At 41.9% G+C, this 102,511-nt stretch overlaps 5 protein-coding genes across 5 annotated transcripts; 3 read left to right on the top strand and 2 right to left on the bottom strand.

The window, feature by feature from the left end:
• The first annotated feature begins 6,483 nt into the window (after nucleotides 1-6,483).
• Nucleotides 6,484-74,629, top strand: col7a1l (collagen type VII alpha 1-like). Its single transcript, XM_078282240.1, has 110 exons — nucleotides 6,484-6,678; nucleotides 12,021-12,237; nucleotides 15,720-15,900; nucleotides 16,654-16,813; nucleotides 18,353-18,446; nucleotides 19,800-19,973; nucleotides 20,335-20,498; nucleotides 26,515-26,644; nucleotides 26,806-26,922; nucleotides 27,589-27,744; nucleotides 28,448-28,564; nucleotides 28,726-28,872; nucleotides 29,014-29,133; nucleotides 30,965-31,123; nucleotides 31,936-32,049; nucleotides 32,374-32,523; nucleotides 33,199-33,336; nucleotides 33,547-33,693; nucleotides 34,659-34,778; nucleotides 35,860-36,006; nucleotides 36,799-37,101; nucleotides 37,326-37,465; nucleotides 37,628-37,751; nucleotides 37,916-38,059; nucleotides 38,256-38,443; nucleotides 38,670-38,750; nucleotides 39,483-39,500; nucleotides 39,608-39,634; nucleotides 40,940-41,005; nucleotides 41,610-41,690; nucleotides 41,787-41,813; nucleotides 42,327-42,371; nucleotides 42,581-42,655; nucleotides 42,740-42,835; nucleotides 43,090-43,116; nucleotides 43,457-43,510; nucleotides 43,718-43,789; nucleotides 43,886-43,945; nucleotides 44,377-44,412; nucleotides 44,582-44,626; nucleotides 44,796-44,831; nucleotides 45,177-45,221; nucleotides 46,304-46,375; nucleotides 46,494-46,526; nucleotides 47,413-47,484; nucleotides 47,608-47,667; nucleotides 47,781-47,816; nucleotides 47,975-48,055; nucleotides 48,499-48,534; nucleotides 48,730-48,774; nucleotides 48,897-48,968; nucleotides 49,173-49,208; nucleotides 49,531-49,560; nucleotides 49,723-49,761; nucleotides 50,397-50,459; nucleotides 50,643-50,681; nucleotides 50,795-50,854; nucleotides 51,033-51,065; nucleotides 51,942-52,007; nucleotides 53,307-53,351; nucleotides 53,728-53,763; nucleotides 53,857-53,883; nucleotides 53,972-54,043; nucleotides 54,222-54,284; nucleotides 54,510-54,527; nucleotides 54,618-54,653; nucleotides 54,744-54,782; nucleotides 54,873-54,908; nucleotides 55,011-55,145; nucleotides 55,541-55,639; nucleotides 55,886-56,089; nucleotides 56,865-56,972; nucleotides 57,390-57,434; nucleotides 57,913-57,981; nucleotides 58,374-58,430; nucleotides 58,534-58,566; nucleotides 58,771-58,857; nucleotides 59,244-59,297; nucleotides 59,412-59,462; nucleotides 61,103-61,156; nucleotides 61,232-61,285; nucleotides 61,458-61,496; nucleotides 61,593-62,171; nucleotides 62,310-62,345; nucleotides 62,977-63,003; nucleotides 63,225-63,284; nucleotides 63,660-63,785; nucleotides 64,068-64,139; nucleotides 64,496-64,531; nucleotides 64,825-64,884; nucleotides 65,222-65,266; nucleotides 65,403-65,438; nucleotides 66,739-66,774; nucleotides 67,039-67,095; nucleotides 67,239-67,310; nucleotides 67,424-67,495; nucleotides 67,611-67,646; nucleotides 67,752-67,832; nucleotides 67,937-67,990; nucleotides 68,192-68,245; nucleotides 68,370-68,432; nucleotides 68,541-68,603; nucleotides 68,735-68,851; nucleotides 69,651-69,728; nucleotides 69,920-69,973; nucleotides 70,102-70,150; nucleotides 70,712-70,948; nucleotides 71,899-71,970; nucleotides 73,701-73,892; nucleotides 74,089-74,629. The coding sequence occupies exons 2-110, from the start codon at nucleotides 12,162-12,164 to the stop codon at nucleotides 74,106-74,108; spliced, it is 9,219 nt and encodes a 3,072-aa protein (XP_078138366.1). The 5' UTR covers nucleotides 6,484-6,678; nucleotides 12,021-12,161; the 3' UTR covers nucleotides 74,109-74,629.
• LOC139916745 (sulfotransferase 2B1-like) lies at nucleotides 21,084-24,106 on the bottom strand. The gene is made up of 6 exons (XM_071905739.2): nucleotides 23,968-24,106; nucleotides 22,933-23,144; nucleotides 22,266-22,392; nucleotides 21,940-22,034; nucleotides 21,330-21,507; nucleotides 21,084-21,193 (listed from the first exon to the last, which is right to left on the bottom strand). Exons 1-6 carry the CDS (start codon nucleotides 24,104-24,106, stop codon nucleotides 21,084-21,086), a joined length of 861 nt encoding a protein of 286 aa, XP_071761840.1.
• A 4,519-nt stretch (nucleotides 74,630-79,148) lies between the features above and the next one.
• Nucleotides 79,149-79,625, top strand: ucn3l (urocortin 3, like). The gene has a single exon (XM_071905758.1). It carries the CDS (start codon nucleotides 79,149-79,151, stop codon nucleotides 79,623-79,625), a length of 477 nt encoding a protein of 158 aa, XP_071761859.1.
• A 3,641-nt stretch (nucleotides 79,626-83,266) lies between these two features.
• On the top strand, nucleotides 83,267-94,106 carry copg2 (COPI coat complex subunit gamma 2). Its single transcript, XM_071905627.2, has 24 exons — nucleotides 83,267-83,389; nucleotides 84,042-84,094; nucleotides 84,206-84,286; nucleotides 84,403-84,474; nucleotides 84,637-84,716; nucleotides 85,155-85,230; nucleotides 85,681-85,773; nucleotides 85,963-86,049; nucleotides 86,267-86,424; nucleotides 86,722-86,855; nucleotides 87,015-87,082; nucleotides 87,410-87,598; nucleotides 88,170-88,265; nucleotides 89,148-89,391; nucleotides 89,553-89,628; nucleotides 89,981-90,084; nucleotides 90,530-90,655; nucleotides 91,259-91,327; nucleotides 91,619-91,800; nucleotides 91,979-92,108; nucleotides 92,365-92,462; nucleotides 92,631-92,769; nucleotides 93,118-93,216; nucleotides 93,570-94,106. The coding sequence occupies exons 1-24, from the start codon at nucleotides 83,353-83,355 to the stop codon at nucleotides 93,698-93,700; spliced, it is 2,622 nt and encodes an 873-aa protein (XP_071761728.1). The 5' UTR covers nucleotides 83,267-83,352; the 3' UTR covers nucleotides 93,701-94,106.
• Nucleotides 94,107-94,183: 77 nt separating this feature from the next.
• mest (mesoderm specific transcript) lies at nucleotides 94,184-100,305 on the bottom strand. The gene is made up of 12 exons (XM_071905702.2): nucleotides 100,236-100,305; nucleotides 99,458-99,647; nucleotides 99,056-99,135; nucleotides 98,881-98,958; nucleotides 98,584-98,720; nucleotides 98,368-98,426; nucleotides 98,123-98,163; nucleotides 97,866-97,936; nucleotides 97,645-97,746; nucleotides 97,111-97,187; nucleotides 96,570-96,633; nucleotides 94,184-94,889 (listed from the first exon to the last, which is right to left on the bottom strand). Exons 2-12 carry the CDS (start codon nucleotides 99,609-99,611, stop codon nucleotides 94,772-94,774), a joined length of 981 nt encoding a protein of 326 aa, XP_071761803.1. The 5' UTR covers nucleotides 99,612-99,647; nucleotides 100,236-100,305; the 3' UTR covers nucleotides 94,184-94,771.
• Between the last annotated feature and the right edge of the window lie 2,206 nt (nucleotides 100,306-102,511).

Here is a 102,511-nt window from a genome sequence, read left to right as displayed (position 1 = left end):
TTGAACTGCGGATGTGTTGTTTTTTTTTCCCCTGAGCCAAAATGGCTCAGATGTGCTCAGTTGAAATAGTCTCTAGACGCTGTTTAAACGAGTTCAGTCAAATCCTGTGTGAGTGTTGGGAAGCTCGGTACTTCTTCATGCAGCTTGATTGTGGAGGATTCCTCTTCTGCAATGAGGTGTGGTACTGTAGGTGATTATATGGTTTCCATCAGTGGCAAAACATTTCTCTATGTCTGTCTGACAGACACACACTGACACTCACACTCCTACAACAAGTTGGTCAGCACCTTGTCTGCTTTTTGGCAGACAAAATACCTCACTTTATCCTTCTCTCACGCTCTCTTTCTCTCTCTCTCTCTCTCTCTCTCTCTCTCTCTGTCTCTCTCTCTCTCTCTCTCCTTTCTCTGGAAGGTTCAGGAGTCAAGTGTGGACAGCTGCTTCCTTTGACCTTCAGGGGTTATCTAGCTCCTAAACATCCACCATGTATGTAAACCATCTCTCCAGGTCAGGCACAAGCTCATCACTCCTAATGCACTAAGGCTTGTCTTTGGTTATCACTCGGATCGTAATGGCATACTTTAGAATTACTTCCCTTGTATGACAGACTGTACATTATACCTACACAATTAGGACATTATAAATCTACATAACCATGACTGTATGGTCTGCTGTATATAATCATGACACAGAATTGGTTTGAATGACTTCTCTTGTACTCTTTCAGTTCTCAAATATTGCTTAATGAAGCTGATGTCGCTATGTAAAGGCATCGGTTTCACATCTAGATCAAGATCCATAGCCACAACAAAGGGCCGTTATTGATCTGAGGCGACCGACTATATATTTCTACATGTGTATTGCCAATTGTCTCAATGTCAATTGTTTAATTTCCTGTGACAGTGCACCTCCTTAAGCACGCTGAAGAGAACTGTTTTTGTTCATTGTTTTGATGTCCTTTGTCAGCTGCAGTGTGGAGCTTCATGGTAATTGGACACACAATCATGGTTCAGCTTGTCCCAACAAACCAGCCCTTATGCTGTTACTGCTGTTTTTCTTCTGTTGCCATGACAGCTCGTATCTCAGTCGGGGTCGGAAAGTTGCTTATGAAATGAATTCATCATGACAAAGTTGTCTGCAAGAGACTGCAAGAGAGTGTGTATCCACCAAGGAGCGTGGATGTGTGTGTGCATGCTTTTCTCTCTCTGTCTGCATATCTATCTGCATGTCTTCTGTGTCTGTCTGTGTGTGTGTCTGCTGCGTGTCTGTTTGTGTGTGTACGTGTGTGTTGTTTGTATGTTTGCACTGCTAAAAGGCTTGGCACAGAGCAGACCTTTTGTAGTTGGCAGCAGTGGGCGCTATGCCCAGCGTGTATGGTTTATGGATGCGAGTCAGAATGGTGTTAGCCCCAGGCCAGAGAAAGACTGCCCATCTTTCTGGTGTGAAACCCCAAGAAGTGTGCCAACACTGACAGCATAGCCTAACACAGAAACCGAAACAGGCATCAAATCTGTCTGTTTCACACTCATCTCATGCTGTCAGTCTATCAATAGCTACATTAACACTACATAAAAGAAGCCGGGAAAATAAATCAAATACCAGCATGGGAAAATGAGCCTCCCAGGCTGATTTCACACTACAGCAATAGGTTACATGTTCTGATTCTGAAGGCTTAATTGTAAAATGTTCCAAAGTTTGGCTGTTCAAAGTTCAACTCGGAGTTGCTAATATATTTCAGAAAACACAATCTCCCATATCAGTTTTGAGCTCAAGGTAATGATATCACGGCGATAGACTCTCACCAATTATACAGAACGCTATATGCAGAAATGATCAGCCCTGAGTTTCAACTAAAAACTTAAACTTTACATAATTAAAGTGCCGTGTGAGAAATCGCACAATTAACGGAGTGCCTTACAACCGACGGCTAAAGTAATGTTTGATTCATAACCTTTGTGATGGAACCAGTGGAGCACAAAAAGGAGGTGGAGAAATGAAGATTTCAGAAATACATTAAATCTGTATTTCATCAAATTAGAAGCACTGGTTCCTTGAAAAGCCGCCACAAGGCATGAATGGTGAATGGGCAGGGCTCTTCCAAACAGAATATTAATAGATAATTATATTCACTTGTGCCTCCATTTTGTTCATCATTCGACGCCTGGGTAGCAACACAGTGGCTGTGGCTTTGATACGGCCTTTATCCAAAGGGAACTGTCAAAAGATGTCTGCGTAGTTTTTCACCTTTCTGCTCTTGGCATTTGGTTCAAAGAGAAGAAAGGATGGAGAGAGAGAAAGTGAGGGAGAGAATGAAAAGAGTGAGAAGGGCCAGACACCTTGGAAAAAGAAGCCATTGTAACTAGAGGTGCAATTACCCATGATTCCACTGATGTTTTTATTAGGCTGTGTCACATGAGTTGCCCGGCCCATGGCATTCCTAATGAATGATAGACCTGACACACACACACACACACACACACACACACACACACACACACAGACATACCTGCGTGCACAATAGTTTTTCTCTATTGCCCTCCATGTTTACACCCAGTACACACACACATAATACCCTGCCCTACCCACACACACCCCTCCTACTCATGTCCCAATGGCTTTGCTAATTTACTGTGCTTTTGCTAGTTTTCCCTCCCTCTTTTTTCTCTCTCCCCCATTCTTTCGCTCTTTCTCTTGGCTCCCAATGCACATGATTGTTTTCTGCTTAGCCTACAGCGTGAATTTAATCAAAGCTCACTTTCACGCCAGCACCGCTGGTGACTGGGGGGGATTTAGGCCCACTTGGAAAAGAAGTGCAATTAGCTGAGACAAGGCTGGTTAATATTCCCCATCTGAATACCCCCAGCAGGTCCACAACACCTTTTATTTCTAATCACACCTGCTATTGAAAGAGAGTTAAGCCCCATTTACCCATACTGTAATTGAGCCGGGGAAGCTGTAAAGATGTAGAGTGCTGAATGTTTTAGTAGGCTTTTCATCGGTGGAAGTGTAAAGTAGTGTGTTCTTTTGGAGCGGCAAGGATTACAGTACTCATTCACTGCAAAATGTTTTGATGAAGCCATTGTGCTGAATTACTGTTTTGGAGTTTGTGTGCACCGGCTTCACCCCTGGAAGTGTTTCTTGGTGGTGACAAAATGAACATCTAGGTTATGTGACTCTAAAACTCTCCACTGAAACCACAATGGACGGTAATACTAGTGGTAGCAACTTCTCTTCGCGTTGAAGCCCATTCTGTCTATTCAGTATCAGGGGAAACACTGAGGTACTAGGAACTACACTCACATAGAAACACTCAAACTAACACACCCCACCTCACCATCACCCACAGCCCCTGAAACACACCTATGGCTGTCTATAGGGAGACCGGTCCTGATTGATGAGCCCTCCTGGTTCCTGTAGTAACTCTTGACCTTCCTCAACATGTCCTGGGGTCAGCGGCAGGGCAACGCTTCGCTCAGACGGCCCTCAGGCCAAGCCAGAGTACACAAGCTTTTACTCTGCCTTAAAATGCCTCTCTCTTCCAGACAGAGTCCCTGTAGAAGTCCTACTTCACCTGCTCCACCCCCAACAGGGCTTGTCTGGAAAATGCCACAGTATTAATGCAGGATAGATGTAAGAAGGGAGGACTTCCCACACTGACTTCCCACTGCACTTCTGCCTCTTTGTAGATTGGTGACCAGCTTTTACTCTAATTCCTGCATTTCTACTATATTGTCGCTCTACACCCAAGATTAATTGTTTGGAAAATAGATAGACATAGAATAAGGGGATTTCTGTAATGTCTGCCTCTCTGTGGATCAGTGGCCACCTTCAGACACATATCACAGACCCTTTTGGTTGCAGAAGTAGTTCTTAAATCCTTGACTATTTATAGCATCACACAATACTGGATTTATATTGTCTGCATTTAAGTGGATGTTGTCCTATATTGCCTCCTGCCCTGCTCATTCGTAGCGTTCACAGGTTAAATACACAAGGGCCATCTGGGTGCGTGTGAGGTACAGCTAAGTCGACAGTGATGCTGCCAGCCTTTCTGAAAGCGCAGGACTGGGTTCCAGATGAGAGAGACTCATACTTAATTCATTCTCAATCCTGAAAAACACAACAATATAATACTTTGTAAACTCAAAATGCTTATCTCAAATCCAAACTCTTCTCATCCACCCCCATTCTGTAGCACCCACCTGGCTGATGTGTGGTTGCCAGATTTGCAAGAACACTCACCTTGCGTCAGTGATACAGTGGAGTGTAGGGAACAAGGGGCCTACAATTGAGCGTTAACCAACTTTACCAGCATTACAGCACAAATCCATTTCCTTATCTATGCCAAAGACCATTAAAATGCTTTTGATTCAGGGCCTCACAATTCTTGACAGATCTACATTAAAGTGCAGTCTGGTACAGGCTTGAACCCAAATCCTCTGTCAAGATAACCCATGTACTGTATGGTTACTGTATTTGACCCACTCAGTCTGCAGAGGGCACGTTTGAACTACAGTGACATACTGCAGTGATGCTGTATGTAGAGCATGCACCTCCTTCATAGAGACTGAGATGATTTCACTCTCTGTGACAAGCTTTTTCCGATGTCACGACATCTGTGAATAATCTAGACATGGGTTTCCAGCTTCGGAGACTTTTGATCAGCCTTGCTCTGTCTGTTTCATGCCAAGTGGAAGATGAAATTCAAAGTTTTCATGCTAGACTATACATGTGTGTGCCCTGTTTTATGGTTCAGATGGCATTGCTATTTTTTACAGATGTATTCAAGGGAATGTTACTGAATGATTTAGTGTACAAGTTTACCTCTGTAGCTATCGCTTAGTATTCATAATTTTGTTGGGTTTACTTCTTTATATGTACAAGTGGACTTGCACTCTGTGTGCTTGCAAATACACACAGGCTTGCTTTGTCTGTGTACTACAGATGCAGCCACTTCAGATTCCTCAATCTTTACTCACTGATACTCTGACCTAAGAGGATTTGTTTGGAAATATTGTGGTTCAAATGTATGTATAGATGAATGGAGAAGGGGAGCACAATAGCTGCCGCTGTAAGTGTGTGTGCATTGGTTGGGTGTGTGGGTAGAGTGTATTGGATGCTCTTGTGTGTGCACTACAGAAGTTTCTTTGCGTGCATACACAGTTTTACATCCTCCTGTTGGCACCCCTGCACCCTCGCCTCGATCATCTTCTAGACGTGCATCTCCTGGATCCCACCATTGTCCCGGGTGAGGAGCGTGTGTGTTGAGTTACAGCACGTCAAGACTGACAGCTGGCTAAACCCTGTTAAACTGTTCACCACATTCCTGGGGTCCACCGTTAAAGATGACCCCATGGCCCACCATACACAAAACACACACACACACACGCAAACACCAACAGACAAGGGCTCATAAAACGTGACTGATCTGTCCTCTTTTCTATCCTTTCTTTTTTAAGAAGGTGTTTGCTTGGCAAGCTATTTTGGCTGGGTTCATGTGTGGGTATACAAACTTTTAATACGGAGGTATGCGGGGAATACAAGGATGCGCGCCTTATGGCTTCAATAAATTGACCTTGGCTGTGTTTGGAATTGGTATTGTTATTATCTGCTATTTCTCCTATTCGCTGTTACATAACCTATTGCTTGAATAGATACAATATTGTGTGGAGGGAAGGTACAAATGCAGTTTGTTATATCACACCAGGGATAGACTTTCAAAGTTGAGAAATATTTTTCGTTGCTATCTGAAACGGCTGTATACAAATGAAGCAATTAGTTTTGTAGGAGTAAATTCCAGCTGTCTCTGCTGTGAAAAAGGTTTTGAATCAGTAAGACATTGAATCCTGAATCTTATTTGCGGCCAAATTGCAGAGGTCATTCAAGGGCTGACTCCTGCTGTGAAATACATGAGTAGCTGGGACATTTTTTTGGTGGAATTTCACATTCCTGACTTAGGTACAAGTTCAGCTTACAGTATGTTTGTGTGTGATGGGAGGATTAACCTCGAAGTACTTAACATCATTTTACTTCACTGCTCTTTCTAATACCCTGAGGTGAAAGCCTGGCTGTCTGTGTCTACGCCTGGACTGAATCCACTAGACCTACATACACACACACACATACACATGCACCTAAGAACAGTAGCAATGCATTCCTGGCCGGGCCAAAGCTCATCAGTAGCCCCCGCCTCCTTCTCTCTCTCTGTTTCTGTCTCTCTGTCTGTCTGTCCATCTCTCTCGCTCTCTCTTTCTCTTTCTTTCTCTCTCTCTCTCTCTCTCTCTCTCTGAGCCAACAGGTTGCAGCAGCTTCACCCCCCCCCCCGCCCACCCCCCCCAAACCCCCACTCTAACTTTTCAGCGCTATAGCACAGCCCTGGAAAAAAAAGTCTGAGTGTCATTCATCCATTCTCACACACATTCACACACATCTACCTCCTCTCTCCCTCACATCTGTACACACATATACACACATTGATTCACACGTACTATTCAATCTGTTCGCTTTGATAGCCACCTCTGAAGGAATATAATATCAACAGACTTTTTTTTTTTTTTTTTGCCGAACTTGGATGAAACTTTTTAGTGTGTTTTAGGGGATTTTTCTTTTCTTTCATAACCTAGCAACTCTGAAGAAATCACCTGGATCGGGAAGATAATGATGATTCACTTCTCTGGAGTGGTAAGTGGGAATCTGTGGGCTCATTTTAGGGCCGTAGTGAAAACCCCATTACTTTTACTGCATTTTAATATGGTGCTTTACAGAGTAGCTGTGAGCTTCTTCCCTGCCAAGATACCCTCGTTACAGCCTAAATGTCTGGACTAAGGCCAACGCCTTTACAATGCAACTCTAGAACATTGCACTTTTACTGTTACTGCTTACAGTACAATTTCCCCTTAAACAGTGTAACTTGTCTGATCGTAGTTCTTGCTGTTTGCCTCCCCTCTCTCTCAGTCTCATCCACCTTCTTTCCGTGATAAGGTAATTGCTGAACCTGCTAGCCTGCAAATGAAACTGTTAGTCTGCAAATGTGCTGTTCCGCTCAATCTAGCCCTCGTAAGCAACAAGAAACACACACACACACACACACACACAGCATCAAAATAGCAAGGCTAATGGACTTAACTTGGTATTGCAGAAAACGGCAGCATTCTATCTGTGTGTGAAGTCTCTAAGGGAGCACTCTGCTTCTCTTTTCAGCTACAGGAGCTTATTCAAAGCTTTTACCCTCCAAAAACTCAGAGCATTAATCATGCTGAGTGTTTTATGGCATAAAACCAAGACCTGTTGCATTTTGCAATCACGTCAACTCTAGTGTATTTATGAATGATCAGTATAAAGGGCTGTTTGTGAGAGCGGTGCTAGGAGGTGAAAGTATGTGGAGTGAATCATGGATGTTTTTTCCCCGTGCATAGACTTGTCGGTGTTGGTTGACTGCAATTGTTAAGTCATATTAAGACAGTGTACTGTGCCAGTGTACTGTGCTGCAGCTAGTATGCTGTGTATTGGTACACTTGTATACTGTATATAGGTGTGTGTGTGTGTGTGTGAGAGAGAGAGAGAGAGAGAGTGCGCATGTGTATGCATTGGCTGTGTCTATAACCTGTGTGTGTGTATTAGCTGGTGTATCTTAAATCTTATTAATCTATGTGTATTCTGATACACTTCAGATACCTGCTATCACACATTGTAGTTCTTAGCTGTCTGTGTGTGTGTGTATGTGTGTGTGTGTGTGCCTTTTCTCTGTTAGTTTCCCACCTACAGGGATAATCCATCCTGTGAAGTGGTGAGGTGGAAAATGCCATTATGTAGAAATAGCTGACGTGCAGTTAGACTTGTAGGGCATACGGTGTGTGTGTGTGTGTGCGTGTGTGTGTGTATCTGTGTGTGAATATGTGTGCACGTGAGCATGTGTTTGTATGTGTGTGTCTCTGTAGGTGTGTGTGAGAGAGAGATAGGGGACAGAGAGGGAGTTGAAGTGGCACAGACAGGAAAACTTCATTTCGTATCCTTATTTAATCCTCTCAGGACAGTAATAAACTAAGGCCTTGGACACAATACACACTGTCTCCTGGGTGAGGCTGGACTAAAGTGCTTGTGGTTTCAGTGTGTGATAGATTCCATTGTGCAAACAGTTTGATGTGGGAGCACTGTGAGCATGCAGTCTGAATATCTGACATGCTTATGATAGTAGACCTTGCAGCAATGTCTTGAGGTATTGTTGGAATGAGCTGTGATTTCTGTAGCTTTGGCCACAGTAGTTTAACTCTGTAGTGCTCAGGGCCATGCTCGCTTCGTTAGTGAGCTTTCTACTGTCAAAGTGATGGCCTCAGCATGTGAGTTGACAGCCACCTTTGATTATTGCAACCTCAGGATATATGTCAGTAGATGGATGGGTGAGTATGGATGGATAGAAGGTGAGATGTGCACAAAAGGCACTAACCATTTCCATATTGCTGTTGTCATGCGAAAACCTCGTAATTCCAGTCTTGGGGTTTTTCATGTTTTAACTTCAGTCAAAGGATTACATGGTCCTTTATGGGTTGAGAAAATTCTGCGGCTATTGGCCTGATGAGACCCTTTCAAACCTCTTTGGATAAACTCAGAAAAACATTATTGCCAAGCTGAAAACAAGTCTATTTTGGGTTTTTTTTAGTTAAGTTGTCATTTTGGAGATAGAAGGTTTTCACGGACAGTGGTGATATATCTGCGCAACTATTGCTTGGCTACAGCAATTTAGGAAGGCATGCATGGCTCAGAAGTCCCTTGCTTCTGATGCCTTCTGTAACCTGGCCTATCATGACAAAAATGCTTTTAAAATAGTTTTACATCAGATGAAGCCATCACAGGACTCCTAGTAGTAGCAGGAATCCCGCTGTACTAATACAGGATGGATACAGGATAGAGAAACTTCTGCACTGGCTACCATTCTTCAAAAAGCAAATGTTTGAGTTTGTCCTCTCAGCAGTAGAGTCTTAAGTTATAAGCAGGATACATGCAGAGACAGATCTCAGATCTGCATTGGTATGTGAATGGGAGAGCACAGTGTGGTTTTTGGCTGCGCTGCACTACAGCACAAGCCCTGCCAGCTCTCACTTCCATCTGCAGAGGTTGTAAACTAGTCAGCCTTTATCAGACCAGGTGGTCAAACCACGATGGGGAAGTTTCTGGAATTCACATTTGTTTCACATTCATCTGATTTATTTTTATGTTGTTATGATATTCATTTCTAGTGGAAATATGGTCTCATGAGGCGATATTGGGAGATTGATGTGCGGTGAAAATTGTTTGATGACTTGATACTGTAGATAGGATGTGGATCCTTCACGTTAAAAGAAACCTTTTTTCATCTCACCTTTTCTGGGGATTTTTTCTGCATAGTAATTGAGTGAAGGCAGGCCTCCCTTTGATGTTATGCTTATGAATTTACACATGCATATGCGCACGCACACACACACACACACTTAAATGGAGAGGTGTAGAGGACAGCAAGGTAATTTAAAACATAACAGCATGAACCGTTTCCCTCAATCACACTTAATGTGTTGAATGTGTTGCTCTCCGATGGAGGTTCATTCAATTCAAATGGAATAATTCGTCACTGCTGCATGATTCCACCATCGCGTGGCAATTTAAGTGTTGGATTTTTACTCTACTTAGGCATTGATTATGCATGCGTACATTAAAGCGAATGTTTTTTTTTAGCACTTTCTTTTGCTAGATTCCTGTGATGTTTCTGGGATTAAAACATTTCATCTGTGAATCAAAATTGCAAGAAAAATGTATGTTGTAGTATTAATCAATAACCACACTTGATCAATCTCAATATGTTTCAGATCCCTGAGTAGAACTCCACAGTAACATCTGCAGTGTCAGATGCTAAGAAAAGATACTCTGATAAGATACTACCCCTGCACTGTACTTCCCTACTTTCCCTTAAAAATCACTTCCCAAGAGATACGTCTCAGTGGGAGATTATATGCCAGCAAAGCAGCTGCAAAGTTTCAATGGGACTGAATTGCATACACTCAGTACATTATGTCGAGTCAAAAGCTGCAGCCTTGGGGCTAAACTCTTTCGTTCTAAGCTGGAATTTGCTCTCTCTCTGCTGAAGAAGGGGATGCGGAAGATTCTCTATCTCTCTCTCTTTCTCTCTCTGTGTTGAAGAAGACAAAGTGGAGGATTTCCCCAGAGCGTTACTGTACCTCCACTTACTCTCATGGACAGGTATAATACTCTCCCGCCGTCTAGGTCGCTGTGAGCTGTGCGTTCAGCAGTGAGACTCCTCTCTTCCTACCTCTGCCTCTCCTGCTGGCATTGCTTAGAAACACTGGACAAAGCTCACCCCCACCCCCCACCCCCACCTATCTACAACTGAACAATAATGTTGATTTCCGAAGTCATCTCAAAGAGGAGCCGGTGTTTACTCTGCTGGCCCTCCAGCACCTTGGGCCTGGGTGCAGTTTGGACTTCCTGCATCGATCCGCTGCTAATCAAAGCTATAAGTGAGCTGCCCCTTACATGTGCTTTAAAGAAGAAAAAGAAAAAGAAAAAAAAAGTATATTTCACAATAGTGGTCACAGGGAAGCTGATGCTCCACTAAATTTCAGATTACAGACAATACAGACATGGTGTGTTTGTGTGTGTGTGTGTGTGTGTGTGTGTGTGTGCTCTGATACGCACTCATGCTAGCAGAGATAAGAATTGGACTCACATGGTATCTTTTGCCACAAATTTGCTATGGTGTCACGGTGTCCTGGCCAAACAGGCACTAACACACACACACACACACGCACACAAACATAACAGTGGGCAGGTGGAAACGGAAATTGGACACACATGGTGTCCGTTATTGCAGATTTGCCACGGTGCTCCACTTTTTTTGAACAAGCACGAGATAGTATGCACACACACACACACACACGCACGCACACACACCGGAAGCGATTAGCCATGCTGTCCCGGCCTTAGCTCTGTACATAATCACCCCTACAGTGTGAGTTCCAGGGCAATGAGGGGCCCAGGGGGTTTGTTTAATCCTCTCCCCAGGACAGGTGCACTGGTCCGGGGGTTTGGCTGACGGCTGAGTGGGCCAAACATCTTTTGCACCTCTAGAACCATACAGATCTTTTCCCTGTCATCCTTAGCCTGGCTGGAATGGACAGAGTGGAACTGCAGCCATTAACACTGGTCTGCTGTTGTGTTTCTTGGTAGTTGCCACAGATAATCTTCTATTAATTTGTCTCACTTGATTCTGGTCTGTAGTGGTTTCAAGCTATTTTACCCGAAAGCTTGCCAGATACTACTGCTTTGATTATCTTTATCATATCAGCAACAGAGATTGAACGGATTTATTGATCATGTGTTGACGTCTCTGAATTCATACTGTCCTGTCTACTGTCCTACTGTCACAGATTAAGCTTCCAATCCAAAAAAGCATATTCACCAAGGAACATAGAGTATATGTTGAATGTAGCCCAGATCAGCCCATACAGTATCCTGACAAAGTATCATTTTCAAGTCAAGGCAGATTCTTCTCTTTTAGAAAAGAGTGATAATATGATGAGCCACTTTAGCTAACTTCCTTGAGCTCATGGCTGTTTCCAAGGTAACAAGTATTAGTATTTCACTTGTTGATTATATTTATCTGTGTGTGTGTGTGTGTGTGTGTGTGTGTGTGTGTGTGTGTGTGTGTGTATGCGCGGAAGCAAGCCCAGTGGTTAGTTTGTTCATACGGGGGCAGCAGGGTGAAATGACATGTAAAATGTAAATGTATTATCAAGGTCTGAAACTGTACTGTGTTAGCCTGAACTCAGTGCAGATATAAGTTTATGAAGACATCCACCCTGTGCATATACATTTATTTAACACTGTGTCATTGGAAGTATGTTAAAACATGAAAAAACATAACTCTTTCAAGTTTGCAGAAGCTTGATTGCTGCGTAAGAATCATGAGTCGATTTTGTTTTCTCTTTGAGTGCCCTTAATCACTCACACTGATGTTTTCATCTGTATACTTTCAGATAAAAGAAGAGTCGGAGTTGATGGTTGTGGAGTGGAACTGAGGAAGGAGATCTGTGAAGAGTAGAGCCGGGAGGAGGAGAGGAGAGGAGAGGAGAGGAGGAGCGGGCGATAGAAGGAGGAAGAGGAGGAGAGGAGGAGTAATGGGCCACGCTTGTGTGTGGATCTTTCTACTGTCCCTTTCTCTCTCCCATCGAAGTGTCACAGCACAGGCTGAAGGTAACTGATGCCATCCTTACACCCAACACATAAACACACACACACACACACACGTACAAGCATTTGCTCCTAATGCTTTTCCTCTTGCTCCTAATCCTCCTCTTCTTTATTCTTCCCAACTACCCATCTATCATCATTAAGCATTCACTCACTCACTCATCGACTCACTCACCTCTCTCTCTCTCACGTTCCCTCTCTCTCTTTCTCTGTCTTGTCTTTCATTTTCTACCATTTCGTCTCAGCCGCTCACACTGTATGAGTGACAAATACCTCCTTATGTTATATATTCATACTTCCAGCACCATGACTTGCTTATTTCTCAGTCAGACCCATGTGTGTGATTATCGGGGCTGTGCACAGATCTATGAAAGGGCCCGGGTGCTCAGGCCAAAGAAAGGGCAGGTGCTCAGCTAACGCAGTCTGTGCACGTGCCCGATCATTAAATCTCCACACCTGGATTGGTGCACGAGGCAGACAGTAACCCAGCTTGAGTTTCTCTCCGTTCTGTGTCTAGTCAGGGAATTTAAACATCTGCTAGCCTCATGTACAGTACAGCACTCTGTCTGCCAGTCTGTCAAGTCCATCCCCTAGATACAGCACCTTAGCCTCAGGTGCTATTGGACGTCCGAAAGGTCAATCAGCCAATCAAAAGTTAGATTGTGTCCAGGCGGAACGTGATTGGCAGAGAGTGATAGGTAAGGTCGTTGGGCAGAATTATGAAAAGACAAAAATAGCCCAAAGCCATGTTTGAAGGTGCTGCTCCTTTGCAACTCTTATCATTGTTACTTCTTGACAGTGTTAACGTTACTGTAATTCTCATATTCTCATATGCACAGCAGTCCTTAGGGCCATAGCTCTTCAAATTACACGCACGATTGTGTGTTTGGGTCTTGGAGTATTCAAAGCAAGTTAATTAAGTTATATCCCATTTTAAAATACTGCAATTTCTTCTCACCTTCTCGAGTGTTCACAGCAACCTTTGAGAACAATTTTGTGTGGGCAAAATGTGAACCTGATATGCCCTTGTGTTTCATGGTGTTTTGCTTTCTGATGACTCATTTCTTTTCCCTTGATTTCATTACAGTAGATTGTGGTAATATAGTATATCGTTATTGCTTAGATGATTAAATTCTCTGAAGGAGTGACTTTTGTTTGCTTACGGTACACTGCATTTCAGCTATGCAATACAAAACATGAAATGTGTTTTGTGTGTCTTGTGAGTCCTCCATCAAGGATATAAACCAATCAATACTTGGCGGTACCATACCAGACCACCTTACCATGCAGTGCATACAATTTTAGTACAGATGACTCCAGTTGGTGTCAGACTACTAACCCTGGAAGTGGATACTTCCTCACTGCAAAACATATCCATCTTAACAAGTAATTTAATCTTATTTTGAAATATTGAATTAATCAAGTGAAAAAATGGCCAAAGGGGTGCGATAATTTCTTCAATCAAGTGTCATTTTCTTTATACTACTTGTGTGAGATGCCTGCATTTTGTCTTGTTCAAAGATAGAGACACTTGTTTCTAGGAAATTCCTAAAGCAAGTGAAATTGCATTGGAAATAAAGTGCTATCATCTCATGTATTTGGCATACGTTTTTTTTTGCAGCACATGCTATAACCACTGAGCTACAGCTAATGCATAAATCAGTGTTGGTACAGCATAGATGTGTACATATAATCACTGCTATGAGATAGCAGTGTAGATAACCTTCAAGAAAACATTCCTAATCCCCCAGCATGTGTTGTCTCCTTATCCTAGGCATGTGGTTCTCACCTGCCAGCCCAGACAGAGAAACTTCTGGATAATTGATCTTATTTTCCACCTCAGTCTGTGTCTGTCTGACAGAGACCAGCCCCCCGCTGCTTTCCTGCTTGTGTTTCCACCATGTTTTATGTTCCTTTACAGATTTCCTTGGCGTAGAAAATGTAGCCCAGTATTATGCAAATGGAACAGCTGTGTATGTGCTAGGTTGGTTGGCTACCTATATGAAGCTTGACACAGGACATGGAAAATACTGGACGTGCATTGTCGTTGCCCGTGATCTGTGAAAGTTACTTTTTTGCGTCAGCGTTGGAGTCCACTATGGCTGAATAGACGGCACTATAGCTGCCATGTAGGCACAGATAGTTAGCTTCCCACCGGTGCAGGATCCAAAATAGTATTCTCTCCGATATTTAGTTTCCTTGCCGCCAGAGATGGCCAGAGATGTATGGGTGTGTGAGGGGGAACAGAATGTTAGGTCGCCAGGAGCTGGAGACATATGTCACCCCCACTGAATTCTGGGACTGCAGCCAAGGGAAGGGAGGGATAATAGAGGAGAGAAAGCACAGTAATGAAATAGAGGACAGGCAGAGAAGCTGAGTTATCACTTACAGGACAATCAGCGGTGCCTATCTCTTATTCACTGGCCTAATCAATGCTGTCGTCACTGTGGTTTATTGCATATGTAATGCCAGAATATTGACTTGGAGAGCTTGTGCAGATCCTGCACATTTCTGTGTGTGTACTGTATGTGTGTCTGTGAGTATGCGTGTGTGTGCGTGTGTGCATGTGTGTCTGAGAGAAAGAGCTGCAAGGGCTAATGTGTGCTTGGGTATGTGCTTGTATGCTCTGTGTGTGTGTGTGTGTGTGCATGTATAGTCCATGTGTCTGTTTATATTTATGCACCGCTTTGTGAATGCACCTGTGTTTGTGTGGCTTTTTGGCTCCATATTAAAAAGCATCAGAATACATCCTTTCCCTCTAAACACAGCAGATCCTTATGTTAAACGTGTTTGTTTGCCTGAGCGAGGGGACCGACCCTGATTTTGGGTGTGTTTACCTTATTATTCTAAGCGTTCCTCATCGCTGTACTAAAGTTTTATTGCTGGAGTGCTCAGAATATTGATAGTCTCTTCGGCTCACTTGTGTCCCATTAAAAATTCATAGGGATCCTTGTGGTGCTCTGGCTGCATGACAGAAGCGAGTGAAATGAACGGCCTTTATAAGATGGAACAAGACTGCTATCTGGTGGTCAATGTGGGAAAAAACGTATCTTCAGATATATGGCTTAATTACCAGCATAACGTTTTTCTCCATTGAACACTGTGCCAGATCACCACTTTTATGTCTTTTTAGTGATCTGTGATGTGTTTTTTTGTGCTATGCATGGCCTGGGTCCAAAACACAAATTTCTCAGTTGACAGTAAAGTACACCTTAACCTTACGACCTTTACTTTATATTCTGTTTGAATTACACTGAATATGAGAGGTTTAGTACAGCTAAAGGCAACAACAAACAGCTATCATATATTTTGTTTCAGTTTCATGGTCTTTCAAAAGAAATGGGGCTAAACTTTGAACAAGGCTGAGTGAAATGCGGTTTGGACTCCCAGTGTGATTCCAGATTTCTACCCAAACACACACACCGCACACACAGTGTACACACACATTCACCCACTCCTTACTCCCATTCTTTTCCCTCCCTCAGCATGCAGGACGGTAGTGCAGGCGGACTTAGTGTTTCTGGTGGACGAGTCGTGGAGTGTGGGCCAGGCCAGCTTCTCCAGTGTGAAAGACTTCATCTCCACCATCATCTCCTCCTTCCAGGACAGTGTGGTGGGAGCTGAGGGGGTCCGCTTTGGAGTCACTGTGTACGGGGATATCCCCAGGTAACACTCGAGCACCGGCATGCACACAGCACACCTCCAGGAAACACACCGCACGCACACCTATGTGACCAAATGTCATCAAGCCAGGCTCATTTCACTTTACAGCAGACGCATTTTACATTTTTCATCACTTTTCATTCAGTATTTATGAATTCAAACAAAATATTTTATTGACCTCTATTATGTACTATACATAGTATTTTAAATAATCTGTGAAAAACAAACCAAAAAAAAAATTGCCACTATGTGCCTGTTTTTCCATGGTGGGTCACATATATTCATGCAGGCACAGCTATACACACGCAGGCATGTATGTGCATACGTAATCACATGACTGCACAGACGTACACACACACACACTCACACTCACAAGCAGACATATTCTAGACAGGGTACATGATTGTACACACACGGAGTGGCCCTGCCCATTCCATGTTGCTGAACTTAAATTCACAAATAGTAGACAAGAGGACATGATCTTGTTTTCTTATGTATACCAGTCTCAAGACTGTTAATACTGACTGTGTGTGTATTAGTTATTCCATCAGAAAGTGTTTCTTTTCAGGCTGGAAAAGTCTGTGAAACAGATAGTCATGGTGGATAGATGGATAGACATGGTGACAGTAAAACTCTCCAGCAAAACCTATACAAATAACATTCTCGTAGGTAGGGTTGCACTTCTTCTGGGCAGCCTGTAAAGTGAACTACACTTCCAATGAAACTTTGCGTCCTCCTGTGATGTATTCCCCTCAGGATGCGGATCGCTCTGACAGACTACAGCTCATTGGAGGATGTGCTCAGAGCCATCAAAGACCTCCCCTATGAGGGCGGAGCCAGCAGAACGGGCGACGCCCTCCAGTTCCTGGTTGACTACGTTTTCAGTCCTGTCATCGTTAGGGACAACACCCCGAAGGTACAATGCTTTTACAGCTGAGATGTTAAAACCTAGCCAGGGAACCTGCCTGTATCCGTTGTGCTGCAGACTCGTAATTGCAATAATTGTAATTATTTGGCATCCAACGGGTATCTAGCACAGATAGCTTGGAGCAAAGCAAAGGAAAAGCTATTCATTAAATCCAGAGACACGCACCCTTGAAACAGTCCCACATACAGGCTTCTCATAGGTAATACCAAGCAAGGTCAAAGGTGAAGGAGGACACATTACATTAGACCAGAGGTTGTTAAACGTTTTCTGCCCAAATCCCAAAGCAAGTGGGTTAAATCTTGTTAAAACATATATATAAAGAAACAGGCCCATGAATAATTTTGAATCACAACCCATAGTTAGGATATATTAAACAAGCAGTGGCCTTGACCTGGGACCTGAACCCAAACACCACAGTAAGCAACTAAACTGAACACAGAAGAAGATTCTCAACTTTCCAAAAAATATCCAAATCCACTTTCCTTCCAAATGCTTCAGCAGTTCTGAGTGTTATGCTGTGGTGTCGTTTTTGTGTAACATGGCTGGTTAGCATTCCAATCAGCCCTTTCTCTCCGAGTGTGTGTGTGTGTGAATCATCCTGCAGCAGCGCACCTGACGTGGGAAGGCAGAGAAATGAGGATTAGGTTGATATATTGGATTTGACAGCCAGTGCACATGCAAAAAGAGCCACGTCGTCCGCATATTGATGCATTCCAGCCCCCCCTTCGATTGCGGGGTGAACTTTTAATGAACTGAGTAAATTTTTCATAATTGGCAAATTAACAATCTCACATGCAAGCCAGCATCCTTGAATTCCACTTTGTCTTTGGGTTTGATTTAGTTAATTATGTATTCAATGATGAGCTAAAGCATGTCTAAAGTCCACGGGGGCTTTTTTAAAGCATATTAATTTAGTTTGCAAGGATGCTTTTTCTGCCCAAACCAAATGTGTGTTTGGAGGTGGAATTTGAACCTTCAGTGAGGGAAGCAATAGATTGGCAATCCACCTCAACTGTAGGATTACAGGTTTGGCGACACTTATAACACATTTTCAGAATGCAAAATCAAAGTTTTATATTAACTTTACATATTACATAAATTATTGATGAATGCTATAGCAGTCTGTCATGTAACTGTAGCAATATGGCCATAATGCGATGAACTTTTATTTATACAAACACCGTAGAAATACTTAAATACTTTTAACACTTAAAATGACACAGTAAATGGCGTGACAAAGCATAAAATAGTGTCCATATTCCTGCAATAAGCACTTGCAGGAAAAATCCAAAAAGCTGAAACCTTGTCACCTTCTGTAGCTACAAACTAAGATGTGACACGCCATAATTTGAAATACATAGATAGCTGAACCCATGAGACTGCATTTACAATCTCCGCTCACAGTGACTTCCAAGCCATATGAATATAGTCCATGAATCAACGGCAGAGTGGGAGTAAGATATCTCTATATTACTGTATGTTACATGACTTTGTGTGTGTGATTCTGTGTATCCCATTGCTTGACAGATTGCTGTTTTGATCACAAATGGCCGTTCAGATGACCAGGTAGATGGCGCAGCTAAAGCAGTGGCTGACAGTGGGATTTCTGTCTTTGCAGTAGGTGAGTGTGGAAGTCGGTAATCGTAAATTCCTTCAACATCCCCACTGCAGCGGCCCTTAGATTTTATCCACGCTCGCTGGCTTATCTGCAGTGTTTGCAGTTGGAAATTCATGACCTATGCATTTGAATTCATTGGATTTACTATGGGTGTTTGTGTGTGTGTGTGTGTGTGTGTGTGTGTGTGTCTGATTCTTTGTAGGTATGTCTGTCTATATAAGTGTGTGTGTACTGTATAAGAGTGTGTACCATATGTGTGTGTATGAGAGTGATGATGTCAGCTTCTTTGTGTATGTGAAGGTGCACTTTCAGATACTGCATGTTGCATAAATCTGCGTACATCTTGCCCCCCGGCTCAAGAATGCATATTGTATCCACATAACAAATTTACATTCACATGCACACACACGCACTATATCTCCCACAGTTCCCCTCTCTCTCTCTCTCTGACTCTCTCTCTGTCTCCTACACATACATAAGCACACACACACACACACACAATGTACTCCCCTCAGCCTGGAGCAGTGTAATAATTACAGCTCATTAGCCAATGGTGGGCTAATTGCAGCGATTTTTCATCAGGCTTTTCTGTCTCCCCCCTCTGCACCTCTGACACCGAGGCCTCCTCTCGTTCATCACGCCCAAAGAGAAGACCTCCATACATCTTGTCTGCTAGCGCACCACCGACACGCCTGTGCAGCCAGACAGACTAGATAACACACACGCACAGATCTGTGTACATATATGCATTTACTGTGCATACACGTACAGGTGCACACGTGTCATGTCACATGCTATAGCTCCAGGGATGTGGCAGTGGGCCTTTGACTAAACCTGTATGTACTGTATGTGTACTGTAGGTCTCTATGTGTGTGTGTGTGTGTGTGTTTTACTATATAATATATCTTTCATCTTTACAAATTGAAGTCAATCACTCAAAATGCCACAGCACTCCCTAATAATCTCCGCAGGTTTCAGTTCATTGTGTTCACATTCACTTAATGATGTGTATTTCTTCTTCTGTCACGACAGTAGAAGTCTGTGTGGAAAATTTTAAAAAGATGTAAAAGATATGAATGACACTCGGTAAATGGATGGACTGTCACTCTGTAATTGGCAACCATTAGCATGTCCATTGTGCATTAATGAAGTGGAATTTGTACTATAGATTATTCATTATGTTAATAATTTTTTTTTAAGTGTTCTTTTGCCTTTATAAATGTCACACATCGCACCCACTTTAAAAGTAGCCATTGCAGATGTCGGCACCATACATCTATCCTTCTGTAGTACTGCTATATCTGCACTGTCCCACACCCCACCCTCTCTCATTGTCCACCTCTATGCCCCGGCCAGGCATTAGGGGAGCTGACGAATCAGAGCTGAGGAGGATTGTGACGGAGCCGTATGAGGAGCACCTGCTGTTAGGAACTGACTTCTCTCTGCTGGGAGCCCTCCTGCCCAAACTGACCCGGAGAGTGTGTTTTACCGCCTCTGAGCCACCGCGCCCCGTGAAGACCACCCAGCCTGGTGAGTGGACACGCATACAGTATGAAGGCAATGTTCTTCATAACAAACTGAGGTGTCCTCAGCAAACATCCTCACACTGACAGGCCAACTATTTGTGTCCTTATTTATCATGATGAAATGTGTTTCACCCCCAGGCATGAAAAGTGTGATAAAAATTAATGAATTTCTCTCTCTCTACTTTCTCAAATGGATGGATTTGCCTATTTGCCAAGAAATGCGTGCAGTACAACTTGCATGTTTGTGTCAATCTCTCCCCCGTGGTCATGTCATCCCTCCTCGTCCTTTTCCCCGTCTCCCTCCCTCTCTCTCCCACCATTTCTCTGTGTCTCATCCCTCTTTCTCCACCTTCTCCCACTTGCAGTTGAGGAGCGTGTGGTGGGTCCCAGGGACCTGCAGGTCAGTGAGTTGGCCCACAGCTCCCTCAGACTGACATGGAGCCAGGCCACAGGTGATGTCACCGGTTATCGTCTCCTGGTCACCCCTCTCAGCCTCAAGGGACAGCCCCTCCCCTCACAGCAGAGACAGGTGAGGGACTGTGTGTGTTTGTGTGTGATGGTAGCAGTGTGTGTGTGTGTGTGTGTGTGCGTGTGTGATGGTAGCAGTGTGTGTGTGTGTGTGTGTGTGTGTTTATGCATGACTGTGTTGTCACCTATATTTTGTAATTAGTGGCAGCACCTTTTTTCAAACCCCAATTCCTAGTTCATTAAGACAAACTCTGGTATCTTATCCATAAAGAGCTGAAAATATATTGAGTGTTAGAGGTTTTGATTAATTAGGATTTAATTCTTCTGAAACATCCTTCATTCTGATTTAATTCCTCCAAAAAGATATAAAAAAAATAAAAAGAAAAAAAAGAAAGAGGATAGGCTATTTATTAACTTTTTTACAAAATAACTTTTGCATGCACAATTTGGAAAATTACATTTATGTGGCTTTTTGCAACATTCAAAATACACAGAAAATATACAAAAATGCAAAGTTCAAGCTCAGGTGAATTTATTTTCATAGCCACCACCAACCTTAGACCCTCAATGCATGTTAAGTTAAAACATGGAAGAAAGGCAGTTGGACCACAACATTATCTTTGCGTTGGCCTACGGCTCGACCACTTTAATCCCACACAAACTTGTATTTGACATCCTTCATTTGGCTTTTGTAAACGTTGTCGAAATGTTCTGCTTGTGCAACAGTTAGAAGGTTCTTCCAGTCTCCGCAAATTCCTGAAAATATTTAACATGATGTTAAATGCAGTGCTAGTGAAATGACATTCAAAGACTTACTGTATACTAAACAGTCTCCTGCCAAAGATCTCTAACAATTATCAATATATTGCAAAGCATTTAACAGTGATCAGACCTTTCCTGTGAAATGACTTCGATGGGTCCAGTAAGCCGCTTGGGGCCTCGGAGTAGTTGGACATCTTGTTTTGTTTCATGTTGTTGAACTCACAGTGGTTAGCGATCTTCTCTATCGCCTCTGAGCTCAAAGATGTTCCTATAAACTGAGAGAGCCTGAACACAGAATCCTTCAGATCCTGCAAAACAAAACAGCATGGCTCAGTTCAAGCTTTGACGAGATCTGGTGTCTCCTGAAATGAAGAGTACAATTCCAAAACACTACATATGCATTTTGGAAAAAAGTAAAAAGTACAGAACAGCCCATCTATAAAAGTGATATTATTTTGTCAACCAAGGTTATTTATAGCTTTAAAAAATAAATAAATAAATAGATTGTTTCATTTTGTGTTGTGAAATGTGAAACATTTCAGATACGTTCAATTATCTGGGCTTGTTCTTTGGTAAGTGATTGAATGTTGCCAAAATTTCTGAAAATGTATGTGCTTGCGTCACAATATATTTTTGGGAAAATGTGACAGAAAACTGAGATTTACCTCACCACAATTTGAACAACTCACCCACTAGCCCGTGCCAAGGTAGAGTAAAAAAGTAAACATTGATAAATTCACCGTTTTCATGTCTTCGTAGGAGATTATCATGGAGGGGTACTGTTCCATAACATTCATCCATCCCTTTACATGGTCAAACCATGAGCCAAAACTGACTGTAGAGAAAAGAGAATGCTCCATCAGAGAACACAGCGCTGCACGACAAGCATCAACACAGCTTTCAGGGTGATTCATTTGCAATGAAGATTTCTGCAAACTTTTTTTTCTGGGTTTGGAATACTGAACTGACTCCGTATTCTTCACCATCATTTTGTTACAGTGCAGTAGAATACTATCAAGACTGAACACACTGAATAAATAATCAAGTAAAGAACTGAAAATAGAACCTTGTCCACTGAGGAACTTGTCAAGGAACTCCCCTGTGCTGGTTGTTTTGACTAAGAAGTTTGCTGTCTCACAGAAGTGGTAGAGGGATGTGAACACATCTCTGGGGTTCCTCACAACATGGATGACCTGGAGAGGAAATGTCCCATATGTTATTATCATTATTATTATTTTTATTAATAATAATATTATTCTTATTATTATTAGCAGTGTTGTGGGTTTGACACATTGTTGGTTTCAGATTGCCATCACTCGTTGGTGTTTGTGCCAAGGGAGGCATATTTAGCCATTTATTAATATACAGGATCTGATATAACTATCCCTTGCACTATTTTGTGAAATCACCTACAATATGTAGAAAACTAGGTGGGATACCAGAGGGAAAAGGTGGGTGAGAGTGGGTTATCAAGTGGGCACCTCCCGATGATTCTTTTGAATTAGATGAATTAGACCCATGACATCTCCAGAATACAAAACAACAACTTCTGGCACATGTTCTCAACATTAATCACAACTAGATTAATCTACACCACTCATTTGGGGCCAGGCGGCAAGTTCATGGCACTGACACACTTGGGCGTGATCAATAGATTTTTGATGATTTTGTTATTAGCTTCTTTGTGTTTGTTAGCTTCTTTTTGCTGCTTCATTAAACTGTCTTATTCTCACCTTTGGCTTGACCTCCAAGAAAGAAGCTGGCATCATGTCATAGTGGTAGTGCGTGGCCATGAGGCGTGGTGATGGCCTTTCCTCCATATTGAGAGAAAGAAAGTTGAACATTTCCAGCCAGGGAACCCGTTTAAAAGTGGGTGTAGTCAGGCCCGTTGTTAGATCTCCACCACTCTGGATCATAGAGGTGATCTCCTGCATCCACGTTGTACCTGAAAACAAGACAGTATCACAGATGCTGACGAGGATGATCTTGTGTCTGCTTTTCAGATGCGTAACTCACTCACTCACTCACTCACCCACATCTTCACGGTGAGCCTATCTGACCCCTAGTGGCCCTTAGGAGGCATGGCACTGTCTACAGACGACACACTGAACCGGGATCATTCACTCGCCTCCTCTCTGCCCTGCTGAACTGTGACTGCAGCTTCGCATCTATGATACTGTGTGTCCTTGTTTTTCTTAACATTCTTTTTATTGGGTTTTAAGTGACAAAGGGGGGGAAACACATTGCGAAATTTGGAGGGGGCTTACAGTGACATTGGTACAATAAAAATATAAATAAATAACTAAACAAATAAATGAATGCAGCATCACAGCACACAGATAGATCTTCCAGATTCTGACACTACAATCAGACCAAACCGCTCCACAGGCCCTTTCCATCTCTACAAACAAGCGACATTTGCCCTGCCGAGCGTACCTTAATCTCTCTAAGGTCAGGAGATCGCCCACTCACTTAACCATGATTGTCTTCCTAGCAAGCATTACTTGGGGATGAACAATTTCTTTATTTTCAAGTAGAGGGGTATCTCCAAGTAAGCAGGTATGCCATATATTAAACTGCATTTCCTTATATTTATTATGTTAGCTATTTTGCAAGGCCAAGTGTGACCTTTTGACAAGGCAAGAGTTGCGGCATAGAAATAGGCAAATATCTACTGTTTTGCAGTGTATTGTTTAAGTAACATGTTATCGTCCCATATTTGTGGCTGCATGTGCCACTGGCTTTTCTAAATGTACAAACGGACTTACCTGATTTCGGATATATCACAATGACAATGTCATCTGGGCGGAAAGTGAACTCCTCATAGTATTTCAGGCTCTCTGGAGGGTATAGCATTTTCGATAAATACACTCCCTTGTATGTAACGTAGAGCTCTTCCTCAGTCATGATTCTAATTTGTTTGATTGGCTACCAAACTACAAGGAAACTCCCGCACAGGTCTTTGTGAAAGCTATGTGGGACATACTGTACATACATAGGAGCCTTTATAAGCATTCTCTCTCTCCTCTATTTAGATAGATAGGTGAACAAACAGACGTCACATTTAACTTTTTTTTTTAAGATTTATTTTAGGCATTTTGTGCTTTATTGACAGAGATGGTGTGAGAGAGAGACAGGAAGGTATGGGAGAGAGAGAGAGGGGAGGACATGCAGCAAATGACTGCGGGCCAGATTTGAACCTGTTTTTAAAGGACAACTGTGAGCCAGTAATTACTCCAAGGTATTTGAACTCCTGTACAACACTCAACTGTTCTCCTGCCACAAGCACATCAGGATCAACTTCCGGGAGTATTCTTTTAGTAAATAACATGCAAACTGTCTTACACACATTAAGTAGTAATTGACAGCCATTCATATATGGGGATCATAGCATCTGAGAGCATCTGAGAGCTTCAGCTTGCTGTTTATTGTTTGAATGCATATATGTCACTGTGTCATCCGTGTATAACTGACATTCAACACCAACAGGACAAATTGGCCGCAAGATTTATATAGAGGTGAGGAGTCATTTATATAGAGGACATGAGGTCTACATGAGTGAAAGCTCCATGGGGGCCTTTATAAGCACCCGCCCCCCGGGGATCAACTCGTCTGCATGATTTGCATAACTGTCGTTCCTGTACATATGCCTTATGGATATTGACCAGAAACCAGAAACCAGAAATTATTTATTTAGCCTAAACATTCACAAAAAAGAGACATGTAGACCCTTTCGGTCCTATTTTGTATGATAAAACTGACTTCTAATGTACAATCATTTAAATATCTTACCTTTTTTACTCTACATTTTCAACATCAGTATGTGTAGCCCTGTAATAACAGCATGTGTTAATTCTCCCACACAATGACAAGCCATGGATATTTGGCTTCACATTCATCGGCGTGTTTTTAGATGTGAAGGAACTCATGAACTGTAACTCACTCACTCACTCACTCACTCACTCACTCACTCACTCACTCACTCACTCACTCACTCACTCACTCACTCACTCACTCCCTCCTCACCTCCCTCCACCAGGTACCTTTACACAAGAGAGTGTACACACAGCAATATTTTCAGTATTAGTAAGTTGTTTTTCTCAGTGACAACTATTTGGAGCTGACAAGTGTTGATTGGAGTGTCTGTTCAGTCATAGCTGATATGGCTTTAGGGCGGCTGTTCAAAACTATCTAAAAGTGTTAACTCTGATTGGTGTGGACTTACACTGAGTGAACAACATGTTAAAGACATCTTCCTGATATTGAGTTGCAGCCCTTTTGCACAATTCACATCTCACTTGTCTCAAAGCTCAAAAATCCTTCTCTAACTCGTCTGCTTCTCTTTATCTACATCTCCTCCTTTGTGGTTGGTATAGATTTAATAGCGGAAATCAATAAAGGATAATGGCTTTTACTTTGATTCACCTCATCAGTCTACTTCATGAAAAGAGTGTCTACTGAATATTTTGCACATTCAGTGTATGTAAACACTGGTATAGTGTTGAACTCAGAATTATGGTATTGCTACTTTTATTTAAGTAAAGGATTTGAGTACTTTTTCCACCACTGACAGTATGTTTTAATTGGTGCAGATGAGTAATTGTACTAGTAATTATAGTAATTGGGTTACATAGAAAAAATCTCAGTGTTTATTTTACTCTGAGACAGTAAAATTCAACACTATGCCAATGTTCATATAAGTCCACACCCATCAGAGTTAATTTAATATTTCAATCAGGAGAGACCTAAGTTGAATGCTCAAATGAAAACTTAATTTAAAAGCAAAACATATTGGAAACTTTTGGGTTGTGTGCTTCTGTACTCTCTCACAGATGCCACATTGTGTGTGTGTGTGTGTGTGTGTGTGTGTGTGTGTGTGTGTGTGTCCATGATATAACACTGCAGTCAAACCCTAGAGAGAAACACTTGAGAATTCTCTTACAGTACCACGAGAGAAACAATTACAATTTTCTGTAAAGTTACAATACATGACATACCACATCACCTAAGTACAAGTGGGAAAGGGGTGCTGTGCTTGTCCAGGAGTATAAACAAAGGATAAGGATGCTGCTGTTGTTCATGCAGGAATTGATGTGAATATTTATTTGTTCAAGGCAGGACATTTCCTCAAGCGCACTTTTCAGCAGTGTCTCATTCTCTCCTCTCTGTCTACGCATTTCTCTCTTTCACTCTTTGTCTTCATCACTGTCTTGATCAAACGTTTTTTTTTCCTGTTTCTCTCTCACACACACACACACACGCACACTATGCAATTCAAGCCCTTCTCTTTCTGCTGCCTTCTGTGTATGTGACAGATTGATCTGAAGGGAGACGTGGGCACAGCGCTGGTGACGGAGCTGACTCCTAAAACAGACTACTCCCTCACTGTCTATGCCATCTACCCCAGCCTCATAGGAGACTCTGCTACCATCACCATACAGACAAGTGGGTGCCTATGAAAAATGCACACATGCTCTACAATTTCTGTGCATAAAGACACACACACATTTACAGTATCATTCTCAGCTGCATTCACACACACTGAGCCTTCATCTTTTTTGAATTTCACTGTACATCTTTTTGAGCAGCACGTCTCTGTCCTTCAGCTCCTTTGCCCCAGGTGTCAAACTTCCGTGTCATCGAGGAGGGTCTGTTCTCCCTTCGACTCGCCTGGACGCCTCCTTTAGGGAAGCTCAACGGATTCAAGATCTTCATCCCCAGATGTATGTTAACATCCCTCAATACTAGTAGACATCACAGCTGACGCCACATTTTATTATCAGGACTTCATATAGCAGAAAACTAGGAATGGGACGATATATCGAAATTCAATATATCGCAATACAAAAATGTGACAATACGTGTCGTGGGGCAGAAAAATGAATTGCGATATTAGCTCCAGTTTATTCTGCTGTAGTAATCACAAATGAGACGTTTTGTTGTTTACATTCTAGCAAGCCAATGCCATTGCTAGAAGGATTTCAGAAATAAACATAATTCTGCTCAGTCATACTTTGTTGTCATTGAACTTTAATTCATTACATCGTATTGTGGTTCTATTGAATCGTGAACCTCATATTGCGTATTGAATCGTATCGTGAGATAAGCATATAGTCCCATCCCTACAGTATACAAAATGTCAAGTATTTTGTTGAGATATTCGTCTCTGGAAGAATGTTATACCTTCTCTCAAAATTGTTGCTTACATGGACGTAAAACCTTGACTTAGTTTTATTATTATCATCATAACTATATTGAGTCCCATCTTGAATTCACAGATGCTTTACATGTCCTTGATCTAACTTATGGTGATCAGCACAAGTGGAACAAATTGATGTGGAAGTATAGCGCCTGGTGTTGATTCCTTCTGATTTATGATTGAACTCCAGCCAACAGACCGGGATTTACTTACGAGCAGCTGCTTCCCGGAGACACCTCCTCTCATGTGATTGACAGCCTGGAAGAGGATAAGAAGTACACTGTCACTATTTATGCCGTTTACCCCCAGGGACCAAGCGAACCGGTGTCTGTAGCAGGCAAAACATGTACGTTTTTTGCATATCTATACTGTGCGTTGTTACTTTCATGTCTGTCTTTGGCTCTTCTTCTGGACCAGTTTCTTGCAGAGATCAAGATCAAAGCATCACATTTACATTCATTTGCATTTACACGTACATTAACAGGCAGCGGGAAGGCCCGGGTTCAAGCCCCTTTGCCAGAAACCATCCACCCTGCTGAAGTGTCCTTGAGCAAGACACTGAACCCCTACCAGCTCCAGGGCTGCTGTTCTGTATCTGACCCTGACCTCTGACCTCCCTGTGGAGGGGGGCAAGAGAAAAGAACATTTCCCTATGGGGATCAATTAAATATCACTACAGCAGTATCACAAATACCAAGGTGTAGTACCATAGTATATCCACACCAGGGTGGTATGGTTCAAGTAAAGAATCATACCAGTGACTATTCAGTCTGTGGCATAAGCCTCTCGTTTATCTCTGTCTCATGGTAAGAGTAATATCTGTAGAACCTGTGTTGGAAATATAATTGAAGTTAGTTTGTTTCTTACATGAGTATATCCTATCCTAACCCATTTACACTGCGTCGTCTTTGTCAATAGAACAGATGCTCTTCTAAATAACCTTTCTCTATTATTCATTTCAACAATCAGCCAATAAACTGGATAATAATGAAATGAATTGATGAATTTGTGTGTGTGTGTGTGTGTGTGTGTGTGTGTGTGTTCCACAGTAAAGCTGGTACCAGTTCAGCAGTTTCTGGTCCAGAATGCCACCACAGACACAGTCCAGGCGAGGTGGGCATCAGTTAAGGGCGCTACAGGGTACCGCCTGACGTGGGCATCTCCAGGTACTGTGGCAGGGCTGTAGTACACTCAGGGTCTCCAACCTTCAGGGACTCCAAAAAATATCTATCTATCTATCTATCTATCTATCTATCTAGGTATCATTTTATGGCATTCCATTTTTTCCATGTTATTGACTAAGACTGTGCCCCTCTCCACGTCTTAGATGGCCACATAGAGAACGTAAACCTCGGGGAGACCTATAACTTCTACATGATCCAGGGCCTCTACCCAGGCTCGGAGTACACCATCACCATCAACCCCATCTTCGTAGACATCGAGGGGCCCGTCACCACCTTCACAACCAAGACATGTGAGTACAACACAAAAATATAACACCTGTACTGTATATGTGTGAGTGGTGTAAGGGGGAGTTGAAGATGCCTCACTGTGTCTCCCCCCCTTCTCTCTCTCTCTCTCTCTCTCTCTCTCTCTCGCTCTCGCTCTCTGTCAGTGGAAAGCGGTGCAGTCCAGACTCTGAAGGTATCCGCTGTGAGCACCAGCAGTGCTATCGTCTCATGGAACAGTGTCCCAGGAGCCACTGGCTACCGGTTGGCCTGGGGACCCACTCCAGGTGATTTTATCTCTGTCTCTTTCTCACAGACACACACACCCCCAAGCATGCATATTCACACATGCACACACACATATGAATAAGTATATACTGACATGGTCCAGTCCTCCCACTACTAGATCTGACAACCCACTGACTCTCATCTATATTTGCTACATTTTACAATTTCTTTACATTGTCAACACACAATGATGCCCCCCTCCAGCAAGAGTACGGAACAATGAAAGGACATTTACTTATGCATATGTGTGTGTGTGTGTGTGTGTGTGTGTGTGTGATCTGAACACACACCCGTCATAACTGCCACCGTAAATGTAGTCATGTGCAAAATGATATTTTGGAGACTAGTTTGGACAATGTGTCTAGTTTCGGCGATCAGAGTTGCCTACAAACGAGCGCTCATCAATGTGGTTGCCAATTAGGCACTTATGTGACTTCTAATATCTGACTGCATTTATACTGTTTATGTCCTTTGTATGCTTGTATTTATGTGGACATAAATAAATCATTTACATGTGTGCGTACCTGTGCACAGGGTTTTTTTATCTGCCCAGCTCTTAGTCTGCCAGTGACAGACTGACTCCACCACGAGCTTTTGAAATGCCACTGTTTTACAAAGGACACACCCACCCTGCCAGTCTGCCAGGGGGATGTGACAGGTAGCATGGGCACCCGCTCTGATGAAAGACAAATGAAGGGAAGGAGGAAGAAGGATGCTGTCTGCTTTAATGAGAGGAAGGGCCTCTGATGCTGAGCCAGAGTTGACAGGAACAGCGGGATTGTGGGGGATAATCGGGTGAAAGATGAGGAGGTTTTGATCTTTTATGTTGAGATGGATAATGTGTCTGTTTTTTTCTATTGAAGTTTGCTACGCAAGCTACGCAAATTGGTTGCCTTTTTTAAATATAGGTACTCATGCTAATTATATTTGCACTGAAGCTCAGCATCAGGTGTTGAAGTCTGGTGCAAAAATAAAAGATGACGACATGTTTCCCTATTTGAATTAGCCTTTAAGGAAATGGCAAGGAATCAATGAGAAATAATATGGTTATGCAATAGATTGAATTTAATTCTTGGTCTTAGTGCTTGGTTTTAAAACCATTTTTCACAGCAGAATGTTATTAGTTGCCTTGCAGAAATGCTTTTAAACAAAGATTCCAAGGGGCAGTAAGCAACAGCTCAGAGCAATGTTTACCCAGTTCTAGTTTCATCTAGGTGCATATAGCATCTAGCTGCTTATAATTTAAGGTTACTCTACTGTTGCACTCATTGTAAGGCTCTCTTTGGACAAGACCATGAGACAGATGCCTAAAATGTAATAATCGTAAAATGTAAATCTACACTGAATGTACAAAATAGTAGGGACATCTTTCTGATATTGAGTGGCAGCCCCTTTTGCACAATCCACATCTCAGTTGTCTCAAAGCTTTAAAATCCTCTAACTCATCTGCTTCTCTTTATCTTCATCTCCTCCTTTGTGATTGGTATAGATTTAATAAGTGAAATCAATAAGGGAAAATGAGAATTTACCTGGATTCAGCTCATCAGTGTGACAAGTAAAACCAACTGGGGTCATTAGTGTTAAAACAACAAATATACCAGACACACCTTAAATGGAATTTAATAATATGAATGGGGCATACTTACAGCTGTAGCCATTATACAGTAAATAACCCACTTAAACTTGCTTGTTAACAAAGTTTTTTTTTACTATTTGGGCTATTCTACTATTTTACTATTGCTGTGGTTCTAAAACAGTATAGATACACATTGGAGGTGAGGGCATTCTACAAGTCTGTCACTGTATTGTTAACATTAATATCATTTTCAGAGTTTGTGGGTCGGGACCGTCCCAGGCAGCTGGCTCTGAATGGCAGCACCACAGAGTACCATCTGAAGAACGTAGTCCACGACACTGAGTACGTCCTGTCTCTCTATGTGCTGTTTGGATCTGTAGTGGGGCCTGGTATCACCGCTACCTTTCGAACATGTGAGTATCAATGCTCAATGTGTCTCAATGTGTCTTTGAAGTAAACACAATAGAGTTGGACGTCTCCCAATTAGTGTGTTTCAGTAATTAAGGAATTTCCCTCTGTGGGATCGATAAAGTAATACTACTGCTACTACTTCTACAAGTGGTGGCACTGTTTTTGTTTCCTTTAATTCTATGGCACATAACTTAATTATCCTACTTGATTATAGATTAAAGTATAATTCAGTGTGTCGTTTCCTTTCTTGTTAAATTAGATTAAATAAAGATCATCTGTATTCAGTCCCTTGAGTCACTTTCCATGGCTTTTACCACTTCACTATGACTCAAGAGAAAAACTGCTTTAAGAACAGCTCAACATCTGCCATCGAAGTTCCCTTGAGCAAGTCACTTCACCCCAAACTGCAGTCGGGCTGCTCAGTGACCAGTAAGATACAATACAATACGATGCATCATACCAGTAGCAGACTGGTTGCACTGGGCAGCCCCCGCTGTGTGTAACTATGCTAATGTGAAGCATGACATTACCCAAGATAAATAAAGATTACAAAAGTAAATAGCCTACATTAACCAACAAACACAGGAAAGGAAGATTGGTGGTGAAAATGTTAATGGTTGGAAATGTCCTAGAGGCTCATCTACACACTATGTAGTTGTACAGTGTTTGTTGGATCCAGTACATAACCTCGTCATGTCATCCCTCTTTCCTTCTGTCTTTCATCTGCCGTGAGTAAATAAATGGCAGAAAAATATTTATTTAAAAAACAAATATAGGCTGTTCATGCTCCCTCTTCCCCCTTCCTTCATTTCAGCTCCTTTGGGCTATGTGTCCAACTTCAAGGTGACGTCCTACACCAGCAGCTCCATAGATGTGGAGTGGAGTCCCATAGTTGGAGCCACCGAGTACAAACTCTCTTGGAACACATGTGAGTTTTCCTCTGCCTCAGCATGTCTTCAGCTATGGATTGGGAACCATTTGGGGCCTGTTTCTGTTGGGCGCCCATATTACAAGAGAACCACAATGTTTCAATAAACCTGCCTGACTAAATTTCAATTTGTGGTGTTGCCTGAAAAGGTTTGCACTCCATTAAACCCTTAACATTAATTTTATGTCTTTATAGACTGTGATGAACTCAGCATTCACTGTAAGTCCACAAAGACTTACGGTCTAAACACTGACAGGAGAACGGTTGATAAGAATTGTGGGAGCTACTCATTGTTATTGTGTGTGATATTGTAATTGTTTTTAGATGGCAGTAGCCCTCAGTCTCGTTACCTGGACCGTAGTGTTTTGTTCCATCGTATCGAAGATCTGAACCCAGAAGCCACCTACACAGTCAGCATCCACGCAGTATACGGCAACACAGAGGGACCAGAAATCTCCCTCTCTCAGCTCACAGGTACAGAGGGAAGTGGGGCTGCTGTCAACATGTGGCAGCAGTTTGTGTTATTTGTTAAAACACATTTTTGGATGCCAGGTTTTTGGATATATACTGTATAGTACACACTGTATACACTCTGTCTCACAGTTTACTTTTCATTGATCATGATTCCTTTTTAGATCTAAATAGCTCTGTGCAGCTGTCAACAGCAGACAAACTTGATATTGTAATTAAATGGGTTGGGACAGGGAAGCTGTACATCCTGTTCTCTGGCAAACTGATGGTGTCTTTGTTTGACTGACAAGTCATGTACTTTGGTCTTCCCATTTTAACCGCAGCCTCTGTTGTTTTCACTCCTAGTCTGTGAGTCTGAGTCCGCAGGGCTGCTATCATTTCATCACTGTCAAAGTCAATGTGTTAAACCAGTTTATTATACTGACAAATTACAAAGTGTGTAAATATTTGAGGTAAACTCCATGCCAACTCACTCTCATTCACTTTCTTTGATAAAATACAAATTTATTTTAGGTGTTGACAGTGATTGAAATTTTGGACTGTGTCCCATCCTTAATTATGATTTGCTAAAAAATTTTAGGGGCCATGATTTGAATGTATTAGAATTTTGATAAAATGATTCAATATGATTTGTGATATGAGTCTTCTGACATACAGTACTATGGTGGTATTTCTCAGCTGCTGTCTCAGACTCAGAGCTGATCCAGGCGGTGCGGGGGGTGAAGGTGGTGGACATAGGAGTGAACTCCTTCACCCTGGCATGGAGGGAGACACCGGGGGTTTCTGGATACAAAGTGTCCTGGAGCCCCTTCCTGGGTAAGGAACTACATACACAGTCAATCATGTGTGTGTACACTCCATGCATGAATGTAAAACTCAGACACACCTACACACATCCTGTTTCCTACCTAATTCATCTTTTCCTGCTTACTTGTCTATTATAAAATATATAGATCCCACCCTCAGTTCTGATTGGCTTTCTTTCTCTCATCTCTACACGTTGTATTTTATCACTCCCTCCTCTAGGGGGCGATGTGAAGTCCCAGCTGGTATCGGCTGGCACCGCCACCTTCAGGATCCATAACCTGCAGGAGAGCTCAGCTTATAAGATCCAGGTTTCCTCCATGGTGGGAAGCAGAGAGGGAAGCCCAGCCTTGGTCACCGCACGCACCTGTGAGTACTGCCTGACCCTGACAGTGGGCAACAGTATACAGCAGAGGTTCTCAACCAGAGGGTTTAGGACCCCCAAGTGGGTCGCAAGATTATTTTGGGGGGCCGTGAGATGGTCTATGGAAAGTGTAAATATAATTCCATAAGGCAAGGCAAGGCAAGGAAAGTTTATTTATATAGCACATTTCATACAACAGCAATTCAAAGTGCTTTACATACATAAAATAAAAATAAAGACATAGATAAAAAGACAGTGCAAGAAGATTAAAAAGATGAAGAAAAGTGAAAGTGCATTAAAATCACATTTAAAAGAAATGCAATACATTTTTGATGATGATTTTAATCAAAATGATTTTAATCATTGTGAGAAATGTTCTTTTGACATAATGAATATTTACCATATTTACACATGCAGCAGTGTGCTGGGTACTGGTAGGGAGACCACCTTCAACTGGAGGAACCTGGCTCAAGCCCCCATGTTGACAAGCATCCTGCTGAAGTGTCCTTGAGCAAACCTCTTAATCCCTGCCAGCTCCAGGGGTGCTGCTCTGTAGCTGGGGGAGGGCGAGCAAAAAGGGAATTTACCTGCGGGGATCAAGATCAATACAGTATCACATCAGTATTATAAGCCAGGGTTGGAATCGTTAGAAGGCTTCACTTTGTTTATTGGGGTTGCGAGCCAAAAAGGTTGAGAATCACTGGTATAAGAGACCTTCTTTCTATAGCTTCCTCTTTTTCTCAGTGCACTAGCTTACTCCAGTTTCAATACTCAAGATGAACTTTCTCTCCAATGACGTCACTGACATCTTTTCTCCATCAGACTTGTACCTTCTCCATATTCATCCATAAATGTTAATCAAACCTTGGATTGAAATGTTGCAGTATAGAGTCGGCTGCCAAACTAATTATCTTGAATTCTGGTTTGATTCTTCCACATGTTTTACTTCTGTCATTGTTTTCTGTTTCAGTGGATCTTCCTAAAGTGAACGGCTTTGCAGCTCTGAACACTACAGACAGCAGCGCTGTTCTTAACTGGACCAGTGTGGCAGACGTCTCCGGATACCTCCTCTCCTGGAGGCACATCTCAGGTCAGAGGTCAACCACCACAAAATCTCAACCATTAATCAACTGTAATTTAGCGTTATGTTAACCTTCATTCAATCTTAAATCGACTATTCAGCCTTTGGAATTTAATTCCTGTACTTTGCAGGAAACGTTTTATTGCAATGTGTATTGGGCCTTGAAATAAGCACCCCTTTGTTTGCAGGTGGTGTGTGTTTGACAGATCAATATTTATTTGATTAGGTTCCAAGTATGACACAGTGAAACAGTAGTAATTTGTTTCAGGGTTCCCCAGGTGTTGCAGGGGATATGTTGCACGACACATGTTATTGCAGTGTGTATTGGGCTTTAGCATAAGCACCCCTTTGTTGGAAGGGGAAAGATCCATCACAAGAAATATTCAGCCTGTATTACACGTGCAGGTTGTTACAAACACACATTTTCTTTCGGGGGAAATGGTTGTAATTTTAGTGAAATACTGATATGGTCGATATGGGTTGGATATATATATATGAGTTGGCTACATTTTAACTGTGTTCACTGTGCCTACACTGGCAAAACTTTTTCAGTTGGGATATCTCGTAATAGATTTCTGTAACACTTTACTTTACAATGGCCTCATTCCAGTGTATTAACCTGTGTATTAACCTATGGAAAAGTATTATAAGTACAAATGTGCCTTGACTGTTCATTGCCCAGTGAGCCATAACTTGACACAGTAATGTCTGATTTGATATCGCACACTAAGTTTAAATATCAGTGTGACGTCAGTCCATTTTTTATAATACCTGTAATTGTGCTCTTTTTCAGAGTATGACCCAATGATGCCTGTTCACACTCTTTCAATGACATTATTTCCTTTCCTTTCATTTAAATACCACCAAATCCATTCATCATCCAGAAATACATTTCATTAGCGAGACACGTTTTCCTATTCACCAGTCCTGAAAACAAATGGTTTCTTATTAAATTGAAGCAATGCCAGTCAAATCCAACCCCCGGCAAGCTGTCAAATTGACAATACAAACCTTGAACAATTTAATCAAACAATGCCAATAATTACTCTGTACTATATTATAGTAAGTTCTTTTCTGTGTCACTTTTCAGAGTTGGAGACTAAAACAGAGACACTGGTCCCCGGTTTCACCTCCTATAAGATCAGTGATCTGCTGTATGGAAGAACCTACATTTTCACCATCAGACCCTTGTATGGAGAAGTGGAGGGACCTATAAGCACAGTCTATAAGAGGATATGTAAGACAGTACTTATGATTTGATCAGCTCTCCACATCCATGAATCTCTATCTTGTATGCTACAATATGTCGATCTTACAGTAATACTGACAGCAGTGTAATACATGTATTGACATGTCAAGGGGCTTTTGATACACCTAGTAGAATGGCAAGAAATGTGAATGTCTTCAATTTACTCTGTTGTTAAAGAGCTGTAGCACTCATGGTTATTATAAATTATGAAACTTTCATTGGACATATCTTTGTTTTCATTTACTCTCATCTTGTACTGTATGTATACATATACTTGCATGTATTGTCATATTTTCGTAGCATACATATTTTTCATTCATTATTTTTGTATCAGTATGTTTTGCTGCTGTGATTTCACACATGTACATGTGCTGTAAATTCATATATTTCCATATTTTTTCACATATTTTCATATGTTTACACTTAATAAGTTCTAGTGTTATAATATTGGTTGCGTTATGTTTAATACTCACCATTAGCAATAATCACCATTCTTATTTATATACATATAGATTTTGCTGCATCCTAATTTCCTAATTAATAATCCTAATTTTGTTGCTGCAACTACCCTATTTCCTCACAGGGATCTGAAGTTTAATCTAATCTAATCTGATCCGATCAAATCTGATCTAATCTAATCTAATCTAATCTAATCTAATCTAATCTAACCTAATCTAGCCTAATCTAATCATCTAAAATAATTAACCTTTCCATACTGTATGTATGTCCAGAACAAGTGTACGTTTTTGATCAGCTATATTACGTCTTTGTGTATGTCAGTGTCGAAGGACCCTGTCTTGGTGCCAGTCCAGTCTGTGCCGGCCACAGTGGCCCCCCACCCGCCTCGCATCACCACTGCCTCACAGACCTCCAAAATCAACACCACCACCATCGCTCACAACCCCACCAGGAGCACCCGCAACCCCATGGCTAAGCCCCCCACCAAAACCATCACCACCAAGAAGCCTCCAGGCAAAACAAGTGCCACCGCAGACAAAACCGCAACAGCCACCGCCGTCCGATTAACCACTTCAACCAGACTGTCTACTGTCCACAGAGAGACCACTGCCCCACCCGGACCAGGTATTTTAGAGAGCTGACTTGGTAGCTTATGGCTGATGTGTATATTGCTTAAGTTTTAGAATGAACTATGTGCATATGCTGCAAGCTGATTAGAAAATACAGTGTGTTTTATTAACAGTTTTTACATAAATAAGTAGAGCATTGCCTTTATATGTTTTCTTGCTTATCGAGGTGGTGAATATCTATATATTTAAAGTTGTGTGTATGTGTGTGTGTTTTGTCAGTGTGTGGTAAGACCAAAGCAGACATAGTATTCTTGGTGGATGAGTCCTCGAGCATCGGCGCTAATAACTTTGCCAAGATGAAAGACTTCATATTCCGGGTGGCCACTTATTTCCCCGTTGTTGGTCCTCAGGGAGCACAGGTCAGTGTGTCAGTATGAAGCTTTCTATGTCTACTCTTGTACCAGCTGTTTGTTTAGTGTGGCAGGAGGATTCCACATCAGTCTGTACAGAGAGCATGTGTATGGAAAGAATTGTCTAGATTATTGTGCAATCTGCATTTTCTCCCATCTCTCCTCCCTCAGATAGCCGTGGTTCACTACAGCGATGAGCCTCGCATCGAATTCCGTCTGAGCGACTACAAAGACAGAAACTCCGTGCTCAGGGCGCTCAGAGGGCTGCGCTACACAGGGGGCAACACCAAAACAGGTTACTCACAAGCACACACACAAACACTGCTCACACCTCTTCACACACATCCAAACACCATACAGCATTGTACAGGAAAGCTAACTTATTCTATCACCCCTAATCAGAGTAAACCTATCTCAAAAGTCATCTTCTTTGCTGACAATACTGCTATTTACCTCCAGGAAAAGGCATCAGCTATGTGCTGCAGGAGCTGTTCCAGGAGTCTCTGGGGATGAGGCAGGATGTGGCCCATGTTGTGGTTCTGATCACAGATGGCAGGGCCCAGGATGATGTGGTGCCACCCTCCAGGATTGCACGTGCTCTGGGTCAGTTCTGCCTAAAGGGATCCTAAAGACTGTTACCAATGACTAGTTTTACCTAAAATTGATGAAAGTGAATTTTGAAGAGGATTTAAGTGTCCTTTCATTTTATCACAAATGTGCGACAGATAAGATTCCACATACCGGAATATTCAGTCGGGATTGTCTTGTTTTTAATCCCCATATCTCTCTTTTTCATTAGGGGTCAGTGTTCTGGCAGTTGGAGTAGCTAATGCAGACCTTGAGGAGCTGAAGAAGATCGCATCTCCAACCAGCTACAAGAATATCTTCTACTCCCAGACCTTTGATGATTTCCCTTCGATAGAGAGAGAATTCATCAATAACATCTGTAGTGCGGCGCTCCTCTCCGAGTTCAAACTACATGATGAGGTGGGAAAAAACACTAAAGTATAAACAGGGAGATAGTTTCTTGATAGTGTCTTGTTTTACATCTGATAATCTGATGATTACCTTCTTCTTCCTCGTTTCAAACACAAAGCTGGAACATTACTCCTCAGTTGACATCATATATATTGCTTGACTTGTATGATTTACATGTCAGGTAGTTATTGTACTTTATTGTATGTATTTGACATAATTCATTCTATTTTCTTAGTCTGCTCAGTTGGACACTCCTACTGAAGACCCAGAGGAGCTGCTGAAGCCCGAGGGTCCCTGCCCCTCACAGTGTGTTAAGGTGGGTTCTCTCTTCAGACACATCATTCTGCTTATTTTCATCCGCCTCTTCCTCCTCCTCCTCATCATCATCTTCATCATCACTATCATCACCATATCACCAGTTTTCTCATCAGTAGGGAACATAGATGTTAACATAGTTATTGCCAGCTGCATTTTAAAATATGGCTCTCTCTTTTGGTGCTGGCACAATCTGAATTATTGTGACTAAATACAACAAATGAAAACAACAAAAAATATCTGAGAAATGTCAAATATCTGAGGGGGCATGTGCAGTTTGAATAGGCACATAACCACATAACCACATGATAATGTCTACACTCTACCTACCTAATGTTAACTTTGGGTTGAAAATGCATTTTTCATCATAGCTGTTATCCAAATGCGACAATTTTGACAGTACCGAGGAGTAAGTCTGTGTTCAGATTTCGTCCCAGCGCCATGATGTCATGACTATCTGTGTGACGCGTTTAACTTGCCTGCACATACTGCATTAACATGCAAGTGCAGTGCACCCTCTTGTGGTTAAAAGTCAGTATTACTGGTTTTGGCATATTTTGATGGATACCAGACCGGTTTTTAAATTCTCACGCCAGCCCAAGCCTACATCCGGGTTTCAACTTCATTGATATCTGCTGACATTTATCTGAACTTCTCAAACACAGATTAATGTTAAAGTGATTAATGGCTTCTTCTCTTTGTTAATCTGTTGTCATTTGCTTTATACTTCCAGGGCCAGAAAGGTGCAAAGGTGAGTCAAATGAATCCCTGTTAAAGATTAAATTGATTTAGAGATTCATGTAGACATGAATCACCCTCTCACACACACTTTCTCCTTCTCTCATTTTCTTTGTCTAGGGAGATGGTTTTGGTCTCGGAGGACTGGTATGTTCAACCATTGTTTTTTTTCTAGAACCTATGAACTGATTGAATGTATTCCTGCAAGGACATTTCCCCTCAGATCATTGTGCATGAATGCACTCATGGCTATTACAGTTTTTCTCGATCGGTTACACACTATAACTGGGCCTATTAACTAAACATCCCAACCCACGACGCCATCTACCAAAAGACAGACCCATTTCCCAAAACTATAAACACTATTCCCCTGTTTCCACACATGATTCAGATTTGTTGAACTTTTTGTGAAAAACTCTACACACAAATCCCTTCATATATCACTGGCTGCACCATGTGCTCATTTAGAAAGCACTGGCATTCAATATCATTAACTCAAGTCATCACAGCTCGAACACAATTAACACACAATTCTCCAGGTGCAAACACTAAGAGTCAAAATTGTTCACACACCAATCAGAACCTCAGGATAGACAGATAAAAGGGCCATGGCCATGTTCACTTGTTTTGTGATGTGAGGTGATGTTGATGAGAATCTCTGGCCTGACCCAGACCAAAGACAGGATGCTGAGGCAGAATAAATGTGATTTCTTTCTTTATGTACAAACTGTTTTTCTTTTTCATTGGTTTATATTGGTAAATACATGGAAATTATTTTACTGTATTCTACGTTCTTTATCAGTTGCATATTTTTACAGTACATTTACTTTTTCACTCAATTTCAGTTTATTTTACTACAGTACATTGAGGAATTGCTGTAAAAATTTTGAAACTGTATACATGTGTTGTGTCTTTATATTGTGTTCATCATGTAAAGAGGTTGTTCTGGGGGAAAACCATAAGCTCCATTATTCATTGCAGTAACAGGTTTTTACAGTAGTGTTTTGAATTGATCTCACCAGTGTGTAATGGCTGTTTTGTAGTGTATGTGTATTTGATGGCTTTTGTGTGATGTCTGAAGGCAAAGTTTGGTTTAGATGTAAGATTACATGGTTTTGAGTGGAGAGTTTGGTTTTGACATGGAAGTTTGAAGTTTGTGAAGATGAGTGTGCAGTTATGCATTTGTGTTTAGAGTTTTGGGAAATGGAGCATAATTTCAAGAAATGTGTCTTAGCAATCAAAAAAAACTGTAATTCCAATAAATTTCATTATGAAACATAGAATTGGATTGAATGAATGTTGTTTACAAATGAGTATGAAACCTAAAGCTAGCGACCTTGGCGAATTGCACAGCATAAAAGTTTGACTGAAGAAAGTTTGATGTCAATAAACACAGCAGTAAAAAATATCACTTTTTAGAAATAACCAGTGGTCTTCTTTGTGTTTATGCAGAGATTTAAGCAAAGCTCTGGAGAGTATGATCCTTTCAGCTCTTCCAAAGGAGAGAAGGGAGAGAGGGTAAGAAACAACACACACACACACACACACACACACACACACGCCACCACCACCACCACCACCACCACCATTGTCATCGACAGTCACATATGCAAAAGGCCACATGGCTAACATCATAACAGGCTAGCAAAAATATAAAAAAGTTTATATTTGCTTCACCACCGATGTAAAAATGTGTTTCGAATGGAAGTCTACCAGGTGGTGGCTGGTTGTTTTCTTCAACTCTGTTCTCCCTGAGTTTTTCCTGTTTTTCACTGCGGTCATGGATAGGCAGTCTTGGTGGTGGAGAGGGTTGGGCTTTGTTTCAATATGATATATTTTATATTCCGACGCTTTTTGCTCATTAATGCCTATTCAGTCGAGTAATTAGTTTGGAGGTCTGAGGTTTGGATAAACACTTGTTTAATGTGTCAGTTGGCACAGTCTGGGGTGTATTTCTTATTCTCTTCTAATTCGATGAGAGACCCATAGATGATGATGTGAAATATGAAAGTCACCATGCCTCGGTTGGTATCCAATCTCAGAACCCCACAGTGATTTCTGTGTGCCTTTGTCTATTGTTGTTTTATTTCTTGGCACAGACCATAATTTCTTCATTTGACAGGGACTTCCCGGAACAGATGGTGTTCCTGGGTTGCCTGGGCGACCAGGGAGAACTGGACCCCCAGGTTCTGCCGGCCAACGGGTAACGAAATAAACAAAGAAAAACTTCAAACTGACCTAGTTAAGGTTTATTTGATTTAGTTGTAACTGTGAAAATAACAAACATAATTTCTTTCAGGGTACTGCAGGTGTTCCAGGGGACATGGTAAGATCAAAACTATAAAACAATTTATGAAAGAAAATCATCTTATGGGGCATCTTGATGGCTCAGTTGCCTTAGGTGCATATGGTGTAACCACAATATTCTGTGTTTGAATCCGGCCCAGGACGTTTGTCATATGTCATCCCCCTCTGTCTCTCCTAATATTTACTGTCTCTTTCCACTGTGAACCATCAAGTAAAGGCTAACATGCCAAAAATAAATCTTAAAAATAAGACAACCTTACAGTATCAAAAATCAAAATGCAGGGAAAGATCAAGGGAGGAGTCACTAGAAAAGAAAGCTAAAAGAAGGTAGAATAATTTAGCTATTCATTAGATTTAGCAACCAATCCTACTTTTTTTTGTCTTTCAAAGTCAGACAGGAGGTGGGCGTTTATATTTACCATTGAACTTTTTCATGTCCTCCACATATATCAGAATTACAATTATGTAAATTTTATAATAATGTATATTAATTAATAGTATGAACACTTTCATGTCTCTTTTTCAATGGCAGGGCCTTCCTGGAGTCACTGGTCCAAAAGGACAGAGAGGAGAGAGAGTAAGTCTGACCTCATGTAATGAACTATAAAAGTCCAGTGAAATGACTTTAGATTGCTTGATGTCTGCTTGGATTTGTGCACAAGTTCCTTGACGTAAAATAATTTCACTAGAATAATCTACTTTCTGGAAAAGGATTAAAGGAAATGGACCATATCCATGTATATGTATAGTTGTCATAGTTTGAGTGAGCTTGTCTTCTCCCCACAGGGAGAACCTGGATATGTTATCGGGGGAACAGAAGCAGGTTTCATCCCTGGGCGAAAAGGAGAACCAGGATCTTCAGTGAGTCCTCAAAAAAGCCATATCAGGAGCTTTTTCAACAGTTAACCTTTGTATAAGTGACATATTATTCACTCTGTGTCACAGGGTCCCCAAGGACCTCCTGGTGTACCGGGGGTCTCTGGAGCTTCAGGCCTGCCTGGTCAGCCAGGACCACTGGGCTCACCAGGGATTTCTGTCAAGGTAACATGGACCTGGTTCAACATTCAAACTAATCACAAAAGCAGCATACTTTATAAGCTGTGATCTCTTCTATGCATTGGCGACCACTTTAACAGCATAATGACACCTCACAGTTAATATTGCACTGTATCATAATACCAGTATCATCATATTGCATCATGTCAAGCCAACCCATTCAGTGTGTGTGATTTGAACATGTTGTGATAGTACTCAACATAGACATGTTTTTTCTATTTTTACTCTGTACTTTTCAGGGAGAAGCCGGGGAGCCCGGGGCTAAAGTAAGTGTCAGGCTTGTTTGCATCCCTTCATTAATCTGTTCCAAAGGTTGCAGCGGATCAAAGGATTGGATGGCTTCTATCCACTAGAATGTTAGTTAGAGACATGCTTGAGATAAAGGGCTATATAAATAAACTTGACTTGGCTTGACTTGACTTAGTCTACCTAACTGGCAGCAAACATTTCAAACTGCAGATGGCAACAGAACAACCATGTTCAGAATTATTGGTTTAATTTTTCTGCTTGCATAGAAATTTAAAGCCACTGAGTCAGTATTTATTATTTATTTGTGAAACATGCATCGTTTATTTTTATTGATAATACGTTCATTATGTTTGTAAGGGTTTACGTGGGAAGCAGGGGATGAAAGGAGACAAAGGGGACCAGGGAAAAGACGTAAGTGCATACTCACTGATTGTTTGAGCAGTTTAAATTGTCATGAATGGCAAAAGACATTGAGAAACACAAATTAAAAACTGTTCACAAGTGTTTAAAAATACTATGGTGACACAACTTTGCCTTTGGCTCTAAAACAAATGTGTTTACATATTTTGAACTGTGATCTGACTCACTCTTTCTCTCCCACTCATGCATGAAAACTAGGGTATTGCAGGTTTACCCGGGCCCATCGGCATTGATGGGGTGCCAGGAACACCAGGTCACAAGGGAGAGAAGGTAAAATTGTCTCTTATTGATCAGGAAATGATAACTTTTACACGGTACACTGAAAGTATGTGAATGTGAAACTGTTTAATTGATGCCTTTTCTCAGGGTGAAGAAGGAATTGGTATACAAGGTGTTCAAGGTCCCCGTGGAGAGCCAGGAGAGAAGGTACATCAACAGAAACTTGAAAGGGAAAATCCACCATGCAAAAAGGAATTTGGCAATGTTATTCCTATTAGTGTGGACCAACCAGGACCCCAGGCTGCGATGCCGTCAAGAGAGACTTTGTGGAACTGCTCCACTGACAATGAATGGGAGGCTAAATTAGTAGACTCAGAGTGTTTGTTTAAGCTTCTGCACCTCAGTGAGCTTGGTTTCACTGTAATGCCAACACATCTGAAACTGAAAATGTACTTCCCAAAAGTCAGTGTTGACAAAATCACATACAAGGTTCTGTTTCTCAACTAAACTGTCCAAGATAATAAGGATAACACAAACAATTGGCAGATTTTGATTATGAAACATCATTGTATTTTTGCATACTTTAACATAAAATGTTTTTTTTTCCTTGTTTCAATGTTTGAACTTTTGTTTTGCAGGGAAATATAGGCTTATCAGGACCAGTAGGCCCGAAGGTAACCACCACCAAACTTCACTTGAATAAACAGAACAAGAAAAATATACATACAGAACATACAGAAGTCTATTTACTGTCTTTTGAATGTGATCATTAATGTTTTTTGTAATGCAAAACCCTGATATCTATTTATAAAATGCAATTTTTTATGCTGTTTATTTTTCCAGGGTGAGACTGGAGATCAGGGCGTCCAAGGAATCGTCGGACCTCGGGTGTGTCACTCGATCATTATCTCCATTATCTTCAATAGCTAGCAATGAGATCCTGCGTATTTTACCCTCAATCAAATGCATACGATTTAATCCCAGTTCAGTCTAATGAGACAAACCAAACTATCAGTGATGAAAGGATTCAGAGCCAGTGTTTTATTTTCATCTGCAGGGAAAGAAGGGACTGAAAGGGGAGCAGGGGGACAAGGTGAGCTCATTTTATCTCTCTTGCCTTCATTAAGCTGAAAATAGTCACTGTATAATTAATACGTTGATGTGAAAAAGTCTATTTCATTCAGCTGTAAGTCAGTCAAATAGGTTTTGGAATATGATTGGCCTCACATCTGAATGAAAGCCTGCGGTGTGTGTGTGTGTGTGTGTGTGTGTGTGTCACTGGTGCAGGTTCTGGTGAATTCTGGGTGTGATGCCAAACTCTAGTATCTGCTTTTTGAGGACAAATGGGAAAAAGTGATGTTTTCTACTGTGAAGAGTACAATAAATATCTTTCGGATAATCAAGGCCGAAATACCAAACACTCTTTTGTGTTCTGTAGGGCGACCGAGGAGAGATGGGACCAACTGGACCACAGGGACCCACAGTGAGTACCATTACGTTCTCACATTCCTCTTCACCAGAGAGGATTACATGTAGCAGAATGTGGTCTAGGTTGAGAGTTGATGATACAGGAGAAGAAGTGCATGTTGCGTTGGGTTATGGTTAGCTGGAACTGCTGGAACCCATTATGGTGTGCAGCCACAAACCACTGTCAAGCAGAATCTAGTCTTTGGGTGATGCAGATCTCAATTCTCTTGGTTTTGCCACTCCGCCTTCCAAAGCTTGAATGAGATTTGTGCAATTACCTCCACTTATAGGTGTGTGTGTGTGCGTGTGTGTGTGCAGGAAAATCAATTCTACTGAGTCCACAGCCGCCAGACCTTTTCTTTTTGTTTTTTTCCACCCACGACACTTTTCACCCAAGCTCCCACTGACTCACCTCAGCATATTAAAAATCCACCTTGATTCTTTTTTTTGATTAGAAGAAAGTATGATGCAGACGCAGTGTGTTTACTGGCTGCTGTCTAATCTCCCCTAACAGACGCGCACATTGATACATGAACAAAAGAGAAAGCCGTTTTGTTCGAGGTTTTTGAGATCAGGTTCTGTCTATCAGGGATGATTGTGATTGCATGTGATCATGAGCCAAGTTGTCAAACCTCAGTGGGTATCTTTTGCAAATGGGCCGGCCGTTTTGTCTTGCATCACTGAATTTTAATTTGAGGCAGCATAATGAATGAGCCGATTATCTTGAGCACATGCCATCATTAGGACAATCTTCATCTCTTTTGTCGTACAGTGTGAATCATTTCTTATTTTTGTTTTCCAATTCAAACTCCAACGCAGAATGACGCATCATGCTTTTAGGCTTTTTGGAGTTTTATGATATAGCTGAAAGTAAATTGAAACGTGACAACGCTGTAGAAATTTGAATTGATTTATCCATTAGCACATAAACACACAAAAAAAATATTAAACAAAATAAAAAATGAAGCAACAGCAATGTGCAGGAGAGGCCAAGAGGTCAGGAATAATAGATAGATAATCACTAAATACTAATAAGCAAACAAAACAACAACACAAGAATCAGAAATCTATTGCTATAATTGCCCTTCATTGTTTTAGGGATTGACGGGACCAAACGGACAAAAAGGAGATGAGGGTCCAAGAGGAACGCCTGGAGATCCTGCCAAGGGTGTAAGACAAACAAAATATTATTTCACCCAGCAGATATTAAACTTATATGATGATTACATAATGCTGTAGACAGTAGCACTGTACAGAACTGTTACAGCTCTTTTTTTCATCACAACAGATAATTGGCCCAACTGGAAAGAAGGGTGCCAGGGTAAGTCACTAAAGTCAACTTTATTTTTTTTTAACTTTATTTATTTATCCAGGGAAATGTGTTGCATCACCCTGCTTCACATTAATAGTTACACACTTTCATAACTGGGAGCTGTGCAGCTCAATCACACAGTTTTAGTTATAAAATCATTTCTGGGAGGCTGAAATCATCTTATTGGTTGAGTTGAACCTCAAAGAAGAGACTGAAGCCCAGTGAAGAAGGCAAGAGTTCCTTCTTTGCCATTCAAGTTTGCCAAATAGCTAACATGCGCTCTGAAAAACTGTGGTTCTTTGGCTCCGCCCACTGAGGTTTAACTCAACCAATGAGGTTATTTTTCGGCCTCCAGAGCAGCTCTGCCTCCGAGAAACATTTGTATAATTAAAACTCCAATCTGCCACATTCTTCTTCTGTTCCACTGAGCTCCTCCACTGGAGGAATCAGGGTTTAAGTGCCTTGCTCAAGGGCAACTAGTTTGCTTACTTATCTTCATTGGCTTTAACAAAAGTCAGTCTGCTGGAGGGAAGTGATTTTCTTTGTGTTTTTACTGTTGAAGCATTGTTAATTAATTGTTTGGGGTATTCTTGCACACTCAGACACCGTCCTCTGGGTCTGCTTATCAAACACAATTAAGATTTTCCCTTATTAGCGTTTGCAGTGGGACCGAATGCTTCAGAGTCCTTTGAATGGGACCTCTTTAATCTTTAATCCACAGGGTGCCATTAAAAGTGGAGACAATTTAGTTTTGACACTGCTGCAGCCATTTTGCCTGCTGAACAATCGTTTTGATTGATGTGTGTGTGTGTGTGTGTGTGTGTGTGTGTGTGTGTGGTGTGGTGTGGTGTTTGTGTGTATGTGTGCATGTGTGTGGATCTTTTCTGTCCGTCAGGGTGACGTCGGTCCAGTCGGTCCCACTGGGCCCCAGGGGATAAAGGGTGTACAAGGAGCCAAAGGAGACAAGGTTAATAGTGACAGTTGCGTCATACATGCATTTTGACATTTACGATGACGATTACTGATATAAGAATAGAACAATTAATGTCCAAAACGATGGTTGCAGTGTGTTTTGTTTTGATGTGTGCAGGGCAGTCCTGGGTTTGGGATTCCTGGACAGCAGGGACCAAAGGGAGAGAACGGTGAGAGGGTGAGTCACCTGAAAATGTAATAATCTGTCACTTTATCCCTGTAGTGTTGACATGATCTTGACGCAGGGAAAAGTTGTCCATTTTTATTTATTGATTTATTTATCCTTTTTAGGGAAATGTTGGCTTGTCTGGAAAACCTGGACCAAAGGTAAATCATACAGCAGATGATTTTTCCTATATAATATATGAGATTTTGCGTGTTTTGGGGCAGCTCATCTACAAACTTTCATTGTCATGACAAAACCTTAAATGAAAAGATTTGGATTTGTACTCAGGTTGTTAATGAAGTAATCTGTTTGTCTGCAGGGGCAGGATGGCTCTCAAGGGGAGAAAGGGAGTGTTGGGCTACCCGGCAATCCTGGAGCACCAGGATTAAGAGGTAAAGATGTAAGTAAGTCCTAAGTGGTTGTTACTGCAATGATACAAGGTGTTTGCAGTCAATACAATACAATACAATACAATACAACTTTGTTTTCCATGCAAGCAAGAAAATTGTTTTTGGCCTCATTTGGGATCCACAATATACACCAAGACATTAGATATAATAACTATCAAAACACAAAACACAGATTACATAAGTCGATCACCATAACCTTCAGGATGAGTGAAAGTGTGTATAATATATAAATATAGTTCTACATTTCATCTGCAGTTTAGGAAACTGTCAAGTACTGGCTGTTCCTCTGCATTTGAGTTTCTTTGGTTTGCAGCTCTGAATATGACATTTCCCATTTCCAGTTCTATTCTCAGATATGTGTGTTTGTATAGATGACTAAATGCTTCCCATGATGCAATGTTGGTGACAGACACTCTTGTGCTTGTGTGTGTAGGGCGAAGCTGGAGCTAAAGGAGACCAAGGAGGAAGGGTCAGTTTGTTTACGTGGTGCTTTTGTTTGGATTGTTCAGTTTACTCACTGTGGCCTGATCTGGTTATCAGTGTGATTCGGACCTGGCAAAGAGGTTTAAACGTATTCATTCAGTCATTATAATCATTAGAGTCATGTTCAACATTAAATACTATCTTTGTTTGTTTGTTCATTTATTCATTTTGTCTTTTGCAGGGCGAACAAGGATCAGCTGGACAACCTGGGGAAAGAGGAATTAGGGTAAAGTATTGATTGTTCAAGGAATTAGACAATTTTTTCATCTAAACACCAGTGCAAGGGTACTGCACACTTTCATTTGACTAAAAATATGTTCTTTTAATTCTATATTTAATGTTGACTAGGGTCCGCTGGGATTACCAGGGCGACCAGGCGATCCAGGAGACAAAGGAGACACTGGGAAGACGGGTCTGTCTGTAAGTTCTTTGAATTAAGACGTTAAAAGAAGACACCACACCATGAAAGAAACAGAGGTTCCACTTTAACAATCTGTTTCACTTTGTTCTCCATGTGTAGGGAATCAGTCTTTATTTTATGTTGAATATCACCAAAATTCATTGGAAAACTTCAGCTGGAGTTGCAGTGCTGCAAGATGACATGAGCTTTCCTTTTTGTTTCAGGGAACAGATGGCAAGAGAGGAGAAAAGGGAGAGCCGGTATATTTATATTCATGATGGCTGTCGTCAATGAGCCTGTCTTATTGTCTCCTCTGGTTGACCGCCTCCTGATTGTTCTTCTGTCATACTCCACGTTTCACATCTTTGCAAACCTGCTCTCCTCTTGTGATTCCTTGATTTCTATTTTGATATGTTCACTAATTAAGTTTGGCTTTTTACGTATGCCGCCCGTCAGTGCGTCTGACGTTTCCCTCTGTGTTGCCAATATGGACTTTCTGTGTTTAGCACTGTGAGCTTTCAGTCCTTCTCTAATTGTGTTTCCTTGTGGTCTCGTTTCAATCCTGCTGCTGCCATTCCAAAGGGAAAACCTGGACCTCCGGGAGGAGCACAAGTAAACAAACTTTTATTACCATTTTAGGCTTTGCGTCAATTCAGCCATGTTTGACAGATGTATTCATTGTAAAGAAACTGAAAAAAAAACAACAATCTCCCATAAGACCTTATACAATTAATGTCTGAAGTTAACTTGTACTCTTTGTCTTCATCCTATCAGCTCACCTCAGACAACAACGTACTGACCAGAGTGATTAAGGTAACTTTACTGAAGAGAACATGCCATGTTAACATTTATTTCATTCAGTATGAAATGTTTTTTGGGGAAATGATTCTACATTCTCTTCTCTTCTCTTCTCTCCTCTTCTCTTTTCTTCTCTCCTCTTCTCTCCTCTTCTCTTCTTTTCTCTTCTCTTCTCTTCTCTTCTCTTCTCTCCTCTTCTCTTCTCTTCTCTCTCCTCTCCTCCCCTCCTCTCTTCTCTTCTCTTCTCTTCTCTTCTCTTCTCTCTCCTCTCCTCCTCTCTTCTCTTCTCTCTCCTCTCTTCTCTTCTCTTCTCTTCTCTTCTCTTCTCTTCTCTTCTCTTCTCTCTCCTCTCCTCCTCTCTTCTCTTCTCTCTCCTCTCTTCTCTTCTCTCCTCTTCTCTACTCTTCTCTCCTCTTCTCTTCTCTTCTCTTCTCTCCTCTCCTCCTCTCTTCTCTTCTCTCTCCTCCCCTCTTCTCTTCTCTTCTCTTCTCTCTCCTCTCCTCCTCCTCTCTTCTCTTCTCTTCTCTTCTCTCTCCTCTCCTCCTCTCTTCTCTTCTCTTCTCTCTCCTCTCCTCTCTTCTCTTCTCTTCTCTTCTCTTCTCTTCTCTTCTCTTCTCTTCTCTTCTCTTCTCTTCTCTTCTCTTCTTCAGGGGGAACCAGGAGAGCCTGGTGAGCCTGGTCTGAGAGGAGAAACAGGTCTTCCTGGGCCAAGAGTGAGTATCCCATCTTTTGTTCCAAGGACAAACAGTGAATAGAATGAGCAAATTACATGCTGCAAGTTCCATATCAAGCTGATAATGATTACCACAGATAGTAGTTCATACTCACAAAGGAATGGACACAACAGAAGAAATTATGGTACCGATATCAAACTGTTTTTATTTGTCTCTCCAAAGGGTCCTGAGGGCAAACCTGGTCCACCAGGGTCATCTCTGGTATGTCCATCACTTCCATTACATTTACTGTGGCTTAGTTCATGAAATGAATTGATGAACAAATTATTCTAAAAATGTATTGATATTGAAATATGAAATCTGCTGCTTTGCAGGGCGTGTCCGGGTCAGGAAGAGATGGACTGGATGGTTTACCAGGCAGACCAGGACTCAAGGTTAGACAAACTCCTACACACGTTTCAACCCGTGCATTAATGCTATTATATTGTTTCCTTTTTCCAAATGTCCTACAGTTACACTTAAATGTCCTGCTGTATTATAGTAATAGCTTCAAAGCTATTACTTATATAGCACTTTGAAGTCTACTCACAAGCTGTTTCATAACAACTGCAGGGTGACCAGGGACACAAGGGAGAGCCAGGTCTGGTAAGTGCATCAATATTTTTTGTGAGAATCTACTATTTCACATTTCTGACCTACAGTGAGTTAAGTTGTACCAAGCTGGCTTGGTTAATAACCCAGGAAGGAAAAAGCGTTTGTTCAAAGAACAGAAACAGCGGTGCAACCTTACAGTAAGAGTAATGAATGTGAAGTCCATAACAACAGCTGCAACACACATTAGAAATCGGTCCATTATTGTGGCATTAAAATCATGGTATTTCAGTCCCAACGACATGTCAGGCATCATGGAGAATTAGATTCCTTGAAACCGAAAAATCACATTTTAGTGGCACAAAAAGGATCAGCTTTTAATGGAGAGATTGCTGCACCTGTTCATCTCTAAGGAGCAGTTACTGTAATAAGCCATCAAATGAATGGGAACTATGGAGAGAGATGAGATGAATTTCTCTGATTCAGTGCAGTGAAGTTCAGTTAGACACCTTATAGTAGAGAGTCCAACCTGTTCTATCATGAAACACCGTCAGTTGGGTCCAGGAACTGAGGAACAAAAGGCAAGTGGCCGGCTTGACAGAGCCTAATAGCTGCTTGTCGATGGCAAGGCTATTACGTGCCAAGAGTACAATTCCACATCGTTTTCTCTTATGAAAAAGGACTTTGCCATTGAATAGGATTATCCCACCTACACGACAACTTTTATCAAAGGCAAAGCTTTTAATATTTCTTTGTACGTAGCTAAAAAGGTGATCATTATTGCTATTAAAACCCACGAGTTCCCTAATGTTCAGGGTGTTAAAAGGAGCTAGAAGCCGAACATGTGAGAACCACAAAGCCTGAGATGAATCACATCAAAGACAAGGCTTGCGTGTGTGTGTGTGTGTGTGTGTGTGTGTGTGTGAACAGAGGGGTGAGAAAGGAGACCAAGGCCGGGTTGGGATCGCTGGGATGCCTGGTTTACCAGGAACTCCAGTGAGTATCATCCTGTCTCTTTCTGTCCTGGATGCAGTTGATAGGTCTGATGACGAAGCTTTTTTCTACATACAGTTTTTCTCGATCGGTTACACACTATAACTGGGCCTATTAACTAAACATCCCAAACCACGACGCCATCTACCAAAAGACAGACCCATTTCCCAAAACTATAAACACTATTCCCCTGTTTCCACACATGATTCAGATTTGTTGAACTTTTTGTGAAAAACTCTACACACAAATCCCTTCATATATCACTGGCTGCACCATGTGCTCATTTAGAAAGCACTGGCATTCAATATCATTAACTCAAGTCATCACAGCAATCACGAACACAATTAACACACAATTCCCCAGGTGCAAACACTAAGAGTCAAAATTGTTCACACACCAATCAGAACCTCAGGATAGATAGATAAAAGGGCCATGGGTCAGTTAACTTGTTTTGTGATGTGAGGTGATGTTGATGAGAATCTCTGGCCTGACCCAGACCAGAGACGGGATGCTGAGGCAGAATAAATGTGATTTCTTTCTTTATGTACAAACTGTTTTTCTTTTTCATTGGTTTATATTGGTAAATACATGGAAATTATTTTACTGTATTCTACGTTCTTTATCAGTTGCATATTTTTACAGTACATTTACTTTTTCACTCAATTTCAGTTTATTTTACTACAGTACATTGAGGAATTAAAAATTTTGAAAATGTATACATGTGTTGTGTCTTTATATTGTGTTCATCATGTAAAGAGGTTGTTCTGGGGGAAAACCATAAGCGCCATTATTCATTGCAGTAACAGGTTTTTACGGTAGTGTTTTGAATTGATCTCATCCATTTGTAATGGCTATTTTGTAGTGTATGTGTATTTGATGGCTTTTGTGTGATGTCTGAAGGCAAAGTTTGGTTTAGATGTAAGATTACATGGTTTTGAGTGGTGAGTGGAGAGAGAGGTTTTGACATGGAAGTTTGAAGTTTGTGAAGATGAGTGTGCAGTTATGCATTTGTGTTTAGAGTTTTGGGAAATGGAGCATAATTTCAAGAAATGTGTCTTGGCAATCAAAAAAAACTGTAATAAGCAGTGTTTGTATTGACGACAGCATGGCACCTATTCATTTTGACTATCCTTATTATGTGAACATAACAGATGATATCAAAGAAGTCAGAATTTAAGTCTGTATTTAAGCAAATTTAGCCAAATATACCATTGTTTCAGTTTCATCAGCTCACTCTTTTTCCAGCATAATGATCAGTCTGAAAACAGAGGTTGTGGTTGTTTTGTTCCCTCTTCTCTACAGGGGAGACCTGCCATCGATGGGAAGAGGGGCCTGGCAGGGAAAGATGTGAGGATGTATTTTCATTTAACTATAAGAGTTGTATGCTTTGCCTCACTAACTTCTTTGCTTTACAATATTATCATGTAGCTAATAGTACAGCATGAATTGAAGAGTTCCACTTAAAAATGAGTTAACCACCATTTGAAAAATTGGACACTTCCTCTTACAAAATGATTGGACACAACATGAAAGTAAAGCACTGTTATACTGCAATTATAAGTCATTTTTAGATTTCTGGATGGAAGCATCTGTGTTTGTTTTTTTTCTCTAATCTCGACTGATGGATATGTCATGTATGTCACGTTTTAGACTGAAACCCTTCAATTCCGTTCATAACCCAACAGGTAAATTATCAAAATTAAAACGCATTTTCATTTCCCAGGGAGAAAGAGGACTAAAAGGAGATGACGGCAAAAAGGTTATTTTTCTTTCTATACATTTATTTACTGCGCAAAAAAAATCATTAAGCTATGTAATGAATACACAAGGTCATTTTTGTTTTCCTTTACAGGGCGACAAGGGAGACACAGGCACAAATGTAAGCGGCCTTGAGATAAAACCAAATTGCCTTTGTGAGAAAAGTGAGGAATCAACTTGAGAGCTAAGTGACTGTGTTCCTCCACCAGGGTAAAGACGGCAGTAAGGGGGAACCGGGACCTCCGGGTTTACCTGGGACACAAGTGCTTGTCACTCCAGAGGTAAAAGCAATTACCAGTAATTTAATTCATTTATTGAACAGGGGGAGGAGAGTCCCTAGGTTTCGTGAAGATCTTAAATGTTTTCTGTTTTTCAAAAGCAGTGAAGCAGTGAATTTAACTATGTAGACAGGGTTGTAGGCTGTTAGATACTAGTTTAAACCTACGGGTCATTTCACAGGGTGCCACCGTTGAAGAGATCAGACAAGCGTTTCCGATACCGATGGGTCCTCCAGGAGCCACGGTCAGTCTGACTTTCACACACTGCACGCTTCTCTCTGCCTGTTTACAGCTCATATGAACAATGGCACATCAATCCAGCTGTTGCATGGAGTGTTTTTATCGAGTTGTGTTGGTGCCGTTATCTGCTGATAGATGTGGGAGTCACCAGGCTTGTGGTGTGAGCTTGATGCCATGCATTTTTAAATGCATGTTCCAATGTCTCGCTCCTCTGTCTCTGTGTGTCTAGGGTTCACCGGGAATGAAGGTAAGACGGCAACGGGGTTTGTACTAAAGCCGATTTATAAATAAGAGCAATATTGGCTATATGGTAGTTCATTGCTTTATTTTTTTGCAGGGAGATAAAGGAGAGAGAGGCTTGCAAGGAGAGACGGTGCGTGCTTTTCTTTTTTTTCCCACAAAAAACACACGTATGGGGAGTTGGAAATGAGTTTTTACTTCTTGTTCTTTCATGTTTCTACAGGGTGATGCTGGACTCCCTGGAAAATCAATCGAGATGAAGGTGAATACATTATAACATTATGTTCTCATTTTACATCGTCATATTATTGATTATCAAGTCTTTGATCAACACATTTCCCCTCTTCCTCAGGACATTGAAGCGATGTTTGAAGCCTACGGCATAAGGGTGAGCAGTGAGCGTGGCATCCTTCAGATTCTGAGGTCAGCAGATTTTCACTTTCTAGTCAAAGCCCAGTGTGGTTTTCTAAACAAAAACTCTTCTTCTCAGCTGCCCTTGCTCAAGGCCTTAATTGACAGGCTGCTGCAGGATGGAATAGAGGAGCTGCTTCATGTGCTCGGCTCCTCCAGGAAAGCAAAGGAGGGCATCGAGACTCACAACTCCAACATCATCACTGAGTACACAGTACGTAATCTCTAAGAGGGAAGTGGGTGGAACACATTTGTGGAGGAAATTAAGAGCGAGAGTCTATTAACTGTAAGTGGTCGGTCTATACATCAGTAGTAGCATTTCATCTACCCATGATAGAAGCGTTTTAATATATTACAGGTAGACTCAATTATTAGGTATAAAGTCATATACCTGCTTTTTGAAGTGTTTTACATCTTCCAAAGGTTGCAATTGGCTTTGATTGTTCAGTGCACACTGCAGATAAGGCTGAATTCAGTCTACATAATAAACCTATTTATGAGCACAAAGTGTGACAAAGCTATAAATCCTTTACATTATATGACACCTATAAAATATACCAACTGGCCTGTGAGGCTATCTGAAGACACCTGACCATGTCGTCTGAACAGAGCTCGGTGAAGTTCGACCTCTCCAACCAGCCGCTGTCAGAGATCGACACCATCGAAGACCCAGAGCTGGACAGACAGCTTCCAGAGCCTGTCTCCGCTGTAAGTGTCCATCCTGAGCATATTCCTGTGTAATCATAAATTATGTTATTTAGGTGAAAAGGAAATGATGGAGCTTTCTTTCTTTCTCATTCTCTTACACTCAGATGATTTTTTTTTACCTATATTCTGTCTGTACATTTATCTTTTACATCAAGTAAATGCTAGCTGCTAACACTGCTCATTTTCTCCCATCCGCTCACTCATTACATTACATTACATTCCCTCATTGCCTCTGGTCTCCTGAAGGATCCTCTGAATGAAACTGCAGAAGGCCCGACTCTGTGGGCCGTCACAGCGCTGAATGGAGAGCAGGAGCTCGGCAGGATAGAGGCCAGGTCAAGGGGAACGGAGGGGAAGGGGACGGTGGATGGGGACAGCATTGAAATGTCCTCACTCAAAATGAATCTGACTGTGGTCAACTCTACTTTCAACCATACTACCACCCAGGAGGTAAGGACGCTGCACAATAAAGAACTCTAACTCCAAGAAAAACATGTTGAGCATATTGAAAACATGTTCATTTCTTTTAAACCTTTATTTACCCAGAGATCGTTTACCAAGCATCCATGCTGTTTTTCAGCAACTATTTCACATTCAGCTGTGCATATTCACAACTGGCAGCTGTCAAATATAAACGCAATGATGCATCTTGGTGGCTCTGGGTCCAAATCTGGCTTGGGATCTTGTGTTGCATGTCATTTTCTCCATTATCTCTCGCATTTTTCTTGTCACTCTTTGCAATCAACTATCAAATAAAGGGAAACGGCTAATCTTTAAAAGAGAAAACAGCACAAGCACGATCTTCATCTGTTGACCAATGCACAGCTCCACTGGAGCAGTCGAGGATTAGGTTCCTTGCTCAAGGCCAACTCTGCAGTTGGATGGAAATACATAATTTATTCACTTTCCTCACCCAGATTTTTCAAGCCAGTCCGGGGAGTCAAACAGATGATCTCCTGGTCACGAGCCCACTTCGCTAACTTTTAGTTTATTGGAGGAAAAAGCAGGAGGGCTCATGGAGAAACTTCTTGTTTATAACATACAATTTAATTAATTAGTTACTCTGCAACCGGCTCAGTTTGGTTGTTTCAGGGGATTTCTGTGAATAAATCTATACTGCCCAGTCTGGAGTAAAGATTGTAATCTGATCATTGTGTGCTGTGTGTGTGTGTGTGTGTGTGTGTGTGTGTGTGTGTGTGTGTGTGTGTGTGTGTGTGTGTGTCAGAGGGTCTCAGCTTTACCAGAAGCAGTGGTGGAGACTGTTCTCCTCACGCAGGAAGACTCTGTTAAGAAGACCTCAGGAGAGAAGAAGAAGAACAGGGAGCGTGGGAAGGTAAAGCCACTATGAGCAGCGTTTTCTCCTGACTGATCAAACACAATCATCATCATTATTGTTTCATTTGCAAGAAACGAGACGACATGAAACATAAATACAATTCTACCAGGATCCCTCCAGTTTGAGGGTTACAGTCTTTATTCAGTATAATTATGTTTCTCCCTAGCTTTTGATGCCTCATACATAAATGCATATCGTTAAATAGGTCTAAACCATTTGGTAACTTTAACATTGCTGACTCCTAAACATCTTGATGTAATGGTGTTGCATTATGTTTTTATATTCATTAACTACCCTTTTCCTTAAATATCTACCTAAACTTATCAACTCATAGTTTCATACTTTATCATCAACAACATCTGAAGCATGGAAAACCTTTATTTTTTTCTTTCTGACTGTGAACTTCTTAACCAGGGCAAAGGAAACAAAGGACGACATAAGAGGCAGAGACAACGCCTGGTAAATGTCCTTGAAGGGGAATAAACAAAACCTGGAAGCCTAACTTTACCTTTCGCCCCAACTAAACAGGGAACCTAACTAACAAAGCCGTAAACACAGGCTCTAACACTGGCTATTGCTTAGCATGACATTAACATGACGTCATCTGTGTAGGTGTGACCACTTTACTACTAAAAATGTAATTAAAATTCAGGCTTTATAGTAAATTTAATAAACACAATTTAAAATATAACAAACAGAATTAAACAGTTGCAGCATATAGAGTGTGTCTAAAAAAACTAAAAGCATGCGTTTGTCTTGACATTAGTGTGCTGATTTCGCTATAGTTCTTTTAACAATAAGAGATAATTGTGATTAATGGATTGCTTTGTTGTTGCTTTGCGTCGTCGTCTTCCCAGCACTGACACAACTGATAATGTATATTCTGTAACTAATGTATATCTTCTTGTAAGTCATGTGGTTTCTCTTCTATCTAAAGGCGAGTGAGCAGGTGGAGGAGGAGGAAGCGGAGTTTTACAATGGTGAAGAGTACAGTTATGAATATGAGGTGGGAAACTGTTCCAATAGATGATTAAGATGAAACTTAAAGTGATGATTGATGGTATGGAGTTGTTATGGATTTGGAGTATTATCTTGGTGTGCTTGGGTGCCTTCTTGATAATGGCACTGTCAAACTCATACGCAAATTCCCCTGATTTGAATAGCAGCATCTCTGGGGACAGAAATATATCCCTGCCCACACAATAGAGGAAAGAGTTGATTAATGACACACCCACTAGCTGAATTAATTATTAGGAATAAATTAGTTTGTCATTATAGCCCGCTGCATGGATGACACATACCTGTGCTGCACATGCTATATTGGAGTAACTGTAGGTTGTGTGCTATTAAAAGTGATGAAGTTATGATGGAAATAATTTTATTTTTTTTTCCAAACAGGAAGAGCTTTCCACAGATGACCCCTCGGTCTCTCAGGAGCACAGAGGGAGAGAACAGGTATCTTTGCTTCAGTCAGCTCTGAACTATTTGTGGTAGATTGGGTCACAATTTCATGATTCATTTTAATGTACAATATATTCACATTTTTCCTCATATGCAGCTTGAAGTCCAAACAGAAGGTTTGAGTAAAAAGGTGAGCACTGCCACTCTGTAGCCTGGATAAACTTTTCTCTTAACAATACACATGAAACAATGCAACAAAACCTCATCCACTGTTATTAGAAAAACGAATATCTGTATTAAACTTATGATCTATGTGCTGCTCAGCCATACCTATGTGTGGAGTAAAACCTTCTGGAAGAGTAATAATGTATTTATGTAATTTGGACTTGTGCAGGAGGAGCAGCTACCTACACACAACCCACTGGAGGAGACCTCCAACAGTCCACTGACATCACTCTCACACAGAGAGACAGATACACAGGTGGGACTACTCTTGTTGTGATATATTACATGATGAAATGCATCTGATACACAAATCTTTACCTCAGCCCAAATAGTTTATTTTTCAACCACCAATCTGCACTGCATCAGCTCTTTATCATCTCTTTATCAGTTGTTTAAGTCAAGTTTAAGTCAATTTAGAGTGAATATTTTTAGCTATTTTTAGAAGATAATTACATCATGTCAGCTTCATTTTTCAAATGAATGAATTAACAATCCTGACACCAAAATAAAATGTGAAGAGCAAATGTTATTTAACAATAGTCTATGGTTACCTCTGAATAGATATAGGACAGGTTGAAGTGATTTTCTTTTACACCTCAGTTTCTTCAACTCTTAATATTTGAATGAATTGTTTTCTTTCAGGGCGACTTGACAACCACAGAGCCGCCATCTCAGACAGAGGGCGATATAGAAAAGGTACGGGGGCAGTCACTTATGGATTTTCCTTCATTGTGGCGCTATTACATTTACAGTTTCACATGTGGAGCCTCATTTGTCATATGCTCATCTTTTTTGTTTTGTCATGATCAGGAGGAAGTGTCAACACCTGCACCTCCCGTCTCCACAGAAGAGGCAGACAAGGTAAAGCTCTGATTTTAACTGTTTACAAGTCTACAACTTCACTAATTGTTCTTGAAGATCCTTGCATGCTTTGGAATGCAAAGCTCTTTCGTTTGCACTTTACACTAGAGGCCTGAAAGTGACGGCAAATGCTTCAATAAAACTAGGGTTATTGGAATTTATCATTTTTGATAGAGCAAATGTCAGTCTTTACAGGTAATATGCTAAGTTTCATAGCTTCCCTGCAGGCTTTGTACCTGTTTTAGGATAAATTTAGACAGTCTTTATGTTAAGTATGCCATAGACCAACCATGCTGTAAATCATATGAGCACTTGCCATCATAATTCAAGACCTTTTTTCCTACTAACACCTTTGAAAATTTCACCAGTGCAAAAAGGTTCACCTGTTTGTCTAAGGCTAATGTGAATGTGCTGTGAATGAAAAACACAATTAAACCAACATAATTTTTAAGTATATATAAATATACATATAACCAAAGCATGAGATAGGACAAGCTTTGTGGCCAAGTTGTCCCAGCATGCGTTGAGCATGATTTCACCACAGTTTGCCTGAATGGGAATGAACAGACATGCAAAGTCACACCCTCAGTGATTTACTGAACAGAAAACTGATTCCGGAGAGTTACTTTTAATACTTTCTCTCTTTTTTTTTTTTTTTTTTTTAAACAGGACCTCTCTTAATTCCTGAGAGAATGTGACTGTAGGGTTGTAAGCATTCATAAGCAAGTGCACACAGCTTGGGAAGAGTGTATGTAAACTGTGAAGTTTATCGCTGGTGAGGAGCAGCTTGCCCTGAACCTGACCAACGTTTCGTGAGGGGGAACTCCCTTTCACACAGTGATGATGTCACTCACCCAAAGCCACGCCCGTGACAAGATTCACATCTTGTATCAGGGTTTTTATCTTAGTGGGGGACTGTGGAAAATAGGAAGACACTGTGTCAAGGGAAGAGAATTGTATCTTCACGTCCAGCTTACTGACATTCATGAATTTGTTCAGTGTGAATGGAACTGTAGCCTCTCCTCCTACTCCTAATTTATTTATTAAACAACTTTAACTTTTTTTGTGTCACGAATAAAGACTACATTAGATAACAAGCTAAACTTTCTCAAACTTGTGCCCACAATTTAAATACATATCCCTTTGTATCAAGTTGTCATGAATTTTTTATTTATTGAAACATGGAAAAAAGATTGTATTTTGTCGACTGTCTTTGATAATCTATTCAATAAAAGATTTTTGAATACCTATTATATTATTCAGAATATATTGATGTTCTAATCATTTATGTAGCCAGATCAAACACTCTTTTCACTGGTGAAATTTTGTTTCTGTTATTACATTTTTTTCATCTGTTTAACCTCTCTGTGCATGTATCCTCAAGTGAGTAAAAATGTTCAAATAACTTTCTAAGACAAGTCTGTGCGTCTTTCTTTCTTTCATTTACAGCGTCATATATTCTAGAAATGTTAATGAGAGGAGGTTTTATGACACAAAGTAAACTTGATTTTTGAAGTGCATTTTTGAGTACACACACACACACACACACACACACACACACACACAAACAAACACAACTATTCAATAGGAAGCATCATGGGTGCTAAATTTACTCATGAAAGGTTTTGGGGACTTGACAGGTGCCTCGATCCCACATCCGGGTGAGGAGAAGCGCCTCCTGGCCTGATTCTATGGTAAGTGTCACCTGGTTTTGTAGAAAATGAACAATAATAAAAATATTCATATTAACAATAACAATAATATTTTAGGCATTCATGCCAGGCGCACCTGGTGGAAGAAATCGGTACAAGGAGGCACCAAAAGTAAATAGTTTATTTCTTTGCCCAAGATTCTCCAGCCTTTAACAATTAAAAATTCATACATGTCACAAAAGAAAATGTTGCATAAGGCATTGCAGCGAATTAAATATGAAAATACAATTTCATGGTCACTGCAGACCACATATGAGATTTTTTCTTTTTTTATTCATTTTAGCCTCTTTCCTCTGGAGCCCGAAGCCACAGCAGCTGGAATGTGAGTTTGATATAGATGATGATTATAAGTATTGATCCTGAGTAAGATGGTGAGAATTTCAACGTGCTTAGCCTTGTAAAACTTGTGTTTTTCTAGAAGAAGCAAGCCAAGCCTGACCTTCAAACCCATTCCAGGAGCGAGAGACAAGAACAGAGGGAGGGAGAGATGGAAAGAGAGAGGGTGATGCATACAGAAATGGAGGGCGCAGGAGAGGAAACGGTGACACCCGAGGAAGTGGAGGAGTGGGAAATGGAAGAAGAGACAGGGGTAGAGACAGACGGGTACACAGAGACGGGAGCCGATCCAGATTACGGGGAGGAGGAGACGAGCGGAGACTACGAGTGGGAGACGGAGGAGGACGTGGATCGAGAGCGGGAGGGGGAGGAGGACCTGGAGAGGGAGAGAGAGAGGGAGAGGTTGGAGATGGAGAGAGAGAGAATGGAGCTGGAGAAAGAGAAGGAGGCTGAGCTGGAGCTTGAGAGGGAAAAAGTGGAGAGGGAGAAAGAGTCGGAGAGGGAGAGAGAGAGGACAGAGAACGAGGGGGGGAGAGACTTGGAGAGGGAGAGGGAGGAGTGGGAGAGGCAGAGGGTGGAGATGGAGAGAGAGAGGGGGGGGGATTATGAGGAAGAAACTGGGAGGCCATATCCATATCCTCCAGAGTATTTTTACCTCAAGGTAAGAACACACATTAAAACACTTTAAGATCCAATACCAAACAAATTCAACATCATGCAAATGCTCTACTCTTCAGCACTGTTTTGGTTATGAAATCTTGATACAGATCAATATTCTTGCATGTTTCTTGTGCAATAGGGCGCCCCAGGTGAGAGTGGAGAACCAGGACCAAAGGTGACCAAAGAATTACATACAGTTACTCTAACATTAAGACTGTAACTATAGGACTTAAGTGAAATCAAATGCAACCTTTACTTTATACTACTTAAACAGCTAACAGGTTCTTTGCATTTTCCAACCCTCCTCTGAACTGAAACACACATCCTTACATTGTCAAAGTTCTTGAGTCATCAGTATCATCCCACTGATTACGCAATCACCGACATCCTCCCATTATGATGGAGCGGGAATGACAGTCACCCCTTCAAAATGTGCCACCGGTGCATAAAAATACCCCTCGCCGCTCCCCCCGCCTACCCAGGCTGCATCGGTGAATGACGTCAGACCTCGGGGGGAGCTCCCCTCCCGTCTCGCCTGTCAGTAAAACCAGTAGAACCCCGGCCTTTGATGTCCCCCCGGCTCTGTTTCTGTCTGACTGTGAGGCAGTAGATTAAAGCAGACATTAATAATTCCCCTTGTTAACCCGCCACGTCAATACAAGACTCTCAAAACTCTGCCTGCTCTTTAGTTGTTGTTTTTTTTCCCAAGTTGCCTGTCTTGGTCTATTTTGAGGCATGAAAGAGGTGCAGAGGTGCAGATCCACTCCAGCTGTCTGATCTGTGCTCTGTTTGTCCACTTTTCTCAGGGAGGAATCGGTGAAGAGGGACAAAAGGTAAATATAAATGCATTAATTCAGAACCAAGCTATGATTTACACTACACTGCATGATTGTGTGGGCTGCATAATTCCTTAAGTAGCAGCAGAGTGAAACCTGGGAGTTTAAATTGAAATTTTAATTTGAACGCAACATACTTTATGATATTGAAACATAGGTTGTGTGTACGTGTGTGTGCGTGCATGTGTGTTTCTCTGTTTGTGTGTGTGTGTGTTCAGGGTGAGCCAGGCATCGGTCACAGAGGGCCAGTAGGGCAGGCGGGTCCTCCGGGGCAAAAGGTGAGATTTCCCTCTTTCCTCACTTTTAAAAACCAGAGGCAGCGGCTGAGTTGTAACGCCCCAACAAAAGCAATTAATCCTCACACTATCTTTCCATCGCTCTCACTTTAATTGACTCTGTTTCTCATTTCACTTTTAATTTAGGGAAATTAATTGCCTCGATGACTCACTCGCTCATTTGAAATTGTGTACAGGAATGTGTAAATTGATAACGGCAAGAGTGACTTTATTTGAAAGCAATTATTTGAAAGTAATAGAACTGACCATCACACAAAGCAAGTTGACCTGTGTTTGTCTGTCAAACATTTCATTTGTCACTCTGTTTCTATCCATCTCTCTCTCTCTCTCTCTCTCTCTCTCTCTCTGTCTCCTCAGGGTGAGCCGGGGGAGTCAGGACCCCCAGGTGCTCAAGGTATCCAGGGTATCCGTGGTAACCCAGGCATCCAGGGCTCCCCGGGCCTGAGGGGTCACCCGGGGGATCTGGGAGAACCGGGGCGAGAGGTAAGACGGTCGGACGTCCCATAATGTATCATTGAATATTATCTCAGAATGGTCAGGAGTTGCCAGTGAACTCCCTTTGATCAGGGACAAAACGGAGTGAAAGTGTGTGAATAGATGCTGTGTAACTGTGAATGAAAATAGGAGAACTAGGGAAAGAGAGCATCATGCCATTGGATTCTGTCTTTCTTGACAGTATCTGCCCAAAAGGAGATATAAGGTGTATTTACAGCATCCTATAACAACCATAAACTGCATTTCCTAAGATCTTTTCTGCTCCTGCAGGGAGACAGAGGCAGACGGGGGAAGAACGGCTCACCTGGCACTGCCGGACTACGAGGAGCTGCAGGACTGAAGGCAAGAAAACACATTCTCTTCACAATCTTGACAACTGTTGTGTCTTTTTTTGTGTGTGTGTCTTTTATTGTGATTTGTCATGCAGGTGTATGCTGCAAATAGACTTTGCCATTGTGGGACAAGTGAAGATAGTATACAGTGTTGTAAATAGTTAACAACCACTAAAATATGGTCTACTCATGAAAGTGAAAGATAATCTGACACTATTCTAAAAATATCATATCTGTGTTTTTTTAATATCTTGATTGATAACTGGAGATCATAGTTTAAGCACGTTTTGTTTTGCCACCACTTTAGTGAGCATTTGTTTGATTTCTTTCCACAATGTGACATTAGTGATGCTCTTTGTTCCCAAGGGTCCTGCTGGTGCAGCTGGAGTGAAAGGAGAAAAGGTATATATACAGTATATATACATGATGTTTCAGTTGCACTTAGTGTTATCTTTTGGGGTCCAAGAGTGCAACATAAATTATATTATAAGTATATATTATGACTCAATGTTTGCAGTGGCATTTTGTTTGTGTATTGTGTTGCTAGCATTTGCACTGTTATTTCAAGTTACTGTTTGTTTTAAGACGTCTATCTATCTATCGTCATCTCATGTTTGTGTTTTTGTTTGTTACTTTTAAAAGCTGCAGCGTAAAAAGTTGATTATTAGTTTATATAATATTCTTATTCCCATCAGGGTGACAGTCTGCCAGGTGAGCCGGGTGCCAGAGGCGTGGCTGGCATCGCAGGCAGAAGGGTGAGCTCAGTGCTTTGGATAACTTTACCTCTGAGAGTGGAAACAACATTTTGACCAGGGTTAGCCCCTGTTTAGATGAAGTAAAAACAACTGTCACTGTGATCAATATGCACAATTGCCTGGGTGGTGAGGATGGGGAAATATTGGCTGGGACTGGACCTTGGCTGCTAAATTGGATGCCATGAAGAACCCTTTTTGCATTTGAACCTTTCAAATGTGTCATTCATCACATCATGTCTTTTTTTCCCTATTCTAGCCTTTAACATTTACTTTCCCTAATACATTCAGTGATGTCCTGTGGATAAGGCAAAACATTTGGAACATTTCTTTTCTACAGGGTGAAAAAGGCACTCCAGGAGTCAAAGGAGGCCCTGGGCATATAGTGAGTGACTGACATCACTTTTTAAAGCTACACAACTGATTATGTTGCTTCATTTGAGACCATTTAAGTTCCAATTATGCATGTGTTGATGTGTATGAAACAAAACCCTTTTCGTTTCCATGACCTCTTTTACTAGGGTCTGAGGGGCTTGCAAGGCAGCAAAGGTGAAAAGGTAAGGCAGTATGGCACACAATATCTGCATCATAACAACTCTTGCTATACAGTCAGTATCCACTTCATTAGGTAAACCTAGCTGGTGTTGGGTAGGACCCCTCTTTCGCCTCCAGAACAGCCTGAATGTTTTTTGAGGCATGGATTCAACAAGGTGCCGGAAATGTTCAAGGATCTCAGCTCATGCTGACTTAAGTTTTTTTTGAGTCCCTTAATTTCACTAAACAAGACCTTGAAAATCTGTGAAAAGTCCTTGTCCTAGTCCTCGATTGGGTTGAGATCTGTGGACTGGACAGAGTAAACTAAAGTGGCCATGAAAACATGCACCTAGTCAAAACATTTCCCACACTATTCCACCACCACTGCCAGTCTGTACTGTTGACAGCAGGCAGGGTGGATCCATGGACTCATGCTGTTTACGCCAAATTCTGACCCTGCCATCAGCATGCTGTCGCAGAAACTGGGATTTGTTGGACCACGCAATGATTTCCGCTCTTCATCTGCTTCAGCGTTGAATGAGTTGTGCGTTCTGTGCCCTTCTGTTTATCAGTGTACAACATAAACACTTGTGACCCGCCCGTTAGCTTGAGCGAGTCTTGCCTGTCTGCCCTGACCTCTCTCCTCACTGAGGTGTTTCCGCCCACCGGACTGCAGCTGACTGGATGTTTTCTGCTTCCGCTCCATTAACAATAAAATGCAGACACAGGAAAAGCACGGAAAGGGCAGCCATTTGTGCTGGAGAGCAACTGAACTCCTCGACCGCTCTTGACCCTGTCTGCATGCCTTATAGGCTACTTGTGCTTTATTTAGACATGACTCACTGTTGGAGCGAGTTGTTTGCGTAAACAGGCAGGTATAAGTCGATGTTGAGAGTAGAGGCCAACACTGGCAACCGAATGGCCAGATATTCATACAGGGGCCTTTGGTTTGTAAGATAGTGATTTTCCATTCCGTGTGAGGTGTCACTGGGTCCAGGCTGTTTTGATAGGAGTGATGTCAGCTGTCAGTCAAACTGTCTTCAGGTTCATTTCTCTCCTCTCCACTGAAGTGTCAGAACACACATCACTGCTGTCGCTGTAGACTTTCACTCTTCCTTTCAACACCGCGCTCAACTTTGGCCAGCTGATGCAGCCGTTCAGAATGTATTTTTATCATGGATGGATGAGACAAATTATATTAGAATGTGAAGTGTGAAGGGACTTAATAGAACTGTGAGAAGGGTCAACAATTTTTCTGACACCTGTAATTAAAATAGTTATCGTGTTTGGAAAGTGTTCTTAAAAAAGCGTCTTTCTTTCCAGGGTGACCGTGGAATACCTGGAGTCAGAGGAGAGAGGGTATGATTATTCTTCTTCTGCGTTCTTCTCTATTCTGTAGATAAATCAGAACTTAGCTTTAATTGGCTTTAATTTGCCAAGTATAATGTGTGTGCAAGGAATTTGGTGCAGTGAAATGACATGATACATGTATGCATAAATTAGAGATTTTTTTCTTTGGATTTTCTGTAAGTAGCCAGTTTATGAAGCCCCATACAACCACTTTAATTCTTGCGGATTACACTGATTTGCTGCTTGTAGTCACAAATCAATCCCTTTCTACAGGGGAGTGTGCTTCAAATCCAAGGACCTCGTGGATATAAGGGCACCAAGGGAGAGGCGGTAAGATCCTCCTGAGGTTTGGGTTTGACCGGACATTTTTATGCTGCTCTCTGAGTCATTTCAACAGTCTGGATGTTCATGTGATTAAAGCAAGGTGAGTGAAGTTAAGTTACTGACAGTATGTGACGTCTGGTTTGACTCAGGGGATGCGAGGCCCGCCAGGTTTTGACGGAGATAAAGGAGAAAAGGGTGAGGACGGTCCTCCTGGATACAAGGTACTAATGCACAACAGACAATTTCAATATGCATTATCAGCTTGCTTGCTAGTTTTATTATTATCAAGGTTGATGTGCCAATACTGTATTGGTGACTGATGTTTACTCTACAGGGCCTAAAGGGTGATGCAGGCACTAAGGGTGCAGTGGGACCGTTTGGGGCACGAGGGCCAGTAGGCCAGAAGGTGAGGAGGGTTCAGTACAGTTTGTTTACATTGGACAAACACTAATCTTTTCTAAATTTAACCATTGACTATTTTTCTGTAGCGCTGTTTATGTAATTGTCTTATTTTCCTACAGGGAGATTCAGGGGAGCCGGGTGCCAATGGAGTAAAGGTAGAGTAGACACACAAAAACACACATACAGTACACACACACACACACACACACACACTTGCAGTTCAAACTAGTCCTGGTCATGGGCTTATGGTGTGATTCCAGGGTCGCAATGGGGATCATGGATTGGATGGAGCCAAGGGGGACAAAGGAGACCTGGGACTGCAAGGCCAGAAGGGCGATCAGGTACAGTGGAAGACAAAATATGAGTGAGTCTAATGAAATCATTTTGATGATTTTATAGTTTTTTAAAGAGTCAAATAAATGTGTTTGTTTGTTTTTATCTACAGGGCGATTTAGGAGAACCAGGCTTAGCAGGAGACACGGGGGAGAAGGGAGAGAAGGTGAAATTACTATTACTCACCAGATTATGATATGCTTAGGAAATTGATGTAGAATTATAATAATCCTTCTGATTGTTTTTCTTCCGGCCTGGTCCATTGTGTTTGTTTTGTTGAGGTTCAGAATCTCTTTTGCATGGGAGCTCTTTATATTCTAAGGTCTGCTTAGATAGTCATGTAATAAAGTGTCATGTGGTTTTATAGGGATTCAGAGGCTTACCTGGACGCATGGGCAGCCTGGGCCTGGATGGAGAAAAGGTTAGACTTGGACTCTGATTTGGCCAAACAGGCGTTTAACTTATCTAACAATATCATGTCAAACAGCACTGTCACTGAACTAGATTACTCTGTGTATGTTTATATGGTGTTTTTTGCATGACAGGGTGACATGGGGTTACATGGCACCCCGGGCGTACCAGGCCTCAATGGACTCACAGGACGCAAGGTACACACACACACACACACACACACACACATACATGTCTCTCTCTCTCAAACACACATCACTTTTTATTTTCATCTATGTTTTTTCATCATGTGACATCATCTTTAGGGGGATAAGGGGAACGGAGGGATCAACGGGGTGGACGGAGCCCCAGGAAAGAAAGGAGAAAAGGTTAGTAAACTAAAAGGAATATTTCATTTAGCAATTCCATTGGTCACTGTTGTCCAATCGTATGACTGAATGATGAAAACACATCCATCACACATCGGTCTCCTCCCTCATGTTGCTCTCGCTCCATGCAGGGTGCGGCAGGTTTCGCAGGCTTCCCGGGGTTTAAGGGCTCAGCAGGGAGTTCAGGGAAGGATGGAGACGAGGGGCGCCCGGGACCTCCAGGGTCCCGAGGAGACACAGGAGCTAAGGTATACCCCCTCCCTCAGCTAGCTGTGGGGTACAACACTACTGGAATCATACATAGAGTCATGGGACTGTAGAGGATGTACACTATGCAGATATTGTGCTAAACAATAAAAAGATTTAATTGGATGGAAATTGCATTCTATGGCTTGTTATAGTAAGTAACTCTCTCTTTGTCCAGCTTTCTATTTCTATATTTCGCTCACTCTTCAAAATACACACACACCTATACAAACATATTATCACATAGACTCCAGAGCTGTCGACACAAGATCAACCACACAGTCGCTCACTTTTTGTATACATTTCTTTATACCAACAATTCCCACTTCTACAAAACAACACCAAAAACAAGTGACAGAGCACAGTGGGCAGAAGGATGAATCGAGCTTGATTACAGGCGTCACCAGGTCCACATCTAGTTCAGAGAGACGTACTGTAGACTTTACTGTAGCAGCGGATGCATCCAAGACATGGCCTTAATTAACACACACACACACACACACACACACAGAGGGCTATTTCTGTCTGGAGCTTTCAAGTAATATCTCATTCAATTAGCTCCTTTCAGCCACAATTACTAGACTCCGGATGTTGGCAGAGAGTGTCTAATGAGGACTTTCTATGGATGCACCTAATTGGGAAGAGTCTGTCATTCACGCTGTTTAGAAATGGAGATGGATGAGCAGGCTGAGCTGGCTACCATTATTTCTTTTTAGAGTAGAAGTTCTGTGTGAAATCATTTCAAAACTCATGGATGTGTTTTCTCTGTGTGCACTTTGAATCTTGATTGTTGTTCAACAGGGAGAGAGGGGCAGAAGGGGCAGAGGGAAGCCTTGTCAGAGGGGTTCGCCCGGGACGCCAGGAAAAAGGGGGGATGGTGTAAGACACATATATGAACAGATACACACACACACACACACACACACACACTTCTCCAAAACACACTTTGCCGTTTTCTGCAATTGCTCTGTGTTTCTTTTTTCCTGAATTGTTCGTATGTGCATGTAAAAGTATATTTCATGTCATTAGTCCCCTTTCGTTTATGAGTCAATGTGTTTTTTTTCCCATAGGGGGAGGTGGGGAATGAAGGAGCCAAGGGGGACAAGGGAGAGCCTGGACTCTCTGTGCGTGTTTATCACACACAAACACACACACATACACACACACACACACAAAATTAAGAATGAATGAGGAAAATCTTCATTTGATGTATTTTGTCATTGACTTTGAATCTTGTCTTCTCTGTCTCAAGGCTGAAGAAGTGAAGGAGCTAGTCACCCAAGAGGTGGCAGAAAAGTGTGGTGAGTGAGTGTGTGTGTGTGTGTGTGTGCGTGTGTGTGTGTGTGTGCGTGTGTGTGTGTGTGTGTGTTTTATTTACTTGTATACACATTTTAAACCATCTATGCATGCTTACTTTTCTAGTTTTTCTAGTTTTTGCCTCTAGCTACATATTTTGTGCGTGCAAATGTGTGTGTGTGTGTGTGCCTGCGCACGTGTGTGTGTGTGTATGTTCTAGAGCTCCCGTGGCAGTGGCATGGCACCCATGTGTGCCGTGCCATCTGTTATGTTCTCTCAGAGGAACACTCACCATGGTGCCGTCCACAGTGGAGCCATTCACAAACACGAGACGCTATTCACTGACGCTTCACCAAGAACCACCAGACTTTAGCATCTTAGAGTCAAATGTGCTTTTAGATTTACTCATTCTCGCTCACTCAGGTCTCTCCATTACTTAACGGGATGTGGACGCACAGTAAAACTACAGTTTAAGATAAAAATGATGAATAACACTAGTATTCTCATATGGTGGTCGTGTGTGTGTGTGTGTGTGTGTGTGTGTGTGTGTGTGTGTGTCACCGCAGGGGTGGAATACCAGCTTATAGTGAAGTCCATGGATCCAGATCGGGAGACCATGGTGACTGAGAAAGACAACGAGCCAGAAGAAGTAGCAAAATCCCTCACTCGCAACCTGCCGGAAGAAGGGATGGGACAAGAAGATGAAGAAGAGGAAGAGAAAAAAAATGGAAATGGGGAGGGAGAAATTGCCAGCCCGGCCCCTGTGATCCTCACAGAAGAGGGGATCCCATCAAACCGCACTGGTAATAATAATAATCATAATAAATATAGCCACAAGCGGCCATTTGCAGTGTCCGAGCCCATGGGCCGAACACACACACAGAAGCCTGAGATATCGCAGCTTGCAGAATTGGCAATTTGTTCTCACAGTAACATTATAGAGCAGGACCAAATGGGATCTGACACACTTTTGAACCCCATTGCAAATACGTAGGTGAAGTTTGATTGCTCTCACATTAAATGTTTAGCTGTCAACTTCATGTGTGTGTGTCTTGGCCAAATGGTTACGTGTATTCAAACCCTCTGGAAAAGCCATGATGTAGGCAGTTGGAATATGCTGTGTGTAAAATGTGCTGGAGATGGAGTCAGCTTTCCTGTTTGCACATTTTTGCACAGTCAACTTTGTGTCAAACAATTTAAAAAGTCTGTAATAGCCATAATCTAGGAAGTCCAAATATGATAACCCCCCTCTCTGCATTCCCCCAGACCGTTTCTACAAACAAGATCATGTTCTTAGTCAGCTTGCTTATTTAAACAAGCATTAAAAAATGTTATTCATGTAAAATTGAAATGGTCGTTCTGCAGAGTGCTGCTGTGACTGCAGCCACCAGCATGGAGACAAAAAGTGAGCAGAAAGTCATAGAGAGAGTCAGAATGTACCAAGCGACGACACAGTGTTTCACACGGCTCATTAGCGCCCGCAGCCCGCAGGCTGGAATCGCCTCCTGCATCCCAATTTACTGTAATTCCTGCTTCATGAGCGTCCCTGTCCCTGTCATTGCCCATTGTCAATGTCAGCATGTTTATTTATAAATCACAGTCATTAGATGTGGACTAGTGACATTTAGCTCATCCTGTGTACAATATGATAAAAATATAGAACCCATGCATTTGAACAAAGCGGGCTCTACTTAGTCCCTCATGGCTGAATCCACCAACCTGTAATCTTCTAATTGGTTCCTCTGGCCTTCAGATTCTGGTGGGGAAGGGAGTGTGGAGTGGGGACAGAGGAAGAAGAGAAGGGTGTTTGGAGTAAAGACGACTGGTGAGTGGCAAAGGTGGTTGATTTGGGATGGAAAGACCTTCTGTCTCTTTCTCATCTTTCTTTCTTCTTCCTCCCTTCTTTCCCTTGTTCATCTCGGTCTTGTCTGTCTCTAGGTGTCTCCCTCTGTCTCTGTCTCCCGCTCATATTTCCATATCATCTTTGAGTAATGAGATGCTTGACATTGTTAATCCTTGGATCAAAGTGTGTGTGTGTGTGTATGTGAGGCTAACTGAGAGAGAGCAATGTCTGAATGAGCGACAGCCTGTGCTTGAATTTTTCAGTTAATTTATAAATAAACAATCTGCAGTGGAACCCTAGATCTAGAGGATAATGAGGATGGTGGTGACTTTGTGTCTGAGTCAGCAAAGATAATGATAAATTCATATAGCGTCCAGTAGCTCAGCTGACAGTTGCTCATTAATGGCAACATGAAAGAACACACAATTTTACATGAGCTTGTCTCTACAGTGCAGCGATTTTTTAGATCTCACTTGAAACGTGAAATCTTCTCAGGCTGAATCTCCACTCTCTCCTTGCAACCCAACTCCTCAATTTCTAAATGTATCTAAGAACAAGTCTCCTCTCCTCTCCTCTCCTCTCCTCTCTTCTCCTCTCCTCTCCTCTCCTCTCCTCTCCTCTCCTCTCCTCTCCTCTCCTCTCCTCTCCTCCCCCTTCTCTCCTATCCCCTCCTCTCCTCTCTTTTCCTCTCCTCTCTCCTCTTTTCTCCTCTCCTCTCCTCCTCTCCTCTCTCCTCTCCTCTCCTCCCCCTTCTCTCCTCTCCTCTCTTTTCCTCTCCTCTCTCCTCCTCTTCTCTCCTCTCCTCTCTTCTCCTCTCCTCTCCTTTCCTCTCCTCTCTCCTTCTCTTCTCTCCTCTCCTCTCCTCTCCTCTCCTCTCTCCTCTCTCCTCTCCTCCCCCTTCTCTCCTCTCCTCTCTTTTCCTCTCCTCTCTCCTCCTCTCCTCTCTTCTCCTCTCCTCTCCTTTCCCCTCCTCTCTCCTTCTCTTCTCTCCTCTCCTCTCTTCTCCTCTCCTTTCCTCTCCTTTCCTTTCCTCTCTTCTCTCCTCCTCTCCTCTCTTCTCTCTTCTCCTCTCCCCTCATCTCCTCCTCTCCTCTCTTCTCCTCTCCTCTCCTCCTCTCTCCTCCTCTCCTCTCTTCTCCTCTCCTCTCCTCTCGCCTCTCCTCCTCTCTTCTCCTCTCCTCCTCTCTCCTCTCTCCTCCTCTCCTCTCCTCTCTTCTCCTCTCCTCTCCTCCTCTCTCCTCTCCTCTCTCCTCCTCTTCTCTCGCAAAAAGAGTATTTTAGGAATTGAGGAGTCATTTTAAAGCTGCACTAGGCACCTTCATACATCGGTGGCCTCAAGTGGTAGCGAGTGGTAACTGTTTGAAGTTTGAAGGACTTCATTACCCAGAAATCATGTAAGTTGGCGTCAGTAAACACACTCCTCGGACCTAAATTTGACCTAAAGATGGTGGGAAAAAAAAGCTTTCACAGCAGGTTCAGCTATCATCAGTTAGTCCAGCTTTCTTTGGATGGAGCACTGGGAGCAAGTTTTGTATTACGCTCTTGAGTTTAATAGAATTAATTTGGGAAAATAGGGAGAATCTACAGCTCAATTAGTGGGAGATGGGACACTCTTATCTGTTGCAGCTCCAGGTGTATCTTTACATTAAAAATTGCCTAGTGCAGCTTTAACTCTTTCTTTTAACCTTTGTTGCCCTCTCTTCTGACCCCAGGTGCAGGTCCAGCTGCTGAGCGCTGCCTGGAGCCCATGTCAGAGGGGGGATGTTCAGACTTTGTTCTGCTCTGGTACTTCCACCCTCGCTCCGGGGAATGCCGGCCGTTTGTGTACGGAGGCTGCGGCGGCAACCAAAACCGATTCTCCTCAAGACAAGAGTGCCAGAAGTGGTGTGGGACGGAGAGGAGAGGTAGAGAACCAATCAGATGACGGTTGAAATACATTTTTGCCAACTAATCAGATGATTCAAAGAGATTCTGGGTGGTAGAGGATTTTGGTACATGAATGGGGGATAGACACAATAAAGTGATAATTAAGACAATACCTTATGCTGGAGATCTTCATTATAGTATATATTATATATAACGTGCTCACTATTTCCACAGGCCTTGAACCCTGGAGATGAAGCCAACAGCCGCCAAACAAGACGCTTATTTTGTACATGACAGTGTAAAATGTTATCAATGTGTTTTATATTGTTTTTATGTATATACTGTATTTCAACACTTCGTATAGCAGTCATGTTTTGTTGTATTGTTGAAAATCACAATGTGAATGAACATGTTAATTTGTTAATTTCTCAGAATGTATTTACAGATTGTTACCTCCACCAAGGAGGTTATGTTTTCGGTGCCGTTTGTTTGTTTGTCTGTTTGTTTGTCTGTTAGCAGGATTACGGAAAAACTGCTGGCCTGATTTTCATGAAACTTCATGGCAGGGTGTAGCATGGGCCAAGGAAGAACCCATTAAATTTTGGAGCGGATCCGGATCCGGATCCGACTCATGAACAAGCACGAACCTTGGCGGAGGTCTGCGCTCTCCGAGTGCCCTTCTAGTTTTACAGATGTATTCTTGAAGTAGACCGACATTTGACTCAGTTTTAGTCTGTGGAAACTGGTTAATATTGATACTACTGACAAAATTAAATCCGTCTTTACTTTTGTGGTCATCTCAGTGTCCTTCTGTTCTACACAACAGGTACATTTATCGTTGAGTAACTGTTTACATGTGTCACTGTGTATATGCCTACTCATCACACACAGATATGTGTGTGTGTGTGTGTGTGTGTGTGTGTGTGTGTGTGTGGGAGTACCATCGTGACCTGGCTTGAACTGATATTTGGATGGTTTAGTTCAGTCTTGGCATGGTGACCAGTTTGAATGCTATTTTAAACTAACTAATTATAACATCTATCTATCTATCTGTCCATCTGTCTGTCTGTCTGTCTGTCCGTCCGTCCGTCTGTCTGTCTATTTATCTATCTATTCATCTATCTGTCTATCTATCTATCATCCATCCATCTGTCTGTCTGTCTGTCTGTCTGTCCATCTATCTATCCATCCATCTGTCTGTCTGTCTGTCTGTCCATCTATCTATCTATCTATCTATCTATCTATCTATCTATCTATCTATCTATCCATCTATCAACCACTGAGCTCTCTCTCACTTTATATAACCCTCTGTCTTCTATCTCATGTATTGTCAATTGCGGTGTGAAAATAAGAAAGCTGGTAGCTGGCTGCCTGCTGCCACCTCTCCTCCAGTACATATGTCCATTTGGCAGGGGGTGTTATGGGTCAGGCTGGGAGCCAGATGAGGGGCCAACAGGGGCCCGGCGAGGGAGGACGGGCCGGAGGACTTTCCATCGGACAGACTGCAGCTTTAGCAGGGGATTCCTGCGTGGGCGTGGGGGCGGGGTGGCACGGACGGGACGGCATTTCTGGCAGCGTGACCGTGAAAATGCATGACGTTAGATTTTCACCCAGTCACATGTTGAAGAGGATGATATCAGTTTTTAGTTTGCCCTGATGACAATGCGCATTATGTCAAAATAAACTCACATCTGTCCTCTCGTTCCCGACACTGATCTTTCTGCCACATCTTCCAGGCAACACGCTCTTCCTGCTCCACCACCAGTTTTGTTGAACTAAGATTTCCTCCAAGGGTTGGTTACTGAGAATATTCCATGTAATTAAAGCAGAATTTCCATTCTCCTCAAATTGACAGCTGATTCTCGCACTGATAAGCCTACAAAGGCTCCTTCACATTAGTCTTGATTCTGCACTGTCATGCACACACACCCACTAAGATGCCACAGCAAGATGTGGTGACGGAGGGTTTTAATTGGACACCACTGCAGCCACACTTCCTGCCAGCCACACTAAGTGGAGTCCCAGGACCGGTCCCACACTGCAATAATATCTTAACAAGTCATTCACTCTAGCGTTAAGTCTTAAAATCTCATTTTCCTTAAAACAAGTAAAAAATCTACTTATTGCGGGTGAGATACTTCCACTTGTTTCCAAAGCAGATAAACTTTAAATAATTTTGGCATAATCCTGAAATATGATAGATGACTCCACTAGTATCAAGATAATGACAATTCAAGAAAAAAGTTTGGACAAGTTTCACTTGTTTTAAGGAAAATAAGATTTTAAGACTCAATACTAGACTAAATGACCACAATGTGGTCAACAGGCCTTCACATAAACTGCACTTTAAAAAGTATGTGTCATTTTTAACACGTGTGTGTCTTCTTTGGTACAACACACATTTGTGTAACTTTTCAACACAACATATGTCAATGACAATACATTTTAACACAATATGCTGTTATTAACATATCTTGAGCTGAAAAGTAACACATAACATGCATGTATTAAAATCCTTTCTCAGCCTTGCAAGTAACTACCAAAAATGTGAACCACCGAAGTCAGTTTAATGAGAGTGCGCATTTACCACTGAAGTTGAAGTGGAGCACAATTAATTCCAAGGTTTTCAGAGATCAATTATAGAGCAGAGGGAAGAGTGGGAGGACGTTTCGCTGCAGAGCGTGTCATGGACTGTGATCACTCCAGCTGCGAAGACTTATACAGTCATGTTAAACCCACAATGAGGCTCCTCATTAGAGCTTGACCCAACACCTTCTGATCCCCTCACTCCTTCTGTGTTCTGTCTCACTCTGACAGGAGACTATACATCACTGCAGGTGCTCCATGTTGTATGTTGCATACAGTCTATATTAGTCTTAGTCTATACTGAGACTATGTTCTAGAGATGTCAGACACCCTCTTCCTATTGCAATCAGATAACCAGGAATCCAAAATACAAATCACATAACAGTCAAAAGTTTGGACACATGCATTTTTCTTTATTTTTACTATTTTCCACATTTTAGAATAATAGTGAAGACATCAAAACTATGAAATAAGACAAATGGAATTATGCAGTGACCAGAGAAGTGTCAAACAAAACTATCTTATATTTTAAATTCTTTAAAGTAGCCGCCTTTTGCCTTGATGGAAAGGCAAAGGCTTTGGAAAGAAATTCATACATAGGATCAACTTCACTATTTCTATTTGTCTAAGAAACCAATTTCAAGCATTTAAGCATAAGCCTTTAGATAAAATGGCTTTAAGATAATGAAAAACATAGTACATTCAATCAGGTGTGTCCAAACTTTTGACTGGTAGTGTAGTCAATGATATTCAAGTCTTCTGTGTGACATTAATATATATACTGTATATTGTTGTTATTTCATCTTTATTTAACCAGGCAGCCCTACCCACTCTAAGGGGAAAGGGATAGAGAAAAAAAAAAGTAGTGAAGCAAGCATAAGAGACTAAGCAATATGACATTGGGTGGCAATAAAGTGTAACATCTTCTCTCTTCTCTCTTTTACATTTCCATACATTTCAAAATTTTAAATAAATATTTGGTGCCTGGTTCATGAAGCACTTGAAGCACTGCGCATAACGCAGCTGGTAAACCCCGTGGAGCTGTCCGTGGTGCTGAACAGCAGCCGGGCACTGGGCTCAAATGGGCTCCATTCTCGCTTGTAATTGCAGTTTCATAGGCGATAAAAGACAAAACCCCTAATGCCATCTACTGACAAATGAAACATATTTGTGTTAAATCTAGTACTGGCCTATCAGCGGGGCGTTAATTTAACTTACACTACTGTCAGTGCATCAAAACCTGGGATGGAGTGAAGGGTAAACACGCCTCAACTGAATGTACAACACTTACTGTTTTCATGAAGTCCACTGATGAGCTGAATCCAGGTAAAAGCCATTATCCCTTATTGATTTCCCTTATTAAATCTATACCAATCACAAAGGAGGAGATGTAGATAAAGAGAAGCAGACGAGTTAGAGAAGGATTTTTAAGCTTTGAGACAGTTGAGATGTGGATTGTGCAAAAGGGGCTGCAAATCAATATCAAGAAGATGTAACTGATATTTTGTATAAATTCAGTTTTTATTTGAGGAAGTTTTACAGTATACATCCAACTGTAACACCAGACTGATTTAAGTTATATGAAGCAGCTAGGGTTTTAAGGAAATAAACACATAGATGAAATATTTTCTGAAAATCTAAGTGTTTTGTGTTTATATTAGTGGTCGTGATGCCTTACGATCATCACCGGGAGGTCACACTTTACCAGTCTTTTTATTTATCGCTACATCATTGCATCACCAACCAATGGGATACTTTATAGGAGACCAAAATGTCAGCGGGATGACGTTGTTGCTGGCGCAGGGCTGCGGTTTCATGGCTCCTACTAAATGAATGCAGTGGGAATGGACGAGCGGCAGACTGGTGGTCAGACGGCAGCGCGCACTGCTCACCACAAGTGACCTTCGCACAGATCCATTTATAAGGATTTCTTAGAAGAGATCAACTTTTGAGGGTTTTTTAGCGTGTTACAGTGTTTTTTCTTTGTAGGAGAACGTGTAACCTGTCCTCTCTATACTGTACTTTTTTATTATAGGACACGAGTGGTAAGTTTTACTGAATTATTGTTTGAATTTTTGTGACCCATTGTATTTAACATAGCAAACTGGACGCTAAACATTCTGATAAACAGGTGCAAAGGTGCAAATTTGAAAAGCTATTGAAGAGCAGCCTTATATTTTTTAAGAGTCAAGCTGAACTTCATCAGCACAAGTTACACTTGTTTTCATCCGTGCTCATTTGACAGGCTCTACACCGCAATGTCCATCTTGACAAGTCGTTTAATCCTAAATTCAGTCCTAAAAATCTTATTTTTTTTAGGGAAAAGTCTGTCAGTGGGGATGCGATACTTTCACTTGTTTCCAATGCAAATCAACTTGCTTCAAGAATTTTCTTCAATTAAAAGACTATCTTGATGTTAGAGGGGTGATCTGTCTACTTTGACCTTATTTCAAGATAATGACACTTTCAAGTGAAACTTGTTGAGACAGTTGGATGTAACCTATCTCATCCCGATTGACATTTTTTTTTCACTTGCGTTAAGATGAATGAGACTTTAGGACTCAATAAGGAGGATTAAATGACTTGTTAAGATGGACATGCTTGCAGTGTTAGGATAAAAAAAAAAACTTCACTGTAAAAAAGTGACCAACACTGTTTCCCCCTCTCCTCTTGGTCCGCGGGTCCCTCCCAGAGGACGCAGCATCAGCATGCTGTCCTCCCTGAAGACCCTGGTGCTGCTCTCGGTCCTGTGCACGCCGACCTCCAGCCTGTGCCTCCGCCTCTACCAGAGCCGCTCCGACCTCCTCTGCGACGACCGGACACCGGCCGAGGTCCGGAGCAGCGAGGGGGAGCCGGGCTACCCCGCTCTGGACGGCTGGGGCTCCCTGCTGCAGTCCGCGGAGTACCTCTCCTCCTCGTCCTCCTCCTCTTCCTCCTCCGCCGAGTCCAGCCGGGAAAAAAGGACTTCAGGTCCCGCGAACTACAGGTTCATGAGCCGGACGAAGCTCCGAGGCAAGATGCTCCGAAACAGCGGGAAGAGTGACCGGAGGAGCCGGCTGACCCTGTCGCTGGACGTCCCGACCAACATCATGAACGTGCTCTTCGACGTGGCCAAAGCCAAAAACCTGCGCGCCAAGGCGGCAGACAACGCGCGTCTCCTGGCGCAGATCGGACGGAGGAAGTGAACCAGGACAACTTTACACACACAGCCATGACCCGTGCGGGGCGCGCTACTCAGAAAAGTAATGAATTAGCCTACTCGTTAGTCCTTTTAAAATTAACGCTATTCCTCCCGCTATTACTCCGTGGCAGCAGTAATTCGTTATAATAGCCAACACCCCGTCAAAATTAGCTGATATCTCTTTCCTTCAAATATCGCGATAACTGAGTTGTTCTCCATTGAATGGTCTGAGGAATAAAAGTTCTTGTCAACCCTTTGCTCGATGAAATTAAAGTACTGGGAATACTCCCACTAGAAAAAATAAAATTATCTGCCATTTCTCATCTAGACAGAGGACGACAATTAATTTTGAGAGAAACTAATCTGAGGAAGGGAAAATCATAGTTTTAAGACAGTTCAACTTCAATCTGATATTTAGAGGGGATGATAATGATATACTGGGAAAAGTAATGCGTTAAAAAAATGTATTTTGACAAGTCATTTATTCTCATATTCAGTTTTTATTTATTTATATTGGCATTAGTAAAGATTATGAGAAAATTCCAAGTGTTTCCAATGCAGTTTCACTTGGTTCAGGAGTTTTCTAGCAACTAGAGTCAATATCTTGAATCAAGTCAGAATAAAGTCAAAACAGTAAGAACAAGGTCATTCCACTTGTATCAAGATAACTGGTCATTTGATTCAAGAAAATCTATGAAATTGATTTTGCACTGGAAACAAGTGACCCTTGGCAGATTTATTTCACTTGATTTAAGAAAAATAAGATTTTAAGATTCGGTACTAAATAACTTGTTAAGATGAACACTGTCTGCAGTGGTTTCAGCATAGACCTCAGTTTCACTAAAATGAAGGTTTTCTAAGGTTATTATTGCTATTGCTATTGCTATGCTAGACAAACTGCACTGAACAAGGGAGGATGAAAAAATGAAACTGTACAAGTATAATGCTGTAACACCACTGCAACTGCAAACACTGCAAATAATCAGATCTTAATTAGTCATTCCATCTTGTAAAGCTCTGCCAGTAGGGGTGACAGAATTTCACTTGTTTCCAATTCAAATCAACCCTTTTTTCCAAGAATTTTCATTAATTTTCTTGAAACATGTAATTTTCTTGATGATCTGGCTATTTTAGTAGACTCTATACTGTCACTTGTTTGGAGGAAAATTCTGAAACAAGTGAAACTGCATTGGAAACAAGTCTAAGTCTGTGATTTTTCCTTTTTAAGATGTTGAGTCTGAGTATGACACTAAATGACTTGTGAAGATGGACATTTTTTTCAGTCCAGTCCAGAGATGGAAGTCAGTGGTTCTCAACTTGGGGTCTGAGGACCCCCAGTGTTCCTCGAGGGAGATCCAGGGGGACCCCAGCAAAATGAGAAAGACTTTATTTTACATAATTGAATTCACTAGAAATGATCCCAATTAGAGAATGTTCAGTATAAGGATGTATCAGGACGCCTCTGTTATCTCCTTCACTGCCCAATACTCAATCAACAACAACAAAAAACTTCCCATATGGAGGTTTCTGGGACAAACTGGTATGTTTGGGGGTCTGTGACATGAAGACAGTTGAGAACCACTGGCAGTTTTGATCATGAAACAGTTTTCCTCCATCCTGAGCAAAAGACCACTGAAATATCTCACAGCCTTGTTGCATAATCTTATTAGGTTTGATAGTAAGACTTTTATTATGATAATCTGGAGGACGGTCTCATTAAAAGGCTTAATTTCGTCAAATCGGGATATTCTCACTGCTTCATTTATTTTAAAAGGGTTTACTAATTGAGCTGGTGAAGCGGATGGCAGCCTGCAGTCAGGCAGGATTCCAGTGTGAAACATGGAGAAGAGGCAGAAACACTTCAAATGATGTACAAGCCAACTGCAAAATTATGAAACACAGTGAAATGTAAATGCATGGGAATGTACTGTATGTGTTCATCAGATGTCTGTTATTTTTATACTCAAAATAAAGGATTATTTTTCCTCAAATAAAGCACATGGAACTAACTAGGCTACATTTGTTTCACTATATCTAAGTTATCCCTTTCACTCTTTTTGTCACGCAGGTACATTTTTAGAAAGATAAACAGAATGAATTGCCATTTCTGAAGGGAAGTTTCCTTGTTAATAAGTTTCCTGCCCTGATAATGTATACTTTGAATTGTCATACAGTTTTATTGCAGGCTGGATAAACTCTATTCCACAAATAAAAAGGTGGGTAAAGTAAGTTAATAGATAAATCATTATGTTTCACTAGTAGCCTATAATGAAAATATTCAAAAACTCATTCAAAAACGTATTTCTGCTCCATTGGCTGTTAATATTTGGAGTTATTTATGTTTTTGGAAAAAGCAGGTCTGTTTGTAGATACTTTTTTTCTGTTTGTAGGCAAAAGCTTCCTGACATATGATGCAGAAAACAGAGTAACAATTGAATGAGAGGATTATTTCATATAGGCCTACTGCAGATAATATACCTCCATATTTTCAGGAAAAGGTGTGTCATGCATTTGTAAATAAATATAGAACCTTGTAGCAAAAGTTTCTGTTTTCACAGGAGGGGACAGGCAAGACAAACAGGACCATTATCACTCTTTTCAGTCTATTCACATTTCTATAAATATCCACTTCTTACATTTCTTTAATAGTTTTTCATGTCCACAAAACACTGGATTCTCTTCTCATTCACTCACTTCACATCATTGAAATTTTGATCTCTGCATGTTGAAAGCTTCACTCATTGAAGAGAGTTTAGATCTTTAAGATTTCACATTATGAAAACTTGATTTTACTCCTCAGATTTCTGATTTGTTCACATTTCAAATATCAAAAACTAAAAAGTTTTATATTGTCATCTTTGTCCATAAGACTCTTTTCACTGAATGAAAAGTTGCTGTATGTGACAGGTATAGGCATACACTGGTATCTGCACAGAGTAGGCTACTTTATAAGTATTTTGACTCAAATCATACAATCATATCTTTGTATTTTCATGACAGCACAGATTATATATTTGCTTCTAGTGAACCTTTGGGGGATTTGACACAAATTACATTGTTTGTTTGGGAAGGGATTTGTGCAATTATGAAGAGGGCTGTGAGTGGCTGCGGTTGGAATATTCTCATACACTCTATACAAGGTTTTAAACGCTGGGGTCAGGAATGTCACCTGCCAAAGAAGACCAAGTGAATCAGGCAAAGCCAATGAACCTCAGCACGCAGAGCAACAAAGTCGACATCTTGCGGCAATCCGGGCTAACTACACCCCAGTTGGGCCCAGTGAGAGATAGGTTTCCAGTGTTTTCCTAATTTCAGTCAGCTTGATGACTTGCAATAATAATAATAATAATAATAATAATAGCAATAATAGCCAATATCTATAAAGTCGCAACAGTGTTACAAAGTTATTTACTTGATAGATAAAATAACGACCTAAGCAATAAATAAAAACGTGAACTAATAAATATGCTAAGTAAATAAAGCAAAGAGGATTTTCGAGTGGTTTTCGGCTTTTTAGGCTTCACCAAGGAGGCCTGGCTTCACCCTATAACTTGTTGATGTACTGTATGTTTCAGGCCGGACAGCGCCCTCCGCCGGTCAGGATGCGGGACGACATCTGACGTGTTTTCCGTCGACGTGGACTCTCACAGGAAGCTTTCATTTTGGCTACGTGGAAGTAGCTTTTCTCATGATCATCAGTCGCTCTCATCCGTGAGCTTCATTCCGCTACGATGATTAAAAAATTTGATAAGAAGGACGAAGAATCTGGTAAGATTGCAAAGTTATTGCTTTTGATAGTGACAGTGGAAAACGAAAACGACGTCTAGGTTGACAAGAGTTTGCTCGCTTTGGGAGCTAAGGCGTTAGCCTGCTAGCTAACTAGCTGTCAGGTTAGTTGGTTGACCTGGCCGTTAGCCGGGTCTGCAGGATAATTTATGATTATATGTAATGTATTTAGGTTAAATTGCAGTTGCATTTAAATTTATGGAACGCCCCCTAATTCCTGTTACAGAAATGTCAAAATCAATCCGCTAACTTCAGTATTCTTCAAAGGCGTAACTATTAGCTTGTTTACTAAGATTAGCATTGCAAGCTAGGCTGGCTCACTCGGATGTCTTTATATCTGTTAATTTAGCTCGCTAAGGTACGTGACCTCTCTGACCATTACATGTAGATGTATGCCACTTGTTATAATTACACTTTCATGGAGATCTGTCCTTAATGTTCTTGTGTTTCTCAGTTCTTGCTCCATTTGTACACGTACACTAAACCTAACCCTAGCCACCGTCATCTTGCATTTAACCAAACGGCCTACTGTACTTCCAGATGCGCACAGCTATTGTCTTTAAATAATTTGATTAGGTAACAACTCAGAGTGTTTGAAAACACAGGAGCCTAACCCTGATGTTTTGACTTACAGGAAGTGGGTCGAACCCTTTCCAACATCTGGAGAAGAGTGCAGTGTTGCAGGAGGTAAAGCTTACACTTGTTACTGCATGGCACCAGGAACACATACATTTATGAGAGACAGAAACAATACTTTAACCAGTGAAGTGAACAAAGCTCTCCCCTTCTTGTTCACAGGCACGTATCTTCAATGAGACCCCCATCAACCCCAGAAGATGTCTCCACATCCTCACCAAGATTATTTACCTTCTCAACCAGGTAAAAGGTGGTTTAAGACACAAACTGGCTATTTATTAGACTGCTGAATTTAGTGTCTGTCCACCTCTTGCTCTCTCTCACTTTCTCTCTCTATCTACATGTCTTTGTCAATGTAGGGGGAGCATTTTGGGACCACAGAGGCTACAGAGGCATTCTTTGCCATGACCAGGCTCTTTCAGTCCAATGATGTAAGATATTGGTCATTCATTCATTTGTTCATTCAGTCATTAATTGTGTCTCTTTTGAGTCTCTCTAATTGTCTCATGTGGATTGTTGAGAGCTTGTTTTTATTAGTCAGTGCTTGCAGTGATGTGCACTCAAACTTGAGTTCAAACTTTTTGTCCTCTCAGCAAACCCTGAGGAGAATGTGCTACCTGACCATCAAAGAGATGGCCAACATCTCAGAGGATGTCATCATTGTCACTAGCAGGTTAGTACTTTTAATGTGGATTGTTTTTCAGTATCACACATATGCATATACTGTCGTTTCCCCCAGCACTTTTTCTTGGCAGAATAGAAAGACCTCTGAAATGGCATTTTGTCCAGTTTTCCCTAAAATATTCCTATTATATGGTTAAACTTGTCATTTTAATGTGACTTTCATCATCCGGTCACACCAGGATGCATTAAGTGACAGGTCTGGATGCACAAAAATTGGCTTTTGCTCACATTGATATTGCATCTTGAAAAACTGACTTGGTCTTTTAGGCTAAAAATTAATTCATTTTAAATTATTACAGAGAAAAACTATAGAGGAAACAATAATTGATTATTTTGGATATGTCTTTTTTTTATCACTGATGCCAAATGTTCTGTGTCTTTTGAGGCTACAGAGTGCCTAATTTATTACTCATGTGCTGTTTTATAGCCTGACCAAAGACATGACTGGCAAGGAAGACGTGTACAGAGGACCTGCTATCAGAGCCCTCTGCAGGATCACTGACGTGAGTGGTGCTCCCTCCTTCCCCTCCCTCCTTCCCTCCCTCCATTCCTCCTTCACCTTTCCCCTTGCACGCAACAAAAGAGCATGCAACACTGCAAATTGTCAACAAAAAAGGTAAAGGCTTTCATCATAGATGGAGGCATGCTGTATGTTCTTTAAGCAACTTTGTAACTTGTTGGAAGGAATAATAATCAGTTTGCTCTTCAGTGCAAGAACAGAAAGGATTTGTTACTTTTACAAACAATGAAATGTGGGAGATGAGATCTTAACAGCATAATAGAACACCATGCATGTCCCCCCCACCCCCCATTTGCTGTATGGTTTACCTCATTCCTCCTCTTCCCTCTTCTCTTCCCCCTCTCTTCTCTCTGTGGAGTGACTGCCACTAGACTAACTTCATGCTCTGTAATTAAGAAACTGAAGCACCGTTTGTGACATGTGTTTCCCTCAGACCACCATGCTGCAGGCCATTGAGAGGTACATGAAGCAGGCCATCGTTGACAAGGTGCCCAGTGTGTCCAGTTCAGCACTGGTCTCCTCACTGGTAAGACATGAGACGGTGACACTTACAAATCTGGATAGAATGTTTCAGTTGGTCTGCTTTACGGACGTACGACTGCCATTCATTTTCAACTGGAGATTACGGTTGTCCTGCTGTGGTCCTGTACAATTGTATGCGGACGTGCCGTGGCTTGTGGGTAATAAAGTCCTTTCGGTTTCTGTGTGTTTTCAGCACATGGTGAAGATGAGCTATGACGTGGTGAAGCGCTGGGTGAACGAGGCCCAGGAGGCTGCATCCAGTGATAATATCATGGTCCAGGTGGGTGTGACAGACACACGCACAAACACCTGAGAATTCATACTGTTTTGAACTTATTATAGCGTAGGTGGGGCTGCTTAACTGGACTTATCAAAGCATATAATAACAGGGTATTCATAAGATTCATCCAAGTTTATGGTACTCTAATGAAGCTGAATTGATTGATATGTGTTTTGGACAATGCATAATCTCAAAGCTTGTGTGTGTGTCCCTCCAGTACCATGCCTTGGGCCTGTTGTACCACCTTAGGAAGAATGACCGTCTTGCCGTGTCCAAGATGCTCAACAAGTTCACCAAGTCTGGTCTCAAGTCTCCCTTTGCCTACTGCATGCTCATCCGGATCGCCAGCAAACTGCTGGAGGAGACAGAAGGAGGGTATGTAGTCAGACCTGCAGTCTGCTAATGGACCAATAGATACACACAGCACATCTGGTTACCTGCAGACAGGGTACAGCGAACTCCCTAGTGCTGCTACCACTCTCTCTTAATGTCTGTTAGCATGGCCACGTTACTTATTCTTGGGGGCATTGGTAGCCTACAGGTTAGAGAAGCAGGCTTGTGACTGAAAGGTCGCCCCTTCGAATGCCATATGTCTGTTATTACTGTGATATTGAAGTAGCCATTACAGCCCTACCTTGTTTACAATGCTGTATTCTATCTGTGTGTTTGCAGTCACGACAGCCCCCTGTTTGACTTCATTGAGAGCTGCCTGAGGAACAAGAATGAGATGGTGGTGTACGAGGCCGCCTCTGCCATCGTCCACATGCCCAACTGTACTGCCAGGGAGCTGGCCCCCGCGGTCTCTGGTAGGTATTGTTGACTGAAAGCATAAACCTTATTTCTTTGATTCATTTTGGTATTGAATAAAGTACCATCCTAACAAGGATTTACCTGATGTTTTCATTCGGTTGTGAGATGAACTGTCCTCTCTGAGGCTCATTGTGAATGTGTGTTTTTTTCTGCAGTGCTGCAGCTCTTCTGCAGTTCTCCCAAAGCAGCCTTGAGATACGCTGCAGTCAGGACCCTCAACAAGGTACAGCTGCACTCTTCGTCTCTCCCTTACATAGCTTATTATAACTGAATATATAAGCACAAGTCACCTTTTTGTTTGTAAAAGCAAATATGGCTGAGCTATTGAGTGGCACAGGTATTCTAACCTTATTCGTATGATATTTTAAGGCAATACTGTAGAAGATTGGTGTTCATTTCCAGTTCTCAGCTAGATACATAAGGCATGAGTGGGAGTGGGATGTTTTTGCAGTCTATATTTTCCTTGACAGTACACTAAATGTTTACACTTAAGCATATGGTACTATACTAAGTGAATATCAACCCTGACCATTCCCTGTGTGGCCACCAGGTGGCGATGAAGCACCCGTCGGCGGTGACGGCTTGTAACCTGGACCTGGAGAACCTGATCACAGACTCGAACCGCAGCATCGCCACGCTGGCCATCACCACCCTGCTGAAGACCGGCAGCGAGAGCAGCGTGGACCGACTCATGAAACAGATCTCCTCCTTCGTCTCCGAGATCTCAGACGAGTTCAAGGTCAGACATTGTTGTTTTGGTTTAGTTTTCAGCTTCATTTTACTTTTATGCTTTATTTGAATAGGCAGGAAAACTAAGTACTTAGGCCTGGGGCAGCAGGGTTCAAGTCCCCGTGTTGACAAGCATCCGCCCTGCTGAAGTGTCCTTGAGCAAGACACTGAATCCCTACCAGCTCTGTTCTGTTACTGTGCCTGACCTCTGACCTCCCTGGTGGAAGTTAAGCAAACAGAGAATTTCCACTCCGATCAGCAAAGTATCAAATTTTACATCAAGCATGACAGCCAAGAGCAATTATTGAGAATGATGGCCAGGCAGAACGCCAGATGGAAAATCCAGGTCCAGGAGTATTAATCCAGACCTGGATTGTCATTATCCTGTGCCTGAATGATTTATTCACACTGAAATCCAATACTTGTTTAACTTAAATAAATGGGGGATTGTAGGATTTGTGGTCACAAAAGATTAATTTCTAATAGACATTCTAGATTCACTGTGTTTTCCGCCCTTGTAAATCCTGTTATTTCTTTTTTTGAAGTTGTCCTGATTATGTCCTGATACTTGTGTATTCCAGGTGGTGGTGGTGCAGGCCATCAGTGCCCTGTGTCAGAAGTATCCAAGGAAGCACAGCGTCATGATGAACTTCCTGTCCAACATGCTCAGAGATGATGTGAGTTCAGCATTAGCTGCTGGTCTCAGTCACACTTTGGTCTTTGCCCTGCAAAGAGCATTTCCTTATCAGCGTCATCTCTGCTAGTTACAGATTGCAGAATACGATGTGTATACCTGTTAGCACACCTCATCACACCCGTGGAAAAACATTTAACATGGACTTTATAGCATAGATTTTGACCACACAGGTGTGTGTATATGTGCCTTCGTATGTTAAAGACTTGCTGTATCTTTGAAAACTAACAACAAAAATTGTCGTTGTTGCTGTTTTCAGAGTCACTTTCTTTTGCCAACAAGCACAAAGTCTAAAGTGGTTAATTGGTGCTGGTAATCACAAATAACTCAGATAATTACACAATACAAGGTTGACACTCTAGGTGCAGGACAAAACATAACAGGACCTCACATATAGTGCAGACAAGATGTGCTGTGTGACAACAGACCGTACATAAACACACTTCAGGCTGAAGAATTGTGGTAGTATAGCAGCATTGGCAAAGTCCAACTAGGTTGATATTTAGCAAAAGATGCATGAATGATAGATGTGTAAAGTACAGCTAGGTTGATGGATAGGCTAAATAGCTATTAGTCATATTAGTGTCCATGTGCAGATTAGCAGAGTTCAGTCTGTGGGTATTTGTGGGGGGGTGGGGGTGGGTGAATGTGGTGCATGCATGTGGCATGCATGGGGGTGGGTCGTTATCATTATATAATCAGATAATAAGCTTTGTGTCAGTCCTGACAACACCCATGATAATATTGCACATTGGCCCAAAGCCTTTTGATCATTGCTGCTCAATGAAAACTTCCATGCTTCACTCTGTTTGAGTTTCGGGTCAGGTACAAGACTCCTAGTGACTGTCTGTCCCCTCTCCTGCAGGGTGGCTTTGAGTACAAGCGGGCCATCGTGGACTGCATCATCAGCATCATCGAGGAGAACCCAGAGAGCAAAGAGACCGGCCTGGCCCACCTGTGCGAGTTCATCGAGGACTGCGAGCACACGGTGCTGGCCACCAAGATCCTGCACCTACTGGGCAAGGAGGGCCCCCGCACCCCCTCGCCCTCCAAGTACATCCGCTTCATCTTCAACCGCGTGGTGCTGGAGAGCGAGGCCGTTCGCGCAGGTGAGAGAGATCGGGACGGTGTGTGTCTCAGTATTCACCCCGACCGAGAAGCAGCTGCCACCAAGCCGGAGAGGAAGTCACTCATTAAGTGTCAGTGGAGGTTTTTATTGTCTAAAACGAAACTAACTAAAACACTTCTTTCCCTTTCCCTCCACCTCCAGCTGCGGTCAGCGCTTTGGCTAAATTTGGAGCCCAGAACGATGATCTGCTGCCAAGTGTGCTGGTTCTCATGCAGAGGTACTTTTATTTACATTTATTTATGTAATTAGTTATTAGTTATAGTATTTTCAATGCTACTGTCTCCCCCTGCACTCTGACCTTTCTGAGGAATATGCAAAGAAACAGATTACTGGTTACACTGTGTGTAATATAGCGGTTGACGTGCTGAGAAGTTGTGAATTCTTAAGACTTTTATCTCTAACATAATGGGAATTTTAATAGTCATGAATTGCCCCAAAATGAGTGAATTTGAGAGGAACATTTTTATTATTGTAGTCTTGTTTTGTGTAATTTCTGTCTGTATACTAGATACAAATTGAGACTACATGCATATAATGTACTGTAAGCACTATACTATGCATTCTTGTAGGTGTATGATGGACAGTGATGACGAGGTGCGTGACAGAGCGACCTTCTACATGAACGTGCTACAGCAGAAGCAGAAGGCTCTCAACGCAGCCTACATCTTCAACGGTAAGACACACACACACACACACACACTCACACACACACCCTTCCTGCTCTTGGAATATGGTGGAGCCCTTCTGTACAGTCAGAGATTTTGACACAACTCGCACGTCTTCTCATATTCAGAAAACAACGTGTCAACATTTGAGGAAAAAAGGAAATGCATATTGTATTCACAAAACAGAAGGACTTTCTGGACACAATTTACATCCATCTGACCTGTATTATGGCTGACATTTGCATTTTTACAATCTATTTTTTAAATGTTTTTCGCTAACTAGCTGAAGCTCGCAAACCACAAATGCGCCGTGGGACTGTACAGGATGTGTACTTTTTAAAATGGAAAGGAGCCACTTTAGTTGGTCTCCTTCCAAAGCAGCTACAGCACAAGTTTCCCAGCATTTGTCTGGTGTGTGGTGTTAATTATCCATCCGGTGTGTGTTGGTCTCAGGCCTGTCGGTGTCTGTCCCTGGCCTGGAGAAGTCCCTGCACCAGTACACCTTGGAGCCCTCGGAGAAACCCTTCGACATGAAGACCGTCCCTCTGGCCACAACACCCATCACCGAACAGAAGACAGGTACAACTAGTTGTCTACCACCCCGGGCCGGGTTTATCTTTTTTATTTTTTAGACTCGGAATTCAGACAATTAGGGCTGCAACTATCGATTATTTTCATTATCGATTAATCAATTAATAGTCAAAAATAAAGTTAGCAGAGCCCAAAGGAATTCTTAAAATTACTTAGTCTGACCAGCTACCAAAAAAAAAAAAAAAATTTTTTATAATGATATGAAACGGAAAAAAGCAGCAAATCTTAACTTGTAACCAGAAATGTTTGGTATTTTTACTTGATAAATGACTAAAACAATTAATCTATTATCAAAATTATAATCAATAAATGTTCTGTTGATCGACTAAACAATTAAGCGACCAAGGTGTGACCGTGCCTATTTCTCAAAGGTGCCGAGGGTCATTTTTGCTCCATTGAAAACCATTGGACTGTGATCATCTTAGTGATGCCAAGACACTTTTGGGAACCTGGACCTCTTAGCATTCACTCTAATCTATTTTCTGTCTGTGGTGGTTGTTACGGTCCGCTGTTTCCTGCTGAGCTCACATGTTGTCACTGGATTCAGGTTCAGTGTGGGGAAGATGGTTGACGTTGTTTCTTTCCTCTCAGAAATCGCCCCCGTTGCTACCAGCAAGCTGCCAGAGAAGCTGGCCCCGTCACGCCAGGACATTTATCAGGGTAAGACAGTTTGTCTGTCCTGCGTGGGAAAATCTCAACGCTACAATAGGGATTCAAGAAGAGAGAGTGCTACCAGCTTCTATTCTTTAGATCTGGTTTTAATATTCACCCTCTGGTGCACTTGTGTAGCTCTAGGATTGGATATAGTCAACAAAATGCCATCAGTAATACACCATTACCTGTGCAGTCTTAAATGTACATGAAGTGGTAGGAGATAGAAATAATCATTGGGTTCCTTATCTCGTCCTCCTCTTCCTCTCTCTCCGTCTCTCCTCTCCGACCATCCGATAGAACAACTGGCGGCCATCCCAGAGTTCCAGGGCCTGGGTCCACTCTTCAAGTCGTCCGAGCCGGTGCAGCTGACGGAGGCGGAGACGGAGTACGTGGTGCGCTGCATCAAACACACCTTCACCAGACACATGGTCTTCCAGTTCGACTGCACCAACACCCTCAACGACCAGCTGCTGCAGAAAGTAAGTACTTCACCTTCTGGGTAAAATAGCAAGTAAACACTATTTTACACCAATCCAGGAGTGGAAAGGGAGCCAAAGGACCCATGAAGGATGTCATTTCTCAGCATTTATTTCAGGATCTCAGACTGTTTAGACACAGGAATACAGATGTGATCTAACGCGTGGCTGTGTGTGTCAGGTGGTGGTGCAGATGGAGCCGTCGGAGGCCTACGAGGTGCTGCACTACATCCCTGCCGCCAGCCTCCCCTACAGCCAGCCCGGCTCCTGCTACAGCCTGGTCCGCCTGCCGGACGACGACCCCACCGCTGGTAGGAATACTGTCTGGGACTGGGGTTGGGCTGGGCGACGGGGCGGGAGGTGGCAGGGATTTGTCTTGCTTTAACGCAGGCTTGGGTGGTAGTGTTTTTGCAACTGCATCAGTTCAGTTAGCCATTTGATTCACTACCTCCTTATCAAGCTAACCTGACGTGTGTGTTTCTGGACAAGTGAGGTGAGAGAGAGAGAGAGGTAAACATAGCTTGTATATGAGTCTTTAAAAACATGTTATGTCCCATCTGTCCGCAGTGTCCTGTACGTTCAGCTGCACCATGAAGTACCTGGTTAGAGACTGCGACCCCAACACAGGAGAGCCTGACGATGATGGTTATGATGATGAATATGTGGTACGTAATCGCATCTAGGAGACAAACTATCGAAAAATAACCAGGAAGAATGAATTTCAATCAATGGAATTAACTTCTCCTTCCGTCTTGTGTTTTTCTCTCCATCTCCTACTCATTTCTCGTCCTCCCCTCCTCTCGTTTCCTCTCCCTCCACTCGTCCGCTCCTAGCTGGAGGATCTGGAGGTGACGGTAGCGGACCACATCCAGAAGGTTTTGAAGCCAAACTTTGGAGCGGCCTGGGAAGAGGTGGGAGATGACTTTGAGAAGGAGGAGACCTTTGCGCTGGCGTCTGTACGGACTCTAGACGGTACGCACACTCACTAATTCAGATTATTCCCAAATTACACAATTTCAAAGGGTGAAAAAGAAGGCCTTGTTTCTTTCTTTGACTAGCATTATTTCTAAAATTTAGTTTGGATGTTACCTTGGGTGCTTAACTAGTTGAACAAATGTTATCGTTTGCTTTCACTCTTTTTTTTGAGTTGAACTGGATTTATAGCAGTAGTTCACACACTTGTCGGGATTTAAATTGCTGAGGTTTTAGTATTTGTCAATTTGTGACAGATTTAAGCAATATCTTAAGCAATGTCATGTAAGATTTAAGCAATAACTGACACACAAACAGTGTTGGCTAACGTGTGGTTTTGGTGTACAGAGGCGGTGGGTAACATCATCAGCTTCCTGGGAATGCAGCCGTGTGAGCGCTCGGACAAAGTTCCCGAGAACAAGAACTCACATGTCCTGTTCCTCGCTGGTGAGTATCGACTTAAACGCCCTCCTTAAAATTGTTATCACTAACGTAATCCTCTGGAATATTTAAATTCAGATGTGTAATTAAGAGTTGTTGTCCCTGTGTAACTCAACTAGCATAGTATGGCCCAAACACTGCTAGGATTAGACTGTAAATTGAATGTTATCATCTACATCCAGAATTAGGTCAAGATGTGTAAGTCTAAATGTCTTTTCCCTTGAAACATGTTTTAAGGTTAATTAAGGGTCTTTTAAGAAGTTGTGTACATGCCAACTCTCTGGTTTGCGTGGCTCCGCCCTAGTGTGATGTCATTGGCCTGCAGCAGCCTGACTGACAGCCCCTCTGCCTCTCCTCAGGTGTGTTTCGGGGGGGTCACGACGTGCTGGTCCGCGCCCGCCTGGCGCTGGCCGACGGCGTCACCATGCAGGTGACGGTGCGCAGCAGCGAGGAGACGCCCGTCGACGTCATCCTGGCCTCCGTGGGCTAAAGGCTCGCGGTCCAGCTCCGTGCCAACAACACCTTCCAGCTCCACATGACAAACTGTCTCCTGTGTCACGACGACCCGTCTTCTTCACCGCCCTCTGCATACGACGCCCTTATGTCTGTCAGCTCAGTGTGCGGCGTGTGTTGTGGGTAACATGATGCCGCTAAAAAGAAATATCTGATGCTGTTGTGATTATTACACTGACATCGTACAACCTGAAAAACATGTTCCAAACATTTTGTTACTACTACTATGTAAACTAATGTGTAAACATCCACACTTGTGTCCATCTTGGAGGTGAATGACTTCAGTTGTTTCTTTATACTGTCTACTGGTCTTTACCATGTTTCCTGTCTGTAAGAGGAAAGTTCTTACATCTGTCAAATCTAATAAATTCTGACTTAAAGTACACCATATTTCATTTGTTGCATTCTTAACTTAAGACACTCACTTTTTTTTTTTTTTTTACAAAACTAGTTTTATTCGCAGAAAAGTTAACATTTAATTTTTTTTGCATCGACAGACAGACAAATGTAGAAAATCATATCAAAATTCATAGGATGCAGTTGCTTGCAAATTCTTAATAGAACAGGATTCACATCACAACCAACATAAAATGAATAGAATTAAAATATTGTCCCACAATTAGATGCTCACACAGCCTAACCTTTACCATGCTTCCTGTGAGGTTTCCTACGTTACAAACTTGCCATCAATCTATTGCATTAGCATTAAGTACTCATTTTTCATTCATTGTTCATATTCATACTGTTTATAGCCGTTAAATGTTTGTATTCCAAGCAACTGACACCTCGGGGCTTAATGCTGGTAAATTAGTCAAATCTCAAATTCATGAGACATTCCTCCTGGTCACAATCAGGATATAAGGACAGACTCCTCGCACCACTAACTTTGGTACTTTTGCATCACATAAAATAATTCAATGTAAGTCTTTGAAAGTTATTTTGGGAGAATAAAGCTTCTGTATATGAACATAATATCAGAAGGCTTGTATAGTTTCTAAGTCTGGGTTTGAGCCTTGGTGTTGCATTCGGGACTCGGCTATCCAACTCGTCAGAAGGAGTTGATGAAGTTGAAATACGCGTTGAGGAAGCCGGTGGGGTCTTCCAGCTGGGGGTAGTGGCTGATGTGTTCGTCCAAAACGGTCACTGTTGACCTCTGGACCAGCTGCCTGCAGGAACAAGAGCTCACTTAAATTTTTGGGGATGAGGAAGAACATTACACACAAGGAGGAGAAAGAAGAAGAAGTGGTTTGTAACTGAAAACAGTGATAATGATGGATAAAGGTGGAAGTGAAATTTTGAGATCACTTTTCATCTTCCTCGGTAGTCAAGTGGTTATGTTGCATGACATTACGTTAGATGGTGGTAGGTTCAAATCCCACACTTTTTTTTTTCATGTGTGTGCAAATGTCTTCTATAAATAAATCTGTGAAGTGAAAAGTGGTGCGTCTTTTTAAATAAAATCCTTTAATGTCCCTTAATAATAGACTTTGCACACTTCCAATCCCTGATAATCTATTTGAATTGTTTAAAGAAATTCATTACCAAGTCAAGGAAATCTCTTAATGCATTTCTGCCTGTGTGGCAGCAGTATTTTCATTCAAACAAAGGAAATGAAAACATCAGTTCAAAACCAGCTGAAGATCTTTTTCTCTGGATAAATGCTGCTATGAGATCATGATGTTAAGTTGTCCAAAGCATCAACACTTCCCCGGTGGCGCAGAAGATATGTCAGTGTCACAATCCTGTGGTTTTCATTTCAAATCCACCCAGAAAGCAGTGTTAGTTTGTTCTCTGCTTCACTCACATTCAAGAAAACAAAAAGGGGCTGAAGGCAGAGCAGAGACACGCTCGGTATGTGTGAGGTTGTCGGTTCAAGACTGAGCAGAGTCCTTGAGGAAAGACTCAGAAACAGACCAACAAGATTCCTAACGATGAATAAACCTCAGCTGAATAAACCTCAGCTGGAAAGACGGTGGCTGCGAAATCCCAGCAAGCCCATGATGGCTGCTGATCCAGAAGTGAGCAGAGTCCCAGAGGAAGGACTAGGAAACACACAAATGAGATTACCAAAGAAAATACATGAGGAAGTCCACAGAAAAAGAGAAACCCACCCACTTGTCAACCATAGTGGACAAGAACATCCAAGGGTGAACAGATAAGTGTAGGGAGAAAAAACAAATGGATTTTTTTTTCTCCCTAAAGAACCATTTTTAATCCTTTTTTTTTTTTCCTCCTCTCTCCCAACTTCCCATCTCAGACTGTCCACACTGAGGCTTGAACCATCAGTCTCGTGTGTAAGGCCTTGACCTTACACCTGCACCACCTGCTCCTTCACACTTCAAGAGGCGCTTGAGCTCTACTTGAAGTATAGAAGAAGAGGATTGGGTTACAAAAAAGAAAAATAAATCATGGTTTTAACTTTTAAACAAATCAGCAGCAGTTTTAAAGGCTCAACATAAGCCAAATGACAACTACAGCCTTTTAAAAGACATGAACTTATCTATAAGCGTCCAAATTCCTACTTACCTTCATGAACAAGGTCAAACTGAAACAAAGCTCAGCTTCATAGGCCAACAATGTGTGACAATTTGAATATGACCTATATCAAATCACTAAATGTTTTGAAATGATGTGACATCCTACAGATAGTACCAAGATGTCAATGGCAACCTGGGTCAAATCAAATCACAGCGCAGCAGAAATGAGGAATCATGTTCAGATTATCTGGAAAAACAATCTTTCACCTTTCCTTGCCATTTGTCCTCATTCCTAGACATTCACCGAGGGAGTTGAGGGACAACTGACAAAGAAAGGTGTTTAAGAATGAGAGGGAGGTAAAGACTCACTGGTAAAGACGGATGAACTGGGGATGAGGGTTGACTGGGTCCAAGGGTCCGTAGATCATGTGCACTGCAAGACAAGAAGGGATGAGAGGGAGTCAGGAAGGAAAAAGGATGAAGGGAAGGATGCCGAGAGGAGGAGGAGGAGGAGGGATGAACTGAGAGGGCTTCAGGAGAGTTTACAGAGGAGTGAAAGACTTTTTTCAGTGCCAAGATGTTTTAATCAGGACAGAGGACATTTCTTGAAGATTTTTACATTTTCTTTCACATGTTCTTTCAAACATTTCAAATGATATACTGATCAGAACGGCACTGGTTAATGAATGAACCTGTGCTTCTGCTGTTTTAGATGCACACACACACACACACACACACAATCCCCACTTCCCCTTACTGGGCTAAGGATCACAGATGGGCTAAGAGGCTACTCCTCACAGGCTAAGCAGCTTAGCCTCTCTTAGCGACTCGCTAGCCCAGACTGCTGGGTTAATACATAGTTAGTTTAGTGTGTGTGTGTGTGTGTGTGTGTGTGTGTGTGTGTACTCACATGGGATGAAGGTGGAAGTGAGCGCGCCCACCCATCTCTCTCTGTGTTTCAGTCTCTGGTTGATGTACTGGAGAATACTGTACAGAGGGAGAGAAAGGGGGATCACAAAATCACAAATGAGTGAACAGAGAAGGTAGAACACATAAACTAGAACGTCCAGCAACACTGAACAATTCTCCAACCTGCTGTTACACCCAAATATATAATTCCTATGACTTAGATTTTACGTTAAATTGATTTCTTGATCCTGCAAACATAATCTTAGGGTTCGGAATCAAGCCTTTATCTCTGTTAGTTTCATAGTTATGGCTAAAAAACGATAAACAACTAATGAAAATCCAAAATCTGGATCATCACCAAAATCTAATCCATCATTCCTTATCCCAAGGCCAATCTGTTCACCATATTTAATAGAAATATGTTAACAATTTTCTGAGATATCCTGCTGACAGACAAACTAACAGGAATGATGCCATAGCCTCCATGTTGGAGATAATAAGGCCATTTGCACCCAAAACACACACACACACACACCTGTCCAAGACCAGGTTCCCATCATTGAAGCGCATGCCCGTCCACATGTCCCAGAACTCAGCGTCAGTGGGCTGGGTGTACGGCCCGAACACTTCCCCGATCCTACCACACAGTGAATACAACGACATGTACAACTTCATGTCTTACTCACACACTCAATGTGTGTGTGTGTGTGTGTGTGTGTGTGTGTGTGTGTGTGTGAGCGTTACAGCTCTGCTTACCCTCTTGTGAAAACCATATAGTTGGTGAGTCGTGTCAGAACTGGAGCCAGAAAACTGGAGTCCTTGAGAAGCTTTTGGAGAGACAGAACAAAAAAAACAATGCTTCTGGGAAAACTTTGGCAGCCAGACAGTTGCCCAACTCCCAGTTAAGTCAGTCATCTGCTTGCATGGCTGGTTATATTTAACCATGCTATGATGCTACATAGCATCAGTCCATATAAGCTGAAGAGAGGACTGAAAAGACAAAGGTGACTCACCGTCTGCAGCAGTCGTGGATAGTGTGTTTCTGGGAATATTCCTGATGGAAACAAAACAGAGGGAAAGTGGGAGCGCTGAAAAGTGCTATTTCAAATATTTCAGTGCTTTCTCAAGATCCCATCAGGCAATTCCTACCAATGGCACTAAAGTGTCCATTTAGTTTGACTGATAGTAGTTACACACAGCAGAGTCAGGTGCTGGGCTAGGGGAGAAACAATAGGAACGTTAACAGAATGCACTGTACCTCCATTGGACAGACAGAGGCTGTTGATGTTCAGGTGAGCCGTCCGGTTCTGGTCACTCCTAGATGTGTGTGTGTGTGTGTGTGTGTGAGTGTGAGAGAGAGAGAGAGAGAAAGAGAGAGACAGAGAGAGAGAGACAGAGAAATGGTTAGAGATTGAGGTGACAGCCAAATTATCAATTTACTCTGCATTTGTCAATTAACTCCACACACACACACCTGTAGAGCAGCTCCAGAGCGACGGTGTCTCCGTAGTCGTGGGACAGCAGATTGACCCGCTGGTCGGTCAGGCCCAAGTGGGCCACCAGGGCCTCCACCACACTGGCCTGCTCGAAGATGGAGTACTTGTGGGGCCGCTGGGACAAGCAGGACAGGGAGAAAATGAAAGTGAGGTACAGGGAAGGGGAGGAAGGGAAAGGAGGGAACACAGTAGAAGGACGGAGGGAGGGAAGGTCACGCAGGTTGCTGCCCGTTTATCAGTTAAAACAGTCCAGCTGGGGGACAGTGTGAACTTACAGGTTTGTCACTGAAGCCAAAACCCAGGAAGTCTAGCGCAATCACTCTGTGGAAGCGCTGGGCAAGTTGCTCCCAAATCTGGTGGGGAAAAAAAAACAAAAAACACACAGACCTCAGACAAAATCCCCTTTACTCCGGTGTTGATTAACCTACGGGTCATGAGCCCAGTGAGCACCTTGTTCCAGTCGTAGCTGGAGGTGGGAAAGCCGTGCAGTAGGATGATGACATCAGAGCTTCCCAGAGCGCCGTAGGAGTCTGGTGTGAGGAGAGAGACGGAGAATAATGAGAAAAACTACAAATTGTTCAAAAATCGGATGGTTTTATTGGTTAGAAATGTATATTTATGCCTACTAGTGCAGCATGAGGTCACCATGAAAGATACTGTGTTTTCCAGGAAAGTAAAGAAAAGCAATGGGAGTTCATTTCATGGGGACTTTAAATGTGAGCAGCTGGAAACCCTGATGAAGGGTTTCTAGGAATATTATAGTGATGCAATAGGAGATAGAAAATACCGTAAAGTACGATAAGGATAGGATTATTACAGCGGTTTCTCAGGTTTACTGTCCTGTAGTCTGACCTCGGTAGAAGATGTTGCTGCCTCTGAAGTGGAAGAGCTCCCCAGCCGTGTGCCACTTGCGCAGGGCGGGGGACAGCTGCGGGGGGGGGATGTGCAGGTAGACGGCGACCAGGGGGACGCAGATCAGACCCACATGAAGCCACCACTCTCTCATCTTGAGCTCAGCGCTGGGGGAGTCGCATGCCGGACTCTGTGAAGGATTCATGCAACAAAAAACGACATGCAATGGGCAGGAGTGTATGTGGTGTGGAGAAGTGGGGTGTCCCGGGGGCCTACAGGGGGGCTCGAGGGGGGGTCCCAGGGGGGAATTAGGTTAATTTGTCTATTCTTTCACTCCCTACAGGTTTGCATAGTGACAGAACGTACTGATGAAGGTTTAACTGCCTCCTACCTACTTAGACTATAGGCAGTTCTATACTAAATCATGACTAACAATAAAAATCTTCTCAGATGGGGCAAAACCTGATCCAGTGGGGGTCTAATGATCTACTGCGTACATACATAGGGGGGTCCCGGGCATGACAAACTGTGGGAGCCCCTGCTATAGGCGACTTACATTGCTGTCACTCACACAATAAGGATATTAACTGGTATTAACTGTGCATGTCAAAGGTCGCCCATATGGTCCTGTGTAGCCGTGCTTGTTTTAGAGCTTTAGAGTTGTGAAAACAGTCCCGGTCACAAAGGCAACATCCTCCCTGCACGTGAGCGCGACACTGCTCTGACCCTACGGTGTTTATTCTGGTAAGTCTGGCCCAGGCGGCAGCGGGATACTTACAGAACTGCAGCGACCTGTCACTGGCGGACCTTCGCCCTGTGTTGTGAATCCATTACTGCAGCATTTACTGAAGCCCTGACGTAGCGGAAAGGATGAGCGGGCTGCAGAGAGGAGGGAAAAGGTAAGAGCGCTCACTACTTTCGCGTTCCGAGAAAGTCATCACGGACTTGGAAGCTGTGACATGTAGGCCTAGGTTTTTTTTTTGTTTTTTTTTTTGTTTTTTTGGGGGGGGTTCTTTGCATGTTCGCTTTTCTTTACTTTAACTTTTTATGTATTGTTTTTTAATGTGTTTTTCCAAGTTATTTTCTGTTAATCATCATCTGAAACATCTTTCTTTGTAGGCCTATTCCTTATCATATCATATGTAATACACAGTGTTACTTAAATTAAAAAACAAAAAGGCCATATATAACATACTAACCACACACTCAGTAATACGTACTTATTGTAAGTATACTCAAACAGTAGCCTACATCACATGACCAGGCCAAACTATAAAACAACACAAATGAAAGTCAACATTAGTCTACTTTTTCCCAATAATATAGAACACAATTTAGAATATTATGAATTATTCATAATTCTATAAGCCTTAGTTACATTTTATTTGCTTATCAATTCCTGGAAATACACTAATAAACTGACATCATCACATAAGTGTTCAGAAATGACATGACACAGGTCTTTCCAAAATGTAGAATGTATAATTTTTAATATATTCTTTTTTTTTTTTTTTTTTTTTTTAAAGATATTTCTTAACCGGGTAGTATCTATGGATGAAGTAATATGTTTTTTTCGTCACGATGTCAATGGATGTGTCCTATTGAGTGGTGTATCTTGCCAATAGACGATCTTTGATAGGTTGCCCAGTTCCAAGCGCAGAGCTTTGAAGACCCGGAGAGAAATGTCCTGCCCTCTGTCGGTGTGGATGCCGAGCAGCATCTCGTCAACGTTTGAGGCTTTGATTAGATCCGTTATAGCCTACAACAGTGATTCTCAACCTTTTTCATACCAAGGACCCCTAATTTAGACACAAATCTGAGAATATTTTTATTGTTAGATATGATTTTGTCCAGAATTCCATGACTATCTGTTCTGTAGGTAGAGAGATAACAGTGAAAATATGACCAAAATAGTAATTCTTCTACATTCTCTTGTTGTGTTAACTCCTTGTAAATGAAAGAATGGTGAAGTTTAACAATTCATAAATTTTCTGGGGACCCCTTGGACCCCCCTGAAGAACCCCTGGTGATCCCCGGACCCCACGTTGAGAACCACTGGCCTACAATTCCTACAAAACATTAGACACAGTCCGGATTCGTTCATGGGATACAAGCTTTTTGGAATCAAACTAACCAGAAAAAACTTACTACAAACATTACACATTAAGCAAAGAATCTGCAGCCTAAATGTAAAGCAGTGCTTAATTTGCACAAAAACCTCGCGGTTTTGGACTACCTGCATTCCGGTACTTATTTGCGTGGACCTGGCACCTCTGGTGGCATGAAAGTTTTTTGTTTTTTTTTGTCTGCCATGTAATAATCCCAATAGTTGACTCTTCCTTTCCCCTCCCTTCCAAAAACCGAATTGGCTCATTTCCATATGAACACAGGTGATTAAGACACATCTTTTTACCATTGCTTTCTCCTGAAGTGTTTTTTTACCTGATGGTTGTTTTATTTTGTCTTATCCTGCTATTTTAATTTAATTTAATTTAATTTAATTTAATTTTGTTTTTTTCCCTTGTTTTTATTATTTTATCATAAATGTTATGATTATCTGCTTTTATGTTAAGCACTTTGTGTTGCATTTTATGAATGAATTGTGCTATATAAATAAAGTTTATTATTATATTATTATTATTACCCTATTAGAAAGTAGCAACAAGCGCATAGTAATCACGTCACATGAGTGAGCTGCTCTGCAGAGTATGTGGTAAACTTCAGACATCGTCATGGCTAAAAGACAGTTGAATTTGCTGTCCATATGTCTACTGTGTGGACTATTTTTGGAAAATTAGATAAGGTAAGCGTGTTTTGTTTTTTTTGTAAACTGTTCTCTGCTGGGACAATAACATCTAAATTCATATTTGCATAGATTATAACAGAAATTATTTGGAGTGCGGACCTGTAAATCCCACAGTTAAATATGTGGGACATTGCGCATGTTATGTTGAGTGTCCAGAAATAATTGGTAATATAATTGGTTGAGTGAAGGGCTGTAAGCCCCACGTCAATGTGGGCATTTCAAAACCAGCGCGGTCCAGCTGAGTGTGC

The sequence above is a fragment of the Centroberyx gerrardi genome, chromosome 24, assembly GCF_048128805.1.
Source record: "Centroberyx gerrardi isolate f3 chromosome 24, fCenGer3.hap1.cur.20231027, whole genome shotgun sequence".
In the NCBI taxonomy this organism is placed as follows: Eukaryota; Metazoa; Chordata; class Actinopteri; order Beryciformes; family Berycidae; genus Centroberyx; species Centroberyx gerrardi.
Note: the sequence above shows the minus strand (reverse complement) of the source record. Positions and strands in the feature narration are given on the sequence as shown.

Excerpts from the sequence above, each read along its gene's own strand:
- ucn3l (XM_071905758.1), top strand. The coding sequence starts at position 79,149 with ATGCTGTCCTCCCTGAAGACCCTGGTGCTGCTCTCGGTCCTGTGCACG.
- col7a1l (XM_078282240.1), top strand. The coding sequence starts at position 12,162 with ATGGGCCACGCTTGTGTGTGGATCTTTCTACTGTCCCTTTCTCTCTCC. Across the intron at positions 54,654-54,743 it reads GAGGCTTGCAAGGAGAGACG|GGTGATGCTGGACTCCCTGG; the intron begins GTGCGTGCTTTT and ends ATGTTTCTACAG. Across the intron at positions 54,909-55,010 it reads TTGAAGCCTACGGCATAAGG|CTGCCCTTGCTCAAGGCCTT; the intron begins GTGAGCAGTGAG and ends TCTTCTTCTCAG.
- LOC139916745 (XM_071905739.2), bottom strand. The coding sequence starts at position 24,106 with ATGACTGAGGAAGAGCTCTACGTTACATACAAGGGAGTGTATTTATCG. Across the intron at positions 23,145-23,967 it reads TGTGATATATCCGAAATCAG|GTACAACGTGGATGCAGGAG; the intron begins GTAAGTCCGTTT and ends TCTTGTTTTCAG. Across the intron at positions 22,035-22,265 it reads CAAGTTCCTCAGTGGACAAG|TCAGTTTTGGCTCATGGTTT; the intron begins GTTCTATTTTCA and ends TTTTCTCTACAG.
- mest (XM_071905702.2), bottom strand. The coding sequence starts at position 99,611 with ATGAGAGAGTGGTGGCTTCATGTGGGTCTGATCTGCGTCCCCCTGGTC. Across the intron at positions 98,721-98,880 it reads TTGGCTTCAGTGACAAACCT|CGGCCCCACAAGTACTCCAT; the intron begins GTAAGTTCACAC and ends TGCTTGTCCCAG. Across the intron at positions 97,937-98,122 it reads ATCCACGACTGCTGCAGACG|CTTCTCAAGGACTCCAGTTT; the intron begins GTGAGTCACCTT and ends TCTCTCCAAAAG.
- copg2 (XM_071905627.2), top strand. The coding sequence starts at position 83,353 with ATGATTAAAAAATTTGATAAGAAGGACGAAGAATCTG. Across the intron at positions 85,231-85,680 it reads CCCTCTGCAGGATCACTGAC|ACCACCATGCTGCAGGCCAT; the intron begins GTGAGTGGTGCT and ends TGTTTCCCTCAG. Across the intron at positions 90,085-90,529 it reads CGCAGCCTACATCTTCAACG|GCCTGTCGGTGTCTGTCCCT; the intron begins GTAAGACACACA and ends TGTTGGTCTCAG.